Source organism: Camelus bactrianus, unplaced genomic scaffold (genome assembly GCF_048773025.1).
Source record: "Camelus bactrianus isolate YW-2024 breed Bactrian camel unplaced genomic scaffold, ASM4877302v1 HiC_scaffold_34, whole genome shotgun sequence".
Lineage (NCBI taxonomy): Eukaryota > Metazoa > Chordata > Mammalia > Artiodactyla > Camelidae > Camelus > Camelus bactrianus.
Genome location: NW_027413949.1, coordinates 869,048 through 1,013,226, shown reverse-complemented (window position 1 = coordinate 1,013,226; position 144,179 = coordinate 869,048).

Here is a 144,179-nt window from a genome sequence, read left to right as displayed (position 1 = left end):
CCGGTTTGAAGTTCCTGCATTTTTCACTGTAAAACGTAGTAGGAGCTAGTACCTCCCCATATATATGCATGGAGTGGAGTTGGCAACTGAAAAGAAACATTGTGTTCCCAACAAGTTAGCTGAAGGACGCCTTTCACACACACTTATCTGTCAGAACTGAGCATGTGGAGTGACTTTCTTTCATCGAGCACAAATTTAATGGCTTGCAGGAGAAACTATTACTCTGGTTTCTCAGTCTGTTTCCTAGTGCCGGTTTGAAGTTCCTGCAGTTTTCACTGTAAAAAAGTGTGGTAGCTAGTACCTCCCCATATATATGTATGGAGTGGAGTTTGCAACTGAAAAGAAAATTTGTGTTCCCAACAAGCTAGGTGAAAGACGGCTTTCACAATCACTTATCTCTCAGAACTGAGCATGTGGAGAGACGTTCGTTCATCTAGCAAAAACTGAACGGGTCTCAAGAGAAACTTTTACTCTGGTTTCTCTGTCTGTTTCCTAGTGCCGTTTTGAAGTTCCTGCAATTTTCACTGTAAAACCGAGTTGGAGCTAGTTCCTTCCCATATATATGTATGGAGTGGAGTTTGCAACTGAACAGAAAATTTGTTTTCCCAACAAGCTAGGTGAAGGACGGCTTTCACACACACTTATCTCTCAGAAATGAGCACGTGGAATGACGTTCGTTCATCTAGCACAATTGGACGGGTTGCAGGGAAACTTTTACTCTGGTTTCTCAGTCTGTTTCCTAGTGCCGGTTTGATGTTCGTGCACTTTTCACTGTAAAACCGAGTTGGAGCTAGTACCTCCCCATATATATGTATGGAGTGGAGATTGCAACTGAACAGAAAATTTGTGTTCCCAACAAGCTAGGTGAAGGACGGCTTTCACACACACTTATCTCTCAGAACTGAGCATGTGGAGAGACTTTCGTTCATCTAGCAAAAAGAACTGGTTGCAGGAGCAACTTTACTCTGGATTCTCAGTCTGTTTCCTAGGGCCGGTTGGAAGTTCCTGCAGTTTTCACTGTAAAACCGAGTTGGAGCTAGTACCTCCCCATATATAAGAATGGATTGAAGTTTGCAACTGAAAAGAAACTTTGTGTTCCCAACAATGTATGTGAATGTCGGCTTTCACAGACACTTATCTCTCAGAACTTAGCATGTGGAGATACTTTCGTTCATCTAGCACAAAGGGAACGTGGTGCAAGAGAAACTTTTACTCTGGTTTCTCATTCTGTTTCGTAGTGCCAGTTTGAAGTTCCTGCTGTTTTCACTGTAAAACCGAGTTGGAGCTAGTACCTACCCATATATATGTATGGAGTGGAGTTTGCAACTGAAAAGAATCTTTGTGTTCCCAACTAGCTATGTGAAGGACGGCTTTCACACACACTTATCTCTCAGAACTGAGCCTGTATAGAGACTTTCGTTCATCTAGCACAAAGGGAAAGGGTTGCAGGAGAAACTTTTACTCTGGTCTCTCAGTCTGTTTCCTAGTGCCGGTTTGAAATTCCTGCAGGTTTCACTGTAAAACCGTGTTGGAGATAGTACCGCCCAATATATATGTATGGAGCGGAGTTTGCAACTGAAAAGAAACTTTGTGTTCCCAACAAGCTGGTTGAAGTACGGCTTTCACACTCACATATCTCTCAGAACTGAGCATGTGGAGAGACGTTCGTTCATCTAGCAAAAACTGAACGGGTTGCAAGAGAAACTTTTACTCTGGTTTCTCAGTCTGTTTCCTAGTGCCGGTTTGAAGTTCCTGCAATTTTCACTGTAAAAGCTAGTTGGAGCTAGTACCTCCCCATATATATGTATGGAGTGTAGTTTGCAGCTGAAAAGAAACTTTGTTTTCCAAAAAAGCTATTTGAAGGAAGTCTTTCACACACACTATCTCTCAGAACTGAGCATGTGGAGACACGTTAGTTCATCTAGCAAAAAGGAAAGTGTTGCAGGAGAAACTTTTACTCTGGTTTCTCAGTCTGTTTCCTAGTGCCGATATGAAGTTCCTGCAGTTTTCACTGTAAAACCGAGTTGGAGCTTGTACCTCCCCATATATATGTATGGAGTGGAGTTTGCAACTGAAAAGAAACTTTTTGTTCCAAACATGCTAGATGAAGCACGGCTTTCACACACACTTATCTCTCAGAACTGAGCATGTGGAGAGACGTTCGTTCACCTAACAAAAAGGGAACGGGTTGTAGGAGAAATTTTCACTATGGATTCTCACTCTGTTTCGTAGTGCCGGTTTGAATTTCCTGTAGTTTTTACTGTAAAACCGATTTGGAGCTAGTACCTACCCATATATATGTAAGGAGTGGAGTTTGCAACTGAAAAGAAACTTTGTGTTCCCAACAAGATAGGTGAAGGACGGCTTTCACACCCACTTATCTCTCAGAACTGAGCATGAGGAGAGACGTTCGTTCATCTAGCACAAAGTGAACGGGTTGCAGGGAAACATTTACTCTGGTTTCTCAGTCTTTTTCTTGTGCCGGATTGAAGTTCCTGCACTTTTCACTGTAAAAGCGAGTTGGACCTATTACCTCCCCATATATATGTATGGATTGAAGTTTGCAAATGAAAAGAAGCTTTGTGTTCTCAACAAGCTAGGTGAAGGACGGCTTTCTCACACACTTATCTCTCTGAAATGAGCCTGTGGAGAGACGTACGTTCATCTAGAACAAAGGGAACGGGTTGCAGGGGAAACTTTTACTCTGGTTTCTCAGTCTGTTTTCTAGTGCCGGTTTGAAGTTCCTGCAGTTTTCATTGTAAAATTGATTTGGAGCTAGTACCGCCCAATATATATGTATGGGGTGGAGTTTGCAACTGAAAAGAAAATTTGTGTTCCCAACAAGCTAGTTGAAGGACGGCTTTCACACTCAATAATCAATCAGAATTGAGCATGTGGAGAGACGTTCGTTCATTTAGCACAAAGGGAAAGGGTTGCAGGAGAAACTTTTACTCTGGTTTCTCAGTCTGTTTCTTAGTGCCGGTTTGAAGTTCCTGCAGTTTTCACTGTAAAACATAGTAGGAGCTAGTACCTCCCCATATATATGCATGGAGTGGAGTTGGCAACTGAAATGAAACTTTGTGTTCCCAACAAGCTAGCTGAAGGACGCCTTTCACACACACTTATCTCTCAGAACTGAGCATGTGGAGTGACTTTCTTTCATCGAGCACAAAGTTAATGGCTTGCAGGAGAAACTATTACTCTGGTTTCTCATTCTGTTTCCTAGTGCCGGTTTGAAGTTCCTGCAGTTTTCACTGTAAAACCGTGTAGGAGCTAGTACCTCCCCATATATATGTATGGAGTGGAGTTTGCAACTGAAAAGAAACTTTGTGTTCCCAACAAGCTAGGTGAAAGACGGCTTTAACAATCACATATCTCTCAGAACTGAGCATGTGGAGAGACGTTCGTTCATCTAGCAAAAACTGAACGGGTTTCAAGAGAAACTTTTACTCTGGTTTCTCAATCTGTTTCCTAGTGCCGGTTTGAAGTTCCTGCAATTTTCACTGTAAAACCGAGTTGGAGCTAGTTCCTTCCCATATATATGTATGGATTGGAGTTTGCAACTGAACAGAAAATTTGTTTTCCCAACAAGCTAGGTGAAGGACTGCTTTCACACACACTTATCTCTCAGAACTGAGCACGTGGAATGACGTTCGTTCATCTAGCACAATTGGACGGGTTGCAGGGAAACTTTTACTCTGGTTTCTCAGTCTGTTTCCTAGTGCCGGTTTGATGTTCGTGCACTTTTCACTGTAAAACCGAGTTGGAGCTAGTACCTCCCCATATATATGTATGGAGTGGAGATTGCAACTTAACAGAAAATTTGTGTTCCCAACAAGCTAGGTGAAGGACGGCTTTCACACACACTTATCTCTCAGAACTGAGCATGTGGAGAGACTTTCGTTCATCTAGCAAAAAGAACTGGTTGCAGGAGCAACTTTACTCTGGATTCTCAGTCTGTTTCCTAGGGCCGGTTGGAAGTTCCTGCAGTTTTCACTGTAAAACCGAGTTGGAGCTAGTACCTCCCCATATATAAGAATGGATTGAAGTTTGCAACTGAAAAGAAACTTTGTGTTCCCAACAATGTATGTGAAGGACGGCTTTCACACACACTTATCTCTCAGAACTGAGCATGTGGATATACATTCGTTCATCTAGCACAAAGGGAACGGAGTGCAAGAGAAACTTTTACTCTGGTTTCTCATTCTGTTTCGTAGTTCCGGTTTGAAGTTCCTGCTGTTTTCACTTTAAAACCGAGTTGGAGCTAGTACCTACCCATATATATGTATGGAGTGGAGTTTGCAACTGAAAAGAATCTTTGTGTTCCCAACTAGCTATGTGAAGGACGGCTTTCACACACACTTATCTCTCAGAACTGAGCCTGTATAGAGACGTTCGTTCATCTAGCACAAAGGGAAAGGGTTGCAGGAGAAACTTTTACTCTGGTCTCTCAGTCTGTTTCCTAGTGCCGGTTTGAAATTCCTGCAGGTTTCACTGTAAAACCGTGTTGGAGATAGTACCGCCCAATATATATGTATGGAGTGGAGTTTGCAACTGAAAAGAATCTTTGTGTTCCCAACAAGCTGTTTGAAGTACGGCTTTCACACTCACATATCTCTCAGAACTGAGCATGTGGAGAGACGTTCGTTCATCTAGCAAAAACTGAACGGGTTGCAAGAGAAACTTTTACTCTGGTTTCTCAGTCTGTTTCCTAGTGCCGGTTTGAAGTTCCTGCAATTTTCACTGTTAAAGCGAGTTGGACCTAGTACCTCCCCATATATATGTATGGAGTGTAGTTTGCAGCTGAAAAGAAACTTTGTTTTCCAAAAAAGCTATTTGAAGGAAGTCTTTCACACACACTATCTCTCAGAACTGAGCATGTGGAGACACGTTCGTTCATCTAGCAAAAAGGAACTTGTTGCAGGAGAAACTTTTACTCTGGTTTCTCAGTCTGTTTCCTAGTGCCGATATGAAGTTCCTGCAGTTTTCACTGTAAAACTGAGTTGGAGCTTGTACCTCCCCATATATATGTATGGAGTGGAGTTTGCAACTGAAAAGAAACTTTTTGTTCCAAACATGCTAGATGAAGCACGGCTTTCACACACACTTATCTCTCAGATCTGAGCATGTGGAGAGACGTTCGTTCATGTAGCAAAAAGGGAACGGGTTGTAGGAGAAATTTTTACTCTGGATTCTCACTCTGTTTCGTAGTGCCGGTTTGAAATTCCTGTAGTTTTTACTGTAAAACCGATTTGGAGCTATTACCTACCCATATATATGTAAGGAGTGGAGTTTGCAACTGAAAAGAAACTTTGTGTTCCCAACAAGATAGGTGAAGGACGGCTTTCACACCCACTTATCTCTCAGAACTGAGCATGAGGAGAGACGTTCGTTCATCTAGCACAAAGTGAACGGGTTGCAGGGAAACATTTACTCTGGTTTCTCAGTCTTTTCCTTGTGCCGGATTGAAGTTCCTGCACTTTTCACTGTAAAAGCGAGTTGGACCTAGTACCTCCCCATATATATGTATGGATTGAAGTTTGCAAATGAAAAGAAGCTTTGTGTTCCCAACAAGCTATGTGAAGGACGGCTTCCTCACACACATATCTCTCTGAAATGAGCCTGTGGAGAGACGTTCGTTCATCTAGAACAAAGGGAACGGGTTGCAGGGGAAACTTTTTCTCTGGTTTCTCAGTCTGTTTTCTAGTGCCGGTTTAAAGTTCCTGCAGTTTTCATTGTAAAATTGATTTGGAGCTAGTACCGCCCAATATATATGTATGGGGTGGAGTTTGCAACTGAAAAGAAAATTTGTGTTCCCAACAAGCTAGTTGAAGGACGGCTTTCACACTCAATAATCAATCAGAACTGAGCATGTGTAGAGACGTTCGTTCATTTACCACAAAGGGAAAGGGTTGCAGGAGAAACTTTTACTCTGGTTTCTCAGTCTGTTTCCTAGTGCCGGTTTGAAGTTCCTGCAGTTTTCACTGTAAAACATAGTAGGAGCTAGTACCTCCCCATATATATGCATGGAGTGGAGTTGGCAACTGAAAAGAAACTTTGTGTTCCCAACAAGCTATCTGAAGGATGCCTTTAACACACACTTATCTCTCAGAACTGAGCATGTGGAGTGACTTTCTTTCATCGAGCACAAAATTAATGGCTTGCAGGAGAAACTATTACTCTGGTTTCTCATTCTGTTTCCTAGTGCAGGTTTGAAGTTCCTGCAGTTTTCACTGTAAAACGGTGTAGGAGCTAGTACCTCCCCATATTTATGTATGGAGTGGAGTTTGCAACTGAAAAGAAACTTTGTGTTCCCAACATGCCAGGTGAAGGACGGCTTTCACACACAATTATCTCTCAGAAATTAGCCTGTGCAGAGACGTACTTTCATCTAGCACAATGGGAACTGGTTGCAGGGGTAACTTTTACTCTGTTTTCTCAGTCTGTTTCTTAGTGCCGGTTTGATATTCCTGCAGTATTCACTGTAAAACCGAGTTGGAGCTAGTACCTACCAATATATATATATGGAGTGGAGTTTGCAACAGAAAACAAACTTTATGTTCCCAACAAGCTAGGTGAAGAACGGCTTTCATACTCACATATCTCTCAGAACTGAGCATATGGAGAGACGTTCGTTCATCTAGCACAATGGGAACGGGTTTAAGGAGAAACTTTTACTCTCTTTTCTCAGTATGTTTCCTAGTTCCGGTTTGAAGTTCCTGCAGTTTTCACTGTAAAACCGTGTTGGAGCTAGTACCACCCCGTATATATGTATGGAGTGGATTTTGCAACTGAAAAGAAATTTTGTGTTCCCAACAAACTAGGTTAAGGACGGCTTTCACACATACATATCTCTCAGAACTGAGCATGTGGAGAGACGTTCGTTCATCTAGCACAAAGGGAAAGGGTTGCATGAGAAAATTATACTCTGGTATCTCAGTCTATTTCCTAGTGCCGGTTTGAAGTTCCTGCAGTATTCACTGTAAACCCGAGTTGGAGATAGTACCTCCCCATATATATGTATGAAGTGGAGTTTGCAACTGAAAACAAACTTTGTGTTCCCAACAAGCAAGGTGAAGGTGGGCTTTCACACAAAATTATCTCTCAGAACTGAGCATGTGGAGAGACGTTCGTTCATCTAGCACAATGGGAACAGGTTACAGGAGAAAATATTACTCTGGTTTCTCAGTCTGTTTCCTAGTGCCGGTTTGATGTTCCTGCAGTTTTCACTCTAAAAGCGAGTTAGAGCTAGTACGTCCCCATATATATGTATGGAGTGGAGTTTGCAACTGAAAAGAAACTTTGTGTTCCCAACATGCCAGTTGAAGGACGGCTTTCACACACAATTATCTCTCAGAAATTAGCCTGTGGATAGACATTCGTTCATCTAGAACAAAGGGAACTGGTTGCAAGAATAACTTTTACTGTTTTTCTCAGTCTGTTTCTTAGTGCCGGTTTGATGTTCCTGCAGTATTCACTGTAAACCGAGTTGGAGCTAGTACCTACCAATAAATATGTATGGAGTGGAGTTTGCAACTGAAAAGAAACTTTGTGTTCCCAACAAGCTAGGTGAAGGACAGCTTTCACACTCAAATATCTCTCAGAACTGAGCATATGGAGAGACGTTCGTTCATCTAGCACAAAGGGAACGGGTTTAAGGAGAAACTTTTACTCTGTTTTCTCAGTATGTTTCCTAGTGCCGGCTTGAAGTTCCTGCAATTTTCACTGTAAAACCGAGTTGGAGCTAGTACCTCCCCGTATATATGTATTGAGTGGAGTTTGCAACTGAAAAGAAATTTTGTGTTCCCAACAAACTAGGTGAAGGACGGCTTTCACACACATTTATGTCTCAGAACTGAGCATGTGGAGAGACGTTCGTTCATCTAGCACAAAGGGAAAGGTTTGCATGGGAAAATTATACTCTGGTATCTCAGTCTATTTCCTAGTGCCGGTTTGAAGTTCCTGCAGTTTTCAATGTAAAAGCGAGTTGGAGCTAGTACCTCCCCATATATATGTATGGAGTGGGGTTTGCAACTGAAAAGAAACTTTGTGTTCCCAACAAGCTAGGTGAAGGTCGTCTTTCACACACACTTATCTCTCAGAACTGAGCATGTGGAGAGACGTTCCTTCATCTAGCACAAAGGGAAATTGTTGCAGGAGAAACTTTTTCTCTGGTTTCTCAGTCTGTTAACTAGTGCCGGTTTGAAGTTCCTGCAGTTTCCACTGTAAAACCGAGTTGGAGATAGTACCTCCCCATATATATGTATGGAGTGGAGTTAGCAACTGAAAAGAAACTTTGTGTTCCCAACAAGCTAGGTGAAGGACGGATTTCACACACACTTATCTCTCAGAACTGAGCATGTGGAGAGACTTTCTTTCATCTAGCACAAAGGGAACGGGTTGTAGGAGAAACTTTTACTCTGGTTTCTCAGTCTGTTTCCTAGTGCCGGTTTGAAGTTCCTGCAGTTTTCACTGTAAAAGCGAGTTGGAGTTAGTACCTCCCCATATATATGTATGGAGTGGAGTTTGTAACTGAAAAGAAACGTTGTGTTCCCAACAAGATAGGTGAAGGACTGCTTTCAAACACTCTTATCTCTCAGAATTGAGCATGTGGAGAGACGTTCGTTCATTTAGCACAAAGGGAACTGGTTGCAGGGGAAAATTTACTCTGGTTTCTCAGTCTGTTTCCTATTGCCGGTTTGAAGTTCCTGCAGTTTTCACTGTAAAACCGAGTTGGAGCTCTTACCTCCCCATATATATGTATGGAGTGGAGTTTGCAACTGAAAAGAAACTTTGAGTTCCCATCAAGCTAGGTGAAGGACGGCTTTCACACACACATATCTCTCAGAACTGTGCCTGTGGAGAGACGTTCGTTCATCTAGCACAAAGGGAACGGATTGCAGGAGAAACTTTTACTCTGTTTTCTCAGTCTGTTTCCTAGTGCCGGTTTGAAGTTCCTGCATTTACCACTGTAAAACCGAGGTGGAGATTGTACCTCCCCATATATATGTATGGAGTGGAGTTTGCAACTGAAAAGAAACTTTGTGTTCCCAACAAGCTAGGTGAAGGACGGCTTTCACACACACTTATCTCTGAGAACTGAGCCTGTGGAGAGACGTTCGTTCATCTAGCACAAAGGGAACGGGTTGCAGGAGAAACTTTTTCTCTGGTTTCTCAGTCTGTTTCCTAGTGCCGGTTTGAAGTTCCTGCAGTTTCCACTGTAAAACAGAGTTGGAGATAGTACCTCCCCATATATATGTATGGAGTGGAGTTTGCAACTGAAAAGAAACTTTGTGTTCCCAAGAAGCTAGGTGAAGGACGGCTTTCACACACACTTATATCTCAGAACTTAGCATGTGGAGAGACGTTCTTTCATCTAGCACAAAGGGAACGGGTTGTAGGAGAAACTTTTACTCTGGTTTCTCAGTCTGTTTCCTAGTGCCGGTATGAAGTTCCTGCAGTTTTCACTGTAAATGCGAGTTGGAGCTAGTACCTCCCCATATATATGTATGGAGTAGAGTTTGTAACTGAAAAGAAACTTTGTGTTCCCCACAACCTAGGTGAAGGACTGCTTTCCACACACTTATCTCTCAGAACTGAGCATGTGGAGAGACGTTCGTTCACTTAGCACAAAGGGAACGGGTTGCAGGGGAAAATTTACTCTGGTTTCTCAGTCTGTTTCCTATTGCCGGTTTGAAGTTCCTGCAGTTTTCACTGTAAAACCGAGTTGGAGCTCTTACCTCCCCATATATACGTATGGAGTGGAGTTTGCAACTGAAAAGGAACTTTGAGTTCCCATCAAGCAAGGAGAAGGACGGCTTTCACACACACTTATCTCTCAGAACTGTGCCTGTGGAGAGACGTTCGTTCATCTAGCACAAAGGGAACGGTTTGCAGGAGAAACTTTTACTCTGGTTTCTCAGTCTGTTTCCTAGTGCCGGTTTGAAGTTCCTGCAGTTTTCTCTGTAAAACCGTGTTGGAGCTAGTACCTCCCAGTATATATGTAAGGAGTGGAGTTTGCAACTGAAAAGAAACTTTGTGTTCCCAACAATCTAGGTGAAGTACGACTTTCACACTCACTTATCTCTCATATCTGAGCATGTGGAGAGACTTTCGTTCATATAGCACAAAGGGAACGGGTGGCAGGAGAAACTTTTACTCTGGTTTCTCAGTCTGTTTCCTAGTGCCGGTTGGAAATTCCGGCAGTTTTCACTGTAAAAGCGAGTTGGAGCTAGAACCTACCCATATATATGTATGGAGTGGAATTTGCAACTGAAAAGTAACTTTGTGTTCCCAACAAGCTAGTTGAAGGAAGGCTTTCACACACACTTATCTCTCAGAACTGAGAATGTGGAGAGACGTTCGTTCATCTAGCACAAAGAATGGGTTGCAGGAGAAACTTTAACTCTGGTTTCTCAGTGTGTTTCCTAGTGCCGGTTTGAAGTTCCTGCATTTTTCACTATAAAACCGAGTTGGAGCTAGTACATCCCCATATATATGTATGGAGTGGAGTTTGCAACTGAAAAGAAACTTGGTGTTCCCAACAAGCTAGGTGAAGGACGGCTTTCACACACACTTATCTCTCATAAATGAGCATGTGGAGAGACGTTCGTTCATCTAGCACAAAGCGAACGGTTTGCAGGAGAAACTATTACTCTGGTTTCTCAGTCTTTTTCCTAGTGCCGGTTTGAAGTTCCTACAGTTATCACTGTAAAATCGAGTTGGAGCTAGTACCTACCAATATATATGTATGGAGTGGAGTTTGCAACTGAAAAGAAAATTGGTATTCCCAACAAGCTAGGTGAAGGACGGCTTACACACACACTTATCTCTCATAAATGAGCATGTGGAGAGACGTTCGTTCATCTAGCACAAAGCGAACGGTTTGCAGGAGAAACTTTTACTCTGGTTTCTCAGTCTGTTTCCTAGTGCCGGTTTGAAATTCCTGCAGATTTCACTGTAAATCGAGTTGGAGCTAGTACTTCCCCATATATATGTATGGAATTCAGTGTGCTAATGAAAATAAACTTTGTGTTCCCAACAAGCTAGGTGAAGTACGGCTTACACACACACTTATCTCTCATAACTGAGCATGTGGAGAGACGTTCGTTCATCTAGCACAAAGGAACGTGTTGAAGGAGAAACTTTTACTCTGTTTTCTCAGTATGTTTCCTAGTGCCGATTTGAAGTTCCTGCAATTTTCACTGTAAAACCGAGTTGGAGCTAGTACCTCCCCGTATATATGTATGGAGTGGAGTTTGCAACTGAAAAGAAATTTTGTGTTCCCAACAAACTAGGTGAAGGACGGCTTTCACACACATTTATGTCTCAGAACTGAGCATGTGGAGATACGTTCGTTCATCTAGCACAAAGGGAAAGGGTTGCATGGGAAAATTATTCTCTGGTATCTCAGTCTATTTCCTAGTGCCGGTTTGAAGTTCCTGCAGTTTTCAATGTAAAAGCGAGTTGGAGCTAGTACCACCCCATATATATGTATGGAGTGGGGTTTGCAACTGAAAAGAAACTTTGTGTTCCCAACAAGCTAGGTGAAGGTCGTCTTTCACACACAATTATCTCTCAGAACTGAGCATGTGGAGAGACGTTCCTTCATCTAGCACAAAGGGAAATTGTTGCAGGAGAAACTTTTTCTCTGGTTTCTCAGTCTGTTAACTAGTGCCGGTTTGAAGTTCCTGCAGTTTGCACTGTAAAACAGAGTTGGAGATAGTACCTCCCCATATATATGTATGGAGTGGAGTTAGCAACTGAAAAGAAACTTTGTGTTCCCAACAAGCTAGGTGAAGGACGGATTTCACACACACTTATCTCTCAGAACTGAGCATGTGGAGAGACTTTCGTTCATCTAGCACAAAGGGAACGGGTTGCAGGAGAAACTTTTACTCTGGTTTCTCAGTCTGTTTCCTAGTGCCGGTTTGAAGTTCCTGTAGTTTTCACTGTAAAAGCGAGTTGGAGCTAGTACCTCCCCATATATATGTATGGAGTGGAGTTTGTAACTGAAAAGAAACTTTGTGTTCCCCACAACCTAGGTGAAGGACTGCTTTCAAACACACTTATCTCTGAGATCTGAGCATGTGGAGAGACGTTCGTTCATTTAGCACAAAGGGAACGGGTTGCAGGGGAAAATTTACTCTGGTTTCTCAGTCTGTTTCCTATTGCCGGTTTGAAGTTCCTGCAGTTTTCACTGTAAAACCGAGTTGGAGCTCTTACCTCCCCATATATACGTATGGAGTGGAGTTTGCAACTGAAAAGGAACTTTGAGTTCCCATCAAGCAATGAGAAGGACGGCTTTCACACACACTTATCTCTCAGAACTGTGCCTGTGGAGAGACGTTCGTTCATCTAGCACAAAGGGAACGGTTTGCAGGAGAAACTTTTACTCTGTTTTCTCAGTATGTTTCCTAGTGCCGGTTTGAAGTTCCTGCAATTTTCACTGTAAAACCGAGTTGGAGCTAGTACCTCCCCGTATATATGTATGGATTGGAGTTTGCAACTGAAAAGAAATTTTGTGTTCCCAACAAACTAGGTGAAGGACGGCTTTCACACACATTTATGTCTCAGAACTGAGCATGTGGAGAGACGTTCGTTCATCTAGCACAAAGGGAAAGGGTTGCATGGGAAAATTATACTCTGGTATCTCAGTCTATTTCCTAGTGCCAGTTTGAAGTTCCTGCAGTTTTAAATGTAAAAGCGAGTTGGAGCTAGTACCTCCCCATATATATGTATGGAGTGGGGTTTGCAACTGAAAAGAAACTTTGTGTTCCCAACAAGCTAGGTGAAGGTAGTCTTTCACACACACTTATCTCTCAGAACTGAGCATGTGGAGAGACGTTCGTTCATCTAGCACAAAAGGAACGGGTGGCAGGAGAAACTTTTACTCTGGTTTCTCAGTCTGTTTCCTAGTGCCGGTATGAAGTTCCTGCAGTTTTCACTGTAAAAGCGAGTTGGAGCTAGTACCTCCCCATATATATGTATGGAGTGGAGTTTGTAACTGAAAAGAAACTTTGTGTTCCCCACAACCTAGTTGAAAGACTGCTTTCACACACAGTTATCTCTCAGAACTGAGCATGTGGAGAGACGTTCGTTCATTTAGCACAAAGGGAACGGGTTGCAGGGGAAAATTTACTCTGGTTTCTCAGTCTGTTTCCTAGTGCCGGTTTGATGTTCCTGCAGTTTTCACTCTAAAAGCGAGTTAGAGCTAGTACCTCCCCATATATATGTATGGAGTGGAGTTTGCAACTGAAAAGAAACTTTGTGTTCACAACATGCCAGTTGAAGGACGGCTTTCACACACAATTATCTCTCAGAAATTAGCTTGTGGATAGACATTCGTTCATCTAGCACAAAGGGAACTGGTTGCAAGTATAACTTTTACTGTTTTTCTCAGTCTGTTTCTTAGTGCCGGTTTGATGTTCCTGCAGTATTTACTGTAAACCGAGTTGGAGCTAGTACCTCCCCATATATATGTATGGAGTGGGGTTTGCATCTGAAAAGAAACTTTGTGTTCCCAACAAGCTAGGTGAAGGTCGTCTTTCACACACACTTATCTCTCAGAACTGAGCATGTGGAGAGACGTTCCTTCATCTAGCACAAAGGGAAATTGTTGCAGGAGAAACTTTTTCTCTGGTTTCTCAGTCTGTTAACTAGTGCCGGTTTGAAGTTCCTGCAGTTTCCACTGTAAAACCGAGTTGGAGATAGTACCTCCCCATATATATGTATGGAGTGGAGTTAGCAACTGAAAAGAAACTTTGTGTTCCCAACAAGCTAGGTGAAGGACGGATTTCACACACACTTATCTCTCAGAACTGAGCATGTGGAGAGACTTTCTTTCATCTAGCACAACGGGAACGGGTTGTAGGAGAAACTTTTACTCTGGTTTCTCAGTCTGTTTCCTAGTGCCGGTTTGAAGTTCCTGCAGTTTTCACTGTAAAAGCGAGTTGGAGTTAGTACCTCCCCATATATATGTATGGAGTGGAGTTTGTAACTGAAAAGAAACGTTGTGTTCCCAACAAGATAGGTGAAGGACTGCTTTCAAACCCACTTATCTCTCAGAATTGAGCATGTGGAGAGACGTTCGTTCATTTAGCACAAAGGGAACGGGTTGCAGGGGAAAATTTACTCTGGTTTCTCAGTCTGTTTCCTATTGCCGTTTTGAAGTTCCTGCAGTTTTCACTGTAAAACCGAGTTGGAGCTCTTACCTCCCCATATATATGTATGGAGTGGAGTTTGCAACTGAAAAGAAACTTTGAGTTCCCATCAAGCTAGGTGAAGGACGGCTTTCACACACACATATCTCTCAGAACTGTGCCTGTGGAGAGACGTTCGTTCATCCAGCACAAAGGGAACGGGTTGCAGGAGAAACTTTTACTCTGATTTCTCAGTCTGTTTCCTAGTGCCGGTTTGAAGTTCCTGCATTTACCACTGTAAAACCGAGGTGGAGATTGTACCTCCCCATATATATGTATGGAGTGGAGTTTGCAACTGAAAAGAAACTTTGTGTTCCCAACAAGCTAGGTGAAGGACGGCTTTCACACACAATTATCTCTCAGAAATTAGCCTGTGGATAGACATTCGTTCATCTAGCACAAAGGGAACTGGTTGCAAGAATAACTTTTACTGTTTTTCTCAGTCTGTTTCTTAGTGCCGGTTTGATGTTCCTGCAGTATTCACTGTAAACCGAGTTGGAGCTAGTACCTACCAATAAATATGTATGGAGTGGAGTTTGCAACTGAAAAGAAACTTTGTGTTCCCAACAAGCTAGTTGAAGGACATCTTTCACACTCAAATATCTCTCAGAACTGAGCATATGGAGAGACGTTCGTTCATCTAGCACAAAGGGAACGGGTTGAAGGAGAAACTTTTACTCTGTTTTCTCAGTATGTTTCCTAGTGCCGGTTTGAAGTTCCTGCAGTTTTCACTGTAAAAGCGAGTTGGAGTTAGTACCTCCCCATATATATGTATGGAGTGGAGTTTGTAACTGAAAAGAAACGTTGTGTTCCCAACAAGATAGGTGAAGGACTGCTTTCAAACACACTTATCTCTCAGAATTGAGCATGTGGAGAGACGTTCGTTCATTTAGCACAAAGGGAACGGGTTGCAGGGGAAAATTTACTCTGGTTTCTCAGTCTGTTTCCTATTGCCGGTTTGAAGTTCCTGCAGTTTTCACTGTAAAACCGAGTTGGAGCTCTTACCTCCCCATATATATGTATGGAGTGGAGTTTGCATCTGAAAAGACACTTTGAGTTCCCATCAAGCTAGGTGAAGGACGGCTTTCACACACACATATCTCTCAGAACTGTGCCTGTGGAGAGACGTTCGTTCATCTAGCACAAAGGGAACGGGTTGCAGGAGAAACTTTTACTCTGGTTTCTCAGTCTGTTTCCTAGTGCCGGTTTGAAGTTCCTGCATTTACCACTGTAAAACCGAGGTGGAGATTGTACCTCCCCATATATATGTATGGAGTGGAGTTTGCAACTGAAAAGAAACTTTGTGTTCCCAACAAGCTAGGTGAAGGACGGCTTTCACACACACTTATCTCTGAGAACTGAGCCTGTGGAGAGACGTTCGTTCATCTAGCACAAAGGGAACGGGTTGCAGGAGAAACTTTTACTCTGGTTTCTCAGTCTGTTTCCTAGTGCCGGTTTGAAGTTCCTGCAGTTTTCACTGTAAAACCGAGCTGGAGCTAGTACCTCCCAATATATATGTATGGAGTGGTGTTTGCAAACGAAAAGAAAATTTGTGATCCCAACACGCTAGTTGAAGTACGGCTTTCACACTCACTTATCTCCCAGAACTGAGCATGTGGAGAGACGTTCGTTCATCTAGCACAAAGGGAAAGGGTTGCATGGGAAAATTATACTCTGGTATCTCAGTCTATTTCCTAGTGCCGGTTTGAAGTTCCTGCAGTTTTCAATGTAAAAGCGAGTTGGAGCTAGTACCTCCCCATATATATGTATGGAGTGGGGTTTGCAACTGAAAAGAAACTTTGTGTTCCCAACAAGCTAGGTGAAGGTCGTCTTTCACACACACTTATCTCTCAGAACTGAGCATGTGGAGAGACGTTCCTTCATCTAGCACAAAGGGAAATTGTTGCAGGAGAAACTTTTTCTCTGGTTTCTCAGTCTGTTAACTAGTGCCGGTTTGAAGTTCCTGCAGTTTCCACTGTAAAACCGAGTTGGAGATAGTACCTCCCCATATATATGTATGGAGTGGAGTTAGCAACTGAAAAGAAACTTTGTGTTCCCAACAAGCTAGGTGAAGGACGGATTTCACACACACTTATCTCTCAGAACTGAGCATGTGGAGAGACTTTCTTTCATCTAGCACAAAGGGAACGGGTTGTAGGAGAAACTTTTACTCTGGTTTCTCAGTCTGTTTCCTAGTGCCGGTTTGAAGTTCCTGCAGTTTTCACTGTAAAAGCGAGTTGGAGTTAGTACCTCCCCATATATATGTATGGAGTGGAGTTTGTAACTGAAAAGAAACGTTGTGTTCCCAACAAGATAGGTGAAGGACTGCTTTCAAACACTCTTATCTCTCAGAATTGAGCATGTGGAGAGACGTTCGTTCATTTAGCACAAAGGGAACTGGTTGCAGGGGAAAATTTACTCTGGTTTCTCAGTCTGTTTCCTATTGCCGTTTTGAAGTTCCTGCAGTTTTCACTGTAAAACCGAGTTGGAGCTCTTACCTCCCCATATATATGTATGGAGTGGAGTTTGCAACTGAAAAGAAACTTTGAGTTCCCATCAAGCTAGGTGAAGGACGGCTTTCACACACACATATCTCTCAGAACTGTGCCTGTGGAGAGACGTTCGTTCATCTAGCACAAAGGGAACGGATTGCAGGAGAAACTTTTACTCTGGTTTCTCAGTCTGTTTCCTAGTGCCGGTTTGAAGTTCCTGCATTTACCACTGTAAAACCGAGGTGGAGATTGTACCTCCCCATATATATGTATGGAGTGGAGTTTGCAACTGAAAAGAAACTTTGTGTTCCCAACAAGCTAGGTGAAGGACGGCTTTCACACACACTTATCTCTGAGAACTGAGCCTGTGGAGAGACGTTCGTTCATCTAGCACAAAGGGAACGGGTTGCAGGAGAAACTTTTTCTCTGGTTTCTCAGTCTGTTTCCTAGTGCCGGTTTGAAGTTCCTGCAGTTTCCACTGTAAAACAGAGTTGGAGATAGTACCTCCCCATATATATGTATGGAGTGGAGTTTGCAACTGAAAAGAAACTTTGTGTTCCCAAGAAGCTAGGTGAAGGACGGCTTTCACACACACTTATATCTCAGAACTTAGCATGTGGAGAGACGTTCTTTCATCTAGCACAAAGGGAACGGGTTGTAGGAGAAACTTTTACTCTGGTTTCTCAGTCTGTTTCCTAGTGCCGGTATGAAGTTCCTGCAGTTTTCACTGTAAATGCGAGTTGGAGCTAGTACCTCCCCATATATATGTATGGAGTAGAGTTTGTAACTGAAAAGAAACTTTGTGTTCCCCACAACCTAGGTGAAGGACTGCTTTCCACACACTTATCTCTCAGAACTGAGCATGTGGAGAGACGTTCGTTCATTTAGCACAAAGGGAACGGGTTGCAGGGGAAAATTTACTCTGGTTTCTCAGTCTGTTTCCTATTGCCGGTTTGAAGTTCCTGCAGTTTTCACTGTAAAACCGAGTTGGAGCTCTTACCTCCCCATATATACGTATGGAGTGGAGTTTGCAACTGAAAAGGAACTTTGAGTTCCCATCAAGCAAGGAGAAGGACGGCTTTCACACACACTTATCTCTCAGAACTGTGCCTGTGGAGAGACGTTCGTTCATCTAGCACAAAGGGAACGGTTTGCAGGAGAAACTTTTACTCTGGTTTCTCAGTCTGTTTCCTAGTGCCGGTTTGAAGTTCCTGCAGTTTTCTCTGTAAAACCGTGTTGGAGCTAGTACCTCCCAGTATATATGTAAGGAGTGGAGTTTGCAACTGAAAAGAAACTTTGTGTTCCCAACAATCTAGGTGAAGTACGACTTTCACACTCACTTATCTCTCATATCTGAGCATGTGGAGAGACTTTCGTTCATATAGCACAAAGGGAACGGGTGGCAGGAGAAACTTTTACTCTGGTTTCTCAGTCTGTTTCCTAGTGCCGGTTGGAAATTCCGGCAGTTTTCACTGTAAAAGCGAGTTGGAGCTAGAACCTACCCATATATATGTATGGAGTGGAATTTGCAACTGAAAAGTAACTTTGTGTTCCCAACAAGCTAGTTGAAGGAAGGCTTTCACACACACTTATCTCTCAGAACTGAGAATGTGGAGAGACGTTCGTTCATCTAGCACAAAGGAATGGGTTGCAGGAGAAACTTTTACTCTGGTTTCTCAGTGTGTTTCCTAGTGCCGGTTTGAAGTTCCTGCATTTTTCACTGTAAAACCGTGTTGGAGCTAGTACATCCCCATATATATGTATGGAGTGGAGTTTGCAACTGAAAAGAAACTTGGTGTTCCCAACAAGCTAGGTGAAGGACGGCTTTCACACACACTTATCTCTCATAAATGAGCATGTGGAGAGACGTTCGTTCATCTAGCACAAAGCGAACGGTTTGCAGGAGAAACTATTACTCTGGTTTCTCAGTCTGTTTCCTAGTGCCGGTTTGAAGTTCCTACAGTTATCACTGTAAAATCGAGTTGGAGCTAGTACCTACCAATATATATGTATGGAGTGGAGTTTGCAACTGAAAAGAAAATTGGTATTCCCAACAAGCTAGGTGAAGGACGGCTTACACACACACTTATCTCTCATAAATGAGCATGTGGAGAGACGTTCGTTCATCTAGCACAAAGCGAACGGTTTGCAGGAGAAACTTTTACTCTGGTTTCTCAGTCTGTTTCCTAGTGCCGGTTTGAAATTCCTGCAGATTTCACTGTAAATCGAGTTGGAGCTAGTACTTCCCCATATATATGTATGGAATTCAGTGTGCTAATGAAAATAAACTTTGTGTTCCCAACAAGCTAGGTGAAGTACGGCTTACACACACACTTATCTCTCATAACTGAGCATGTGGAGAGACGTTCGTTCATCTAGCACAAAGGAACGTGTTGAAGGAGAAACTTTTACTCTGTTTTCTCAGTATGTTTCCTAGTGCCGATTTGAAGTTCCTGCAGTTTTCACTGTAAAACCGAGCTGGAGCTAGTACCTCCCAATATATATGTATGGAGTGGTGTTTGCAAACGAAAAGAAAATTTGTGATCCCAACACGCTAGTTGAAGTACGGCTTTCACACTCACTTATCTCCCAGAACTGAGCATGTGGAGAGACGTTCGTTCATCTAGCACAAAGGGAAAGGGTTGCATGGGAAAATTATACTCTGGTATCTCAGTCTATTTCCTAGTGCCGGTTTGAAGTTCCTGCAGTTTTCAATGTAAAAGCGAGTTGGAGCTAGTACCTCCCCATATATATGTATGGAGTGGGGTTTGCAACTGAAAAGAAACTTTGTGTTCCCAACAAGCTAGGTGAAGGTCGTCTTTCACACACACTTATCTCTCAGAACTGAGCATGTGGAGAGACGTTCCTTCATCTAGCACAAAGGGAAATTGTTGCAGGAGAAACTTTTTCTCTGGTTTCTCAGTCTGTTAACTAGTGCCGGTTTGAAGTTCCTGCAGTTTCCACTGTAAAACCGAGTTGGAGATAGTACCTCCCCATATATATGTATGGAGTGGAGTTAGCAACTGAAAAGAAACTTTGTGTTCCCAACAAGCTAGGTGAAGGACGGATTTCACACACACTTATCTCTCAGAACTGAGCATGTGGAGAGACTTTCTTTCATCTAGCACAAAGGGAACGGGTTGTAGGAGAAACTTTTACTCTGGTTTCTCAGTCTGTTTCCTAGTGCCGGTTTGAAGTTCCTGCAGTTTTCACTGTAAAAGCGAGTTGGAGTTAGTACCTCCCCATATATATGTATGGAGTGGAGTTTGTAACTGAAAAGAAACGTTGTGTTCCCAACAAGATAGGTGAAGGACTGCTTTCAAACACTCTTATCTCTCAGAATTGAGCATGTGGAGAGACGTTCGTTCATTTAGCACAAAGGGAACTGGTTGCAGGGGAAAATTTACTCTGGTTTCTCAGTCTGTTTCCTATTGCCGTTTTGAAGTTCCTGCAGTTTTCACTGTAAAACCGAGTTGGAGCTCTTACCTCCCCATATATATGTATGGAGTGGAGTTTGCAACTGAAAAGAAACTTTGAGTTCCCATCAAGCTAGGTGAAGGACGGCTTTCACACACACATATCTCTCAGAACTGTGCCTGTGGAGAGACGTTCGTTCATCTAGCACAAAGGGAACGGATTGCAGGAGAAACTTTTACTCTGGTTTCTCAGTCTGTTTCCTAGTGCCGGTTTGAAGTTCCTGCATTTACCACTGTAAAACCGAGGTGGAGATTGTACCTCCCCATATATATGTATGGAGTGGAGTTTGCAACTGAAAAGAAACTTTGTGTTCCCAACAAGCTAGGTGAAGGACGGCTTTCACACACACTTATCTCTGAGAACTGAGCCTGTGGAGAGACGTTCGTTCATCTAGCACAAAGGGAACGGGTTGCAGGAGAAACTTTTTCTCTGGTTTCTCAGTCTGTTTCCTAGTGCCGGTTTGAAGTTCCTGCAGTTTCCACTGTAAAACAGAGTTGGAGATAGTACCTCCCCATATATATGTATGGAGTGGAGTTTGCAACTGAAAAGAAACTTTGTGTTCCCAAGAAGCTAGGTGAAGGACGGCTTTCACACACACTTATATCTCAGAACTTAGCATGTGGAGAGACGTTCTTTCATCTAGCACAAAGGGAACGGGTTGTAGGAGAAACTTTTACTCTGGTTTCTCAGTCTGTTTCCTAGTGCCGGTATGAAGTTCCTGCAGTTTTCACTGTAAATGCGAGTTGGAGCTAGTACCTCCCCATATATATGTATGGAGTAGAGTTTGTAACTGAAAAGAAACTTTGTGTTCCCCACAACCTAGGTGAAGGACTGCTTTCCACACACTTATCTCTCAGAACTGAGCATGTGGAGAGACGTTCGTTCATTTAGCACAAAGGGAACGGGTTGCAGGGGAAAATTTACTCTGGTTTCTCAGTCTGTTTCCTATTGCCGGTTTGAAGTTCCTGCAGTTTTCACTGTAAAACCGAGTTGGAGCTCTTACCTCCCCATATATACGTATGGAGTGGAGTTTGCAACTGAAAAGGAACTTTGAGTTCCCATCAAGCAAGGAGAAGGACGGCTTTCACACACACTTATCTCTCAGAACTGTGCCTGTGGAGAGACGTTCGTTCATCTAGCACAAAGGGAACGGTTTGCAGGAGAAACTTTTACTCTGGTTTCTCAGTCTGTTTCCTAGTGCCGGTTTGAAGTTCCTGCAGTTTTCTCTGTAAAACCGTGTTGGAGCTAGTACCTCCCAGTATATATGTAAGGAGTGGAGTTTGCAACTGAAAAGAAACTTTGTGTTCCCAACAATCTAGGTGAAGTACGACTTTCACACTCACTTATCTCTCATATCTGAGCATGTGGAGAGACTTTCGTTCATATAGCACAAAGGGAACGGGTGGCAGGAGAAACTTTTACTCTGGTTTCTCAGTCTGTTTCCTAGTGCCGGTTGGAAATTCCGGCAGTTTTCACTGTAAAAGCGAGTTGGAGCTAGAACCTACCCATATATATGTATGGAGTGGAATTTGCAACTGAAAAGTAACTTTGTGTTCCCAACAAGCTAGTTGAAGGAAGGCTTTCACACACACTTATCTCTCAGAACTGAGAATGTGGAGAGACGTTCGTTCATCTAGCACAAAGGAATGGGTTGCAGGAGAAACTTTTACTCTGGTTTCTCAGTGTGTTTCCTAGTGCCGGTTTGAAGTTCCTGCATTTTTCACTGTAAAACCGTGTTGGAGCTAGTACATCCCCATATATATGTATGGAGTGGAGTTTGCAACTGAAAAGAAACTTGGTGTTCCCAACAAGCTAGGTGAAGGACGGCTTTCACACACACTTATCTCTCATAAATGAGCATGTGGAGAGACGTTCGTTCATCTAGCACAAAGCGAACGGTTTGCAGGAGAAACTATTACTCTGGTTTCTCAGTCTGTTTCCTAGTGCCGGTTTGAAGTTCCTACAGTTATCACTGTAAAATCGAGTTGGAGCTAGTACCTACCAATATATATGTATGGAGTGGAGTTTGCAACTGAAAAGAAAATTGGTATTCCCAACAAGCTAGGTGAAGGACGTCTTACACACACACTTATCTCTCATAAATGAGCATGTGGAGAGACGTTCGTTCATCTAGCACAAAGCGAACGGTTTGCAGGAGAAACTTTTACTCTGGTTTCTCAGTATGTTTCCTAGTGCCGGTTTGAAATTCCTGCAGATTTCACTGTAAATCGAGTTGGAGCTAGTACTTCCCCATATATATGTATGGAATTCAGTGTGCTAATGAAAATAAACTTTGTGTTCCCAACAAGCTAGGTGAAGTACGGCTTACACACACACTTATCTCTCATAACTGAGCATGTGGAGAGACGTTCGTTCATCTAGCACAAAGGAACGTGTTGAAGGAGAAACTTTTACTCTGTTTTCTCAGTATGTTTCCTAGTGCCGATTTGAAGTTCCTGCAATTTTCACTGTAAAACCGAGTTGGAGCTAGTACCTCCCCGTATATATGTATGGAGTGGAGTTTGCACCTGAAAAGAAATTTTGTGTTCCCAACAAACTAGGTGAAGGACGGCTTTCACACACATTTATGTCTCAGAACTGAGCATGTGGAGATACGTTCGTTCATCTAGCACAAAGGGAAAGGGTTGCATGGGAAAATTATTCTCTGGTATCTCAGTCTATTTCCTAGTGCCGGTTTGAAGTTCCTGCAGTTTTCAATGTAAAAGCGAGTTGGAGCTAGTACCACCCCATATATATGTATGGAGTGGGGTTTGCAACTGAAAAGAAACTTTGTGTTCCCAACAAGCTAGGTGAAGGTCGTCTTTCACACACAATTATCTCTCAGAACTGAGCATGTGGAGAGACGTTCCTTCATCTAGCACAAAGGGAAATTGTTGCAGGAGAAACTTTTTCTCTGGTTTCTCAGTCTGTTAACTAGTGCCGGTTTGAAGTTCCTGCAGTTTCCACTGTAAAACAGAGTTGGAGATAGTACCTCCCCATATATATGTATGGAGTGGAGTTAGCAACTGAAAAGAAACTTTGTGTTCCCAACAAGCTAGGTGAAGGACGGATTTCACACACACTTATCTCTCAGAACTGAGCATGTGGAGAGACTTTCGTTCATCTAGCACAAAGGGAACGGGTTGCAGGAGAAACTTTTACTCTGGTTTCTCAGTGTGTTTCCTAGTGCCGGTTTGAAGTTCCTGCATTTTTCACTGTAAAACCGAGTTGGAGCTAGTACATCCCCATATATATGTATGGAGTGGAGTTTGCAACTGAAAAGAAACTTGGTGTTCCCAACAAGCTAGGTGAAGGACGGCTTTCACACACACTTATCTCTCATAAATGAGCATGTGGAGAGACGTTCGTTCATCTAGCACAAAGCGAACGGTTTGCAGGAGAAACTATTACTCTGGTTTCTCAGTCTGTTTCCTAGTGCCGGTTTGCAGTTCCTACAGTTATCACTGTAAAATCGAGTTGGGGATAGTACCTCCCAATATATATGTATGGAGTGGAGTTTGCAACTGAAAAGAAAATTGGTATTCCCAACAAGATAGGTGAAGTACGGCTTTCAAACTCACTTATCTCCCAGAACTGAGCTTGTGGAGGGACGTTCGTTCATCTAGCACAAAGGGAACGGGTTGCAGGAGAAATTTTACTCTGGTTTCTCAGTCTGTTTCCTAGTGCCGGTTTGAAATTCCTGCAGATTTCACTGTAAATCGAGTTGGAGCTAGTACTTCCAAATATATATGTATGGAGTTGAGTTTGCTAATGAAAATAAACTTTGTGTTCCCAACAAGCTAGGTGAAGTACGGCTTTCACACTCACTTATCTCCCAGAACTGAGCATGTGGAGAGACGTTCGTTCATCCAGCACAAAGGAACGGGTTGAAGGAGAAACTTTTACTCTGTTTTCTCAGTATGTTTCCTAGTGCCGGTTTGAAGTTCCTGCAATTTTCACTGTAAAACCGAGTTGGAGCTAGTACCTCCCCGTATATATGTATGGAGTGGAGTTTGCAACTGAAAAGAAATTTTGTGTTCCCAACAAACTAGGTGAAGGACGGCTTTCACACACATTTATGTCTCAGAACTGAGCATGTGGAGAGACGTTCGTTCATCTAGCACAAAGGGAAAGGGTTGCATGGGAAAATTATACTCTGGTATCTCAGTCTATTTCCTAGTGCCAGTTTGAAGTTCCTGCAGTTTTAAATGTAAAAGCGAGTTGGAGCTAGTACCTCCCCATATATATGTATGGAGTGGGGTTTGCAACTGAAAAGAAACTTTGTGTTCCCAACAAGCTAGGTGAAGGTCGTCTTTCACACACACTTATCTCTCAGAACTGAGCATGTGGAGAGACGTTCGTTCATCTAGCACAAAAGGAACGGGTGGCAGGAGAAACTTTTACTCTGGTTTCTCAGTCTGTTTCCTAGTGCCGGTATGAAGTTCCTGCAGTTTTCACTGTAAAAGCGAGTTGGAGCTAGTACCTCCCCATATATATGTATGGAGTGGGGTTTGTAACTGAAAAGAAACTTTGTGTTCCCCACAACCTAGTTGAAAGACTGCTTTCACACACAGTTATCTCTCAGAACTGAGCATGTGGAGAGACGTTCGTTCATTTAGCACAAAGGGAACGGGTTGCAGGAGAAACTTTTACTCTGATTTCTCAGTCTGTTTCCTAGTGCCGGTTTGAAGTTCCTGCATTTACCACTGTAAAACCGAGGTGGAGATTGTACCTCCCCATATATATGTATGGAGTGGAGTTTGCAACTGAAAAGAAACTTTGTGTTCCCAACAAGCTAGGTGAAGGACGGCTTTCACACACAATTATCTCTCAGAAATTAGCCTGTGGATAGACATTCGTTCATCTAGCACAAAGGGAACTGGTTGCAAGAATAACTTTTACTGTTTTTCTCAGTCTGTTTCTTAGTGCCGGTTTGATGTTCCTGCAGTATTCACTGTAAACCGAGTTGGAGCTAGTACCTACCAATAAATATGTATGGAGTGGAGTTTGCAACTGAAAAGAAACTTTGTGTTCCCAACAAGCTAGGTGAAGGACATCTTTCACACTCAAATATCTCTCAGAACTGAGCATATGGAGAGACGTTCGTTCATCTAGCACAAAGGGAACGGGTTGAAGGAGAAACTTTTACTCTGTTTTCTCAGTATGTTTCCTAGTGCCGGTTTGAAGTTCCTGCAGTTTTCACTGTAAAAGCGAGTTGGAGTTAGTACCTCCCCATATATATGTATGGAGTGGAGTTTGTAACTGAAAAGAAACGTTGTGTTCCCAACAAGATAGGTGAAGGACTGCTTTCAAACACACTTATCTCTCAGAATTGAGCATGTGGAGAGACGTTCGTTCATTTAGCACAAAGGGAACGGGTTGCAGGGGAAAATTTACTCTGGTTTCTCAGTCTGTTTCCTATTGCCGGTTTGAAGTTCCTGCAGTTTTCACTGTAAAACCGAGTTGGAGCTCTTACCTCCCCATATATATGTATGGAGTGGAGTTTGCATCTGAAAAGACACTTTGAGTTCCCATCAAGCTAGGTGAAGGACGGCTTTCACACACACATATCTCTCAGAACTGTGCCTGTGGAGAGACGTTCGTTCATCTAGCACAAAGGGAACGGGTTGCAGGAGAAACTTTTACTCTGGTTTCTCAGTCTGTTTCCTAGTGCCGGTTTGAAGTTCCTGCATTTACCACTGTAAAACCGAGGTGGAGATTGTACCTCCCCATATATATGTATGGAGTGGAGTTTGCAACTGAAAAGAAACTTTGTGTTCCCAACAAGCTAGGTGAAGGACGGCTTTCACACACACTTATATCTCAGAACTTAGCATGTGGAGAGACGTTCTTTCATCTAGCAAAAGTGGAACGGGTTGTAGAAGAAACTTTTACTCTGGTTCCTCAGTCTGTTTCCTAGTGCCGGTATGAAGTTCCTGCAGTTTTCACTGTAAATGCGAGTTGGAGCTAGTACCTCCCCTTATATATGTATGGAGTGGAGTTTGTAACTGAAAAGAAACTTTGTGTTCCCCACAACCTAGGTGAAGGACTGCTTTCCACACACTTATCTCTCAGAACTGAGCATGTGGAGAGACGTTCGTTCATTTAGCACAAAGGGAACGGGTTGCAGGGGAAAATTTACTCTGGTTTCTCAGTCTGTTTCCTATTGCCGGTTTGAAGTTCCTGCAGTTTTCACTGTAAAACCGTGTTGGAGCTAGTACCTCCCAGTATATATGTAAGGAGTGGAGTTTGCAACTGAAAAGAAACTTTGTGTTCCCAACAATCTAGGTGAAGTACGACTTTCACACTCACTTATCTCTCATATATGAGCATGTGGAGAGACTTTCGTTCATATAGCACAAAGGGAACGGGTGGCAGGAGAAACTTTTACTCTGGTTTCTCAGTCTGTTTCCTAGTGCCGGTTGGAAATTCCGGCAGTTTTCACTGTAAAAGCGAGTTGGAGCTAGAACCTACCCATATATATGTATGGAGTGGAATTTGCAACTGAAAAGAAACTTTGTGTTCCCAACAAGCTAGTTGAAGGACTTCTTTCACACTCAAATATCTCTCAGAACTGAGCATATGGAGAGACGTTCGTTCATCTAGCACAAAGGGAACGGGTTGAAGGAGAATCTTTTACTCTGTTTTCTCAGTATGTTTCCTAGTGCCGGTTTGAAGTTCCTGCAGTTTTCACTATAAAAGCGAGTTGGAGTTAGTACCTCCCCATATATATGTATGGAGTGGAGTTTGTAACTGAAAAGAAACGTTGTGTTCCCAACAAGATAGGTGAAGGACTGCTTTCAAACACACTTATCTCTCAGAATTGAGCATGTGGAGAGACGTTCGTTCATTTAGCACAAAGGGAACGGGTTGCAGGGGAAAATTTACTCTGGTTTCTCAGTCTGTTTCCTATTGCCGGTTTGAAGTTCCTGCAGTTTTCACTGTAAAACCGAGTTGGAGCTCTTACCTCCCCATATATATGTATGGAGTGGAGTTTGCAACTGAAAAGACACTTTGAGTTCCCATCAAGCTAGGTGAAGGACGGCTTTCACACACACATATCTCTCAGAACTGTGCCTGTGGAGAGACGTTCGTTCATCTAGCACAAAGGGAACGGGTTGCAGGAGAAACTTTTACTCTGGTTTCTCAGTCTGTTTCCTAGTGCCGGTTTGAAGTTCCTGCATTTACCACTGTAAAACCGAGGTGGAGATTGTACCTCCCCATATATATGTATGGAGTGGAGTTTGCAACTGAAAAGAAACTTTGTGTTCCCAACAAGCTAGGTGAAGGACGGCTTTCACACACACTTATCTCTGAGAACTGAGCCTGTGGAGAGACGTTCGTTCATCTAGCACAAAGGGAACGGGTTGCAGGAGAAACTTTTACTCTGGTTTCTCAGTCTGTTTCCTAGTGCCGGTTTGAAGTTCCTGCATTTTTCACTGTAAAACTGAGCTGGAGCTAGTACCTCCCAATATATATGTATGGAGTGGTGTTTGCAAACGAAAAGAAAATTTGTGATCCCAACACGCTAGTTGAAGTATGGCTTTCACACTCACTTATCTCCCAGAACTGAGCATGTGGAGAGACGTTCGTTCATCTAGCACAAAGGGAACGGGTTGCCGGAGAAAATTTTACTCTTGTTTCTCAGTCTGTTTCCTAGTGTCGGTTTGAAGTTCCTGCAGTTTCCACTGTAAAACCGAGTTGGAGATAGTACCTCCCCATATATATGTATGGAGTGGAGTTTGCAACTGAAAAGAAACTTTGTGTTCCCAAGAAGCTAGGTGAAGGACGGCTTTCACACACACTTATATCTCAGAACTTAGCATGTGGAGAGACGTTCTTTCATCTAGCAAAAATGGAACGGGTTGTAGGAGAAACTTTTACTCTGGTTCCTCAGTCTGTTTCCTAGTGCCGGTATGAAGTTCCTGCAGTTTTCACTGTAAATGCGAGTTGGAGCTAGTACCTCCCCATATATATGTATGGAGTGGAGTTTGTAACTGAAAAGAAACTTTGTGTTCCCCACAACCTAGGTGAAGGACTGCTTTCCACACACTTATCTCTCAGAACTGAGCATGTGGAGAGACGTTCGTTCATTTAGCACAAAGGGAACGGGATGCAGGGGAAAATTTACTCTGGTTTCTCAGTCTGTTTCCTATTGCCGGTTTGAAGTTCCTGCAGTTTTCACTGTAAAACCGTGTTGGAGCTAGTACCTCCCAGTATATATGTAAGGAGTGGAGTTTGCAACTGAAAAGAAACTTTGTGTTCCCAACAATCTAGGTGAAGTACGACTTTCACAATCACTTATCTCTCATATCTGAGCATGTGGAGAGACTTTCTTTCATATAGCACAAAGGGAACGGGTGGCAGGAGAAACTTTTACTCTGGTTTCTCAGTCTGTTTCCTAGTGCCGGTTGGAAATTCCGGCAGTTTTCACTGTAAAAGCGAGTTGGAGCTAGAATCTACCCATATATATGTATGGAGTGGAATTTGCAACTGAAAAGAAACTTTGTGTTCCCAACAAGCTAGTTGAAGGACGGCTTTCACACACACTTATCTCTCAGAACTGAGCATGTGGAGAGACGTTCGTTCATCTAGCACAAAGGAACGGGTTGCAGGAAAAATTTTACTCCGGTTTCTCAGTGTGTTTCCTAGTGCCGGTTTGAAGTTCCTGCATTTTTCACTGTAAAACCGAGTTGGAGCTAGTACATCCCCATATATATGTATGGAGTGGAGTTTGCAACTGAAAAGAAACTTGGTGTTCCCAACAAGCTAGGTGAAGGACGGCTTTCACACACACTTATCTCTCATAAATGAGCATGTGGAGAGACGTTCGTTCATCTAGCACAAAGCGAACGGTTTGCAGGAGAAACTATTACTCTGGTTTCTCAGTCTGTTTCCTAGGGCCGGTTTGAAGTTCCTACAGTTATCACTGTAAAATCGAGTTGGAGCTAGGACTTCCCAATATATATGTATGGAGTGGAGTTTGCAACTGAAAAGAAAATTGGTATTCCCAAAAAGTTAGGTGAAGTACGGCTTTCAAACTCACTTTACTCCCAGAACTGAGCTTGTGGAGGGACGTTCGTTCATCTAGCACAAAGGGAACGGGTTGCAGGAGAAACTATTACTCTGGTTTCTCAGTCTGTTTCCTAGTGCCGGTTTGAAATTCCTGCAGATTTCACTGTAAATCGAGTTGGAGCTAGTACTTCCCCATATATATGTATGGAGTTCAGTGTGCTAATGAAAATAAACTTTGTGTTCCCAACAAGCTAGGTGAAGTACGGCTTTCACACACACTTATCTCTCATAACTGAGCATGTGGAGAGACGTTCGTTCATCTAGCACAAAGGAACGGGTTGAAGGAGAAACTTTTACTCTGTTTTCTCAGTATGTTTCCTAGTGCCGGTTTGAAGTTCCTGCAGTTTTCAATGTAAAAGTGAGTTGGAGCTAGTACCACCCCATATATATGTATGGAGTGGGGTTTGCAACTGAAAAGAAACTTTGTGTTCCCAACAAGCTAGGTGAAGGTCGTCTTTCACACACACTTATCTCTCAGAACTGAGCATGTGGAGAGACGTTCCTTCATCTAGCACAAAGGGAAATTGTTGCAGGAGAAACTTTTTCTCTGGTTTCTCAGTCTGTTAACTAGTGCCGGTTTGAAGTTCCTGCAGTTTCCACTGTAAAACCGAGTTGGAGATAGTACCTCCCCATATATATGTATGGAGTGGAGTTAGCAACTGAAAAGAAACTTTGTGTTCCCAACAAGCTAGGTGAAGGACGGATTTCACACACACTTATCTCTCAGAACTGAGCATGTGGAGAGACTTTCGTTCATCTAGCACAAAGGGAACGGGTTGCAGGAGAAACTTTTACTCTGGTTTCTCAGTCTGTTTCCTAGTGCCGGTTTGAAGTTCCTGTAGTTTTCACTGTAAAAGCGAGTTGGAGCTAGTACCTCCCCATATATATGTATGGAGTGGAGTTTGTAACTGAAAAGAAACTTTGTGTTCCCCACAACCTAGGTGAAGGACTGCTTTCAAACACACTTATCTCTCAGAACTGAGCATGTGGAGAGACGTTCGTTCATTTAGCACAAAGGGAACGGGTTGCAGGGGAAAATTTACTCTGGTTTCTCAGTCTGTTTCCTATTGCCGGTTTGAAGTTCCTGCAGTTTTCACTGTAAAACCGAGTTGGAGCTCTTACCTCCCCATATATACGTATGGAGTGGAGTTTGCAACTGAAAAGGAACTTTGAGTTCCCATCAAGCAAGGAGAAGGACGGCTTTCACACACACTTATCTCTCAGAACTGTGCCTGTGGAGAGACGTTCGTTCATCTAGCACAAAGGGAACGGTTTGCAGGAGAAACTTTTACTCTGGTTTCTCAGTCTGTTTCCTAGTGCCGGTTTGAAATTCCTGCAGTTTTCACTGTAAAACCGTGTTGGATCTAGTACCTCCCAGTATATATGTATGGAGTGGAGTTTGCAACTGAAAAGAAACTTTGTGTTCCCAACAATCTAGGTGAAGTACGGCTTTCACACTCACTTATCTCTCATATCTGAGCATGTGGAGAGACTTTCGTTCATATAGCACAAAGGGAACGGGTGGCAGGAGAAACTTTTACTCTGGTTTCTCAGTCTGTTTCCTAGTGCCGGTTGGAAATTCCTGCAGTTTTCACTGTAAAAGCGAGTTGGAGCTAGAACCTACCCATATATATGTATGGAGTGGAATTTGCAACTGAAAAGAAACTTTGTGTTCCCAACAAGCTAGGAGAAGGACGGCTTTCACACACACATATCTCTCAGAACTTAGCATGTGGAGAGACTTTCGTTCATCTAGCACAAAGGGAACGGGTTGCAGGAGAAACTTTTACTCTGGTTTCTCAGTCTGTTTCCTAGTGCCGGTTTGAAGTTCCTGCAGTTTTCACTGTAAAAGCGAGTTGGAGCTAGTACATCCCCATATATATGTATGGAGTGGAGTTTGTAACTGAAAAGAAACGTTGTGTTCCCCACAACCTAGGTGAAGGACTGCTTTCAAACACACTTATCTCTCAGAACTGAGCATGTGGAGAGACGTTCGTTCATTTAGCACAAAGGGAACGGGTTGCAGGGGAAAATTTACTCTGGTTTCTCAGTCTGTTTCCTATTGCCGGTTTGAAGTTCCTGCAGTTTTCACTGTAAAACCGAGTTGGAGCTCTTACCTCCCCATATATATGTATGGAGTGGAGTTTGCAACTGAAAAGAAACTTTGAGTTCCCTTCAAGCTAGGTGAAGGACGGCTTTCACACACACATATCTCTCAGAACTGTGCCTGTGGAGAGACGTTCGTTCATCTAGCACAAAGGGAACGGGTTGCAGGAGAAACTTTTACTCTGGTTTCTCAGTCTGTTTCCTAGTGCCGGTTTGAAGTTCCTGCATTTACCACTATAAAACCGAGGTGGAGATTGTACCTCCCCATATATATGTATGGAGTGGAGTTTGCAACTGAAAAGAAACTTTGTGTTCCCAACAAGCTAGGTGAAGGACGGCTTTCACACACAATTATCTCTCAGAAATTAGCCTGTGGATAGACATTCGTTCATCTAGCACAAAGGGAACTGGTTGCAAGTATAACTTTTACTGTTTTTCTCAGTCTGTTTCTTAGTGCCGGTTTGATGTTCCTGCAGTATTCACTGTAAACCGAGTTGGAGCTAGTACCTACCAATAAATATGTATGGAGTGGAGTTTGCAACTGAAAAGAAACTTTGTGTTCCCAACAAGCTAGGTGAAGGACATCTTTCACACTCAAATATCTCTCAGAACTGAGCATATGGAGAGACGTTCGTTCATCTAGCACAAAGGGAACGGGTTGAAGGAGAAACTTTTACTCTGTTTTCTCAGTATGTTTCCTAGTGCCGGTTTGAAGTTCCTGCAATTTTCACTGTAAAACCGAGTTGGAGCTAGTACCTCCCCGTATATATGTATGGAGTGTAGTTTGCAACTTAAAAGAAATTTTGTGTTCCCAACAAACTAGGTGAAGGACGGCTTTCACACACATTTATGTCTCAGAACTGAGCATGTGGAGAGACGTTCGTTCATCTAGCACAAAGGGAAAGGGTTGCATGGGAAAATTATACTCTGTTATCTCAGTCTATTTCCTAGTGCCGGTTTGAAGTTCCTGCAGTTTTCAATGTAAAAGCGAGTTGGAGCTAGTACCTCCCCATATATATGTATGGAGTGGGGTTTGCAACTGAAAAGAAACTTTGTGTTCCCAACAAGCTAGTTGAAGGTCGTCTTTCACACACACTTATCTCTCAGAACTGAGCATGTGGAGAGACGTTCCTTCATCTAGCACAAAGGGAAATTGTTGCAGGAGAAACTTTTTCTCTGGTTTCTCAGTCTGTTTCCTATTGCCGGTTTGAAGTTCCTGCAGTTTTCACTGTAAAACCGAGTTGGAGCTCTTACCTCCCCATATATATGTATGGAGTGGAGTTTGCATCTGAAAAGACACTTTGAGTTCCCATCAAGCTAGGTGAAGGACGGCTTTCACACACACATATCTCTCAGAACTGTGCCTGTGGAGAGACGTTCGTTCATCTAGCACAAAGGGAACGGGTTGCAGGAGAAACTTTTACTCTGGTTTCTCAGTCTGTTTCCTAGTGCCGGTTTGAAGTTCCTGCATTTACCACTGTAAAACCGAGGTGGAGATTGTACCTCCCCATATATATGTATGGAGTGGAGTTTGCAACTGAAAAGAAACTTTGTGTTCCCAACAAGCTAGGTGAAGGACGGCTTTCACACACACTTATATCTCAGAACTTAGCATGTGGAGAGACGTTCTTTCATCTAGCAAAAGTGGAACGGGTTGTAGAAGAAACTTTTACTCTGGTTCCTCAGTCTGTTTCCTAGTGCCGGTATGAAGTTCCTGCAGTTTTCACTGTAAATGCGAGTTGGAGCTAGTACCTCCCCTTATATATGTATGGAGTGGAGTTTGTAACTGAAAAGAAACTTTGTGTTCCCCACAACCTAGGTGAAGGACTGCTTTCCACACACTTATCTCTCAGAACTGAGCATGTGGAGAGACGTTCGTTCATTTAGCACAAAGGGAACGGGTTGCAGGGGAAAATTTACTCTGGTTTCTCAGTCTGTTTCCTATTGCCGGTTTGAAGTTCCTGCAGTTTTCACTGTAAAACCGTGTTGGAGCTAGTACCTCCCAGTATATATGTAAGGAGTGGAGTTTGCAACTGAAAAGAAACTTTGTGTTCCCAACAATCTAGGTGAAGTACGACTTTCACACTCACTTATCTCTCATATATGAGCATGTGGAGAGACTTTCGTTCATATAGCACAAAGGGAACGGGTGGCAGGAGAAACTTTTACTCTGGTTTCTCAGTCTGTTTCCTAGTGCCGGTTGGAAATTCCGGCAGTTTTCACTGTAAAAGCGAGTTGGAGCTAGAACCTACCCATATATATGTATGGAGTGGAATTTGCAACTGAAAAGAAACTTTGTGTTCCCAACAAGCTAGTTGAAGGACTTCTTTCACACTCAAATATCTCTCAGAACTGAGCATATGGAGAGACGTTCGTTCATCTAGCACAAAGGGAACGGGTTGAAGGAGAATCTTTTACTCTGTTTTCTCAGTATGTTTCCTAGTGCCGGTTTGAAGTTCCTGCAGTTTTCACTATAAAAGCGAGTTGGAGTTAGTACCTCCCCATATATATGTATGGAGTGGAGTTTGTAACTGAAAAGAAACGTTGTGTTCCCAACAAGATAGGTGAAGGACTGCTTTCAAACACACTTATCTCTCAGAATTGAGCATGTGGAGAGACGTTCGTTCATTTAGCACAAAGGGAACGGGTTGCAGGGGAAAATTTACTCTGGTTTCTCAGTCTGTTTCCTATTGCCGGTTTGAAGTTCCTGCAGTTTTCACTGTAAAACCGAGTTGGAGCTCTTACCTCCCCATATATATGTATGGAGTGGAGTTTGCAACTGAAAAGACACTTTGAGTTCCCATCAAGCTAGGTGAAGGACGGCTTTCACACACACATATCTCTCAGAACTGTGCCTGTGGAGAGACGTTCGTTCATCTAGCACAAAGGGAACGGGTTGCAGGAGAAACTTTTACTCTGGTTTCTCAGTCTGTTTCCTAGTGCCGGTTTGAAGTTCCTGCATTTACCACTGTAAAACCGAGGTGGAGATTGTACCTCCCCATATATATGTATGGAGTGGAGTTTGCAACTGAAAAGAAACTTTGTGTTCCCAACAAGCTAGGTGAAGGACGGCTTTCACACACACTTATCTCTGAGAACTGAGCCTGTGGAGAGACGTTCGTTCATCTAGCACAAAGGGAACGGGTTGCAGGAGAAACTTTTACTCTGGTTTCTCAGTCTGTTTCCTAGTGCCGGTTTGAAGTTCCTGCATTTTTCACTGTAAAACTGAGCTGGAGCTAGTACCTCCCAATATATATGTATGGAGTGGTGTTTGCAAACGAAAAGAAAATTTGTGATCCCAACACGCTAGTTGAAGTATGGCTTTCACACTCACTTATCTCCCAGAACTGAGCATGTGGAGAGACGTTCGTTCATCTAGCACAAAGGGAACGGGTTGCCGGAGAAAATTTTACTCTTGTTTCTCAGTCTGTTTCCTAGTGTCGGTTTGAAGTTCCTGCAGTTTCCACTGTAAAACCGAGTTGGAGATAGTACCTCCCCATATATATGTATGGAGTGGAGTTTGCAACTGAAAAGAAACTTTGTGTTCCCAAGAAGCTAGGTGAAGGACGGCTTTCACACACACTTATATCTCAGAACTTAGCATGTGGAGAGACGTTCTTTCATCTAGCAAAAATGGAACGGGTTGTAGGAGAAACTTTTACTCTGGTTCCTCAGTCTGTTTCCTAGTGCCGGTATGAAGTTCCTGCAGTTTTCACTGTAAATGCGAGTTGGAGCTAGTACCTCCCCATATATATGTATGGAGTGGAGTTTGTAACTGAAAAGAAACTTTGTGTTCCCCACAACCTAGGTGAAGGACTGCTTTCCACACACTTATCTCTCAGAACTGAGCATGTGGAGAGACGTTCGTTCATTTAGCACAAAGGGAACGGGATGCAGGGGAAAATTTACTCTGGTTTCTCAGTCTGTTTCCTATTGCCGGTTTGAAGTTCCTGCAGTTTTCACTGTAAAACCGTGTTGGAGCTAGTACCTCCCAGTATATATGTAAGGAGTGGAGTTTGCAACTGAAAAGAAACTTTGTGTTCCCAACAATCTAGGTGAAGTACGACTTTCACAATCACTTATCTCTCATATCTGAGCATGTGGAGAGACTTTCTTTCATATAGCACAAAGGGAACGGGTGGCAGGAGAAACTTTTACTCTGGTTTCTCAGTCTGTTTCCTAGTGCCGGTTGGAAATTCCGGCAGTTTTCACTGTAAAAGCGAGTTGGAGCTAGAATCTACCCATATATATGTATGGAGTGGAATTTGCAACTGAAAAGAAACTTTGTGTTCCCAACAAGCTAGTTGAAGGACGGCTTTCACACACACTTATCTCTCAGAACTGAGCATGTGGAGAGACGTTCGTTCATCTAGCACAAAGGAACGGGTTGCAGGAAAAATTTTACTCCGGTTTCTCAGTGTGTTTCCTAGTGCCGGTTTGAAGTTCCTGCATTTTTCACTGTAAAACCGAGTTGGAGCTAGTACATCCCCATATATATGTATGGAGTGGAGTTTGCAACTGAAAAGAAACTTGGTGTTCCCAACAAGCTAGGTGAAGGACGGCTTTCACACACACTTATCTCTCATAAATGAGCATGTGGAGAGACGTTCGTTCATCTAGCACAAAGCGAACGGTTTGCAGGAGAAACTATTACTCTGGTTTCTCAGTCTGTTTCCTAGGGCCGGTTTGAAGTTCCTACAGTTATCACTGTAAAATCGAGTTGGAGCTAGGACTTCCCAATATATATGTATGGAGTGGAGTTTGCAACTGAAAAGAAAATTGGTATTCCCAAAAAGTTAGGTGAAGTACGGCTTTCAAACTCACTTTACTCCCAGAACTGAGCTTGTGGAGGGACGTTCGTTCATCTAGCACAAAGGGAACGGGTTGCAGGAGAAACTATTACTCTGGTTTCTCAGTCTGTTTCCTAGTGCCGGTTTGAAATTCCTGCAGATTTCACTGTAAATCGAGTTGGAGCTAGTACTTCCCCATATATATGTATGGAGTTCAGTGTGCTAATGAAAATAAACTTTGTGTTCCCAACAAGCTAGGTGAAGTACGGCTTTCACACACACTTATCTCTCATAACTGAGCATGTGGAGAGACGTTCGTTCATCTAGCACAAAGGAACGGGTTGAAGGAGAAACTTTTACTCTGTTTTCTCAGTATGTTTCCTAGTGCCGGTTTGAAGTTCCTGCAGTTTTCAATGTAAAAGTGAGTTGGAGCTAGTACCACCCCATATATATGTATGGAGTGGGGTTTGCAACTGAAAAGAAACTTTGTGTTCCCAACAAGCTAGGTGAAGGTCGTCTTTCACACACACTTATCTCTCAGAACTGAGCATGTGGAGAGACGTTCCTTCATCTAGCACAAAGGGAAATTGTTGCAGGAGAAACTTTTTCTCTGGTTTCTCAGTCTGTTAACTAGTGCCGGTTTGAAGTTCCTGCAGTTTCCACTGTAAAACCGAGTTGGAGATAGTACCTCCCCATATATATGTATGGAGTGGAGTTAGCAACTGAAAAGAAACTTTGTGTTCCCAACAAGCTAGGTGAAGGACGGATTTCACACACACTTATCTCTCAGAACTGAGCATGTGGAGAGACTTTCGTTCATCTAGCACAAAGGGAACGGGTTGCAGGAGAAACTTTTACTCTGGTTTCTCAGTCTGTTTCCTAGTGCCGGTTTGAAGTTCCTGTAGTTTTCACTGTAAAAGCGAGTTGGAGCTAGTACCTCCCCATATATATGTATGGAGTGGAGTTTGTAACTGAAAAGAAACTTTGTGTTCCCCACAACCTAGGTGAAGGACTGCTTTCAAACACACTTATCTCTCAGAACTGAGCATGTGGAGAGACGTTCGTTCATTTAGCACAAAGGGAACGGGTTGCAGGGGAAAATTTACTCTGGTTTCTCAGTCTGTTTCCTATTGCCGGTTTGAAGTTCCTGCAGTTTTCACTGTAAAACCGAGTTGGAGCTCTTACCTCCCCATATATACGTATGGAGTGGAGTTTGCAACTGAAAAGGAACTTTGAGTTCCCATCAAGCAAGGAGAAGGACGGCTTTCACACACACTTATCTCTCAGAACTGTGCCTGTGGAGAGACGTTCGTTCATCTAGCACAAAGGGAACGGTTTGCAGGAGAAACTTTTACTCTGGTTTCTCAGTCTGTTTCCTAGTGCCGGTTTGAAATTCCTGCAGTTTTCACTGTAAAACCGTGTTGGATCTAGTACCTCCCAGTATATATGTATGGAGTGGAGTTTGCAACTGAAAAGAAACTTTGTGTTCCCAACAATCTAGGTGAAGTACGGCTTTCACACTCACTTATCTCTCATATCTGAGCATGTGGAGAGACTTTCGTTCATATAGCACAAAGGGAACGGGTGGCAGGAGAAACTTTTACTCTGGTTTCTCAGTCTGTTTCCTAGTGCCGGTTGGAAATTCCTGCAGTTTTCACTGTAAAAGCGAGTTGGAGCTAGAACCTACCCATATATATGTATGGAGTGGAATTTGCAACTGAAAAGAAACTTTGTGTTCCCAACAAGCTAGGAGAAGGACGGCTTTCACACACACATATCTCTCAGAACTTAGCATGTGGAGAGACTTTCGTTCATCTAGCACAAAGGGAACGGGTTGCAGGAGAAACTTTTACTCTGGTTTCTCAGTCTGTTTCCTAGTGCCGGTTTGAAGTTCCTGCAGTTTTCACTGTAAAAGCGAGTTGGAGCTAGTACATCCCCATATATATGTATGGAGTGGAGTTTGTAACTGAAAAGAAACGTTGTGTTCCCCACAACCTAGGTGAAGGACTGCTTTCAAACACACTTATCTCTCAGAACTGAGCATGTGGAGAGACGTTCGTTCATTTAGCACAAAGGGAACGGGTTGCAGGGGAAAATTTACTCTGGTTTCTCAGTCTGTTTCCTATTGCCGGTTTGAAGTTCCTGCAGTTTTCACTGTAAAACCGAGTTGGAGCTCTTACCTCCCCATATATATGTATGGAGTGGAGTTTGCAACTGAAAAGAAACTTTGAGTTCCCTTCAAGCTAGGTGAAGGACGGCTTTCACACACACATATCTCTCAGAACTGTGCCTGTGGAGAGACGTTCGTTCATCTAGCACAAAGGGAACGGGTTGCAGGAGAAACTTTTACTCTGGTTTCTCAGTCTGTTTCCTAGTGCCGGTTTGAAGTTCCTGCATTTACCACTATAAAACCGAGGTGGAGATTGTACCTCCCCATATATATGTATGGAGTGGAGTTTGCAACTGAAAAGAAACTTTGTGTTCCCAACAAGCTAGGTGAAGGACGGCTTTCACACACAATTATCTCTCAGAAATTAGCCTGTGGATAGACATTCGTTCATCTAGCACAAAGGGAACTGGTTGCAAGTATAACTTTTACTGTTTTTCTCAGTCTGTTTCTTAGTGCCGGTTTGATGTTCCTGCAGTATTCACTGTAAACCGAGTTGGAGCTAGTACCTACCAATAAATATGTATGGAGTGGAGTTTGCAACTGAAAAGAAACTTTGTGTTCCCAACAAGCTAGGTGAAGGACATCTTTCACACTCAAATATCTCTCAGAACTGAGCATATGGAGAGACGTTCGTTCATCTAGCACAAAGGGAACGGGTTGAAGGAGAAACTTTTACTCTGTTTTCTCAGTATGTTTCCTAGTGCCGGTTTGAAGTTCCTGCAATTTTCACTGTAAAACCGAGTTGGAGCTAGTACCTCCCCGTATATATGTATGGAGTGTAGTTTGCAACTTAAAAGAAATTTTGTGTTCCCAACAAACTAGGTGAAGGACGGCTTTCACACACATTTATGTCTCAGAACTGAGCATGTGGAGAGACGTTCGTTCATCTAGCACAAAGGGAAAGGGTTGCATGGGAAAATTATACTCTGTTATCTCAGTCTATTTCCTAGTGCCGGTTTGAAGTTCCTGCAGTTTTCAATGTAAAAGCGAGTTGGAGCTAGTACCTCCCCATATATATGTATGGAGTGGGGTTTGCAACTGAAAAGAAACTTTGTGTTCCCAACAAGCTAGTTGAAGGTCGTCTTTCACACACACTTATCTCTCAGAACTGAGCATGTGGAGAGACGTTCCTTCATCTAGCACAAAGGGAAATTGTTGCAGGAGAAACTTTTTCTCTGGTTTCTCAGTCTGTTAACTAGTGCCGGTTTGAAGTTCCTGCAGTTTCCAATGTAAAACCGAGTTGGAGATAGTACCTCCCCATATATATGTATGGAGTGGAGCTAGCAACTGAAAAGAAACTTTGTGTTCCCAACAAGCTAGGTGAAGGACGGATTTCACACACACTTATCTCTCAGAACTGAGCATGTGGAGAGACTTTCGTTCATCTAGCACAAAGGGAACGGGTTGTAGGAGAAACTTTTACTCTGGATTCTCAGTCTGTTTCCTAGTGCCGGTTTGAAGTTCCTGCAGTTTTCACTGTAAAAGCGAGTTGGAGTTAGTACCTCCCCATATATATGTATGGAGTGGAGTTTGTAACTGAAAAGAAACGTTGTGTTCCCAACAAGATAGGTGAAGGACTGCTTTCAAACACACTTATCTCTCAGAATTGAGCATGTGGAGAGACGTTCGTTCATTTAGCACAAAGGGAACGGGTTGCAGGGGAAAATTTACTCTGGTTTCTCAGTCTGTTTCCTATTGCAGGTTTGAAGTTCCTGCAGTTTTCACTGTAAAACCGAGTTGGAGCTCTTACCTCCCCATATATATGTATGGAGTGGTGTTTGCAAACGAAAAGAAAATTTGTGATCCCAACACGCTAGTTGAAGTACGGCTTTCACACTCACTTATCTCCCAGAACTGAGCATGTGGAGAGACGTGCGTTCATCTAGCACAAAGGGAACGGGTTGCCGGAGAAAATTTTACTCTTGTTTCTCAGTCTGTTTCCTAGTGTCGGTTTGAAGTTCCTGCAGTTTCCACTGTAAAACCGAGTTGGAGATAGTACCTCCCCATATATATGTATGGAGTGGAGTTTGTAACTGAAAAGAATCTTTGTGTTCCCCACAACCTAGGTGAAGGACTGCTTTCCACACACTTATCTCTCAGAACTGAGCATGTGGAGAGACGTTCGTTCATTTAGCACAAAGGGAACGGGTTGCAGGGGAAAATTTACTCTGGTTTCTCAGTCTGTTTCCTATTGCCGGTTTGAAGTTCCTGCAGTTTTCACTGTAAAACCGAGTTGGAGCTCTTACCTCCCCATATATACGTATGGAGTGGAGTTTGCAACTGAAAAGGAACTTTGAGTTCCCATCAAGCAAGTTGAAGGACGGCTTTCACACACACTTATCTCTCAGAACTGTGCCTGTGGAGAGACGTTCGTTCATCTAGCACAAAGGGAACGGTTTGCAGGAGAAACTTTTACTCTGGTTTCTCAGTCTGTTTCCTAGTGCCGGTTTGAAGTTCCTGCAGTTTTCACTGTAAAACCGTGTTGGAGCTAGTACCTCCCAGTATATATGTAAGGAGTGGAGTTTGCAACTGAAAAGAAACTTTGTGTTCCCAACAATCTAGGTGAAGTACGACTTTCACACTCACTTATCTCTCATATCTGAGCATGTGGAGAGACTTTCATTCATATAGCACAAAGGGAACGGGTGGCAGGAGAAACTTTTACTCTGGTTTCTCAGTCTGTTTCCTAGTGCCGGTTGGAAATTCCGGCAGTTTTCACTGTAAAAGCGAGTTGGAGCTAGAACCTACCCATATATATGTATGGAGTGGAATTTGCAACTGAAAAGAAACTTTGTGTTCCCAACAAGCTAGTTGAAGGACGGCTTTCACACACACTTATCTCTCAGAACTGAGCATGTGGAGAGACGTTCGTTCATCTAGCACAAAGGAACGGGTTGCAGGAGAACTTTTACTCCGGTTTCTCAGTGTGTTTCCTAGTGCCGGTTTGAAGTTCCTGCATTTTTCACTGTAAAACCGAGTTGGAGCTAGTACATCCCCATATATATGTATGGAGTGGAGTTTGCAACTGAAAAGAAACTTGGTGTTCCCAACAAGCTAGGTGAAGGACGGCTTTCACACACACTTATCTCTCATAAATGAGCATGTGGAGAGACGTTCGTTCATCTAGCACAAAGCGAACGGTTTGCAGGAGAAACTATTACTCTGGTTCCTCAGTCTGTTTCCTAGTGCCGGTTTGAAGTTCCTACAGTTATCACTGTAAAATCGAGTTGGAGCTAGTACCTCCCAATATATATGTATGGAGTGGAGTTTGCAACTGAAAAGAAAATTGATATTCCCAACAAGCTAGGTGAAGTACGGCTTTCAAACTCACTTTACTCCCAGAACTGAGCTTTTGGAGGGACGTTCGTTCATCTAGCACAAAGGGAACGGGTTGCGGGAGAAACTTTTACTCTGGTTTCTCAGTCTGTTTCCTAGTGCCGGTTTGAAATTCCTGCAGATTTCACTGTAAATCTCGTTGGAGCTAGTACTTCCCCATATATATGTATGGAGTTCAGTGTGCTAATGAAAATAAACTTTGTGTTCCCAAAAAGCTAGGTGAAGTACGGCTTTCACACACACTTATCTCTCATAACTGAGCATGTGGAGAGACGTTCGTTCATCTAGCACAAAGGAACGGGTTGAAGGAGAAACTTTTACTCTGTTTTATCAGTATGTTTCCTAGTGCCGGTTTGAAGTTCCTGCAATTTTCACTGTAAAACCGAGTTGGAGCTAGTACCTCCCCGTATATATGTATGGAGTGGAGTTTGCAACTGAAAAGAAATTTTGTGTTCCCAACAAACTAGGTGAAGGACGGCTTTCACACACATTTATGTCTCAGAACTGAGCATGTGGAGAGACGTTCGTTCATCTAGCACAAAGGGAAAGGGTTGCATGGGAAAATTATACTCTGGTATCTCAGTCTATTTCCTAGTGCCGGTTTGAAGTTCCTGCAGTTTTCAATGTAAAAGCGAGTTGGAGCTAGTACCACCCTATATATATGTATGGAGTGGGGTTTGCAACTGAAAAGAAACTTTGTGTTCCCAACAAGCTAGGTGAAGGTCGTCTTTCACACACACTTATCTCTCAGAACTGAGCATGTGGAGAGACGTTCCTTCATCTAGCACAAAGGGAAATTGTTGCAGGAGAAACTTTTTCTCTGGTTTCTCAGTCTGTTAACTAGTGCCGGTTTGAAGTTCCTGCAGTTTCCACTGTAAAACCGAGTTGGAGATAGTACCTCCCCATATATATGTATGGAGTGGAGTTAGCAACTGAAAAGAAACTTTGTGTTCCCAACAAGCTAGGTGAAGGACGGATTTCACACACACTTATCTCTCAGAACTGAGCATGTGGAGAGACTTTCGTTCATCTAGCACAAAGGGAACGGGTTGCAGGAAAAACTTTTACTCTGGTTTCTCAGTCTGTTTCCTAGTGCCGGTTTGAAGTTCCTGTAGTTTTCACTGTAAAAGCGAGTTGGAGCTAGTACCTCCCCATATATATGTATGGAGTGGAGTTTGTAACTGAAAAGAAACTTTGTGTTCCCCACAACCTAGGTGAAGGACTGCTTTCAAACACATTTATCTCTCAGAACTGAGCATGTGGAGAGACGTTCGTTCATTTAGCACAAAGGGAACGGGTTGCAGGGGAAAATTTACTCTGGTTTCTCAGTCTGTTTCCTATTGCCGATTTGAAGTTCCTGCAGTTTTCACTGTAAAACCGAGTTGGAGCTCTTACCTCCCCATATATACGTATGGAGTGGAGTTTGCAAATGAAAAGGAACTTTGAGTTCCCATCAAGCAAGGAGAAGGACGGCTTTCACACACACTTATCTCTCAGAACTGTGCCTGTGGAGAGACGTTCGTTCATCTAGCACAAAGGGAACGGTTTGCAGGAGAAACTTTTACTCTGGTTTCTCAGTCTGTTTCCTAGTGCCGGTTTGAAGTTCCTACAGTTATCACTGTAAAATCGAGTTGGAGCTAGTACCTCCCAATATATATGTATGGAGTGGAGTTTGCAACTGAAAAGAAAATTGATATTCCCAACAAGCTAGGTGAAGTACGGCTTTCAAACTCACTTTACTCCCAGAACTGAGCTTGTGGAGGGACGTTCGTTCATCTAGCACAAAGGGAACGGGTTGCGGGAGAAACTTTTACTCTGGTTTCTCAGTCTGTTTCCTAGTGCCGGTTTGAAATTCCTGCAGATTTCACTGTAAATCGAGTTGGAGCTAGTACTTCCCCATATATATGTATGGAGTTCAGTGTGCTAATGAAAATAAACTTTGTGTTCCCAACAAGCTAGGTGAAGTACGGCTTTCAAACACACTTATCTCTCATAACTGAGCATGTGGAGAGACGTTCGTTCATCTAGCACAAAGGAACGGGTTGAAGGAGAAACTTTTACTCTGTTTTATCAGTATGTTTCCTAGTGCCGGTTTGAAGTTCCTGCAGTTTTCAATGTAAAAGCGAGTTGGAGCTAGTACCACCCTATATATATGTATGGAGTGGGGTTTGCAACTGAAAAGAAACTTTGTGTTCCCAACAAGCTAGGTGAAGGTCGTCTTTCACACACAATTATCTCTCAGAACTGAGCATGTGGAGAGACGTTCCTTCATCTAGCACAAACGGAAATTGTTGCAGGAGAAACTTTTTCTCTGGTTTCTCAGTCTGTTAACTAGTGCCGGTTTGAAGTTCCTGCAGTTTCCACTGTAAAACCAAGTTGGAGATAGTACCTCCCCATATATATGTATGGAGTGGAGTTAGCAACTGAAAAGAAACTTTGTGTTCCCAACAAGCTAGGTGAAGGACGGATTTCACACACACTTATCTCTCAGAACTGAGCATGTGGAGAGACTTTCGTTCATCTAGCACAAAGGGAACGGGTTGCAGGAGAAACTTATACTCTGGTTTCTCAGTCTGTTTCCTAGTGCCGGTTTGAAGTTCCTGCAGTTTTCACTGTAAAACCGTGTTGGATCTAGTACCTCCCAGTATATATGTATGGAGTGGAGTTTGCAACTGAAAAGAAACTTTGTGTTCCCAACAATCTAGGTGAAGTACGACTTTCACACTCACTTATCTCTCATATCTGAGCATGTGGAGAGACTTTCGTTCATATAGCACAAAGGGAACGGGTGGCAGGAGAAATTTTTACTCTGGTTTCTCAGTCTGTTTCCTAGTGCCGGTTGGAAATTCCTGCAGTTTTCACTGTAAAAGCGAGTTGGAGCTAGAACCTACCCATATATATGTATGGAGTGGAATTTGCAACTGAAAAGAAACTTTGTGTTCCCAACAAGCTAGGTGAAGGACGGCTTTCACACACACTTATCTCTCAGAACTGAGCATGTGGAGAAACGTTCGTTCATCTAGCACAAAGGAACGGGTTGCAGGAGATACTTTTACTCTGGTTTCTCAGTGTGTTTCCTAGTGCCGGTTTGAAGTTCCTGCATTTTTCACTGTAAAACCGAGTTGGAGCTAGTACATCCCCATATATATGTATGGAGTGGAGTTTGCTACTGAAAAGAAACTTGGTGTTCCCAACAAGCTAGGTGAAGGACGGCTTTCACACACACTTATCTCTCATAAATGAGCATGTGGAGAGACGTTCGTTCATCTAGCACAAAGCGAACGGGTTGCAGGAGAAACTATTACTCTGGTTTCTCAGTCTATTTACTAGTGCCGGTTTGAAGTTCCTACAGTTATCACTGTAAAATCGAGTTGGAGCTAGTACCTCCCAATATATATGTATGGAGTGGAGTTTGCATCTGAAAAGAAAATTTGTATTCCCAACAAGCTAGGTGAAGTACGGCTTTCAAACTCACTTATCTCCCAGAACTGAGCTTGTGGAGGGACGTTCGTTCATCTAGCACAAAGGGAACGGGTTGCAGGAGAAATTTTACTCTGGTTTCTCAGTCTGTTTCCTAGTGCCGGTTTGAAGTTCCTGCAATTTTCACTGTAAAACCGAGTTGGAGCTAGTACCTCCCCGTATATATGTATGGAGTGGAGTTTGCAACTGAAAAGAAATTTTGTGTTCCCAACAAACTAGGTGAAGGACGGCTTTCACACACATTTATGTCTCAGAACTGAGCATGTGGAGAGACGTTCGTTCATCTAGCACAAAGGGAAAGGGTTGCATGGGAAAATTATACTCTGGTATCTCAGTCTATTTCCTAGTGCCGGTTTGAAGTTCCTGCAGTTTTAAATGTAAAAGCGAGTTGGAGCTAGTACCTCCCCATATATATGTATGGAGTGGGGTTTGCAACTGAAAAGAAACTTTGTGTTCCCAACAAGCTAGGTGAAGGTCGTCTTTCACACACACTTATCTCTCAGAACTGAGCATGTGGAGAGACGTTCGTTCATCTAGCACAAAACGAACGGGTGGCAGGAGAAACTTTTACTCTGGTTTCTCAGTCTGTTTCCTAGTGCCGGTATGAAGTGTCTGCAGTTTTCACTGTAAAAGCGAGTTGGAGCTAGTACCTCCCCATATATATGTATGGAGTGGAGTTTGTAACTGAAAAGAAACTTTGTGTTCCCCACAACCTAGGTGAAGGACTGCTTTCACACACACTTATCTCTCAGAACTGAGCATGTGGAGAGACGTTCGTTCATTTAGCACAAAGGGAACGGGTTGCAGGGGAAAATTTACTCTGGTTTCTCAGTCTGTTTCCTATTGCCGGTTTGAAGTTCCTGCAGTTTTCACTGTAAAACCGAGTTGGAGCTCTTACCTCCCCATATATACGTATGGAGTGGAGTTTGCAACTGAAAAGGAACTTTGAGTTCCCATCAAGCAAGGTGAAGGACGGCTTTCACACACACTTATCTCTCAGAACTGTGCCTGTGGAGAGACGTTCGTTCATCTAGCACAAAGGGAACGGTTTGCAGGAGAAACTTTTACTCTGGTTTCTCAGTCTGTTTCCTAGTGCCGGTTTGAAGTTCCTGCAGTTTTCACTGTAAAACCGTGTTGGAGCTAGTACCTCCCAGTATATATGTATTGAGTGGAGTTTGCAACTGAAAAGAAACTTTGTGTTCCCAACAATCTAAGTGAAGTACGGCTTTCACACTTACTTATCTCTCATATCTGAGCATTTGGAGAGACTTTCGTTCATATAGCACAAAGGGAACAGGTGGCAGGAGAAACTTTTACTCTGGTTTCTCAGTCTGTTTCCTAGTGCCGGTTGGAAATTCCTGCAGTTTTCCCTGTAAAAGCGAGTTGGAGCTAGTACCACCCCATGTATATGTATGGAGTGGAAATTGCAACTGAAAAGAAACTTTGTGTTCCCAACAAGCTAGGTGAAGGACGGCTTTCACACACACTTATCTCTCAGAACTGAGCATGTGGAGAGACGTTCGTTCATCTAGCACAAATGAACGGGTTGCAGGAGAAACTTTTACTCTGGTTTTTCAGTGTGTTTCCTAGTGCCGGTTTCAAGTTCCTGCATTTTTCACTGTAAAACCGAGTTGGAGCTAGTACATCCCCATATATATGTATGGATTGGAGTTTGCAACTGAAAAGAAACTTGGTGTTCCCAACAAGCTAGGTGAAGGACGGCTTTCACACACACTTATCTCTCATAAATGAGCATGTGGAGAGACGTTCGTACATCTAGCACAAAGCGAACGGGTTGCAGGAGAAACTATTACTCTGATTTCTCAGTCTGTTTCCTAGTGCCGGTTTGAAGTTCCTACAGTTATCACTGTAAAATCGAGTTGGAGCTAGTACCTCCCAATATATATGTATGGAGTGGAGTTTGCAGCTGAAAAGAAAATTTGTATTCCCAACATGCTAGGTGAAGTACGGCTTTCAAACTCACTTATCTCCCAGAACTGAGCATGTGGAGGGACGTTCGTTCATCTAGCACAAAGGGAACGGGTTGCAGGAGAAATTTTACTCTGCTTTCTCAGTCTGTTTCCTAGTGCCGGTTTGAAATTCCTGCAGTTTTCACTGTAAATCGAGTTGGAGCTAGTACCTCCCCATATATATGTATGGAGTTGAGTTTGCTAATGAAAATAAACTTTGTGTTCCCAACAAGCTAGGTGAAGTACGGCTTTCACACACACTTATCTCTCATAACTGAGCATATGGAGAGACGTTCGTTCATCTAGCACAAAGGAACGGGTTGCAGGAGAAACTTTTACTCCGGTTTCTCAGTCTGTTTCCTTGTGCCGGATTGAAGTTCCTGCAGTTTTCACTATAAAACCGAGTTGGAGCTAGTACCTCCCCATATGTATGTATGGAGTGGATTTTGCCACTGAAAAGAAAATTTGTGTTCCCAACAAGCTACTGAAGTACGGCTTTCAAACTCACATATCTCTCAAAACTGAGCATCTGGAGAGACGTTCGTTCATCTACCACAAAGGGAAAGGGTTGCAGGAGAAACTTTTACTCTGGTTCCTCAGTCTGTTTCCTAGTGCCGGTTTGAATTTCCTGCAGTTTTCACTGTAAAAGCGAGTTGGAGCAAGTACCTCCCCATATATATATATGGAGTGGAATTTGCAACTGAAAAGAAACATGGTGTTCCCAACAAGATAGGTGAAGTACGGCTTTCACACTCACTTATCTCCCAGAAATGAGAATGTGGAGAGACGATCGTTCATCTAGCACAAAGGGAACGGGTTGCAGGAGAAACTTTTTCTCTGGTATCTCAGTCTGTTTCCTAGTGCCGCTTTGAAATTCCTGAAGTTTTCACTGTAAAACCGAGTTGGAGCTAGTAACTCCCCATATATATGTATGGAGTGGAGTTTGCAACTAAAATGAAACTTTGTGTTCCCAACAAGCTAGGTGAAGGACTGCATTCACCCACACTTATCTCTCAGAACTGAGCATGTGGAGAGACGTTCGTTCATTTAGCACAAAGGGAACGGGTTGCAGGAGAAACTTTTACTCTGTTTTCTCAGTCTGTTTCCTAGTGCCGGTTTGAAGTTACTGCAGTTTTCACTGTAAAACCGAGTTGGAGCTAGTACCTCCCCATATATATGTATGGAGTGGACTTTGCAACTGAAAAGAAACTTTGTGTTCCCAACATGCCAGTTGAAGGACGGCTTTCACACACAATTATCTCTCAGAAATTAGCCTGTGGAGAGCCGTTCGTTCATCTAGCACAAAGGGAACTTGTTGCAAGAATAACTTTTACTCTTTTTTCTCAGTCTGTTTCTTAGTGCCGGTTTGATGTTCCTGCAGTATTCACTGTAAAACCGAGTTGGAGCTAGTACCTACCAATATATATGTATGGAGTGGAGTTTGCAACTGAAAAGAAACTTTGTGTTCCCAACAAGCTATGTGAAGGACGGCTTTCACACTCAAATATCTCTCAGAACTGAGCATATGGAGAGACGTTCGTTCATCTAGCACAAAGGGAACGGGTTGAAGGAGAAACTTTTACTCTGTTTTCTCAGTATGTTTCCTAGTGCCTGTTTGAAGTACCTGCAATTTTCACTGTAAAACCGAGTTGGAGCTAGTACCTCCCCGTATATATGTATGGAGTGGAGTTTGCAAATGAAAAGAAATTTTGTGTTCCCAACAAACTAGGTGAAGGACGGCTTTCACACACATTTATGTCTCAGAACTGAGCATGTGGAGAGAAGTTCGTTCATCTAGCACAAAGGGAAAGGGTTGCATGGTAAAATTATACTCTGGTATCTCAGTCTATTTCCTAGTGCCGGTTTGAAGTTCCTGCAATTTTCAATGTAAAAGCGAGTTGGAGCTAGTACCTCCCCATATATATGTATGGAGTGGTGTTTGCAACTGAAAAGAATCTTTGTGTTCCCAACAAGCTAGGTGAAGGTCGTCTTTCACACACACTTATCTCTCAGAACTGAGCATGTGGAGAGACTTTCCTTCATCTAGCACAAAGGGAAATTGTTGCAGGAGAAACTTTTTCTCTGGTTTCTCAGTCTGTTAACTAGTGCCGGTTTGAAGTTCCTTCAGTTTTCACTGTAAAATAGAGTTGGAGCTAGTATCTCCACATATAAATGTATGGATAGGAGTTTGCAACTGAAAAGAAACTTTGGTTTCCCAACAAGCTAGGTGAAGGACGGCTTTCACACACACATATCTCTCAGAACTGAGCATGTGGAGAGACAATCGTTCATCTAGCTCAAAGGGATCGGGTTGCAGGAGAAACATTTACTCTGGTTTCTCAGTCTGTTTCATAGTGCCGGTTTGAAGTTCCTGCAGTTTCCACTGTAAAACCGAGTTGGAGATAGTACCTCCCCATATATATGTATGGAGTGGAGTTAGCAACTGAAAAGAAACTTTGTGTTCCCAACAATCTAGGTGAAGGACGGATTTCACACACACTTATCTCTCAGAACTGAGCATGTGGAGAGACTTTCGTTCATCTAGCACAAAGGGAACGGGTTGTAGGCGAAACTTTTACTCTGGTTTCTCAGTCTCTTTCCTAGTGCCGGTTTGAAGTTCCTGCAGTTTTCACTGTAAAAGCGGGTTGGAGCTAGTACCTCCCCATATATATGTATGGAGTGGAGTTTGTAACTGAAAAGAAACTTTGTGTTCCCAACAAGATAGGAGAAGGACTGCTTTCAAACACACTTATCTCTCAGAACTGAGCATGTGGAGAGACGTTCGTTCATTTAGCACAATGGGAACGGGTTGCAGGGGAAAATTTACTGTGGTTTCTCCGTCTGTTTCCTATTGCCGGTTTGAAGTTCCTGCAGTTTTCACTGTAAAACCGAGTTGGAGCTCTTACCTCCCCATATATATGTATGGAGTGGAGTTTGCAACTGAAAAGAAACTTTGAGTTCCCATCAAGATAGGTGAAGGACGGCTTTCACACACACTTATCTCTCAAAACTGTGCCTGTGGAGAGACGTTCATTCATCTAGCACAAAGGGAACGGGTTGCAGGAGAAACTTTTACTCTGGTTTCTCAGTCTGTTTCCTAGTGCCGGTTTGAAGTTCCTGCATTTACCACTGTAAAGCCGAGTTGGAGATAGTACCTCCCCATATATATGTATGGAGTGGAGTTTGCAACTGAAAAGAAACTTTGGGTTCCCAACAAGCTAGGTGAAGGACGGCTTTCACACACACTTTTCTCTCAGAACTGAGCCTGTGGAGAGACGTTCGTTCATCTAGCACAAAGGGAACGGGTTGCAGGAGAAATTTTTACTCTGGTTTCTCAGTCTGTTTCCTAGTGCCGGTTTGAAGTTCCTGCAGTTTTCACTGTAAAACCGAGCTGGAGCTATTACCTCCCAATATATATGTATGGAGTGGTGTTTGCAAACGAAAAGAAAATTTGTGATCCCAACACGCTAGTTGAAGTACGGCTTTCACACTCACTTATCTCCCAGAACTGAGCATGTGGAGAGACGTTCGTTCATCTAGCAAAAAGGGAAGGGGTTGCCGGAGAAAATTTTACTCTTGTTTCTCAGTCTGTTTCCTAGTGTTGGTTTGAAGTTCCTGCAGTTTCCACTGTAAAACCGAGTTGGAGATAGTACCTCCCCATATATATGAATGGAGTGGAGTTTGCAACTGAAAAGGAACTTTGAGTTCCCATCAAGCTAGGTGAAGGACGGCTTTCACACACACTTATCTCTCAGAACTGTGCCTGTGGAGAGACGTTCTTTCATCTAGCACAAAGGGAACGGGTTGTAGGAGAAACTTTTACTCTGGTTTCTCAGTCTGTTTCCTAGTGCCGGTATGAAGTTCCTGCAGTTTTCACTGTAAAAGCGAGTTGGAGCTAGTACCTCCCCATATATATGTATGGAGTGAGTTTGTAACTGAAAAGAAACTTTGTGTTCCCCACAACCTAGGTGAAGGACTGCTTTCACACACACTTATCTCTCAGAACTGAGCATGTGGAGAGACGTTCGTTCATTTAGCACAAAGGGAAAGGGTTGCAGGGGAAAATTTACTCTGGTTTCTCAGTCTGTTTCCTATTGCCGGTTTGAAGATCCTGCAGTTTACACTGTAAAACCGAGTTGAAGCTCTTACCTCCCCATATATATGTATGGAGTGGAGTTTGCAACTGAAAAGAAACTTTGAGTTCCCATCAAGCTAGGTGAAGGACGGCTTTCACACACACTTATCTCTCAGAACTGTGCCTGTGGAGAGACGTTCGTTCATCTAGCACAAAGGGAACGGTTTGCAGGCGAAACTTTTACTCTGGTTTCTCAGTCTGTTTCCTAGTGCCGGTTTGAAGTTCCTGCAGTTTTCACTGTAAAACCGTGTTGGAGCTAGTACCTCCCAGTATATATGTATGGAGTGGAGTTTGCAACTGAATAGAAACTTTGTGTTCCCAACAATCTAGGTGAAGTTCGGCTTTCACACTCACTTATCTCTCATATCTGAGCATGTGGAGAGACTTTCTTTCATATAGCACAAAGGGAACGGGTGGCAGGAGAAACTTTTACTCTGGTTTTTCAGTCTGTTTCCTAGTGCCGGTTGGAAATTCCTGCAGTTTTCACTGTAAAAGCGAGTTGGAGCTAGAACCTCCCCATATATATGTATGGAGTGGAATTTGCAACTGAAAAGAAACTTTGTGTTCCCAACAATCTAGGTGAAGGACGGCTTTCACACACACTTATCTCTCAGAACTGAGCATGTGGAGAGACGTTCGTTCATCTAGCACAAAGGAACGGGTTGCAGGAGGAACTTTTACTCTGGTTTCTCAGTCTGTTTCCTAGCGCCGGTTTGAAGTTCCTGCAGTTTTCACTGTAAAACCGAGTTGGAGCTAGTACTTCCCCATATGTATGTATTGAGTGGATTTTGCCACTGAAAAGAAAATTTGTGTTCCCAACAAGCTACTGAAGTACGGCTTTCAAACTCACTTATCTCTCAAAACTGAGCATGTGGAGAGACGTTCGTTCATCTACCACAAAGGGAACGGGTTGCAGGAGAAACTTTTACTCTGGTTTCTCAGTCTGTTTCCTAGGGCCGGTTTGAATTTCCTGCAGTTTTCACTGTAAAAGCGAGTTGGAGCAAGTACCTGCCCATATATATATATGGAGTGGAGTTTGCAACTGAAAAGAAACATGGTGTTCCCAACAAGATAGGTGAAGTACGGCTTTCACACTCACTTATCTCCCAGAAATGAGAATGTGGAGAGACGATCGTTCATCTAGCACAAAGGGAACGGGTTGCAGGAGAAACTTTTTCTCTGGTATCACAGTCTGTTTCCTAGTGCCGGTTTGAAGTTCCTGAAATTTTCACTGTAAAACCGAGTTGGAGCTAGTACCTCCCCATATATATTAATGGAGAGGAGTTTGCAACTGATAAGAATCTTTGGGTTCCCAACAAGCTAGGTGAAGGACGGCTTTCACACACACTTATCTCTCAGAACTGAGCCTGTGGAGAGAAGTTCGTTCATCTAGCACAAAGGGATCGGTTTGCAGGAGAAACTTTTACTGTGGTTTCTCAGTCTGTTAACTAGTGCCGGTTTGAAGTTCCTGCTGTTTTCACTGTAATACAGAGTTGGAGCTACTACCTCCCCTTATATATGTACGGATTGGAGTTTGCTACTGAAAAGAAGCTTTGGGTTCCCAACAAGCTACGTGAAGGACGGCTTTCACACACATTTATCTCTCAGATCTGAGCATGTGGAGAGACTTTCGTTCATATAGCACAAAGGGAACGGGTTGCAGGAGAAACTTTTACTCTGGTTTCTCAGTCTGTTTCCTAGTGCAAGTTTGAAATTCCTGCAGTTTTCACTTTAAAAGAGAGTTGGAGACAGAACCTCCCCATATATATGTATGGAGTGGAATTTGCAACTGAAAAGAATCTTTGTGTTCCCAACAAGCTATGTGAAGGACGGCTTTCACACACACTTATCTCTCAGAACTGAGCCTGTGGAGAGACGTTCGTTCATCTAGCACAAAGCGAACGGGTTGCAGGAGAAACTTTTACTCTGGTATCTCAGTCTGTTCCCTAGTCCCGGTTTGAAGTTCCTGCAGTTTTCACTGTAAAACCGAGTTGGAGCTAGTACCTCCCAATATATATGTACGGAGTGGAGTTTGCAACTGAAAAGAAAATTTGTGTTCCCACCAAGCTAGGTGAACTACGGCTTTCAAACTCACTTATCTCCCAGAAATTAGCATGTGGAGACACGTTCGTTCACCTAGCACAAAGGGAACGGGTTGCAGGAGAAACTAATACTCTGGTTTCTCAGTCTGTTTCCTAGTGCCGGTTTGAAGTTCCTGCAGTTTTCACTGTAAAACCGAGTTGGAGTTTGTACCTCCCCATATACATTTATGGAGTGGTGTTTGCAAATGAAAACAAACTTTGTGTTCCCAACAATCTAGATGAAGGACGGCTTTCACACACACTTATCTCTCAGAACTGAGCATGAGGAGAGACGTTCGTTCATCTAGCACAATGCGAACGGGTTGCAGGAGAAACTTTTACTCTGGTTTCTCAGTCTGTTTCCTAGTGCCGGTTTGAAGTTCCTGCAGTTTTCACTGTAAAACCGAGTTGGAGCTAGTACCTCCCAATATATATGTATGGAGTGGAGTTTGCAACTGAAAAGAAAATTTGTTTTCCCAACAAGCTAGTTGAAGGACGGCTTTCAAACTCACTATCTCACAGAACTGAGCATGTGGAGAGACGTTCGTTTATCTAGCACAAATGGAACGGTTTGCAGGAGAAACTTTTACTCTGGTTTCTCAGACTGTTTCCTAGTGCCGGTTTGAAATTCCTGCAGTTTTCACTGTAAAACAAATTTGGAGCTAGTACATCCCCATATATATGTATGGAGTGGAGTTTGCAACTGAAAAGAAACTTTGTGTTCCCATCAAGCTAGGTGAATTAAGGCTTTCACACACACTTATCTCTCACAACTGAGCATGTGGAGAGGCGTTCGTTCATCTAGCACAAAGGAACGGGTTGCAGGAGAAGCTTTTACTCTGGTTTCTCAGTCTCTTTCCTAGTGCCGGTTTGATGTTCCTGCAGTTTTCACTGTAATACCGAGTTGGAGCTAGTACCTCCCCATATATATGTATGGGGTGGAGTTTGCAACTGAAAAGAATCTTTGTGTTCCCAAAAAGCTAGGTGAAGAACGGCTTTCACACACACTTATCTCTCAGAACTGAGCCTGTGGAGAGACGTTCTTTCATCTAGCACAAAGCGAACGGGTTTCAGGAGAAACTTTTACTCTGGTCTCTCAGTCTGTTTCCTAGTGCCGATTTGATGTTTGTGCACTTTTCTCTGTAAAAGCGAGTTGGAGCTAGTACCTCCCCATATATATGTATGGAGTGGAGTTTGCAACTGAAAAGAAACTTTGGGTTCCCAACAAGTTAGGTGAAGGACGGCTTTCACACACACTTACCTCTCAGAACTGAGGATGTGGAGAGACTTTCGTTCATCTAGCACAAAGGGAACGGGTTGCAGGAGAAACTATTACTCTGGTTTCTCAGTCTGTTTCCTAGTGCCAGTTTGAAGTTCCTGCAGTTTTCACTGTAAAACCGTGTTGGAGCTAGTACCTCCCCATATATATGTATGGAGTGTAGATTGCAGCTGAAAAGAAACTTTGTGTTCCCAACAAGCTAGGTGAAGTAAGGCTTTCACACACACTATCTCTCAGAACTGAGCATGTGGAGACACGTTCGTTCATCTAGCAAAAAGGAACGTGTTGCAAGAGAAACTTTTACTCTGGTTTCTCAGTCTGTTTCCTAGTGCCGATATGAAGTTCCTGCAGTTTTCACTGTAAATCCGAGTTAGAGCTAGTACCTCCGCATATATATGTATGGAGTGGAGTTTGCAACTGAAAAGAAAATTTTTGTTCCAAACATGCTAGATGAAGCACGGCTTTCACACACACTTATCTCTCAGAACAGAGCATGTGGAGAGACGTTGGTTCATCTAGCAAAATGGAACGGTTTGTAGGAGAAATTTTTACTCTGGATTCTCAGTCTGTTTCCTAGTGCCGGTTTGAATTTCCTGCAGTTTTCACTGTAAAACAGATTTGGAGCTAGTACCTCCCCATATATATATATGGAGAGGAGTTTGCAACTGAAAAGAAACTTTGTGTTCCCAACAAGGTATGTGAAGGACGGCTTTCACACACACTTATCTCTAAGAACTGAGCATGTAGAGAGACGTTCGTTCATCTAGCACAAAGGGAACGGGTTGCAGGAGAAACTTTTACTCTGGTATCTCAGTCTGTTTCGTAGGGCCAGTTTGAATTTCCTGCAGTTTTAACTGTAAAACCGAGTTGGAGCTAGTACCTCCCCGTATATATGTATGGAGTGGAGTTTGCAACTGAAAAGAAATTTTGTGTTCCCAACAAAGTACGTGAAGGACGGCTTTCACACACATTTATGTCTCAGAACTGAGCATGTGGAGAGACGTTCGTTCATCTAGCAAAAAGGGAAAGGTTTGCATGGGAAAATTATACTCTGGTATCTCAGTCTATTTCCTAGTGCCGGTTTGAAGTTCCTGCAGTTTTCAATGTAAAAGCGAGTTGGAGCTAGTACCTCCCCATATATATGTATGGAGTGGGGTTTGCAACTGAAAAGAAACTTTGTGTTCCCAACAAGCTAGGTGAAGGTCGTCTTTCACACACACATATCTCTCAGAACTGAGCATGTGGAGAGACGTTCCTTCATCTAGCACAAAGGGAAATTGTTGCAGGAGAAACTTTATCTCTGGTTTCTCAGTCTGTTAACTAGTGCCGGTTTGAAGTTCCTGCAGTTTTCACTGTAAAATAGAGTTGGAGCTAGTACCTCCCCATATATATGTATGAAGTGGAGTTAGAAACTGAAAAGAAACTTTGTGTTCCCAACAAGCTAGGTGAAGGACGGATTTCACACACACTTATCTCTCAGAACTGAGAATGTGGAGAGACTTTCGTTCATCTAGCACAAAGGGAACGGGTTGTAGGCGAAACTTTTACTCTGGTTTCTCAGTCTGTTTCCTAGTGCCGGGTTGAAGTTCCTGCAGTTTTCACTGTAAAAGCGGGTTGGAGCTAGTACCTCCCCATATATATGTATGGAGTGGAGTTTGTAACTGAAAAGAATCTTTGTGTTCCCAACAAGATAGGTGAAGGACTGCTTTCAAACACACTTATCTCTCAGAACTGAGCATGTGGAGAGACTTTCGTTCATCTAGCACAAAGGGAACGGGTTGTAGGCGAAACTTTTACTCTGGATTCTCAGTCTGTTTCCTAGTGCCGGTTTGAATTTCCTGCAGTTTTCACTGTAAAACAGATTTGGAGCTAGTACCTCCCCATATATATGTATGGAGAGGAGTTTGCAACTGAAAAGAAACTTTGTGTTCCCAACAAGGTATGTGAAGGACGGCTTTCACACACACTTATCTCTAAGAACTGAGCATGTAGAGAGACGTTCGTTCATCTAGCACAAAGGGAACGGGTTGCAGGAGAAACTTTTACTCTGGTATCTCAGTCTGTTTCGTAGTGCCAGTTTGAATTTCCTGCAGATTTAACTGTAAAACCGAGTTGGAGCTAGTACCTCCCCGTATATATGTATGGAGTGGAGTTTGCAACTGAAAAGAAATTTTGTGTTCCCAACAAACTACGTGAAGGACGGCTTTCACACACATTTATGTCTCAGAACTGAGCATGTGGAGAGACGTTCGTTCATCTAGCAAAATTGGAAAGGTTTGCATGGGAAAATTATACTCTGGTATCTCAGTCTATTTCCTAGTGCCGGTTTGAAGTTCCTGCAGTTTTCAATGTAAAAGCGAGTTGGAGCTAGTACCTCCCCATATATATGTATGGAGTGGGGTTTGCAACTGAAAAGAAACTTTGTGTTCCCAACAAGCTAGGTGAAGGTCGTCTTTCACACACACATATCTCTCAGAACTGAGCATGTGGAGAGACGTTCCTTCATCTAGCACAAAGGGAAATTGTTGCAGGAGAAACTTTATCTCTGGTTTCTCAGTCTGTTAACTAGTGCCGGTTTGAAGTTCCTGCAGTTTTCACTGTAAAATAGAGTTGGAGCTAGTACCTCCCCATATATATGTATGGAGTGGAGTTAGAAACTGAAAAGAAACTTTGTGTTCCCAACAAGCTAGGTGAAGGACGGATTTCACACACACTTATCTCTCAGAACTGAGCATGTGGAGAGACTTTCGTTCATCTAGCACAAAGGGAACGGGTTGTAGGCGAAACTTTTACTCTGGTTTCTCAGTCTGTTTCCTAGTGCCGGGTTGAAGTTCCTGCAGTTTTCACTGTAAAAGCGGGTTGGAGCTAGTACCTCCCCATATATATGTATTGAGTGGAGTTTGTAACTGAAAAGAATCTTTGTGTTCCCAACAAGATATGTGAAGGACTGCTTTCAAACACACTTATCTCTCAGAACTGAGCATGTGGAGAGACGTTCGTTCATTTAGCACAAAGGGAACGGGTTGCAGGGGAAAATTTACTCTGGTTTCTCCGTCTGTTTCCTATTGCCGGTTTGAAGTTCCTGCAGTTTTCACTGTAAAACAGAGTTGGAGCTCTTACCTCCCCATATATATGTATGGAGTGGAGTTTGCAACTGAAAAGAAACTTTGAGTTCCCATCAACATAGGTGAAGGACGGCTTTCACACACACTTATCTCTCAAAACTGTGCCTGTGGAGAGACGTTCGTTCATCTAGCACAAAGGGAACGGGTTGCAGGAGCAACTTTTACTCTGGTTTCTCAGTCTGTTTCCTAGTGCCGGTTTGAAGTTCCTGCATTTACCACTGTAAAACCGAGTTGGAGATAGTACCTCCCCATATATATGTATGGAGTGGAGTTTGCAACTGAAAAGTAACTTTGGGTTCCCAACAAGCTAGGTGAAGGACGGCTTTCACACACACTTTTCTCTCAGAACTGAGCCTGTGGAGAGACGTTCGTTCATCTAGCACAAAGGGAACGGGTTGCAGGAGAAATTTTTACTCTGGTTTCTCAGTCTGTTTCCTAGTGCCGGTTTGAAGTTCCTGCAGTTTTCACTGTAAAACCGAGCTGGAGCTAGTACCTCCCAATATATATGTATGGAGTGGTGTTTGCAAACGAAAAGAAAATTAGTGATCCCAACACGCTAGTTGAAGTACGGCTTTCACACTCACTTATCTCTCAGAACTGTGCCTGTGGAGAGACGTTCGTTCATCTAGCACAAAGGAACGGGTTGCAGGAGAAACTTTTACTCTGGTTTCTCAGTCTGTTTCCTAGTGCCGGTTTGAAGTTCTTGCAGTTTTCACTGTAAAACCGAGTTGGAGCTAGTACCTCCCCATATGTATGTATGGAGTGGAGTTTGCCACTGAAAAGAAAATTTGTGTTCCCATCAAGCTACTGAAGTACGGCTTTCAAACTCACTTATCTCTCAAAACTAAGCATGTGGAGAGACGTTCGTTCATCTACCACAAAGGGAACGGGTTGCAGGAGAAACTTTTACTCTGGTTTCTCAGACTGTTTCCTAGGGCCGGTGTGAATTTCTTGCAGTTTTCACTGTAAAAGCGAGTTGGAGCAAGTACCTCCCCATATATATATATGGAGTGGAGTTTGCAACTGAAAAGAAACATGGTGTTCCCAACAAGATAGGTGAAGTACGGCTTTCACACTCACTTATCTCCCAGAAATGAGAATGTGGAGAGACGATCGTTCATCTAGCACAAAGGGAACGGGTTGCAGGGGAAACTTTCTCTGGTATCTCAGTCTGTTTCCTAGTGCCGGTTTGAAGTTCCTGAAATTTTCACTGTAAAACCGAGTTGGAGCTAGTACCTCCCCATATATATTAATGGAGTGGAGTTTGCAACTGATAAGAATCTTTGGGTTCCCAACAAGCTAGGTGAAGGACGGCTTTCACACACAATTATCTCTCAGATCTGAGCATGTGGAGAGACTTTCGTTCATCTAGAACAAAGGGAACGGTTTGCAGGAGAACTTTAATCTGGTCTCTCAGTCTGTTTCCTAGTGCCGGTTTGAAATTCCTGCAGTTTTCACTGTAAATGGAGTTGGAGCTAGTACCTCCCCATATATATACATGGAGTGGGGTTTGCAACTGAAAAGAAACTTTGTGTTCCCAAAAAGCTAGGTTAAGTACGGCTTTCACACACACTTATCTCTCAGAACTGAGCATGTGGAGAGACTTTCGTTCATTTGGAACAAAGGGAATGGGTTGCAGGAGAAACTTTTACTCTGCTATCTTAGTCTGTTTCCTAGTTCCGGTTTGATGTTCCTGCAGTTTTCACTGTAAAAGGGAGTTGGAGGTAGTACCTTCCCATATATATATATGGAGTGGAGTATGCAACTGAAAAGAAAGTTTGTGTTCCCAACAAGCTAGGTTAAGGACGGCTTTCACACACACTTATCTCTTAGAACTAAGCATGTGGAGACACTTTCGTTCATCTAGCACAAAGGGAACGGGTTGCAGGAGAAACTTTTACTCTGGATTCTCAGTCTGTTTCCTAGTGACGGTTTGAAGTTCCTGCAGTTTTCACTGTAAAACCGTGTTGGAGATAGTACCTCCCCATATAAATGTATGGAGTGGAGTTTGCAACTGAAAAGAAACTTTGAGTTCCCAACAAGCTAGGTGAATGACGGCTTTCACACACACTTATCTCTCAGAACTGTGCCTGTGGAGAGAAGTTCGTTCATCTAGCACAAAGGGAACGGGTTGCAGGAGAAACTTTTACTGTGGTTTCTCAGTCTGTTAACTAGTGCCGGTTTGAAGTTCCTGCTGTTTTCACTGTAATGCAGAGTTGGAGCTAGTACCTCACCTTATATATGTATGGAGTGGAGTTTGCTACTGAAAAGAAACTTTGGGTTCCCAACAAGCTACGTGAAGGACGGCTTTCACACACATTTATCTCTCAGATCTGAGCATGTGGAGAGACTTTCGTTCATTAGCACAAAGGGAACGGGTTGCAGGAGAATCTTTTACTCTGGTTTCTCAGTCTGTTTCCTAGTGCAAGTTTGAAATTCCTGCAGTTTTCACTTTAAAAGATAGTTGGAGACAGAACCTCCCCATATATATGTATGGAGTGGAATTTGCAACTGAAAAGAATCTTTGTGTTCCCAACAAGCTATGTGAGGTCGGCTTTCACACACACTTATCTCTCAGAACTGAGTCTGTGGAGAGACTTTCGTTCATCTAGCACAAAGCGAACGGGTTGCAGGAGAAACTTTTACTCTGGTATCTCAGTCTGTTCCCTAGTGCCGGTTTGAAGTTCCTGCAGTTTTCACTGTAAAACCGAGTTGGAGCTAGTACCTCCCAATATATATTTACGGAGAGGAGTTTGCAACTGAAAAGAAAATTTGTGTTCCCAACAAACTAGGTGTACTACGGCTTTCAAACTCAATTATCTCCCAGAAATTAGCGTGTGGAGACACGTTCGTTCACCTAGCACAAAAGAAACGGGTTGCAGGAGAAACTTATACTCTGGTTTCTCAGTCTGTTTCCTAGTGCCGGTTTGAAGTTCCTGCAGTTTTCACTGTAAAACCGAGTTGGAGCTTGTACCTCCCCATATACATTTATGGAGTGGTGTTTGCAAATGAAAAGAAACTTTGTGTTCCCAACAATCTAGATGAAGGACGGCTTTCACACACACTTATCTCTCAGAACTGAGCATGAGGAGAGACGTTCGTTCATCTAGCACAAATCGAACGGGTTGCAGGAGAAACTTTTACTCTGGTTTCTCAGTCTGTTTCCTAGTGCCGGTTTGAAGTTCCTGCAGTTTTCACTGTAAAACCGAGTTGGAGCTAGTACCTCCCAATATATATGTATGGAGTGGAGTTTGCAACTGAAAAGAAAATTTTTGTACCCAACAAGCTAGTTGAAGGACGGCTTTCAAACTCACTTATCTCCCAGAACTGAGCATGTGGAGAGACGTTCGTTCATCTAGCACAAAGGGAACGGTTTGCAGGAGAAACTTTTACTCTGATTTCTCAGACCGTTTCCTAGTGCCGGTTTGAAATTCCTGCAGTTTTCACTGTAAAACAAATTTGGAGCTAGTACCTCCCCATATATATGTATGGAGTGGAGTTTGCAACTGAAAAGAAACTTTGTGTTCCAATCAAGCTAGTTGAAGGACGGCTTTCACACACACTTACCTCTCAGAACTGAGCATGTGGAGAGACTTTCGTTCATCAAGCACAAAGGAAACGGGTTGCAGGAGAAACTATTACTCTGGTTTCTCAGTCTGTTTCCTAGTGCCAGTTTGAAGTTCCTGCAGGTTTCACTGTAAAACCGTGTTGGAGCTTGTACCTCCCCATATATATGTATGGAGTGTAGTTTGCAGCTGAAAAGAAACTTTGTGTTCCCAACAAGCTAGGTGAAGTAAGGCTTTCACACACACTATCTCTCAGAACTGAGCATGTGGAGACACGTTCGTTCATCTAGCAAAAAGGAACGTGTTGCAAGAGAAACTTTTACTCTGGTTTCTCAGTCTGTTTCCTAGTGCCGATATGAAGTTCCTGCAGTTTTCCCTGTAAATCCGAGTTGGAGCTAGTACCTCCGCATATATATGTATGGAGTGGAGTTTGCAACTGAAAAGAAAATTTTTGTTCCAAACATGCAAGATGAAGTACGGCTTTCACACACACTTATCTCTCAGAACAGAGCATGTGGAGAGACGTTCGTTCATCTAGCAAAAGGGAACGGTTTGTAGGAGAAATTTTTACTCTGGATTCTCAGTCTGTTTCCTAGTGCCGGTTTGAAGTTCCTGCAGTTTTCACTGTAAAACAGTTTTGGAGCTAGTACCTCCCCATATATATGTATGGAGAGGAGTTTGCAACTGAAAAGAAACTTTGTGTCCCCAACAAGGTATGTGAAGGACGGCTTTCACACACACTTATCTCTCAGAACTGAGCATGTAGAGAGACGTTCGTTCATCTAGCACAAAGGGAACGGGTTGCAGGAGAAACTTTTACTCTGGTATCTCAGTCTGTTTCGTAGTGCCAGTTTGAATTTCCTGCAGTTTTAACTGTAAATCCGAGTTGGAGCTAGTACCTACCCATATATATGTATGGAGTGGAATTTGCAACTGAAAAGAAATTTTGTGTTCCCAACAAGCTAGTTGAAGGACGGTTTTCACACCCACTTATCTCTCAGAACTGAGCATGAGGAGACACGTTCGTTCATCTAGCACAAAATGAACGGATTGCAGGGAAACATTTACTCTGGTTTCTCAGTCTGTTTCCTAGTGCCGGATTGAAGTTTCTGCACTTTTCACTGTAAAAGCGATTTGGAGCTAGTACCTCCCCATATATATGTATGGAGTGGAGTTTGTAACTGAAAAGAATCTTTGTGTTCCCAACAAGATAGGTGAAGGACTGCTTTCAAACACACTTATCTCTCAGAACTGAGCATGTGGAGAGACGTTCGTTCATTTAGCACAAAGGGAACGGGTTGCAGGGGAAAATTTACTCTGGTTTCTCCGTCTGTTTCCTATTGCCGGTTTGAAGTTCCTGCAGTTTTCACTGTAAAACAGAGTTGGAGCTCTTACCTCCCCATATATATGTATGGAGTGGAGTTTGCAACTGAAAAGAAACTTTGAGTTCCCATCAAGATAGGTGAAGGACGGCTTTCACACACATTTATCTCTCAAAACTGTGCCTGTGGAGAGACGTTCGTTCATCTAGCACAAAGGGAACGGGTTGCAGGAGAAACTTTTACTCTGGTTTCTCAGTCTGTTTCCTAGTGCCGGTTTGAAGTTCCTGCATTTACCACTGTAAAACCGAGTTGGAGATAGTACCTCCCCATATATATGTATGGAGTGGAGTTTGCAACTGAAAAGAAACTTTGTGTTCCCAACAAGCTAGGTGAAGGACGGCTTTCACACACACTTTTCTCTCAGAACTGAGCCTGTGGAGAGACGTTCGTTCATCTAGCACAAAGGGAACGGGTTGCAGGAGAAATTTTTACTCTGGTTTCTCAGTGTGTTTCCTAGTGCCGGTTTGAAGATCCTGCAGTTTTCACTGTAAAACCGAGCTGGAGCTAGTACCTCCCAATATATATGTATGGAGTGGTGTTTGCAAACGAAAAGAAAATTAGTGATCCCAACACGCTAGTTGAAGTACGGCTTTCACACTCACTTATCTCCCAGAACTGAGCATGTGGAGAGACGTTCGTTCATCTAGCACAAAGGGAACGGGTTGCAGGAGAAATTTTTACTCTGGTTTCTCAGTCTGTTTCCTAGTGCCGGTTTGAAGTTCCTGCATTTACCACTGTAAAACCGAGTTGGAGATAGTACCTCCCCATATATATGTATGGAGTGGAGTTTGCAACTGAAAAGAAACTTTGTGTTCCCAACAAGCTAGGTGAAGGACGGCTTTCACACACACTTTTCTCTCAGAACTGAGCCTGTGGAGAGACGTTCGTTCATCTAGCACAAAGGGAACGGGTTGCAGGAGAAATTTTTACTCTGGTTTCTCAGTGTGTTTCCTAGTGCCGGTTTGAAGATCCTGCAGTTTTCACTGTAAAACCGAGCTGGAGCTAGTACCTCCCAATATATATGTATGGAGTGGTGTTTGCAAACGAAAAGAAAATTAGTGATCCCAACACGCTAGTTGAAGTACGGCTTTCACACTCACTTATCTCCCAGAACTGAGCATGTGGAGAGACGTTCGTTCATCTAGCAAAAAGGGAACGGGTTGCAGGGGAAACTTTTTCTCTGGTATCTCAGTCTGTTTCCTAGTGCCGGTTTGAAGTTCCTGAAATTTTCACTGTAAAACCGAGTTGGAGCTAGTACCTCCCCATATATATTAATGGAGTGGAGTTTGCAACTGATAAGAATCTTTGGGTTCCCAACAAGCTAGGTGAAGGACGGCTTTCACACACAATTATCTCTCAGATCTGAGCATGTGGAGAGACTTTCGTTCATCTAGAACAAAGGGAACGGTTTGCAGGAGAACTTTAATCTGGTCTCTCAGTCTGTTTCCTAGTGCCGGTTTGAAATTCCTGCAGTTTTCACTGTAAATGGAGTTGGAGCTAGTACCACCCCATATATATACATGGAGTGGGGTTTGCAACTGAAAAGAAACTTTGTGTTCCCAAAAAGCTAGGTTAAGTACGGCTTTCACACACACTTATCTCTCAGAACTGAGCATGTGGAGAGACTTTCGTTCATTTGGCACAAAGGGAATGGGTTGCAGGAGAAACTTTTACTCTGCTATCTTAGTCTGTTTCCTAGTTCCGGTTTGATGTTCCTGCAGTTTTCACTGTAAAAGGGAGTTGGAGCTAGTACCTTCCCATATATATATATAGAGTGGAGTATGCAACTGGAAAGAATGTTTGTGTTCCCAACAAGCTAGGTTAAGGACGGCTTTCACACACACTTATCTCTTAGAACTAAGCATGTGGAGACACTTTCGTTCATCTAGCACAAAGGGAACGGTTTGCAGGAGAAACTTTTACTCTGGATTCTCAGTCTGTTTCCTAGTGACGGTTTGAAGTTCCTGCAGTTTTCACTGTAAAACCGTGTTGGAGATAGTACCTCCCCATATAAATGTATGGAGTGGAGTTTGCAACTGAAAAGAAACTTTGAGTTCCCAACAAGCTAGGTGAATGACGGCTTTCACACACACTTATCTCTCAGAACTGTGCCTGTGGAGAGAAGTTCGTTCATCTAGCACAAAGGGAACGGGTTGCAGGAGAAACTTTTACTGTGGTTCTCAGTCTGTTAACTAGGGCCGGTTTGAAGTTCCTGCTGTTTTCACTGTAATGCAGAGTTGGAGCTAGTACCTCCCCTTATATATGTATGGAGTGGAGTTTGCTACTGAAAAGAAACTTTGGGTTCCCAACAAGCTACGTGAAGGACGGCTTTCACACACATTTATCTCTCAGATCTGAGCATGTGGAGAGACTTTCGTTCATATAGCACAAAGGGAACGGATTGCAGGAGAAACTTTTACTCTGGTTTCTCAGTCTGTTTCCTAGTGCAAGTTTGAAATTCCTGCAGTTTTCACTTTAAAAGAGAGTTGGAGACAGAACCTCCCCATATATATGTATGGAGTGGAATTTGCTACTGAAAAGAATCTTTGTGTTCCCAACAAGCTATGTGAAGGTCGGCTTTCACACACACTTATCTCTCAGAACTGAGTCTGTGGAGAGACTTTCGTTCATCTAGCACAAAGCGAACGGGTTGCAGGAGAAACTTTTACTCTGGTATCTCAGTCTGTTCCCTAGTGCCGGTTTGAAATTCCTGCAGTTTTCACTGTAAAACCGAGTTGGAGCTAGTACCTCCCAATATATATTTACGGAGTGGAGTTTGCAACTGAAAAGAAAATTTGTGTTCCCAACAAGCTAGGTGAACTACGGCTTTCAAACTCACTTATCTCCCAGAAATTAGCATGTGGAGACACGTTCGTTCACCTAGCACAAAGGGAACGGGTTGCAGGAGAAACTTATACTCTGGTTTCTCAGTCTGTTTCCTAGTGCCGGTTTGAAGTTCCTGCAGTTTTCACTGTAAAACCGAGTTGGAGCTTGTACCTCCCCATATATATTTATGGAGTGGTGTTTGCAAAAGAAAAGAAACTTTGTGTTCCCAACAATCTAGATGAAGGACGGCTTTCACACACACTTATCTCTCAGAACTGAGCATGAGGAGAGACGTTCGTTCATCTAGCACAAAGCGAACGGGTTGCAGGAGAAACTTTTACTCTGGATTCTCAGTCTGTTTCCTAGTGCCGGTTTGAAGTTCCTGCAGTTTTCACTATAAAACCGAGTTGGAGCTAGTACCTCCCAATATATATGTATGGAGTGGAGTTTGCAACTGAAAAGAAAATTTGTGTACCCAACAAGCTAGTTGAAGGACGGCTTTCAAACTCACTTATCTCCCAGAACTGAGCATGTGGAGAGACGTTCGATCATCTAGCACAAAGGGAACGGTTTGCAGGAGAAACTTTTACTCTGGTTTCTCAGACCGTTTCCTAGTGCCGGTTTGAAATTCCTGCAGTTTTCACTGTAAAACAAATTTGGAGCTAGTACCTCCCCATATATATGTATGGAGTGGAGTTTGCAACTGAAAAGAAACTTTGTGTTCCAATCAAGCTAGGTGAATTAAGGCTTTCACACACACTTATCTCTCACAACTGAGCATGTGGAGAGACGTTCTTTCATCTAGAAAAAAGCGAACGGGTTTCAGGAGAAACTTTTACTCTGGTCTCTCAGTCTGTTTCCTAGTGCCGGTTTGATGTTCGTGCACTTTTCACTGTAAAACCGAGTTGGAGCTAGTACCTCCCCATATATATGTATGGAGAGGAGTTTGCAACTGAAAAGAAACTTTGGGTTCCCAACAAGTTAAGTGAAGGACGGCTTTCACACACACTTACCTCTCAGAACTGATCATGTGGAGAGACTTTCGTTCATCAAGCACAAAGGAAACGGGTTGCAGGAGAAACTATTACTCTGGTTTCTCAGTCTGTTTCCTAGTGCCAGTTTGAAGTTCCTGCAGGTTTCACTGTAAAACCGTGTTGGAGCTAGTACCTCCCCATATATATGTATGGAGTGTAGTTTGCAGCTGAAAAGAAACTTTGTGTTCCCAACAAGCTAGGTGACGTAAGGCTTTCACACACACTATCTCTCAGAACTGAGCATGTGGAGACACGTTCGTTCATCTAGCAAAAAGGAACGTGTTGCAAGAGAAACTTTTACTCTGGTTTCTCAGTCTGTTTCCTAGTGCCGATATGAAGTTCCTGCAGTTTTCACTGTAAATCCGAGTTGGAGCTAGTACCTCCGCATATATATGTATGGAGTGGAGTTTGCAACTGAAAAGAAAATTTTTGTTCCAAACATGCTAGATGAAGTACGGCTTTCACACACACTTATCTCTCAGAACAGAGCATGTGGAGAGACGTTCGTTCATCTAGCAAAAGGGAACGGTTTGTAGGAGAAATTTTTACTCTGGATTCTCAGTCTGTTTCCTAGTGCCGGTTTGAAGTTCCTGCAGTTTTCACTGTAAAACAGATTTGGAGCTAGTACCTCCCCATATATATGTATGGAGAGGAGTTTGCAACTGAAAAGAAACTTTGTGTCCCCAACAAGGTATGTGAAGGACGGCTTTCACACACACTTATCTCTCAGAACTGAGCATGTAGAGAGACGTTCGTTCATCTAGCACAAAGGGAACGGGTTGCAGGAGAAACTTTTACTCTTGTATCTCAGTCTGTTTCGTAGTGCCAGTTTGAATTTCCTGCAGTTTTAACTGTAAATCCGAGTTGGTGCTAGTACCTACCCATATATATGTATGGAGTGGAATTTGCAACTGAAAAGAAACTTTGTGTTCCCAACAAGCTAGTTGAAGGACGGCTTTCACACCCAATTATCTCTCAGAACTGAGCATGAGGAGCCACGTTCGTTCATCTAGCACAAAATGAACGGATTGCAGGGAAACATTTACTCTGGTTTCTCAGTCTGTTTCCTAGTGCCGGATTGATGTTTCTGCACTTTTCACTGTAAAAGCGATTTGGAGCTAGTACCTCCCCATATATATGTATGGAGTGGAGTTTGCAAATGAAAAGAAGCTTTGTGTTCCCAACAAGCTAGGTGAAGGACGGCTTTCTCACACACTTATCTCTCAGAACTGAGCCTGTGGAGAGACGTTCGTTCATCTAGCACAAAGGGAACGGATTGCAGGGGAAACTTTTACTCTGGTTTCTCAGTCTGTTTCCTAGTGCCTGTTTGAAGTTCCTGCATTTTTCACTGTAAAACCGAGTTGGAGCTATTACCTCCCCATATATATGCATGGAGTGGATTTTGCAACTGAAAAGAGACTTTGTGTTCCCAACATGCTAGGTGAAGGACGCCTTTCACACACACTTATCTCTCAGAAATGAGCATGTGGAGTGACTTTCTTTCATCGAGCACAAAGTTAATGTCTTGCAGGGGAAACTATTACTCTGGTTTCTCAGTCTGTTTCCTAGTGCCGGTTTGAAGTTCCTGCAGTTTTCACCGTAAAACCGAGTAGGAGCTAGTACCTCCCCATATATATGTATGGATTGGAGTTTGCAACTGAAAAGAAACTTTGTGTTCCCAACATGCCAGGTGAAGGACGGTTTTCACACACAATTATCTCTCAGAAATTAGCCTGTGCAGAGACGTTCGTTCATCTAGCACAAAGGGAACTGGTTGTAGGAGTAACTATTACTCTGTTTTCTCAGTCTGTTTCTTAGTGCCGGTTTGATGTTCCTGCAGTATTCACTGTAAAACAGAGTTGGAGCTAGTACCTACCAATATATATGTATGGAGTGGAGTTTGCAACAGAAAAGAAACTTTGTGTTCCCAACAAACTAGGTGAAGGACGGCTTTCACACTCACATATCTCTCAGAACTGAGCATATGGAGAGACGTTCGTTCATCCAGCAAAAATGGAACGGTTTGAAGGAGAAACTTTTACTCTGTTTTCTCAGTATGTTTCTTAGTTCCGGTTTGAAGATCCTGCAGTTTTCACTGTAAAACCGAGTATGAGCTAGTACCTCCCCGTATATTTGTATGGAGTAGATTTTGCAACTGAAAAGAAATTTTGTGTTCCCAACAAACTAGGTGAAGGACGGCTTTCACACACACTTATCTCTCAGAACTGAGCATGTGGAGAGACGTTCGTTCATCTAGCACAAAGGGAACGGGTTTCAGGAGAATCTATTACTCTGGTTTCTCAGTCTGTTTGCTACTGCCAGTTTGAAGTTCCTGCAGTTTTCACTGTAAAACCGTGTTGGAGCTAGTACCTCCCCATATATATGTATGGAGTGTAGTTTGCAGCTGAAAAGAAACTTTGTGTTCCCAACAAGCTAGGTGAAGGACGTCTTTCACACACACTTATCTCTCAGAACTGAGCATGTGGAGAGACTTTCGTTCATCTAGCTCAAAGGGAACGGGTTGCAGGAGAAACTTTTACTCTGGTTTCTCAGTCTGTTTCCTAGTGCCGGTTTGAAGTTCCTGCTGTTTTCACTGTAAAACCGAGTGGGAGCTAGTACCTCCCCATATATATGTATGCAGTGGAGTTTGCAAGTGAAAAGAAACTTTGAGTCCCCAACAAGCTAGGTGAAGAACGGCTTTCACACACACTTATCTCTCAGAACTGAGCCTGTGGAGAGACGTTCGTTCATCTAGCACAATGGGAACGGTTTTGAGGAGAACTTTTACTCTGTTTTCTCAGTCTGTTTCCTAGTGCCGGTTTGAAGTTACTGCAGTTATCACTGTAAAACCGAGTTGGAACTAGTACCTCCCCATATATATGTATGGAGTGGAGTTTGCAACTGAAAAGAAACTTTGTGTTCCCAACAAGCTAGGTGAAGGACGGGTTTCACACTCACATATCTCTCAGAACTGAGCATATGGAGAGACGTTCGTTCATCTAGCACAAAGGGAACGGGTTGAAGGAGAAACTTTTACTCTGCTTTCTCAGTATGTTTCCTAGTGCCCGTTTGAAGTTCCTGCAATTTTGACTGTAAAACCGATTTGGAGCTAGTACCACCCCGTATATATGTATGGAGTTTAGTTTGCAACTGAAAAGAAATTTTGTGTTCCCAACAAACTAGGTGAAGGACGGCTTTCACACACACTTATCTCTCAGAACTGAGCATGTGGAGAGACATTCGTTCATCTAGCACAATGGGAAAGGGTTGCATGGGAAAATTATACTCTGGTATCTCAGTCTATTTCCTAGTGCCGGTTTGAAGTTCCTGCAGTTTTCACTGTAAAATGGAGTTGGAGCTTGTACCGCCCAATATATATGTATGGGGTGGAGTTTGCAACTGAAAAGAAACATTGTGTTCCCAACAAGCTAGTTGAAGGACGGCTTTCACACTCAATACTCAATGAGAACTGAGCATGTGGAGAGACGTTCGTTCATCTAGCACAAATGGAACAGGTTGCAGGAGAAATTTTTACTCTGGTTTCTCAGTCTGTTTCCTAGTGCCGGTTTGAAGTTCCTGCAGTTTTCACTGTAAAACCGAGTAGGAGCTAATACCTCCCCATATATATGCATGGAGTGGAGTTTGCAACTGAAAAGAAACTTTGTGTTCCCAACAAGCAAGGTGAAGGTGGGCTTTCACACAAACTTATCTCTGAGAACTGAGCATGTGGAGAGACTTTCGTTCATTTAGCAAAATGGGAACGGGTTGCAGGAGAAAATATTCCTCTGGTTTCTCAGTCTGTTTCCTAGTGCCGGTTTGATGTTCCTGCAGTTTTCTCTCTAAAACCGAGTTGGAGCTAGTACCTACCCATATATATGTATGAAGTGGAGTTTGCAACTGAAAAGAATCTTTGTGTTACCATCAAGCTAGGTGAAGGACTGCTTTCACACACACTTTCCTCTTAGAACTGAGCATGAGGAGAGACGTTCTTTCATTTAGCACAAAGGGAACGGGTTGCAGGAGAAACTTTTACTCTGTTTTCTCAGTCTGTTTCCTAGTGCCGGTTTGAAGTTCCTGCAGTTTTCACTGTAAAACCGAGTAGGAGCTAGTACCTCCCCATATATATGTATGCAGTGGAGTTTGCAACTGAAAAGAAACTTTGTGTTCCCAACATGCCAGGTGAAGGACGGTTTTCACACACAATTATCTTCAGAAATTAGCCTGTGCAGAGACGTTCGTTCATCTAGCACAAAGGGAACTGGTTGTAGGAGTAATTATACTGTGTTTTCTCAGTTTGTTTCTTAGTGCCGGTTTGATGTTCCTGCAGTATTCACTGTAAAACCGAGTTGGAGCTAGTACCTACCAATATATATGTATGGAGTGGAGTTTGCAACAGAAAAGAAACTTTGTGTTCCCAACAAACTAGGTGAAGGACGGGTTTCACACTCACATATCTCTCAGAACTGAGCATATGGAGAGACGTTCGTTCATCCAGCACAAATGGAACGGTTTGAAGGAGAAACTTTTACTCTGTTTTCTCAGTATGTTTCTTAGTTCCGGTTTGAAGATCCTGCAGTTTTCACTGTAAAACCGAGTATGAGCTAGTACCTCCCCGTATATTTGTATGGAGTGGATTTTGCAACTGAAAAGAAATTTTGTGTTCCCAACAAACTAGGTGAAGGACGGCTTTCACACACACTTATCTCTCAGAACTGAGCATGTGGAGAGACGTTCGTTCATCTAGCACAAAGGGAACGGGTTTCAGGAGAAACTATTACTCTGGTTTCTCAGTCTGTTTCCTAGTGCAAGTTTGAAGTTCCTGCAGTTTTCACTGTAAAACCGTGTTGGAGCTAGTACCTCCCCATATATATGTATGGAGTGTAGTTTGCAGCTGAAAAGAAACTTTGTGTTCCCAACAAGCTAGGTGAAGGACGTCTTTCACACACACTTATCTCTCAGAACTGAGCATGTGGAGAGACTTTCGTTCATCTAGCTCAAAGGGAACGGGTTGCAGGAGAAACTTTTACTCTGGTTTCTCAGTCTGTTTCCTAGTGCCGGTTTGAAGTTCCTGCTGTTTTCACTGTAAAACCGAGTGGGAGCTAGTACCTCCCCATATATATGTATGGAGTGGAGTTTGCAAGTGAAAAGAAACTTTGAGTCCCCAACAAGCTAGGTGAAGAACGGCTTTCACACACACTTATCTCTCAGAACTGAGCCTGTGGAGAGACGTTCGTTCATCTAGCACAATGGGAACGGTTTTGAGGAGAACTTTTACTCTGTTTTCTCAGTCTGTTTCCTAGTGCCGGTTTGAAGTTACTGCAGTTATCACTGTAAAACCGAGTTGGAGCTAGTACCTCCCCATATATATGTATGGAGTGGAGTTTGCAACTGAAAAGAAACTTTGTGTTCCCAACAAGCTAGGTGAAGGACGGGTTTCACACTCACATATCTCTCAGAACTGAGCATATGGAGAGACGTTCGTTCATCTAGCACAATGGGAAAGGGTTGCATGGGAAAATTATACTCTGGTATCTCAGTCTATTTCCTAGTGCCGGTTTGAAGTTCCTGCAGTTTTCACTGTAAAATGGAGTTGGAGCTTGTACCGCCCAATATATATGTATGGGGTGGAGTTTGCAACTGAAAAGAAACATTGTGTTCCCAACAAGCTAGTTGAAGGACGGCTTTCACACTCAATACTCAATGAGAACTGAGCATGTGGAGAGACGTTCGTTCATCTAGCACAAATGGAACAGGTTGCAGGAGAAATTTTTACTCTGGTTTCTCAGTCTGTTTCCTAGTGCCGGTTTGAAGTTCCTGCAGTTTTCACTGTAAAACCGAGTAGGAGCTAATACCTCCCCATATATATGCATGGAGTGGAGTTTGCAACTGAAAAGAAACTTTGTGTTCCCAACAAGCAAGGTGAAGGTGGGCTTTCACACAAACTTATCTCTGAGAACTGAGCATGTGGAGAGACTTTCGTTCATTTAGCAAAATGGGAACGGGTTGCAGGAGAAAATATTCCTCTGGTTTCTCAGTCTGTTTCCTAGTGCCGGTTTGATGTTCCTGCAGTTTTCTCTCTAAAACCGAGTTGGAGCTAGTACCTACCCATATATATGTATGAAGTGGAGTTTGCAACTGAAAAGAATCTTTGTGTTACCAACAAGCTAAGTGAAGGACTGCTTTCACACACACTTACCTCTCAGAACTGAGCATGAGGAGAGACGTTCGTTCATTTAGCACAAAGGGAACGGGTTGCAGGAGAAACTTTTACTCTGTTTTCTCAGTCTGTTTCCTAGTGCCGGTTTGAAGTTCCTGCAGTTTTCACTGTAAAACCGAGTAGGAGCTAGTACCTCCCCATATATATGTATGCAGTGGAGTTTGCAACTGAAAAGAAACTTTGTGTTCCCAACATGCCAGGTGAAGGACGGTTTTCACACACAATTATCTTCAGAAATTAGCCTGTGCAGAGACGTTCGTTCATCTAGCACAAAGGGAACTGGTTGTAGGAGTAATTATACTGTGTTTTCTCAGTTTGTTTCTTAGTGCCGGTTTGATGTTCCTGCAGTATTCACTGTAAAACCGAGTTGGAGCTAGTACCTACCAATATATATGTATGGAGTGGAGTTTGCAACAGAAAAGAAACTTTGTGTTCCCAACAAACGAGTTGAAGGACGGCTTTCACACTCACATATCTCTCAGAAATGAGCATATGGAGAGACGTTCGTTCATCCAGCACAAATGGAACGGGTTGAAGGAGAAACTTTTACTCTGTTTTCTCAGTATGTTTCCTAGTTCCGGTTTGAAGTTCCTGCAGGTTTCACTGTAAAACCGAGTTGGAGCTAGTACCTCCCCTTATATATATATGGAGTGGATTTTGCAACTGAAAAGAAATTTTGTGTTCCCAACAAACTAGGTGAAGGACGGCTTTCACACACACTAATCTCTCAGAACTGAGCATGTGGAGAGACGTTCGTTCATCTAGCACAAAGGGAAAGGTTTGCATGGGATAATTATACTCTGGTATCTCAGTCTATTTCCTAGTGCCGGTTTGAAGTTCCTGCAGTTTTCAATGTAAAAGCGAGTTGGAGCTATTACCTCCCCATATATATACATGGAGTGGAGTTTGCAACTGAAAAGAAACTTTGTGTTCCCAACAAGCTAGATGAAGGACGTCTTTCACACACACTTATCTCTCAGAATTGAGCATGTGGAGAGACTTTCGTTCATCTAGCTCAAAGGGAACGGTTTGCAGGAGAAACTTTTACTCTGGTTTCTCAGTCTGTTTCCTAGTGCCGGTTTGAAGTTCCTGCTGTTTTCACTGTAAAACCGAGTTGGAGCTAGTACATCCCCATATATATGTATGGAGTGGAGTTTGCAACTGAAAAGAAACTTTGAGTTCCCAACAAGCTAGGTGAAGAACGGCTTTCACACACACTTATCTCTCAGGACTGAGCCTGTGGAGAGACGTTCGTTTATCTAGCACAATGGGAACGGTTTGGAGGAGAACTTTTACTCTGTTTTCTCAGTCTGATTCCTAGTGCCGGTTTGAAGTTACTGCAGTATTCACTGTAAAACCGAGTTGGAGATAGTACCTCCCCATATATATGTATGGAGTGGAGATTGCAACTGAAAAGAAACTTTGTGTTCCCAACAAGCTAGGTGAATTAAGGCTTTCACACACACTTATCTCTCAGAACTGAGCATGTGGAGAGACGTTCGTTCATCTAGCACAAAGGAACGGGTTGCAGGAGAAGCTTTTACTCTGGTTTCTCAGTCTCTTTCCTAGTGCCGGTTTGAAGTTCCTGCAGTTTCACTGTATAACCGGTTTGGAGCTAGTACCTCCCCATATATATGTATGGAGTGGAGTTTGCAACTGAAAAGAAAATTTGTGTTCCCAACAAGCTAGGTGAAGTACGGCTTTCAAACTCACTTATATCTCAGAAATCAGCATGTGGAGAGACGTTCGTTCATCTACCACAAAGGGAACTGTTTGCAGGAGAAACTTTTACTCTGGTTTCTCAGTCTCTTTCCTGGTGCCGGTTTGAAGTTCCTGCAGTTTTCACTGTAAAAGCGAGTTGAAGCAAGTACCTCCCAATATATATATATGCAGTGGAGTTTGCAACTAAAAAGTAACATTGTGTTCCCAACAGGCTACGTGAAGAACGGCTTTCACACTCACTTATCTCCCAGAAATGAGAATGTGGAGAGACGATCGTTCATCTAGCACAAAGGGAACGGGTTGCAGGAGATCTTTTACTCTGGTCTCTCAGTCTGTTTCCTAGTGCCTGTTAGAAGTTCCTGCAGTTTTCACTGTAATACCGAGTTGGAGCTAGTACCTCCCCATATATATGTATGGAGTGGAGTTTGCAACTGAAAAGAAACTTTGTGTTCCCAACAAGCTAGGTGAAAGACGGCTTTCACACACACTTATCTCTCAGAACTGAGCCTGTGGAGAGACGTTCGTTCATCTAGCACAAAGCGAACGGGTTGCAGGAGAAACTTTTCTCTGGTTTCTCAGTCTGTTTCCTAGTGCCGGTTTGAATTTCCTGCAGTTTTCACTGTAAAAGCTAGTTGGTGCTAGTACCTCCCCATATATATGTATGGAGTGGAGTAGGCAACTGAAAAGAACGTTTGTGTTCCCAACAAGCTAGGTTAAGGACGGCATTCACACACACTTATCTCTTAGAACTGAGCATGTGGAGAGACTTTCGTTCATCTAGCACAAAGGGAACGGGTTGCAGGAGAAACTTTTACTCTGGATTCTCAGTCTGTTTCCTAGTGCCGTTTTGAAGTTCCTGCAATTTTCACTGTAAAAACGAGTTGGAGCTAGTACCTCCCCATATATATGTATGGAGTGGTGTTTGCAACTGAAAAGAAAATATGAGTTCCCAACAAGCTAGGTGAAGGACGGCTTTCACACACACTTATATCTCAGAAATGAGCATGTGGAGAGACGTTCGTTCATCTAGCACAAAGGGAACGGGTTGCATTAGAAACTTTTACTCTGGTTTCTAAGTCTGTTTCCTAGTGCCGGTTTGAAGTTCCTGCAGTTTTCACTGTAATACAGTGTTGGAGCAAGTACCTCCCCATATATATTAATGGAGTGGGGTTTGCAACTGATAAGAAGCTTTGGGTTCCCAACAAGCTAGGTGAAGGACGGCTTTCACACACAATTATCTCTCAGAACTGAGCATGTGGAGAGACGTTCATTCATCTAGCACAAATGGAACGGGTTGCAGGAGAAGTTTTACTCTGGTTTCTCAGTCTCTTTCCTAGTGCCGGTTTGAAGTTCCTGCAGTTTTCACTGTATAACCGGGTTGGAGCTAGAACCTACCCATATATATGTATGGAGTGGAGTTTGCAACTGAAAAGAAAATTTGTGTTCCCAACAAGCTAGGTGAAGTACGGCTTTCAAACTCACTTATATCTCAGAACTCAGCATGTGGAGAGACGTTCGTTCATCTACCACAAAGGGAACTGTTTGCAGGAGGAACTTTTACTCTGGTTTCTCAGTCTCTTTCCTAGTGCCGGTTTGAAATTCCTGCAGTTTTCACTGTAAAAGCGAGTTGAAGCAAGTACCTCCCCATATATATATATGCAGTGGAGTTTGCAACTAAAAAGTAACATTGTGTTCCCAACAGGCTAGGTGAATGACGGCTTTCACACTCACTTATCTCCCAGAAATGAGAATGTGGAGAGACGATCGTTCATCTAGCACAAAGGGAAAGGGTTGCAGGAGAAACTTTTTCTCTGGTATCTCAGTCTGTTTCGTAGTGCCGGTTTGAAGTTCCTGCAGTTTTTACTGTAAAACCGAGTTGGAGCTAGTACCTCCCCATATATATGTACGGAGTGGAGTTTGCAACTGAAAAGAAACTTTGTGTTCCCAACAAGCTAGGTGAAGGACGGCTTTCACACACACTTATCTCTCAGAACTGAGCATGTGGAGAGACGTTCGTTCATCTAACACAAATGGAACGGGTTGCAGGGGAAACATTTACTCTGGTTTCTCATTCTGTTAACTAGTGCCGGTTTGAAGTTCCTGCAGTTTTCACTGTAATACAGAGTTGGAGCATGTTCCTCCCCATATATATATATGGATTGGAGTTAGCAACTGAAAAGAAGCTTTGGGTTCCCTACAAGCTAGGTGAAGGACGGCTTTCACACTCAATTATCTCTCAGATCTGAGCATGTGGAGAGACTTTCGTTCATCTAGCACAAAGGGAACGGGTTGCAGGAGATCTTTTACTCTGGTCTCTCAGTTTGTTTCCTAGTGCCGGTTTGAAATTCCTGCAGTTTTCACTGTAAAAGGGAGTTGGATCTAGTACCTCCCCATATATATGTATGGAGTGGTGTTTGCATCTGAAAAGAAATTTTGTGTTCCCAACAAGCTAGGTGAAGTACGGCTTTCACACACACTTATCTCTCACAACTGAGCATGTGGAGAGACGTTCGTTCATCTAGCACAAAGCGAACGGTTTGCAGGAGAAACTTTTCTCTGGTTTCTCAGTCTGTTTCCTAGTGCCGGTTTGAATTTCCTGCAGTTTTCACTGTAAAAGCGAGTTGGTGCTAGTACCTCCCCATATATATGTATGGAGTGGAGTATGCAACTGAAAAGAAAGTTTCTGTTCCCAACAAGCTAGGTTAAGGACGGCATTCACACACACTTATCTCTTAGAACTGAGCATGTGGAGAGACTTTCGTTCATCTAGAACAAAGGGAACGGGTTGCAGGAGAAACTTTTACTCTGGATTCTCAGTCTGTTTCCTAGTGCCTTTTTGAAGTTCCTGCAATTTTCACTGTAAAAAAGAGTTGGAGCTAGTACCTCCCCATATATATGTATGGAGTGGTTTTTGCAACTGAAAAGAAAATATGAGTTCCCAACAAGCTAGGTGAAGGACGGCTTTCACACACAATTATATCTCAGAAATGAGCATGTGGAGAGACGTTCGTTCATCTACCACAAAGGGAACGGGTTGCAGGAGAAACTTTTACTCTGGTTTCTAAGTCTGTTTCCTAGTGCCGGTTTGAAGTTCCTGCAGTTTTCACTGTAATACAGTGTTGGAGCACGTACCTCCCCATATATATTAATGGAGTGGAGTTTGCAACTGATAAGAAGCTATGGGTTCCCAACAAGTTATGTGAAGGACGGCTTTCACACACAATTATCTCTCAGAACTGAGCATGTGGAGAGACGTTCGTTCATCTAGCACAAATGGAACGGGTTGCAGGAGAAACTTTTACTCTGGTTTCTCAGTCTGTTTCCTAGTGCCGGTTTGAAATTCCTGCAGTTTTCACTTTAAAAGAGAGTTGGAGCTAGAACCTTCCCATATATATGTATGCAGTGGAGTTTGCAACTGAAAAGAAACTTTGTGTTCCCAACAAGCTAGATGAAGGACGGCTTTCACACACACTTATCTCTTAGGACTGAGCCTGTGGAGAGACGTTCGTTCATCTAGCACAAAGCGAACGGGTTGCAGGAGAAACTTTTACTCTGGATTCTCAGTCTGTTTCCTAGTGCCGTTTTGAAGTTCCTGCAATTTTCACTGTAAAAACGAGTTGGAGCTAGTACCTCCCCATATATATGTATGGAGTGGTGTTTGCAACTGAAAAGAAAATATGAGTTCCCAACAAGCTAGGTGAAGGACGGCTTTCACACACAATTATATCTCAGAAATGAGCATGTGGAGAGACGTTCGTTCATCTACCACAAAGGGAACGGGTTGCAGGAGAAACTTTTACTCTGGTTTCTAAGTCTGTTTCCTAGTGCCGGTTTGAAGTTCCTGCAGTTTTCACTGTAATACAGTGTTGGAGCACGTACCTCCCCATATATATTAATGGAGTGGAGTTTGCAACTGATAAGAAGCTATGGGTTCCCAACAAGCTATGTGAACGACGGCTTTCACACACAATTATCTCTCAGAACTGAGCATGTGGAGAGACGTTCGTTCATCTAGCACAAATGGAACGGGTTGCAGGAGAAACTTTTACTCTGGTTTCTCAGTCTGTTTCCTAGTGCCGGTTTGAAATTCCTGCAGTTTTCACTTTAAAAGAGAGTTGGAGCTAGAACCTTCCCATATATATGTATGCAGTGGAGTTTGCAACTGAAAAGAAACTTTGTGTTCCCAACAAGCTAGATGAAGGACGGCTTTCACACACACTTATCTCTTAGGACTGAGCCTGTGGAGAGACGTTCGTTCATCTAGCACAAAGCGAACGGGTTGCAGGAGAAACTTTTACTCTGGATTCTCAGTCTGTTTCCTAGTGCCGGTTTGAAGTTCCTGTAGTTTTCACTGTAAAACCGAGTTGGAGCTAGTACTAACCAATATATATGTACGGAGTGGAGTTTGCAACTGAAAAGAAAATTTGTGTTCCCAAGAATCTAGGTGAACTACGGCTTTCAAACTCACTTATCTCCCAGAACTTAGCATGTGGAGAGACGTTCGTTCATCTAGCACAAAGGGAACGGGTTGCAGGAGAAACTTTTACTCTGGATTCTCAGTCTGTTTCCTAGTGCCGTTTTGAAGTTCCTGCAGTTTTCACTGTAAAACCGAGTTGGAGCTTGTACCTCCCCATATATATGTATGGAGTGGTGTTTGCAACTGAAAAGAAACTTTGTGTTCCCAACAATCTAGGTGAAGGATGGCTTTCACACACACATATCTCTCAGAGCTGAGTTTGAGGAGAGACGTTCGTTCATCTAGCACAAAGCGAACGGGTTGCAGGAGAAACTTTTACTCTGGTTTCTCAGTCTGTTTCCTAGTGCCGGTTTGAAGTTCCTGCAGTTTTCACTGTAAAAGCGAGTTGAAGCAAGTACCTCCCCATAAATATATATATGCAGTGGAGTTTGCAACTAAAAAGTAACATTGTGTTCCCAACAAGCTAGGTGAAGAACGGCTTTCACACTCACTTATCTCCCAGAAATGAGAATGTGGAGAGACGATCGTTCATCTTGCACAAAGGGAACGGGTTGCAGGAGAAACTTTTTCTCTGGTATCTCAGTCTGTTTCGTAGTGCCGGTTTGAAATTCCTGCAGTTTTGACTGTAAAACCGAGTTGGAGCTAGTATCTCCCCATATATATGTATGGAGTGGAGTTTGCAACTGAAAAGAAACTTTGTGTTCCCAACAAGCTAGGTGAAGAACGGCTTTCACACACACTTATCTCTCAGAACTGAGCATGTGGAGAGACGTTCGTTCATCTAGCAAAAATGGAACGGGTTGCAGGGGAAACATTTACTCTGGTTTCTCATTCTGTTAACTAGTGCCGGTTTGAAGTTCCTGCAGTTTTCACTGTAATACAGAGTTGGAGCATGTACCTCCCCATATATATATATGGATTGGAGTTAGCAACTGAAAAGAAGCTTTGGGTTCCCAACAAGCTAGGTGAAGGACGGCTTTCACACTCAATTATCTCTCAGATCTGAGCATGTGGAGAGACTTTCGTTCATCTAGCACAAAGCGAACGGTTTGCAGGAGAAACTTTTCTCTGGTTTCTCAGTCTGTTTCCTACTCCCGGTTTGAATTTCCTGCAGTATTCACTGTAAAACCGAGTTGGAGCTAGTACCTCACCATATATATGTATGGAGTGGAGTTTGCAACTGAAAAGAATCTTTGTGTTCCGAACAAGCTAGGAGAAGTAGGGCTTTCACACACACTTATCTCTCAGAATTGAGCATGTGGAGAGACTTTCGTTCATCTAGCACAAAAGGAACGGGATGCAGGTGAAAATGTTACTCTGGATTCTCAGTCTGTTTCCTAGTGCCGGTTTGAAGTTCCTGCAGTTTTCACTGTAAAATTGAGTTGGAGCTAGTACCTCCCCATATATATGTATGGAGTGGATTTTGCAACTGAAAAGAAACATTGTGTTCCCAACAAGCTAGATGAAGGACTGCTTTCACACACACTTATCTCTCAGAACTGAATATGTGGAGAGACGTTCATTCATATAGCACAAAGGGAACGGGTAGCAGGAGAAACATTTACTCTGGTTTCTCAGTCTGTTTCCTAGTGCCGGTTTGAAATTCCTGCAGTTTTCACTGTAAAACCGAGTTGGAGCTAGTACCTTCCCGTATATATGTATGGAGTGGAGTTTGCAACTGAAAAGAATCTTTGTGTTCCCAACAAGCTAAGTGAAGTACGGCTTTCACACACACTTATCTCTTAGAACTGAGCATGTGGAGAGACTTTCGTTCATCTAGCACAAATGGAACGGGTTGCAGGAGAAACTTTTACTCTGGATTCTCAGTCTGTTTCCTAGTGCCGTTTTGAAGTTCCTGCAATTTTCACTGTAAAAACGAGTTGGAGCTAGTACCTCCCCATATATATGTATGGAGTGGTGTTTGCAACTGAAAAGAAAATATGAGTTCCCAACAAGCTAGGTGAAGGACGGCTTTCACACACACTTATCTCTCAGAACTGAGCCTGTGGAGAGACGTTTGTTCATCTAGCACAAAGGGAACGGTTTGCAGGAGAAATTTTACTCTGGATTCTCAGTCTGTTTCCTACTGCCGGTATGAAGTTCCTGCAGTTTTCACTGTAAAACCGAGTTGGAGCTAGTACTTCCCAATATATATGTATGGAGTGGAGTTTGAAACTGAAAAGAAACTTTGTGTTCCCAACAAGCTAGGTGAAGTACTGCTTTCACACACACTTATCTCTCAGAACTGAGCATGTGGAGAGACGTTCGTTCATCCAACAAAAAGGGAACGGGTTGCAGGAGAAACTTTTACTCTGGTTTCTCAGTCTGTTAACTAGTGCCGGTTTGAAGTTCCTGCAGGTTTCACTGTAATACAGAGTTGGAGCTAGTACCTCCCCATATGTATGTATGGAATGGTTTTTGCAACTGAAAAGAAGCTTTGGGTACCCAACAAGCTAGGTGAAGGACGGCTTTCACACACACTTAACTCTCAGATCTGAGCATGTGGAGAGACTTTCGTTCATCTAGCACAAAGGGAATGGGTTGAAGGGGAAACTTTTTCTCTAGTTTCTCAGTCTGTTTCCTAGTGCCGGTTTGAAGTTCCTGCAGTTTTCACTGTAAAACCGAGTTGGGGCTAGTACCTCCCTATATATATGTATGGAGTGGAGTTTGCAACTGAAAAGAAAATTTGTGTTCCCAACAACTTAGTTGAAGTACGGCTTTCACACTCACTTATCTCCCAGAAATGAGCATGTGGAGAGACGTTCGTTCCTCTAGCACAATCGGAACTGGTTGCAGGAGAAACATTTACTCTAGTTTCTCAGTCTGTTTCCTAGTGCCGGTTTGAAGTTCCTGCAGTTTTCACTGTAAAAGCGACTTGGAGCTAGTACCTCACCATATATATGTATGGAGTGGAGTTTGCAATTGAAAAGAAACTTTGTGTTCCCAACAAGCTAGGTGAAGGTCTGCTTTCACACACACTTATTTCTCAGAACTGAACATGTGGAGAGACGTTCATTCATTTAGCACAAAGGGAACGGGTAGCAGGAAAAACTTTTACTCTGGTTTCTCAGTCTGTTTCCTAGTGCCAGTTTGTAGTTCCTGCAGTTTTCACTGTAAAAGCGACTTGGAGCTAGTACCTCACCATATATATGTATGGACTGTAGTTTGCCACTGAAAAGAAACTTTGTGATCCCAACAAGCAAGTTGAAGGATGGCTTTCACACACACTGATCTCTCAGAACTGAGCCTGTGGAGAGACGTTCGTTCATCTAGCACAAATGGAACGGGTTGCAGGAGAAACTTTTATTCTGGTTTCTCAGTCTGTTTCCTAGTGCCGGTTTGAAGTTCCTGCATTTTTCACTGTAATACCGAGTTGGAGCTAGTACCTCCCAATATATATGTATGGAGTGGAGATTGCAACTGAAAAGAAACTTTGTGTTCCCAACAAGATAGGTAAAGTATGGCTTTCACACTCACATATGTCCCAGAACTGAGCATGTGGAGATACGATCGTTCATCTAGCACAAAGGGAACGTGTTGCTGGAGAAACATCTACACTGGTCTCTCACTCTGTTTCCTAGTGCCGGTTTGAAATTCCTGCATTTTTCTCTGTAAAAGCGATTTGGAGCTAGTACCTAACCATAAATATGTATGGATTGGAGTTTGCAACTGAAACAATCTTTGTGTTCCAAACAAGCTAGGTGAAGGACCGCTTTCACACAAACTTATCTCTCAGAACTGAGCATGTGGAGAGACGTTCGTTCATCTAGCACAAAGGGAACGGGTTGCAGGAGAAACTTTTACTCTGGTTTCTCAGTCTCTTTCAAAGTGCCGGTTTGAATTTCCTGCAGTTTTCACTGTAAAACCGTGTTGGAGGTAGTACATTCCCATATATATGTATGGAGTGAAGTTTGCAACTGAAAAGAAACTTTGTGTTCCCAACAAGCTATGTGAAGGACTGCTTTCACACACACTTATCTCTCAGAACTGAGCATGTGGAGAGACGTTCGTTCATCTAGCACAATCGGAACGGGTTGCAGGAGAAATATTTACTCTGGTTTCTCAGTCTGTTTCCTAGTGCCGGTTTGAAGTTCCTGCAGTTTTCACTGTAAAAGCGACTTGGAGCTAGTACCTCACCATATATATGTATGGAGTGGAGTATGCAACTGAAAAGAAAGTTTCTGTTCCCAACAAGCTAGGTTAAGGATGGCATTCACACACACTTATCTCTTAGAACTGAGCATGTGGAGAGACTTTCGTTCATCTAGAACAAAGGGAACGGGTTGCAGGAGAAACTTTTACTCTGGATTCTCAGTCTGTTTCCTAGTGCCGTTTTGAAGTTCCTGCAATTTTCACTGTAAAAACGAGTTGGAGCTAGTAACTCCCCATATATATGTATGGAGTGGTGTTTGCAACTGAAAAGAAAATATGAGTTCCCAACAAGCTAGGTGAAGGACGGCTTTCACACACAATTATATCTCAGAAATGAGCATGTGGAGAGACGTTCGTTCATCTACCACAAAGGGAACGGGTTGCAGGAGAAACTTTTACTCTGGTTTCTAAGTCTGTTTCCTAGTGCCGGTTTGAAGTTCCTGCAGTTTTCACTGTAATACAGTGTTGGAGCACGTACCTCCCCATATATATTAATGGAGTGGAGTTTGCAACTGATAAGAAGCTATGGGTTCCCAACAAGCTATGTGAAGGACGGCTTTCACACACAATTATCTCTCAGAACTGAGCATGTGGAGAGACGTTCGTTCATCTAGCACAAATGGAACGGGTTGCAGGAGAAACTTTTACTCTGGTTTCTCAGTCTGTTTCCTAGTGCCGGTTTGAAATTCCTGCAGTTTTCACTTTAAAAGAGAGTTGGAGCTAGAACCTTCCCATATATATGTATGCAGTGGAGTTTGCAACTGAAAAGAAACTTTGTGTTCCCAACAAGCTAGATGAAGGACGGCTTTCACACACACTTATCTCTTAGGACTGAGCCTGTGGAGAGACGTTCGTTCATCTAGCACAAAGCGAACGGGTTGCAGGAGAAACTTTTACTCTGGATTCTCAGTCTGTTTCCTAGTGCCGTTTTGAAGTTCCTGCAATTTTCACTGTAAAAACGAGTTGGAGCTAGTACCTCCCCATATATATGTATGGAGTGGTGTTTGCAACTGAAAAGAAAATATGAGTTCCCAACAAGCTAGGTGAAGGACGGCTTTCACACACAATTATATCTCAGAAATGAGCATGTGGAGAGACGTTCGTTCATCTACCACAAAGGGAACGGGTTGCAGGGGAAACTTTTACTCTGGTTTCTAAGTCTGTTTCCTAGTGCCGGTTTGAAGTTCCTGCAGTTTTCACTGTAATACAGTGTTGGAGCACGTACCTCCCCATATATATTAATGGAGTGGAGTTTGCAACTGATAAGAAGCTATGGGTTCCCAACAAGCTATGTGAACGACGGCTTTCACACACAATTATCTCTCAGAACTGAGCATGTGGAGAGACGTTCGTTCATCTAGCACAAATGGAACGGGTTGCAGGAGAAACTTTTACTCTGGTTTCTCAGTCTGTTTCCTAGTGCCGGTTTGAAATTCCTGCAGTTTTCACTTTAAAAGAGATTTGGAGCTAGAACCTTCCCATATATATGTATGCAGTGGAGTTTGCAACTGAAAAGAAACTTTGTGTTCCCAACAAGCTAGATGAAGGACGGCTTTCACACACACTTATCTCTTAGGACTGAGCCTGTGGAGAGACGTTCGTTCATCTAGCACAAAGCGAACGGGTTGCAGGAGAAACTTTTACTCTGGATTCTCAGTCTGTTTCCTAGTGCCGGTTTGAAGTTCCTGTAGTTTTCACTGTAAAACCGAGTTGGAGCTAGTACTAAACAATATATATGTACGGAGTGGAGTTTGCAACTGAAAAGAAAAAATGTGTTCCCAAGAATCTATGTGAACTACGGCTTTCAAACTCACTTATCTCCCAGAACTTAGCATGTGGAGAGACGTTCGTTCATCTAGCACAAAGGGAACGGGTTGCAGGAGAAACTATTACTCTGGATTCTCAGTCTGTTTCCTAGTGCCGTTTTGAAGTTCCTGCAGTTTTCACTGTAAAACCGATTTGGAGCTTGTACCTCCCCATATATATGTATGGAGTGGTGTTTGCAACTGAAAAGAAACTTTGTGTTCCCAACAATCTAGGTGAAGGATGGCTTTCACACACACATATCTCTCAGAGCTGAGCATGAGGAGAGACGTTCGTTCATCTAGCACAAAGCGAACGGGTTGCAGGAGAAACTTTTACTCTGGTTTCTCAGTCTGTTAACTAGTGCCGGTTTGAAGTTCCTGCAGGTTTCACTGTAATACAGAGTTGGAGCTAGTACCTACCCATATGTATGTATGGAATGGTTTTTGCAACTGAAAAGAAGCTTTGGGTACCCAACAAGCTAGGTGAAGGACGGCTTTCACACACACTTAACTCTCAGATCTGAGCATGTGGAGAGACTTTCGTTCATCTAGCACAAAGGGAATGGGTTGAAGGGGAAACTTTTTCTCTAGTTTCTCAGTCTGTTTCCTAGTGCCGGTTTGAAGTTCCTGCAGTTTTCACTGTAAAACCGAGTTGGGGCTAGTACCTCCCTATATATATGTATGGAGTGGAGTTTGCAACTGAAAAGAAAATTTGTGTTCCCAACAACTTAGTTGAAGTACGGCTTTCACACTCACTTATCTCCCAGAAATGAGCATGTGGAGAGACGTTCGTTCATCTAGCACAAAGGGAACGGTTTGCAGGAGAAACTTTTACTCTGGTTTCTCAGTCTGTTTCCTAGTGCCGGTTTTAAGTTCCTGCAGTTTTCACTGTAAAAACGAGTTGGAGCTAGTACCTCCCCATTTATATGTATGGAGTGAAGTTTGCAACTGAAAAGAATCTTTGTGTTCCCAACAAGCTAGGTGAAGGACTGCTTTCACACACACTTATCTCTCAGAATTGAGCATGTGGAGAGACGTTCGTTCCTCTAGCACAATCGGAACTGGTTGCAGGAGAAACATTTACTCTAGTTTCTCAGTCTGTTTCCTAGTGCCGGTTTGAAGTTCCTGCAGTTTTCACTGTAAAAGCGACTTGGAGCTAGTACCTCACCATATATATGTATGGAGTGGAGTTTGCAATTGAAAAGAAACTTTGTGTTCCCAACAAGCTAGGTGAAGGTCTGCTTTCACACACACTTATTTCTCAGAACTGAACATGTGGAGAGACGTTCATTCATTTAGCACAAAGGGAACGGGTAGCAGGAAAAACTTTTACTCTGGTTTCTCAGTCTGTTTCCTAGTGCCAGTTTGTAGTTCCTGCAGTTTTCACTGTAAAAGCGACTTGGAGCTAGTACCTCACCATATATATGTATGGACTGTAGTTTGCCACTGAAAAGAAACTTTGTGATCCCAACAAGCAAGTTGAAGGATGGCTTTCACACACACTGATCTCTCAGAACTGAGCCTGTGGAGAGACGTTCGTTCATCTAGCACAAATGGAACGGGTTGCAGGAGAAACTTTTATTCTGGTTTCTCAGTCTGTTTCCTAGTGCCGGTTTGAAGTTCCTGCATTTTTCACTGTAATACCGAGTTGGAGCTAGTACCTCCCAATATATATGTATGGAGTGGAGTTTGCAACTGAAAAGAAACTTTGTGTTCCCAACAAGATAGGTAAAGTATGGCTTTCACACTCACATATGTCCCAGAACTGAGCATGTGGAGATACGTTCGTTCATCTAGCACAAAGGGAACGTGTTGCTGGAGAAACATCTACACTGGTCTCTCACTCTGTTTCCTAGTGCCGGTTTGAAATTCCTGCATTTTTCTCTGTAAAAGCGATTTGGAGCTAGTACCTAACCATAAATATGTATGGATTGGAGTTTGCAACTGAAACAATCTTTGTGTTCCAAACAAGCTAGGTGAAGGACCGCTTTCACACAAACTTATCTCTCAGAACTGAGCATGTGGAGAGACGTTCGTTCATCTAGCACAAAGGGAACGGGTTGCAGGAGAAACTTTTACTCTGGTTTCTCAGTCTCTTTCAAAGTGCCGGTTTGAAGTTCCTGCAGTTTTCACTGTAAAACCGTGTTGGAGGTAGTACATTCCCATATATATGTATGGAGTGAAGTTTGCAACTGAAAAGAAACTTTGTGTTCCCAACAAGCTATGTGAAGGACTGCTTTCACACACACTTATCTCTCAGAACTGAGCATGTGGAGAGACGTTCGTTCATCTAGCACAATCGGAACGGGTTGCAGGAGAAATATTTACTCTGGTTTCTCAGTCTGTTTCCTAGTGCCGGTTTGAAGTTCCTGCAGTTTTCACTGTAAAAGCGACTTGGAGCTAGTACCTCACCATATATATGTATGGAGTGGAGTATGCAACTGAAAAGAAAGTTTCTGTTCCCAACAAGCTAGGTTAAGGATGGCATTCACACACACTTATCTCTTAGAACTGAGCATGTGGAGAGACTTTCGTTCATCTAGAACAAAGGGAACGGGTTGCAGGAGAAACTTTTACTCTGGATTCTCAGTCTGTTTCCTAGTGCCGTTTTGAAGTTCCTGCAATTTTCACTGTAAAAACGAGTTGGAGCTAGTAACTCCCCATATATATGTATGGAGTGGTGTTTGCAACTGAAAAGAAAATATGAGTTCCCAACAAGCTAGGTGAAGGACGGCTTTCACACACAATTATATCTCAGAAATGAGCATGTGGAGAGACGTTCGTTCATCTACCACAAAGGGAACGGGTTGCAGGAGAAACTTTTACTCTGGTTTCTAAGTCTGTTTCCTAGTGCCGGTTTGAAGTTCCTGCAGTTTTCACTGTAATACAGTGTTGGAGCACGTACCTCCCCATATATATTAATGGAGTGGAGTTTGCAACTGATAAGAAGCTATGGGTTCCCAACAAGCTATGTGAAGGACGGCTTTCACACACAATTATCTCTCAGAACTGAGCATGTGGAGAGACGTTCGTTCATCTAGCACAAATGGAACGGGTTGCAGGAGAAACTTTTACTCTGGTTTCTCAGTCTGTTTCCTAGTGCCGGTTTGAAATTCCTGCAGTTTTCACTTTAAAAGAGAGTTGGAGCTAGAACCTTCCCATATATATGTATGCAGTGGAGTTTGCAACTGAAAAGAAACTTTGTGTTCCCAACAAGCTAGATGAAGGACGGCTTTCACACACACTTATCTCTTAGGACTGAGCCTGTGGAGAGACGTTCGTTCATCTAGCACAAAGCGAACGGGTTGCAGGAGAAACTTTTACTCTGGATTCTCAGTCTGTTTCCTAGTGCCGTTTTGAAGTTCCTGCAATTTTCACTGTAAAAACGAGTTGGAGCTAGTACCTCCCCATATATATGTATGGAGTGGTGTTTGCAACTGAAAAGAAAATATGAGTTCCCAACAAGCTAGGTGAAGGACGGCTTTCACACACAATTATATCTCAGAAATGAGCATGTGGAGAGACGTTCGTTCATCTACCACAAAGGGAACGGGTTGCAGGAGAAACTTTTACTCTGGTTTCTAAGTCTGTTTCCTAGTGCCGGTTTGAAGTTCCTGCAGTTTTCACTGTAATACAGTGTTGGAGCACGTACCTCCCCATATATATTAATGGAGTGGAGTTTGCAACTGATAAGAAGCTATGGGTTCCCAACAAGCTATGTGAACGACGGCTTTCACACACAATTATCTCTCAGAACTGAGCATGTGGAGAGACGTTCGTTCATCTAGCACAAATGGAACGGGTTGCAGGAGAAACTTTTACTCTGGTTTCTCAGTCTGTTTCCTAGTGCCGGTTTGAAATTCCTGCAGTTTTCACTTTAAAAGAGATTTGGAGCTAGAACCTTCCCATATATATGTATGCAGTGGAGTTTGCAACTGAAAAGAAACTTTGTGTTCCCAACAAGCTAGATGAAGGACGGCTTTCACACACACTTATCTCTTAGGACTGAGCCTGTGGAGAGACGTTCGTTCATCTAGCACAAAGCGAACGGGTTGCAGGAGAAACTTTTACTCTGGATTCTCAGTCTGTTTCCTAGTGCCGGTTTGAAGTTCCTGTAGTTTTCACTGTAAAACCGAGTTGGAGCTAGTACTAACCAATATATATGTACGGAGTGGAGTTTGCAACTGAAAAGAAAATTTGTGTTCCCAAGAATCTATGTGAACTACGGCTTTCAAACTCACTTATCTCCCAGAACTTAGCATGTGGAGAGACGTTCGTTCATCTAGCACAAAGGGAACGGGTTGCAGGAGAAACTATTACTCTGGATTCTCAGTCTGTTTCCTAGTGCCGTTTTGAAGTTCCTGCAGTTTTCACTGTAAAACCGAGTTGGAGCTTGTACCTCCCCATATATATGTATGGAGTGGTGTTTGCAACTGAAAAGAAACTTTGTGTTCCCAACAATCTAGGTGAAGGATGGCTTTCACACACACATATCTCTCAGAGCTGAGCATGAGGAGAGACGTTCGTTCATCTAGCACAAAGCGAACGGGTTGCAGGAGAAACTTTTACTCTGGTTTCTCAGTCTGTTTCCTAGTGCCGGTTTGAAGTTCCTGCAGTTTTCACTGTAAAAGCGAGTTGAAGCAAGTACCTCCCCATAAATATATATATGCAGTGGAGTTTGCAACTAAAAAGTAACATTGTGTTCCCAACAAGCTAGGTGAAGAACGGCTTTCACACTCACTTATCTCCCAGAAATGAGAATGTGGAGAGACGATCGTTCATCTTGCACAAAGGGAACGGGTTGCAGGAGAAACTTTTTCTCTGGTATCTCAGTCTGTTTCGTAGTGCCGGTTTGAAATTCCTGCAGTTTTCACTGTAAAACCGAGTTGGAGCTAGTATCTCCCCATATATATGTATGGAGTGGAGTTTGCAACTGAAAAGAAACTTTGTGTTCCCAACAAGCTAGGTGAAGAACGGCTTTCACACACACTTATCTCTCAGAACTGAGCATGTGGAGAGACGTTCGTTCATCTAGCACAAATGGAACGGGTTGCAGGGAAACATTTACTCTGGTTTCTCATTCTGTTAACTAGTGCCGCTTTGAAGTTCCTGCAGTTTTCACTGTAATACAGAGTTGGAGCATGTACCTCCCCATATATATATATGGATTGGAGTTAGCAACTGAAAAGAAGCTTTGGGTTCCCAACAAGCTAGGTGAAGGACGGCTTTCACACTCAATTATCTCTCAGATCTGAGCATGTGGAGAGACTTTCGTTCATCTAGCACAAAGGGAACGTGTTGTAGGAGATCTTTTACTCTGGTCTCTCAGTCTGTTTCCTAGTGCCGGTTTGAAATTCCTGCAGTTTTCACTGTAAAAGGGAGTTGGAGCTAGTACCTCCCCATATATATGTATGGAGTGGTGTTTGCAACTGAAAAGAAAATATGAGTTCCCAACAAGCTAGGTGAAGGACGGCTTTCACACACAATTATATCTCAGAAATGAGCATGTGGAGAGACGTTCGTTCATCTACCACAAAGGGAACGGGTTGCAGGAGAAACTTTTACTCTGGTTTCTAAGTCTGTTTCCTAGTGCCGGTTTGAAGTTCCTGCAGTTTTCACTGTAATACAGTGTTGGAGCACGTACCTCCCCATATATATTAATGGAGTGGAGTTTGCAACTGATAAGAAGCTATGGGTTCCCAACAAGCTATGTGAAGGACGGCTTTCACATACAATTATCTCTCAGAACTGAGCATGTGGAGAGACGTTCGTTCATCTAGCACAAATGGAACGGGTTGCAGGAGAAACATTTACTCTGGTTTCTCAGTCTGTTTCCTAGTGCCGGTTTGAAGTTCCTGCAGTTTTCACTGTAAAAGCGAGTTGAAGCAAGTACCTCCCCATAAATATATATATGCAGTGGAGTTTGCAACTAAAAAGTAACATTGTGTTCCCAACAAGCTAGGTGAAGAACGGCTTTCACACTCACTTATCTCCCAGAAATGAGAATGTGGAGAGACGATCGTTCATCTTGCACAAAGGGAACGGGTTGCAGGAGAAACTTTTTCTCTGGTATCTCAGTCTGTTTCGTAGTGCCGGTTTGAAATTCCTGCAGTTTTCACTGTAAAACCGAGTTGGAGCTATTATCTCCCCATATATATGTATGGAGTGGAGTTTGCAACTGAAAAGAAACTTTGTGTTCCCAACAAGCTAGGTGAAGAACGGCTTTCACACACACTTATCTCTCAGAACTGAGCATGTGGAGAGACGTTCGTTCATCTAGCACAAATGGAACGGGTTGCAGGGGAAACATTTACTCTGGTTTCTCATTCTGTTAACTAGTGCCGGTTTGAAGTTCCTGCAGTTTTCACTGTAATACAGAGTTGGAGCATGTACCTCCCCATATATATATATGGATTGGAGTTAGCAACTGAAAAGAAGCTTTGGGTTCCCAACAAGCTAGGTGAAGGACGGCTTTCACACTCAATTATCTCTCAGATCTGAGCATGTGGAGAGACTTTCGTTCATCTAGCACAAAGGGAACGTGTTGTAGGAGATCTTTTACTCTGGTCTCTCAGTCTGTTTCCTAGTGCCGGTTTGAAATTCCTGCAGTTTTCACTGTAAAAACGAGTTGGAGCTAGTACCTCCCCATATATATGTATGGAGTGGTGTTTGCAACTGAAAAGAAAATATGAGTTCCCAACAAGCTAGGTGAAGGACGGCTTTCACACACAATTATATCTCAGAAATGAGCATGTGGAGAGACGTTCGTTCATCTACCACAAAGGGAACGGGTTGCAGGAGAAACTTTTACTCTGGTTTCTAAGTCTGTTTCCTAGTGCCGGTTTGAAGTTCCTGCAGTTTTCACTGTAATACAGTGTTGGAGCACGTACCTCCCCATATATATTAATGGAGTGGAGTTTGCAACTGATAAGAAGCTATGGGTTCCCAACAAGCTATGTGAACGACGGCTTTCACACACAATTATCTCTCAGAACTGAGCATGTGGAGAGACGTTCGTTCATCTAGCACAAATGGAACGGGTTGCAGGAGAAACTTTTACTCTGGTTTCTCAGTCTGTTTCCTAGTGCCAGTTTGAAATTCCTGCAGTTTTCACTTTAAAAGAGAGTTGGAGCTAGAACCTTCCCATATATATGTATGCAGTGGAGTTTGCAACTGAAAAGAAACTTTGTGTTCCCAACAAGCTAGATGAAGGACGGCTTTCACACACACTTATCTCTTAGGACTGAGCCTGTGGAGAGACGTTCGTTCATCTAGCACAAAGCGAACGGGTTGCAGGAGAAACTTTTACTCTGGATTCTCAGTCTGTTTCCTAGTGCCGGTTTGAAGTTCCTGTAGTTTTCACTGTAAAACCGAGTTGGAGCTAGTACTAACCAATATATATGTACGGAGTGGAGTTTGCAACTGAAAAGAAAATTTGTGTTCCCAAGAATCTAGGTGAACTACGGCTTTCAAACTCACTTATCTCCCAGAACTTAGCATGTGGAGAGACGTTCGTTCATCTAGCACAAAGGGAACGGGTTGCAGGAGAAACTTTTACTCTGGATTCTCAGTCTGTTTCCTAGTGCCGTTTTGAAGTTCCTGCAGTTTTCACTGTAAAACCGAGTTGGAGCTTGTACCTCCCCATATATATGTATGGAGTGGTGTTTGCAACTGAAAAGAAACTTTGTGTTCCCAACAAGCTAGGTGAAGAACGGCTTTCACACTCACTTATCTCCCAGAAATGAGAATGTGGAGAGACGATCGTTCATCTTGCACAAAGGGAACGGGTTGCAGGAGAAACTTTTTCTCTGGTATCTCAGTCTGTTTCGTAGTGCCGGTTTGAAATTCCTGCAGTTTTCACTGTAAAACCGAGTTGGAGCTAGTATCTCCCCATATATATGTATGGAGTGGAGTTTGCAACTGAAAAGAAACTTTGTGTTCCCAACAAGCTAGGTGAAGAACGGCTTTCACACACACTTATCTCTCAGAACTGAGCATGTGGAGAGACGTTCGTTCATCTAGCACAAATGGAACGGGTTGCAGGGGAAACATTTACTCTGGTTTCTCATTCTGTTATCTAGTGCCGGTTTGAAGTTCCTGCAGTTTTCACTGTAATACAGAGTTGGAGCATGTACCTCCCCATATATATATATGGATTGGAGTTAGCAACTGAAAAGAAGCTTTGGGTTCCCAACAAGCTAGGTGAAGGACGGCTTTCACACTCAATTATCTCTCAGATCTGAGCATGTGGAGAGACTTTCGTTCATCTAGCACAAAGGGAACGTGTTGTAGGAGATCTTTTACTCTGGTCTCTCAGTCTGTTTCCTAGTGCCGGTTTGAAATTCCTGCAGTTTTCACTGTAAAAACGAGTTGGAGCTAGTACCTCCCCATATATATGTATGGAGTGGTGTTTGCAACTGAAAAGAAAATATGAGTTCCCAACAAGCTAGGTGAAGGACGGCTTTCACACACAATTATATCTCAGAAATGAGCATGTGGAGAGACGTTCGTTCATCTACCACAAAGGGAACGGGTTGCAGGAGAAACTTTTACTCTGGTTTCTAAGTCTGTTTCCTAGTGCCGGTTTGAAGTTCCTGCAGTTTTCACTGTAATACAGTGTTGGAGCACGTACCTCCCCATATATATTAATGGAGTGGAGTTTGCAACTGATAAGAAGTTATGGGTTCCCAACAAGCTATGTGAACGACGGCTTTCACACACAATTATCTCTCAGAACTGAGCATGTGGAGAGACGTTCGTTCATCTAGCACAAATGGAACGGGTTGCAGGAGAAACTTTTACTCTGGTTTCTCAGTCTGTTTCCTAGTGCCAGTTTGAAATTCCTGCAGTTTTCACTTTAAAAGAGAGTTGGAGCTAGAACCTTCCCATATATATGTATGCAGTGGAGTTTGCAACTGAAAAGAAACTTTGTGTTCCCAACAAGCTAGATGAAGGACGGCTTTCACACACACTTATCTCTTAGGACTGAGCCTGTGGAGAGACTTTCGTTCATCTAGCACAAAGCGAACGGGTTGCAGGAGAAACTTTTACTCTGGATTCTCAGTCTGTTTCCTAGTGCCGGTTTGAAGTTCCTGTAGTTTTCACTGTAAAACCGAGTTGGAGCTAGTACTAACCAATATATATGTACGGAGTGGAGTTTGCAACTGAAAAGAAAATTTGTGTTCCCAAGAATCTAGGTGAACTACGGCTTTCAAACTCACTTATCTCCCAGAACTTAGCATGTGGAGAGACGTTCGTTCATCTAGCACAAAGGGAACGGGTTGCAGGAGAAACTTTTACTCTGGATTCTCAGTCTGTTTCCTAGTGCCGTTTTGAAGTTCCTGCAGTTTTCACTGTAAAACCGAGTTGGAGCTTGTACCTCCCCATATATATGTATGGAGTGGTGTTTGCAACTGAAAAGAAACTTTGTGTTCCCAACAAGCTAGGTGAAGAACGGCTTTCACACTCACTTATCTCCCAGAAATGAGAATGTGGAGAGACGATCGTTCATCTTGCACAAAGGGAACGGGTTGCAGGAGAAACTTTTTCTCTGGTATCTCAGTCTGTTTCGTAGTGCCGGTTTGAAATTCCTGCAGTTTTCACTGTAAAACCGAGTTGGAGCTAGTATCTCCCCATATATATGTATGGAGTGGAGTTTGCAACTGAAAAGAAACTTTGTGTTCCCAACAAGCTAGGTGAAGAACGGCTTTCACACACACTTATCTCTCAGAACTGAGCATGTGGAGAGACGTTCGTTCATCTAGCACAAATGGAACGGGTTGCAGGGGAAACATTTACTCTGGTTTCTCATTCTGTTATCTAGTGCCGGTTTGAAGTTCCTGCAGTTTTCACTGTAATACAGAGTTGGAGCATGTACCTCCCCATATATATATATGGATTGGAGTTAGCAACTGAAAAGAAGCTTTGGGTTCCCAACAAGCTAGGTGAAGGACGGCTTTCACACTCAATTATCTCTCAGATCTGAGCATGTGGAGAGACTTTCGTTCATCTAGCACAAAGGGAACGTGTTGTAGGAGATCTTTTACTCTGGTCTCTCAGTCTGTTTCCTAGTGCCGGTTTGAAATTCCTGCAGTTTTCACTGTAAAAGGGAGTTGGAGCTAGTACCTCCCCATATATATGTATGGAGTGGAATTTTCAACTGAAAAGAAACTTTGTGTTCCCAACAAGCTAGGTGAAGTACGGCTTTCACACACACTTATCTCTCATAACTGAGCATGTGGAGAGACATTCGTTCATCTAGCACAAAGGAACGTGTTGCAGGAGAAACTTTTACTCTGGTTTCTCAGTCTGTTTCCTAGTGCCTGTTTGAAGTTCCTGCAGTTTTCACTGTAATACCGAGTTGGAGCTAGTACCTCCCCATATATATGTATGGAATGGAGTTTGCAACTGAAAAGAAACTTTGTGTTCCCAACAAGCTAGGTGAAAGACGGCTTTCACACACAATTATCTCTCAGAACTGAGCCTGTGGAGAGACGTTCGTTCATCTAGCACAAAGCGAACGGGTTGCAGGAGAAACTTTTCTCTGGTTTCTCAGTCTGTTTCCTACTCCCGGTTTGAATTTCCTGCAGTATTCACTGTAAAACCGAGTTGGAGCTAGTACCTCACCATATATATGTATGGAGTGGAGTTTGCAACTGAAAAGAATCTTTGTGTTCCGAACAAGCTAGGAGAAGTAGGGCTTTCACACACACTTATCTCTCAGAATTGAGCATGTGGAGAGACTTTCGTTCATCTAGCACAAAAGGAACGGGATGCAGGTGAAAATGTTACTCTGGATTCTCAGTCTGTTTCCTAGTGCCGGTTTGAAGTTCCTGCAGTTTTCACTGTAAAATTGAGTTGGAGCTAGTACCTCCCCATATATATGTATGGAGTGGATTTTGCAACTGAAAAGAAACATTGTGTTCCCAACAAGCTAGATGAAGGACTGCTTTCACACACACTTATCTCTCAGAACTGAATATGTGGAGAGACGTTCATTCATATAGCACAAAGAGAACGGGTAGCAGGAGAAACATTTACTCTGGTTTCTCAGTCTGTTTCCTAGTGCCGGTTTGAAATTCCTGCTGTTTTCACTGTAAAACCGAGTTGGAGCTAGTACCTTCCCGTATATATGTATGGAGTGGAGTTTGCAACTGAAAAGAATCTTTGTGTTCCCAACAAGCTAGGTGAAGTACGGCTTTCACACACACTTATCTCTCAGAACTGAGCATGTGGAGAGACGTTCGTTCATCTAGCACAAATGGAACGGGTTGCAGGGGAAACATTTACTCTGGTTTCTCATTCTGTTAACTAGTGCCGGTTTGAATTTCCTGCAGTTTTCACTGTAATACAGAGTTGGAGCTTGTACCTCCCCATATATATATATGGATTGGAGTTAGCAACTGAAAAGAAGCTTTGGGTTCCCAACAAGCTAGGTGAAGGACGGCTTTCACACTCAATTATCTCTCAGATCTGAGCATGTGGAGAGACTTTCGTTCATCTAGCACAAAGGGAATGTGTTGTAGGAGATCTTTTACTCTGGTCTCTCAGTCTGTTTCCTAGTGCCGGTTTGAAATTCCTGCAGTTTTCACTGTAAAAACGAGTTGGAGCTAGTACCTCCCCATATATATGTATGGAGTGGTGTTTGCAACTGAAAAGAAAATATGAGTTCCCAACAAGCTAGGTGAAGGACGGCTTTCACACACAATTATATCTCAGAAATGAGCATGTGGAGAGACGTTCGTTCATCTACCACAAAGGGAACGGGTTGCAGGAGAAACTTTTACTCTGGTTTCTAAGTCTGTTTCCTAGTGCCGGTTTCAAGTTCCTGCAGTTTTCACTGTAATACAGTGTTGGAGCACGTACCTCCCCATATATATTAATGGAGTGGAGTTTGCAACTGATAAGAAGCTATGGGTTCCCAACAAGCTATGTGAAGGACGGCTTTCACACACAATTATCTCTCAGAACTGAGCATGTGGAGAGACGTTCGTTCATCTAGCACAAATGGAACGGGTTGCAGGGGAAACATTTACTCTGGTTTCTCATTCTGTTAACTAGTGCCGGTTTGAAGTTCCTGCAGTTTTCACTGTAATACAGTGTTGGAGCACGTACCTCCCCATATATATTAATGGAGTGGAGTTTGCAACTGATAAGAAGCTATGGGTTCCCAACAAGCTATGTGAAGGACGGCTTTCACACACAATTATCTCTCAGAACTGAGCATGTGGAGAGACGTTCGTTCATCTAGCACAAATGGAACGGGTTGCAGGAGAAACTTTTACTCTGGTTTCTCAGTCTGTTTCCTAGTGCCGGTTTGAAGTTCCTGCAGTTTTCACTGTAAAAGCGAGTTGAAGCAAGTACCTCCCCATAAATATATATATGCAGTGGAGTTTGCAACTAAAAAGTAACATTGTGTTCCCAACAAGCTAGGTGAAGAACGGCTTTCACACTCACTTATCTCCCAGAAATGAGAATGTGGAGAGACGATCGTTCATCTTGCACAAAGGGAACGGGTTGCAGGAGAAACTTTTTCTCTGGTATCTCAGTCTGTTTCGTAGTGCCGGTTTGAAATTCCTGCAGTTTTCACTGTAAAACCGAGTTGGAGCTAGTATCTCCCCATATATATGTATGGAGTGGAGTTTGCAACTGAAAAGAAACTTTGTGTTCCCAACAAGCTAGGTGAAGAACGGCTTTCACACACACTTATCTCTCAGAACTGAGCATGTGGAGAGACGTTCGTTCATCTAGCACAAATGGAACGGGTTGCAGGGGAAACATTTACTCTGGTTTCTCATTCTGTTAACTAGTGCCGGTTTGAAGTTCCTGCAGTTTTCACTGTAATACAGAGTTGGAGCATGTACCTCCCCATATATATATATGGATTGGAGTTAGCAACTGAAAAGAAGCTTTGGGTTCCCAACAAGCTAGGTGAAGGACGGCTTTCACACTCAATTATCTCTCAGATCTGAGCATGTGGAGAGACTTTCGTTCATCTAGCACAAAGGGAACGTGTTGTAGGAGATCTTTTACTCTGGTCTCTCAGTCTGTTTCCTAGTGCCGGTTTGAAATTAATGCAGTTTTCACTGTAAAAACGAGTTGGAGCTAGTACCTCCCCATATATATGTATGGAGTGGTGTTTGCAACTGAAAAGAAAATATGAGTTCCCAACAAGCTAGGTGAAGGACGGCTTTCACACACAATTATATCTCAGAAATGAGCATGTGGAGAGACGTTCGTTCATCTACCACAAAGGGAACGGGTTGCAGGAGAAACTTTTACTCTGGTTTCTAAGTCTGTTTCCTAGTGCCGGTTTGAAGTTCCTGCAGTTTTCACTGTAATACAGTGTTGGAGCACGTACCTCCCCATATATATTAATGGAGTGGAGTTTGCAACTGATAAGAAGTTATGGGTTCCCAACAAGCTATGTGAACGACGGCTTTCACACACAATTATCTCTCAGAACTGAGCATGTGGAGAGACGTTCGTTCATCTAGCACAAATGGAACGGGTTGCAGGAGAAACTTTTACTCTGGTTTCTCAGTCTGTTTCCTAGTGCCAGTTTGAAATTCCTGCAGTTTTCACTTTAAAAGAGAGTTGGAGCTAGAACCTTCCCATATATATGTATGCAGTGGAGTTTGCAACTGAAAAGAAACTTTGTGTTCCCAACAAGCTAGATGAAGGACGGCTTTCACACACACTTATCTCTTAGGACTGAGCCTGTGGAGAGACGTTCGTTCATCTAGCACAAAGCGAACGGGTTGCAGGAGAAACTTTTACTCTGGATTCTCAGTCTATTTCCTAGTGCCGGTTTGAAGTTCCTGTAGTTTTCACTGTAAAACCGAGTTGGAGCTAGTACTAACCAATATATATGTACGGAGTGGAGTTTGCAACTGAAAAGAAAATTTGTGTTCCCAAGAATCTAGGTGAACTACGGCTTTCAAACTCACTTATCTCCCAGAACTTAGCATGTGGAGAGACGTTCGTTCATCTAGCACAAAGGGAACGGGTTGCAGGAGAAACTTTTACTCTGGATTCTCAGTCTGTTTCCTAGTGCCGTTTTGAAGTTCCTGCAGTTTTCACTGTAAAACCGAGTTGGAGCTTGTACCTCCCCATATATATGTATGGAGTGGTGTTTGCAACTGAAAAGAAACTTTGTGTTCCCAACAATCTAGGTGAAGGATGGCTTTCACACACACATATCTCTCAGAGCTGAGCATGAGGAGAGACGTTCGTTCATCTAGCACAAAGCGAACGGGTTGCAGGAGAAACTTTTACTCTGGTTTCTCAGTCTGTTTCCTAGTGCCGGTTTGAAGTTCCTGCAGTTTTCACTGTAAAAGCGAGTTGAAGCAAGTACCTCCCCATAAATATATATATACAGTGGAGTTTGCAACTAAAAAGTAACATTGTGTTCCCAACAAGCTAGGTGAAGAACGGCTTTCACACTCACTTATCTCCCAGAAATGAGAATGTGGAGAGACGATCGTTCATCTTGCACAAAGGGAACGGGTTGCAGGAGAAACTTTTTCTCTGGTATCTCAGTCTGTTTCGTAGTGCCGGTTTGAAATTCCTGCAGTTTTCACTGTAAAACCGAGTTGGAGCTAGTATCTCCCCATATATATGTATGGAGTGGAGTTTGCAACTGAAAAGAAACTTTGTGTTCCCAACAAGCTAGGTGAAGAACGGCTTTCACACACACTTATCTCTCAGAACTGAGCATGTGGAGAGACGTTCGTTCATCTAGCACAAATGGAACGGGTTGCAGGGGAAACATTTACTCTGGTTTCTCATTCTGTTATCTAGTGCCGGTTTGAAGTTCCTGCAGTTTTCACTGTAATACAGAGTTGGAGCATGTACCTCCCCATATATATATATGGATTGGAGTTAGCAACTGAAAAGAAGCTTTGGGTTCCCAACAAGCTAGGTGAAGGACGGCTTTCACACTCAATTATCTCTCAGATCTGAGCATGTGGAGAGACTTTCGTTCATCTAGCACAAAGGGAACGTGTTGTAGGAGATCTTTTACTCTGGTCTCTCAGTCTGTTTCCTAGTGCCGGTTTGAAATTCCTGCAGTTTTCACTGTAAAAGGGAGTTGGAGCTAGTACCTCCCCATATATATGTATGGAGTGGAATTTTCAACTGAAAAGAAACTTTGTGTTCCCAACAAGCTAGGTGAAGTACGGCTTTCACACACACTTATCTCTCATAACTGAGCATGTGGAGAGACATTCGTTCATCTAGCACAAAGGAACGTGTTGCAGGAGAAACTTTTACTCTGGTTTCTCAGTCTGTTTCCTAGTGCCTGTTTGAAGTTCCTGCAGTTTTCACTGTAATACCGAGTTGGAGCTAGTACCTCCCCATATATATGTATGGAATGGAGTTTGCAACTGAAAAGAAACTTTGTGTTCCCAACAAGCTAGGTGAAAGACGGCTTTCACACACAATTATCTCTCAGAACTGAGCCTGTGGAGAGACGTTCGTTCATCTAGCACAAAGCGAACGGGTTGCAGGAGAAACTTTTCTCTGGTTTCTCAGTCTGTTTCCTACTCCCGGTTTGAATTTCCTGCAGTATTCACTGTAAAACCGAGTTGGAGCTAGTACCTCACCATATATATGTATGGAGTGGAGTTTGCAACTGAAAAGAATCTTTGTGTTCCGAACAAGCTAGGAGAAGTAGGGCTTTCACACACACTTATATCTCAGAATTGAGCATGTGGAGAGACTTTCGTTCATCTAGCACAAAAGGAACGGGATGCAGGTGAAAATGTTACTCTGGATTCTCAGTCTGTTTCCTAGTGCCGGTTTGAAGTTCCTGCAGTTTTCACTGTAAAATTGAGTTGGAGCTAGTACCTCCCCATATATATGTATGGAGTGGATTTTGCAACTGAAAAGAAACATTGTGTTCCCAACAAGCTAGGTGAAGAACGGCTTTCACACACACTTATCTCTCAGAACTGAGCATGTGGAGAGACGTTCGTTCATCTAGCACAAATGGAACGGGTTGCAGGGGAAACATTTACTCTGGTTTCTCATTCTGTTAACTAGTGCCGGTTTGAAGTTCCTGCAGTTTTCACTGTAATACAGAGTTGGAGCATGTACCTCCCCATATATATATATGGATTGGTGTTAGCAACTGAAAAGAAGCTTTGGGTTCCCAACAAGCTAGGTGAAGGACGGCTTTCACACTCAATTATCTCTCAGATCTGAGCATGTGGAGAGACTTTCGTTCATCTAGCACAAAGGGAACGTGTTGTAGGAGATCTTTTACTCTGGTCTCTCAGTCTGTTTCCTAGTGCCGGTTTGAAATTAATGCAGTTTTCACTGTAAAAACGAGTTGGAGCTAGTACCTCCCCATATATATGTATGGAGTGGTGTTTGCAACTGAAAAGAAAATATGAGTTCCCAACAAGCTAGGTGAAGGACGGCTTTCACACACAATTATATCTCAGAAATGAGCATGTGGAGAGACGTTCGTTCATCTACCACAAAGGGAACGGGTTGCAGGAGAAACTTTTACTCTGGTTTCTAAGTCTGTTTCCTAGTGCCGGTTTGAAGTTCCTGCAGTTTTCACTGTAATACAGTGTTGGAGCACGTACCTCCCCATATATATTAATGGAGTGGAGTTTGCAACTGATAAGAAGTTATGGGTTCCCAACAAGCTATGTGAACGACGGCTTTCACACACAATTATCTCTCAGAACTGAGCATGTGGAGAGACGTTCGTTCATCTAGCACAAATGGAACGGGTTGCAGGAGAAACTTTTACTCTGGTTTCTCAGTCTGTTTCCTAGTGCCAGTTTGAAATTCCTGCAGTTTTCACTTTAAAAGAGAGTTGGAGCTAGAACCTTCCCATATATATGTATGCAGTGGAGTTTGCAACTGAAAAGAAACTTTGTGTTCCCAACAAGCTAGATGAAGGACGGCTTTCACACACACTTATCTCTTAGGACTGAGCCTGTGGAGAGACGTTCGTTCATCTAGCACAAAGCGAACGGGTTGCAGGAGAAACTTTTACTCTGGATTCTCAGTCTATTTCCTAGTGCCGGTTTGAAGTTCCTGTAGTTTTCACTGTAAAACCGAGTTGGAGCTAGTACTAACCAATATATATGTACGGAGTGGAGTTTGCAACTGAAAAGAAAATTTGTGTTCCCAAGAATCTAGGTGAACTACGGCTTTCAAACTCACTTATCTCCCAGAACTTAGCATGTGGAGAGACGTTCGTTCATCTAGCACAAAGGGAACGGGTTGCAGGAGAAACTTTTACTCTGGATTCTCAGTCTGTTTCCTAGTGCCGTTTTGAAGTTCCTGCAGTTTTCACTGTAAAACCGAGTTGGAGCTTGTACCTCCCCATATATATGTATGGAGTGGTGTTTGCAACAGAAAAGAAACTTTGTGTTCCCAACAATCTAGGTGAAGGATGGCTTTCACACACACATATCTCTCAGAGCTGAGCATGAGGAGAGACGTTCGTTCATCTAGCACAAAGCGAACGGGTTGCAGGAGAAACTTTTACTCTGGTTTCTCAGTCTGTTTCCTAGTGCCGGTTTGAAGTTCCTGCAGTTTTCACTGTAAAAGCGAGTTGAAGCAAGTACCTCCCCATAAATATATATATACAGTGGAGTTTGCAACTAAAAAGTAACATTGTGTTCCCAACAAGCTAGGTGAAGAACGGCTTTCACACTCACTTATCTCCCAGAAATGAGAATGTGGAGAGACGATCGTTCATCTTGCACAAAGGGAACGGGTTGCAGGAGAAACTTTTTCTCTGGTATCTCAGTCTGTTTCGTAGTGCCGGTTTGAAATTCCTGCAGTTTTCACTGTAAAACCGAGTTGGAGCTAGTATCTCCCCATATATATGTATGGAGTGGAGTTTGCAACTGAAAAGAAACTTTGTGTTCCCAACAAGCTAGGTGAAGAACGGCTTTCACACACACTTATCTCTCAGAACTGAGCATGTGGAGAGACGTTCGTTCATCTAGCACAAATGGAACGGGTTGCAGGGGAAACATTTACTCTGGTTTCTCATTCTGTTATCTAGTGCCGGTTTGAAGTTCCTGCAGTTTTCACTGTAATACAGAGTTGGAGCATGTACCTCCCCATATATATATATGGATTGGAGTTAGCAACTGAAAAGAAGCTTTGGGTTCCCAACAAGCTAGGTGAAGGACGGCTTTCACACTCAATTATCTCTCAGATCTGAGCATGTGGAGAGACTTTCGTTCATCTAGCACAAAGGGAACGTGTTGTAGGAGATCTTTTACTCTGGTCTCTCAGTCTGTTTCCTAGTGCCGGTTTGAAATTCCTGCAGTTTTCACTGTAAAAGGGAGTTGGAGCTAGTACCTCCCCATATATATGTATGGAGTGGAATTTTCAACTGAAAAGAAACTTTGTGTTCCCAACAAGCTAGGTGAAGTACGGCTTTCACACACACTTATCTCTCATAACTGAGCATGTGGAGAGACATTCGTTCATCTAGCACAAAGGAACGTGTTGCAGGAGAAACTTTTACTCTGGTTTCTCAGTCTGTTTCCTAGTGCCTGTTTGAAGTTCCTGCAGTTTTCACTGTAATACCGAGTTGGAGCTAGTACCTCCCCATATATATGTATGGAATGGAGTTTGCAACTGAAAAGAAACTTTGTGTTCCCAACAAGCTAGGTGAAAGACGGCTTTCACACACAATTATCTCTCAGAACTGAGCCTGTGGAGAGACGTTCGTTCATCTAGCACAAAGCGAACGGGTTGCAGGAGAAACTTTTCTCTGGTTTCTCAGTCTGTTTCCTATTCCCGGTTTGAATTTCCTGCAGTATTCACTGTAAAACCGAGTTGGAGCTAGTACCTCACCATATATATGTATGGAGTGGAGTTTGCAACTGAAAAGAATCTTTGTGTTCCGAACAAGCTAGGAGAAGTAGGGCTTTCACACACACTTATCTCTCAGAATTGAGCATGTGGAGAGACTTTCGTTCATCTAGCACAAAAGGAACGGGATGCAGGTGAAAATGTTACTCTGGATTCTCAGTCTGTTTCCTAGTGCCGGTTTGAAGTTCCTGCAGTTTTCACTGTAAAATTGAGTTGGAGCTAGTACCTCCCCATATATATGTATGGAGTGGATTTTGCAACTGAAAAGAAACATTGTGTTCCCAACAAGCTAGATGAAGGACTGCTTTCACACACACTTATCTCTCAGAACTGAATATGTGGAGAGACGTTCATTCATATAGCACAAAGGGAACGGGTAGCAGGAGAAACATTTACTCTGGTTTCTCAGTCTGTTTCCTAGTGCCGGTTTGAAATTCCTGCAGTTTTCACTGTAAAACCGAGTTGGAGCTAGTACCTTCCCGTATATATGTATGGAGTGGAGTTTGCAACTGAAAAGAATCTTTGTGTTCCCAACAAGCTAGGTGAAGTACGGCTTTCACACACACTTATCTCTTAGAACTGAGCATGTGGAGAGACTTTCGTTCATCTAGCACAAAGGGAACGGGTTGCAGGAGAAACTTTTACTCTGGATTCTCAGTCTGTTTCCTAGTGCCGTTTTGAAGTTCCTGCAATTTTCACTGTAAAAACGAGTTGGAGCTAGTACCTCCCCATATATATGTATGGAGTGGTGTTTGCAACTGAAAAGAAAATATGAGTTCCCAACAAGCTAGGTGAAGGACGGCTTTCACACACACTTATCTCTCAGAACTGAGCCTGTGGAGAGACGTTTGTTCATCTAGCACAAAGGGAACGGTTTGCAGGAGAAATTTTACTCTGGATTCTCAGTGTGTTTCCTACTGCCGGTATGAAGTTCCTGCAGTTTTCACTGTAAAACCGAGTTGGAGCTAGTACTTCCCAATATATATGTACGGAGTGGAGTTTGAAACTGAAAAGAAACTTTGTGTTCCCAACAAGCTAGGTGAAGTACTGCTTTCACACACACTTATCTCTCAGAACTGAGCATGTGGAGAGACGTTCGTTCATCCAACAAAAAGGGAACGGGTTGCAGGAGAAACTTTTACTCTGGTTTCTCAGTCTGTTAACTAGTGCCGGTTTGAAGTTCCTGCAGGTTTCACTGTAATACAGAGTTGGAGCTAGTACCTCCCCATATGTATGTATGGAATGGTTTTTGCAACTGAAAAGAAGCTTTGGGTACCCAACAAGCTAGGTGAAGGACGGCTTTCACACACACTTAACTCTCAGATCTGAGCATGTGGAGAGACTTTCGGTCATCTAGCACAAAGGGAATGGGTTGAAGGGGAAACTTTTTCTCTAGTTTCTCAGTCTGTTTCCTAGTGCCGGTTTGAAGTTCCTGCAGTTTTCACTGTAAAACCGAGTTGGGGCTAGTACCTCCCTATATATATGTATGGAGTGGAGTTTGCAACTGAAAAGAAAATTTGTGTTCCCAACAACTTAGTTGAAGTACGGCTTTCACACTCACTTATCTCCCAGAAATGAGCATGTGGAGAGACGTTCGTTCATCTAGCACAAAGGGAACGGTTTGCAGGAGAAACTTTTACTCTGGTTTCTCAGTCTGTTTCCTAGTGCCGGTTTTAAGTTCCTGCAGTTTTCACTGTAAAAACGAGTTGGAGCTAGTACCTCCCCATTTATATGTATGGAGTGAAGTTTGCAACTGAAAAGAATCTTTGTGTTCCCAACAAGCTAGGTGAAGGACTGCTTTCACACACACTTATCTCTCAGAATTGAGCATGTGGAGAGACGTTCGTTCCTCTAGCACAATCGGAACTGGTTGCAGGAGAAACATTTACTCTAGTTTCTCAGTCTGTTTCCTAGTGCCGGTTTGAAGTTCCTGCAGTTTTCACTGTAAAAGCGACTTGGAGCTAGTACCTCACCATATATATGTATGGAGTGGAGTTTGCAATTGAAAAGAAACTTTGTGTTCCCAACAAGCTAGGTGAAGTTCTGCTTTCACACACACTTATTTCTCAGAACTGAACATGTGGAGAGACGTTCATTCATTTAGCACAAAGGGAACGGGTAGCAGGAAAACTTTTACTCTGGTTTCTCAGTCTGTTTCCTAGTGCCAGTTTGTAGTTCCTGCAGTTTTCACTGTAAAAGCGACTTGGAGCTAGTACCTCACCATATATATGTATGGACTGTAGTTTGCCACTGAAAAGAAACTTTGTGATCCCAACAAGCAAGTTGAAGGATGGCTTTCACACACACTGATCTCTCAGAACTGAGCCTGTGGAGAGACGTTCGTTCATCTAGCACAAATGGAACGGGTTGCAGGAGAAACTTTTATTCTGGTTTCTCAGTCTGTTTCCTAGTGCCGGTTTGAAGTTCCTGCATTTTTCACTGTAATACCGAGTTGGAGCTAGTACCTCCCAATATATATGTATGGAGTGGAGTTTGCAACTGAAAAGAAACTTTGTGTTCCCAACAAGATAGGTAAAGTATGGCTTTCACACTCACATATGTCCCAGAACTGAGCATGTGGAGATACGATCGTTCATCTAGCACAAAGGGAACGTGTTGCTGGAGAAACATCTACACTGGTCTCTCACTCTGTTTCCTAGTGCCGGTTTGAAATTCCTGCATTTTTCTCTGTAAAAGCGATTTGGAGCTAGTACCTAACCATAAATATGTATGGATTGGAGTTTGCAACTGAAACAATCTTTGTGTTCCAAACAAGCTAGGTGAAGGACCGCTTTCACACACACTTATCTCTCAGAACTGAGCATGTGGAGAGACGTTCGTTCATCTAGCACAAAGGGAACGGGTTGCAGGAGAAACTTTTACTCTGGTTTCTCAGTCTCTTTCAAAGTGCCGGTTTGAAGTTCCTGCAGTTTTCACTGTAAAACCGTGTTGGAGGTAGTACATTCCCATATATATGTATGGAGTGAAGTTTGCAACTGAAAAGAAACTTTGTGTTCCCAACAAGCTATGTGAAGGACTGCTTTCACACACACTTATCTCTCAGAACTGAGCATGTGGAGAGACGTTCGTTCATCTAGCACAATCGGAACGGGTTGCAGGAGAAATATTTACTCTGGTTTCTCAGTCTGTTTCCTAGTGCCGGTTTGAAGTTCCTGCAGTTTTCACTGTAAAAGCGACTTGGAGCTAGTACCTCACCATATATATGTATGGAGTGGAGTATGCAACTGAAAAGAAAGTTTCTGTTCCCAACAAGCTAGGTTAAGGACGGCATTCACACACACTTATCTCTTAGAACTGAGCATGTGGAGAGACTTTCGTTCATCTAGAACAAAGGGAACGGGTTGCAGGAGAAACTTTTACTCTGGATTCTCAGTCTGTTTCCCTGTGCCGTTTTGAAGTTCGTGCAATTTTCACTGTAAAAACGAGTTGGAGCTAGTAACTCCCCATATATATGTATGGAGTGGTGTTTGCAACTGAAAAGAAAATATGAGTTCCCAACAAGCTAGGTGAAGGACGGCTTTCACACACAGTTATATCTCAGAAATGAGCATGTGGAGAGACGTTCGTTCATCTACCACAAAGGGAACGGGTTGCAGGAGAAACTTTTACTCTGGTTTCTAAGTCTGTTTCCTAGTGCCGGTTTGAAGTTCCTGCAGTTTTCACTGTAATGCAGTGTTGGAGCACGTACCTCCCCATATATATTAATGGAGTGGAGTTTGCAACTGATAAGAAGCTATGGGTTCCGAACAAGCTATGTGAAGGACGGCTTTCACACACAATTATCTCTCAGAACTGAGCATGTGGAGAGACGTTCGTTCATCTAGCACAAATGGAACGGGTTGCAGGAGAAACTTTTACTCTGGTTTCTCAGTCTGTTTCCTAGTGCCGGTTTGAAATTCCTGCAGTTTTCACTTTAAAAGAGAGTTGGAGCTAGAACCTTCCCATATATAAGTATGCAGTGGAGTTTGCAACTGAAAAGAAACTTTGTGTTCCCAACAAGCTAGATGAAGGACGGCTTTCACACACACATATCTCTTAGGACTGAGCCTGTGGAGAGACGTTCGTTCATCTAGCACAAAGCGAACGGGTTGCAGGAGAAACTTTTACTCTGGATTCTCAGTCTGTTTCCTAGTGCCGTTTTGAAGTTCCTGCAATTTTCACTGTAAAAACGAGTTGGAGCTAGTACCTCCCCATATATATGTATGGAGTGGTGTTTGCAACTGAAAAGAAAATATGAGTTCCCAACAAGCTAGGTGAAGGACGGATTTCACACACAATTATATCTCAGAAATGAGCATGTGGAGAGACGTTCGTTCATCTACCACAAAGGGAACGGGTTGCAGGAGAAACTTTTACTCTGGTTTCTAAGTCTGTTTCCTAGTGCCGGTTTGAAGTTCCTGCAGTTTTCTCTGTAATACAGTGTTGGAGCACGTACCTCCCCATATATATTAATGGAGTGGAGTTTGCAACTGATAAGAAGCTATGGGTTCCCAACAAGCTATGTGAACGACGGCTTTCACACACAATTATCTCTCAGAACTGAGCATGTGGAGAGACGTTCGTTCATCTAGCACAAATGGAACGGGTTGCAGGAGAAACTTTTACTCTGGTTTCTCAGTCTGTTTCCTAGTGCCGGTTTGAAATTCCTGCAGTTTTCACTTTAAAAGAGATTTGGAGCTAGAACCTTCCCATATATATGTATGCAGTGGAGTTTGCAACTGAAAAGAAACTTTGTGTTCCCAACAAGTTAGATGAAGGACGGCTTTCACACACACTTATCTCTTAGGACTGAGCCTGTGGAGAGACGTTCGTTCATCTAGCACAAAGCGAACGGGTTGCAGGAGAAACTTTTACTCTGGATTCTCAGTCTGTTTCCTAGTGCCGGTTTGAAGTTCCTGTAGTTTTCACTGTAAAACCGAGTTGGAGCTAGTACTAACCAATATATATGTACGGAGTGGATTTTGCAACTGAAAAGAAAATTTGTGTTCCCAAGAATCTAGGTGAATTACGGCTTTCAAACTCACTTATCTCCCAGAACTTAGCATGTGGAGAGACGTTCGTTCATCTAGCACAAAGGGAACGGGTTGCAGGAGAAACTATTACTCTGGATTCTCAGTCTGTTTCCTAGTGCCGTTTTGAAGTTCCTGCAGTTTTCACTGTAAAACCGAGTTGGAGCTTGTACCTCCCCATATATATGTATGGAGTGGTGTTTGCAACTGAAAAGAAACTTTGTGTTCCCAACAAGCTAGGTGAAGAATGGCTTTCACACACACATATCTCTCAGAGCTGAGCATGAGGAGAGACGTTCGTTCATCTAGCACAAAGCGAACGGGTTGCAGGAGAAACTTTTACTCTGGTTTCTCAGTCTGTTTCCTAGTGCCGGTTTGAAGTTCCTGCAGTTTTCACTGTAAAAGCGAGTTGAAGCAAGTACCTCCCCATAAATATATATATGCAGTGGAGTTTGCAACTAAAAAGTAACATTGTGTTCCCAACAAGCTAGGTGAAGAACGGCTTTCACACTCACTTATCTCCCAGAAATGAGAATGTGGAGAGACGATCGTTCATCTTGCACAAAGGGAACGGGTTGCAGGAGAAACTTTTTCTCTGGTATCTCAGTCTGTTTCGTAGTGCCGGTTTGAAATTCCTGCAGTTTTCACTGTAAAACCGAGTTGGAGCTAGTATCTCCCCATATATATGTATGGAGTGGAGTTTGCAACTGAAAAGAAACTTTGTGTTCCCAACAAGCTAGGTGAAGAACGGCTTTCACACACAATTATCTCTCAGAACTGAGCATGTGGAGAGACGTTCGTTCATCTAGCAGAAATGGAACGGGTTGCAGGGGAAACATTTACTCTGGTTTCTCATTCTGTTAACTAGTGCCGGTTTGAAGTTCCTGCAGTTTTCACTGTAATACAGAGTTGGAGCATGTACCTCCCCATATATATATATGGATTGGAGTTAGCAACTGAAAAGAAGCTTTGGGTTCCCAACAAGCTAGGTGAAGGACGGCTTTCACACTCAATTATCTCTCAGATCTGAGCATGTGGAGAGACTTTCGTTCATCTAGCACAAAGGGAACGTGTTGTAGGAGATCTTTTACTCTGGTCTCTCAGTCTGTTTCCTAGTGCCGGTTTGAAATTCCTGCAGTTTTCACTGTAAAAGGGAGTTGGAGCTAGTACCTCCCCATATATATGTATGGAGTGGAATTTTCAACTGAAAAGAAACTTTGTGTTCCCAACAAGCTAGGTGAAGTACGGCTTTCACACACACTTATCTCTCATAACTGAGCATGTGGAGAGACATTCGTTCATCTAGCACAAAGGAACGTGTTGCAGGAGAAACTTTTACTCTGGTTTCTCAGTCTGTTTCCTAGTGCCTGTTTGAAGTTCCTGCAGTTTTCACTGTAATACCGAGTTGGAGCTAGTACCTCCCCATATATATGTATGGAATGGAGTTTGCAACTGAAAAGAAACTTTGTGTTCCCAACAAGCTAGGTGAAAGACGGCTTTCACACACAATTATCTCTCAGAACTGAGCCTGTGGAGAGACGTTCGTTCATCTAGCACAAAGCGAACGGGTTGCAGGAGAAACTTTTCTCTGGTTTCTCAGTCTGTTTCCTACTCCCGGTTTGAATTTCCTGCAGTATTCACTGTAAAACCGAGTTGGAGCTAGTACCTCACCATATATATGTATGGAGTGGAGTTTGCAACTGAAAAGAATCTTTGTGTTCCGAACAAGCTAGGAGAAGTAGGGCTTTCACACACACTTATCTCTCAGAATTGAGCATGTGGAGAGACTTTCGTTCATCTAGCACAAAAGGAACGGGATGCAGGTGAAAATGTTACTCTGGATTCTCAGTCTGTTTCCTAGTGCCGGTTTGAAGTTCCTGCAGTTTTCACTGTAAAATTGAGTTGGAGCTAGTACCTCCCCATATATATGTATGGAGTGGATTTTGCAACTGAAAAGAAACATTGTGTTCCCAACAAGCTAGATGAAGGACTGCTTTCACACACACTTATCTCTCAGAACTGAATATGTGGAGAGACGTTCATTCATATAGCACAAAGGGAACGGGTAGCAGGAGAAACATTTACTCTGGTTTCTCAGTCTGTTTCCTAGTGCCGGTTTGAAATTCCTGCAGTTTTCACTGTAAAACCGAGTTGGAGCTAGTACCTTCCCGTATATATGTATGGAGTGGAGTTTGCAACTGAAAAGAATCTTTGTGTTCCCAACAAGCTAGGTGAAGTACGGCTTTCACACACACTTATCTCTTAGAACTGAGCATGTGGAGAGACTTTCGTTCATCTAGCACAAAGGGAACGGGTTGCAGGAGAAACTTTTACTCTGGATTCTCAGTCTGTTTCCTAGTGCCGTTTTGAAGTTCCTGCAATTTTCACTGTAAAAACGAGTTGGAGCTAGTACCTCCCCATATATATGTATGGAGTGGTGTTTGCAACTGAAAAGAAAATATGAGTTCCCAACAAGCTAGGTGAAGGACGGCTTTCACACACACTTATCTCTCAGAACTGAGCCTGTGGAGAGACGTTTGTTCATCTAGCACAAAAGGAACGGTTTGCAGGAGAAATTTTACTCTGGATTCTCAGTCTGTTTCCTACTGCCGGTATGAAGTTCCTGCAGTTTTCACTGTAAAACCGAGTTGGAGCTAGTACTTCCCAATATATATGTATGGAGTGGAGTTTGAAACTGAAAAGAAACTTTGTGTTCCCAACAAGCTAGGTGAAGTACTGCTTTCACACACACTTATCTCTCAGAACTGAGCATGTGGAGAGACGTTCGTTCATCCAACAAAAAGGGAACGGGTTGCAGGAGAAACTTTTACTCTGGTTTCTCAGTCTGTTAACTAGTGCCGGTTTGAAGTTCCTGCAGGTTTCACTGTAATACAGAGTTGGAGCTAGTACCTCCCCATATGTATGTATGGAATGGTTTTTGCAACTGAAAAGAAGCTTTGGGTACCCAACAAGCTAGGTGAAGGACGGCTTTCACACACACTTAACTCTCAGATCTGAGCATGTGGAGAGACTTTCGTTCATCTATCACAAAGGGAACGGGTTGAAGGGGAAACTTTTTCTCTAGTTTCTCAGTCTGTTTCCTAGTGCCGGTTTGAAGTTCCTGCAGTTTTCACTGTAAAACCGAGTTGGGGCTAGTACCTCCCTATATATATGTATGGAGTGGAGTTTGCAACTGAAAAGAAAATTTGTGTTCCCAACAACTTAGTTGAAGTACGGCTTTCACACTCACTTATCTCCCAGAAATGAGCATGTGGAGAGACGTTCGTTCATCTAGCACAAAGGGAACGGTTTGCAGGAGAAACTTTTACTCTGGTTTCTCAGTCTGTTTCCTAGTGCCGGTTTTAAGTTCCTGCAGTTTTCACTGTAAAAACGAGTTGGAGCTAGTACCTCCCCATTTATATGTATGGAGTGAAGTTTGCAACTGAAAAGAATCTTTGTGTTCCCAACAAGCTAGGTGAAGGACTGCTTTCACACACACTTATCTCTCAGAATTGAGCATGTGGAGAGACGTTCGTTCCTCTAGCACAATCGGAACTGGTTGCAGGAGAAACATTTACTCTAGTTTCTCAGTCTGTTTCCTAGTGCCGGTTTGAAGTTCCTGCAATTTTCACTGTAAAAGCGACTTGGAGCTAGTACCTCACCATATATATGTATGGAGTGGAGTTTGCAATTGAAAAGAAACTTTGTGTTCCCAACAAGCTAGGTGAAGGTCTGCTTTCACACACACTTATTTCTCAGAACTGAACATGTGGAGAGACGTTCATTCATTTAGCACAAAGGGAACGGGTAGCAGGAAAAACTTTTACTCTGGTTTCTCAGTCTCTTTCCTAGTGCCAGTTTGTAGTTCCTGCAGTTTTCACTGTAAAAGCGACTTGGAGCTAGTACCTCACCATATATATGTATGGACTGTAGTTTGCCACTGAAAAGAAACTTTGTGATCCCAACAAGCAAGTTGAAGGATGGCTTTCACACACACTGATCTCTCAGAACTGAGCCTGTGGAGAGACGTTCGTTCATCTAGCACAAATGGAACGGGTTGCAGGAGAAACTTTTACTCTGGTTTCTCAGTCTGTTTCCTAGTGCCGGTTTGAAGTTCCTGCATTTTTCACTGTAATACCGAGTTGGAGCTAGTACCTCCCAATATATATGTATGGAGTGGAGTTTGCAACTGAAAAGAAACTTTGTGTTCCCAACAAGATAGGTAAAGTATGGCTTTCACACTCACTTATGTCCCAGAACTGAGCATGTGGAGATACGATCGTTCATCTAGCACAAAGGGAACGTGTTGCTGGAGAAACATCTACACTGGTCTCTCATTCTGTTTCCTAGTGCCGGTTTGAAATTCCTGCATTTTTCTCTGTAAAAGCGATTTGGAGCTAGTACCTAACCATAAATATGTATGGATTGGAGTTTGCAACTGAAACAATCTTTGTGTTCCAAACAAGCTAGGTGAAGGACCGCTTTCACACACACTTATCACTCAGAACTGAGCATGTGGAGAGACGTTCGTTCATCTAGCACAAAGGGAACGGGTTGCAGGAGAAACTTTTACTCTGGATTCTCAGTCTGTTTCCTAGTGCCGTTTTGAAGTTCCTGCAATTTTCACTGTAAATCGAGTTGGAGCTAGTACCTCCCCATATATATGTATGGAGTGGTGTTTGCAACTGAAAAGAAAATATGAGTTCCCAACAAGCTAGGTGAAGGACGGCTTTCACACACACTTATCTCTCAGAAATGAGCATGTGGAGAGACGTTCGTTCATCTACCACAAAGGGAACGGTTTGCAGGAGAAACTTTTACTCTGGTTTCTAAGTCTGTTTCCTAGTGCCGGTTTGAAGTTCCTGCAGTTTTCACTGTAATACAGTGTTGGAGCACGTACCTCCCCATATATATTAATGGAGTGGAGTTTGCAACTGATAAGAAGCTATGGGTTCCCAACAAGCTATGTGAACGACGGCTTTCACACACAATTATCTCTCAGAACTGAGCATGTGGAGAGACGTTCGTTCATCTAGCACAAATGGAACGGGTTGCAGGAGAAACTTTTACTCTGGTTTCTCAGTCTGTTTCCTAGTGCCGGTTTGAAATTCCTGCAGTTTTCACTTTAAAAGAGATTTGGAGCTAGAACCTTCCCATATATATGTATGCAGTGGAGATTGCAACTGAAAAGAAACTTTGTGTTCCCAACAAGCTAGATGAAGGACGGCTTTCACACACACTTATCTCTTAGGACTGAGCCTGTGGAGAGACGTTCGTTCATCTAGCACAAAGCGAACGGGTTGCAGGAGAAACTTTTACTCTGGATTCTCAGTCTGTTTCCTAGTGCCGGTTTGAAGTTCCTGTAGTTTTCACTGTAAAACCGAGTTGGAGCTAGTACTAACCAATATATATGTACGGAGTGGAGTTTGCAAATGAAAAGAAAATTTGTGTTCCCAAGAATCTAGGTGAACTACGGCTTTCAAACTCACTTATCTCCCAGAACTTAGCATGTGGAGAGACGTTCGTTCATCTAGCACAAAGGGAACGGGTTGCAGGAGAAACTATTACTCTGGATTCTCAGTCTGTTTCCTAGTGCCGTTTTGAAGTTCCTGCAGTTTTCACTGTAAAACCGAGTTGGAGCTTGTACCTCCCCATATATATGTATGGAGTGGTGTTTGCAACTGAATTGAAACTTTGTGTTCCCAACAATCTAGGTGAAGGATGGCTTTCACACACACATATCTCTCAGAGCTGAGCATGAGGAGAGACGTTCGTTCATCTAGCACAAAGCGAACGGGTTGCAGGAGAAACTTTTACTCTGGTTTCTCAGTCTGTTTCCTAGTGCCGGTTTGAAGTTCCTGCAGTTTTCACTGTAAAAGCGAGTTGAAGCAAGTACCTCCCCATAAATATATATATACAGTGGAGTTTGCAACTAAAAAGTAACATTGTGTTCCCAACAAGCTAGGTGAAGAACGGCTTTCACACTCACTTATCTCCCAGAAATGAGAATGTGGAGAGACGATCGTTCATCTTGCACAAAGGGAACGGGTTGCAGGAGAAACTTTTTCTCTGGTATCTCAGTCTGTTTCGTAGTGCCGGTTTGAAATTCCTGCAGTTTTCACTGTAAAACCGAGTTGGAGCTAGTATCTCCCCATATATATGTATGGAGTGGAGTTTGCAACTGAAAAGAAACTTTGTGTTCCCAACAAGCTAGGTGAAGAACGGCTTTCACACACACTTATCTCTCAGAACTGAGCATGTGGAGAGACGTTCGTTCATCTAGCACAAATGGAACGGGTTGCAGGGGAAACATTTACTCTGGTTTCTCATTCTGTTAACTAGTGCCGGTTTGAAGTTCCTGCAGTTTTCACTGTAATACAGAGTTGGAGCATGTACCTCCCCATATATATATATGGATTGGAGTTAGCAACTGAAAAGAAGCTTTGGGTTCCCAACAAGCTAGGTGAAGGACGGCTTTCACACTCAATTATCTCTCAGATCTGAGCATGTGGAGAGACTTTCGTTCATCTAGCACAAAGGGAACGTGTTGTAGGAGATCTTTTACTCTGGTCTCTCAGTCTGTTTCCTAGTGCCGGTTTGAAATTCCTGCAGTTTTCACTGTAAAAGGGAGTTGGAGCTAGTACCTCCCCATATATATGTATGGAGTGGAATTTTCAACTGAAAAGAAACTTTGTGTTCCCAACAAGCTAGGTGAAGTACGGCTTTCACACACACTTATCTCTCATAACTGAGCATGTGGAGAGACATTCGTTCATCTAGCACAAAGGAACGTGTTGCAGGAGAAACTTTTACTCTGGTTTCTCAGTCTGTTTCCTAGTGCCTGTTTGAAGTTCCTGCAGTTTTCACTGTAATACCGAGTTGGAGCTAGTACCTCCCCATATATATGTATGGAATGGAGTTTGCAACTGAAAAGAAACTTTGTGTTCCCAACAAGCTAGGTGAAAGACGGCTTTCACACACAATTATCTCTCAGAACTGAGCCTGTGGAGAGACGTTCGTTCATCTAGCACAAAGCGAACGGGTTGCAGGAGAAACTTTTCTCTGGTTTCTCAGTCTGTTTCCTACTCCCGGTTTGAATTTCCTGCAGTATTCACTGTAAAACCGAGTTGGAGCTAGTACCTCACCATATATATGTATGGAGTGGAGTTTGCAACTGAAAAGAATCTTTGTGTTCCGAACAAGCTAGGAGAAGTAGGGCTTTCACACATACTTATCTCTCAGAATTGAGCATGTGGAGAGACTTTCGTTCATCTAGCACAAAAGGAACGGGATGCAGGTGAAAATGTTACTCTGGATTCTCAGTCTGTTTCCTAGTGCCGGTTTGAAGTTCCTGCAGTTTTCACTGTAAAATTGAGTTGGAGCTAGTACCTCCCCATATATATGTATGGAGTGGATTTTGCAACTGAAAAGAAACATTGTGTTCCCAACAAGCTAGATGAAGGACTGCTTTCACACACACTTATCTCTCAGAACTGAATATGTGGAGAGACGTTCATTCATATAGCACAAAGGGAACGGGTAGCAGGAGAAACATTTACTCTGGTTTCTCAGTCTGTTTCCTAGTGCCGGTTTGAAATTCCTGCAGTTTTCACTGTAAAACCGAGTTGGAGCTAGTACCTTCCCGTATATATGTATGGAGTGGAGTTTGCAACTGAAAAGAATCTTTGTGTTCCCAACAAGCTAGGTGAAGTACGGCTTTCACACACACTTATCTCTTAGAACTGAGCATGTGGAGAGACTTTCGTTCATCTAGCACAAAGGGAACGGGTTGCAGGAGAAACTTTTACTCTGGATTCTCAGTCTGTTTCCTAGTGCCGTTTTGAAGTTCCTGCAATTTTCACTGTAAAAACGAGTTGGAGCTAGTACCTCCCCATATATATGTATGGAGTGGTGTTTGCAACAGAAAAGAAAATATGAGTTCCCAACAAGCTAGGTGAAGGACGGCTTTCACACACACTTATCTCTCAGAACTGAGCCTGTGGAGAGACGTTTGTTCATCTAGCACAAAGGGAACGGTTTGCAGGAGAAATTTTACTCTGGATTCTCAGTCTGTTTCCTACTGCCGGTATGAAGTTCCTGCAGTTTTCACTGTAAAACCGAGTTGGAGCTAGTACTTCCCAATATATATGTATGGAGTGGAGTTTGAAACTGAAAAGAAACTTTGTGTTCCCAACAAGCTAGGTGAAGTACTGCTTTCACACACACTTATCTCTCAGAACTGAGCATGTGGAGAGACGTTCGTTCATCCAACAAAAAGGGAACGGGTTGCAGGAGAAACTTTTACTCTGGTTTCTCAGTCTGTTAAATAGTGCCGGTTTGAAGTTCCTGCAGGTTTCACTGTAATACAGAGTTGGAGCTAGTACCTCCCCATATGTATGTATGGAATGGTTTTTGCAACTGAAAAGAAGCTTTGGGTACCCAACAAGCTAGGTGAAGGACGGCTTTCACACACACTTAACTCTCAGATCTGAGCATGTGGAGAGACTTTCGTTCATCTATCACAAAGGGAACGGGTTGAAGGGGAAACTTTTTCTCTAGTTTCTCAGTCTGTTTCCTAGTGCCGGTTTGAAGTTCCTGCAGTTTTCACTGTAAAACCGAGTTGGGGCTAGTACCTCCCTATATATATGTATGGAGTGGAGTTTGCAACTGAAAAGAAAATTTGTGTTCCCAACAACTTAGTTGAAGTACGGATTTCACACTCACTTATCTCCCAGAAATGAGCATGTGGAGAGACGTTCGTTCATCTAGCACAAAGGGAACGGTTTGCAGGAGAAACTTTTACTCTGGTTTATCAGTCTGTTTCCTAGTGCCGGTTTGAAGTTCCTGCAGTTTTCACTGTAAAAGCGACTTGGAGCTAGTACCTCACCATATATATGTATGGAGTGGAGTTTGCAATTGAAAAGAAACTTTGTGTTCCCAACAAGCTAGGTGAAGATCTGCTTTCACACACACTTATTTCTCAGAACTGAACATGTGGAGAGACGTTCATTCATTTAGCACAAAGGGAACGGGTAGCAGGAAAAACTTTTACTCTGGTTTCTCAGTCTGTTTCCTAGTGCCAGTTTGTAGTTCCTGCAGTTTTCACTGTAAAAGCGACTTGGAGCTAGTACCTCCCCATTTATATGTATGGAGTGAAGTTTGCCACTGAAAAGAAACCTTGTGATCCCAACAAGCAAGTTGAAGGATGGCTTTCACACACACTGATCTCTCAGAACTGAGCCTGTGGAGAGACGTTCGTTCATCTAGCACAAATGGAACGGGTTGCAGGAGAAACTTTTACTCTGGTTTCTCAGTCTGTTTCCTAGTGCCGGTTTGAAGTTCCTGCATTTTTCACTTTAATACCGAGTTGGAGCTAGTACCTCCCAATATATATGTATGGAGTGGAGTTTGCAACTGAAAAGAAACTTTGTGTTCCCAACAAGATAGGTAAAGTATGGCTTTCACACTCACTTATGTCCCAGAACTGAGCATGTGGAGATACGATCGTTCATCTAGCACAAAGGGAACGTGTTGCTGGAGAAACATCTACACTGGTCTCTCATTCTGTTTCCTAGTGCCGGTTTGAAATTCCTGCATTTTTCTCTGTAAAAGCGATTTGGAGCTAGTACCTAACCATAAATATGTATGGATTGGAGTTTGCAACTGAAACAATCTTTGTTTTCCAAACAAGCTAGGTGAAGGACCGCTTTCACACACACTTATCTCTCAGAACTGAGCATGTGGAGAGACGTTCGTTCATCTAGCACAAAGGGAACGGGTTGCAGGAGAAACTTTTACTCTGGTTTCTCAGTCTCTTTCAAAGTGCCGGTTTGAAGTTCCTGCAGTTTTCACTGTAAAACCGTGTTGGAGGTAGTACATTCCCATATATATGTATGGAGTGAAGTTTGCAACTGAAAAGAAACTTTGTGTTCCCAACAAGCTATCTGAAGGACTGCTTTCACACACACTTATCTCTCAGAACTGAGCATGTGGAGAGACGTTCGTTCATCTAGCACAATCGGAACGGGTTGCAGGAGAAATATTTACTCTGGTTTCTCAGTCTGTTTCCTAGTGCCGGTTTGAAGTTCCTGCAGTTTTCACTGTAAAAGCGACTTGGAGCTAGTACCTCACCATATATATGTATGGAGTGGAGTTTGCAACTGAAAAGAAACTTTGTGTTCCCAACAAGCTAGGTGAAGGTCTGCTTTCACACACACTTGTCTCTCAGAACTGAACATGTGGAGAGACGTTCATTCATTTAGCACAAAGTGAACGGGTAGCAGGAGAAACTTTTACTCTGGTTTCTCAGTCTGTTTCCTAGTGCCGGTTTGTAGTTCCTGCAGTTTTCACTGTAAAACCGAGTTGGAGCTAGTACTAACCAATATATATGTACGGAGTGGAGTTTGCAACTGAAAAGAAAATTTGTGTTCCCAAGAAGCTAGGTGAACTACGGCTTTCAAACTCACTTATCTCCCAGAACTTAGCATGTGGAGAGACGTTCGTTCATCTAGCACAAAAGGAACGGGTTGCAGGAGAAACTATTACTCTGGATTCTCAGTCTGTTTCCTAGTGCCGTTTTGAAGTTCCTGCAGTTTTCACTGTAAAACCGAGTTGGAGCTTGTACCTCCCCATATATATGTATGGAGTGGTGTTTGCAACTGAAAAGAAACTTTGTGTTCCCAACAATCTAGGTGAAGGATGGCTTTCACACACACATATCTCTCAGAGCTGAGCATGAGGAGAGACGTTCGTTCATCTAGCACAAAGCGAACGGGTTGCAGGAGAAACTTTTACTCTGGTTTCTCAGTCTGTTTCCTAGTGCCGGTTTGAAGTTCCTGCAGTTTTCACTATAAAACCGTGTTCGAGCTAGTACCTACCAATATATATGTATGGAGTGGAGTTTGCAACTGAAAGAAAATTTGTGTTCCCAAAAAGCTAGTTGAAGTACGGCTTTCAAACTCACTTATCTCCCAGAACTGAGCATGTGGAGAGACGTTCGTTCATCTAGCACAAAGGGAACGGGTTGCAGGAGAAACTTTTACTCTGGTTTCTCAGTCTGTTTCCTAGTGCCGGTTTGAAATTCCTGCAGTTTTCACTGTAAAACAAATTTGGGGCTAGTACCTCCCCATATATATGTATGGAGTGGAGTTTGCAACTGAAAAGAAAATTTGTGTTCCCAACAAGCTAGGTGAAGTACGGCTTTCAAACTCACTTATATCTCAGAACTCAGCATGTGGAGAGACGTTCGTTCATCTACCACAAATGGAACTGTTTGCAGGAGATACTTTTACTCTGGTTTCTCAGTCTCTTTCCTAGTGCCGGTTTGAAGTTCCTGCAGTTTTCACTGTAAAAGCGAGTTGAAACAAGTACCTCCCCATAAATATATATATGCAGTGGAGTTTGCAACTAAAAAGTAACATTGTGTTCCCAACAAGCTAGGTGAAGAACGGCTTTCACACTCACTTATCTCCCAGAAATGAGAATGTGGAGAGACGATCGTTCATCTTGCACAAAGGGAACGGGTTGCAGGAGAAACTTTTTCTCTGGTATCTCAGTCTGTTTCGTAGTGCCGGTTTGAAATTCCTGCAGTTTTCACTGTAAAACCGAGTTGGAGCTAGTATCTCCCCATATATATGTATGGAGTGGAGTTTGCAACTGAAAAGAAACTTTGTGTTCCCAACAAGCTAGGTGAAGAACGGCTTTCACACACACTTATCTCTCAGAACTGAGCATGTGGAGAGACGTTCGTTCATCTAGCACAAATGGAACGGGTTGCAGGGGAAACATTTACTCTGGTTTCTCATTCTGTTAACTAGTGCCGGTTTGAAGTTCCTGCAGTTTTCACTGTAATACAGAGTTGGAGCATGTACCTCCCCATATATATATATGGATTGGAGTTAGCAACTGAAAAGAAGCTTTGGGTTCCCAACAAGCTAGGTGAAGGACGGCTTTCACACTCAATTATCTCTCAGATCTGAGCATGTGGAGAGACTTTCGTTCATCTAGCACAAAGGGAACGTGTTGTAGGAGATCTTTTACTCTGGTCTCTCAGTCTGTTTCCTAGTGCGGGTTTGAAATTCCTGCAATTTTCACTGTAAAAGGGAGTTGGAGCTAGTACCTCCCCATATATATGTATGGAGTGGAATTTTCAACTGAAAAGAAACTTTGTGTTCCCAACAAGCTAGGTGAAGTACGGCTTTCACACACACTTATCTCTCATAACTGAGCATGTGGAGAGACATTCGTTCATCTAGCACAAAGGAACGTGTTGCAGGAGAAACTTTTACTCTGGTTTCTCAGTCTGTTTCCTAGTGCCTGTTTGAAGTTCCTGCAGTTTTCACTGTAATACCGAGTTGGAGCTAGTACCTCCCCATATATATGTATGGAATGGAGTTTGCAACTGAAAAGAAACTTTGTGTTCCCAACAAGCTAGGTGAAAGACGGCTTTCACACACACTTATCTCTCAGAACTGAGCCTGTGGAGAGACGTTCGTTCATCTAGCACAAAGCGAACGGGTTGCAGGAGAATCTTTTCTCTGGTTTCTCAGTCTGTTTCCTACTCCCGGTTTGAATTTCCTGCAGTATTCACTGTAAAACCGAGTTGGAGCTAGTACCTCACCATATATATGTATGGAGTGGAGTTTGCAACTGAAAAGAATCTTTGTGTTCCGAACAAGCTAGGAGAAGTAGGGCTTTCACACACACTTATCTCTCAGAATTGAGCATGTGGAGAGACTTTCGTTCATCTAGCACAAAAGGAACGGGATGCAGGTGAAAATGTTACTCTGGATTCTCAGTCTGTTTCCTAGTGCCGGTTTGAAGTTCCTGCAGTTTTCACTGTAAAATTGAGTTGGAGCTAGTACCTCCCCATATATATGTATGGAGTGGATTTTGCAACTGAAAAGAAACTTTGTGTTCCCAACAAGCTAGATGAAGGACTGCTTTCACACACACTTATCTCTCAGAACTGAATATGTGGAGAGACGTTCATTCATATAGCACAAAGGGAACGTGTTGCTGGAGAAACATCTACACTGGTCTCTCACTCTGTTTCCTAGTGCCGGTTTGAAATTCCTGCATTTTTCTCTGTAAAAGCGATTTGGAGCTAGTACCTAACCATAAATATGTATGGATTGGAGTTTGCAACTGAAACAATCTTTGTGTTCCAAACAAGCTAGGTGAAGGACCGCTTTCACACACACTTATCTCTCAGAACTGAGCATGTGGAGAGACGTTCGTTCATCTAGCACAAAGGGAACGGCTTGCAGGAGAAACTTTTACTCTGGTTTCTCAGTCTCTTTCAAAGTGCCGGTTTGAAGTTCCTGCAGTTTTCACTGTAAAACTGTGTTGGAGGTAGTACATTCCCATATATATGTATGGAGTGAAGTTTGCAACTGAAAAGAAACTTTGTGTTCCCAACAAGCTATGTGAAGGACTGCTTTCACACACACTTATCTCTCAGAACTGAGCATGTGGAGAGACGTTCGTTCATCTAGCACAATCGGAACGGGTTGCAGGAGAAATATTTACTCTGGTTTCTCATTCTGTTTCCTAGTGCCGGTTTGAAGTTCCTGCAGTTTTCACTGTAAAAGCGACTTGGAGCTAGTACCTCACCATATATATGTATGGAGTGGAGTTTGCAACTGAAAAGAAACTTTGTGTTCCCAACAAGCTAGGTGAAGGTCTGCTTTCACACACACATGTCTCTCAGAACTGAACATGTGGAGAGACGTTCATTCATTTAGCACAAAGTGAACGGGTAGCAGGAGAAACTTTTACTCTGGTTTCTCAGTCTGTTTCCTAGTGCCGGTTTGTAGTTCCTGCAGTTTTCACTGTTAAACCGAGTTGGAGCTAGTACCTCCCCATATATATGTATGGAGTGGAGTTTGCAAATGAAAAGAAACTTTGTGTTCCCAAAAAGGTAGGTGAAGGACTTCTTTCACACACACTTATCTCTCAGATCTGAGCATGTGGAGAGACGTTCGTTCATCTAGCACAAAGGGAACGGTTTGCAGGAGAAATTATACTCTGGATTCTCAGTCTGTTTCCTACTGCCGGTATGAAGTTCCTGCAGTTTTCACTGTAAAACCGAGTTGGAGCTAGTACTTCCCAATATATATGTATGGAGTGGAGTTTGAAACTGAAAAGAAACTTTGTGTTCCCAACAAGCTAGTTGAAGTACTGCTTTCACACACACTTATCTCTCAGAACTGAGCATGTGGAGAGACGTTCGTTCATCCAACAAAAAGGGAACGGGTTGCAGGAGAAACTTTTACTCTGGTTTCTCAGTCTGTTAACTAGTGCCGGTTTGAAGTTCCTGCAGGTTTCACTGTAATACAGAGTTGGAGCTAGTACCTCCCCATATGTATGTATGGAATGGTTTTTGCAACTGAAAAGAAGCTTTGGGTACCCAACAAGCTAGGTGAAGGACGGCTTTCACACACACTTAACTCTCAGATCTGAGCATGTGGAGAGACTTTCGTTCATCTATCACAAAGGGAACGGGTTGAAGGGGAAACTTTTTCTCTAGTTTCTCAGTCTGTTTCCTAGTGCCGGTTTGAAGTTCCTGCAGTTTTCACTGTAAAACCGAGTTGGGGCTAGTACCTCCCTATATATATGTATGGAGTGGAGTTTGCAACTGAAAAGAAAATTTGTGTTCCCAACAACTTAGTTGAAGTACGGCTTTCACACTCACTTATCTCCCAGAAATGAGCATGTGGAGAGACGTTCGTTCATCTAGCACAAAGGGAACGGTTTGCAGGAGAAACTTTTACTCTGGTTTCTCAGTCTGTTTCCTAGTGCCGGTTTTAAGTTCCTGCAGTTTTCACTGTAAAAACGAGTTGGAGCTAGTACCTCCCCTTTTATATGTATGGAGTGAAGTTTGCAACTGAAAAGAATCTTTGTGTTCCCAACAAGCTAGGTGAAGGACTGCTTTCACACACACTTATCTCTCAGAATTGAGCATGTGGAGAGACGTTCGTTCCTCTAGCACAATCGGAACTGGTTGCAGGAGAAACATTTACTCTAGTTTCTCAGTCTGTTTCCTAGTGCCGGTTTGAAGTTCCTGCAGTTTTCACTGTAAAAGCGACTTGGAGCTAGTACCTCACCATATATATGTATGGAGTGGAGTTTGCAATTGAAAAGAAACTTTGTGTTCCCAACAAGCTAGGTGAAGGTCTGCTTTCACACACACTTATTTCTCAGAACTGAACATGTGGAGAGACGTTCATTCATTTAGCACAAAGGGAACGGGTAGCAGGAAAAACTTTTACTCTGGTTTCTCAGTCTGTTTCCTAGTGCCAGTGTGTAGTTCCTGCAGTTTTCACTGTAAAAGCGACTTGGAGCTAGTACCTCACCTTATATAAGTATGGACTGTAGTTTGCCACTGAAAAGAAACTTTGTGATCCCAACAAGCAAGTTGAAGGATGGCTTTCACACACACTGATCTCTCAGAACTGAGCCTGTGGAGAGACGTTCGTTCATCTAGCACAAATGGAACGGGTTGCAGGAGAAACTTTTACTCTGGTTTCTCAGTCTGTTTCCTAGTGCCGGTTTGAAGTTCCTGCATTTTTCACTGTAATACCGAGTTGGAGCTAGTACCTCCCAATATATATGTATGGAGTGGAGTTTGCAACTGAAAAGAAACTTTGTGTTCCCAACAAGATAGGTAAAGTATGGCTTTCACACTCACTTATGTCCCAGAACTGAGCATGTGGAGATACGATCGTTCATCTAGCACAAAGGGAACGTGTTGCTGGAGAAACATCTACACTGGTCTCTCATTCTGTTTCCTAGTGCCGGTTTGAAATTCCTGCATTTTTCTCTGTAAAAGCGATTTGGAGCTAGTACCTAACCATAAATATGTATGGATTGGAGTTTGCAACTGAAACAATCTTTGTGTTCCAAACAAGCTAGGTGAAGGACCGCTTTCACACACACTTATCTCTCAGAACTGAGCATGTGGAGAGACGTTCGTTCATCTAGCACAAAGGGAACGGGTTGCAGGAGAAACTTTTACTCTGGTTTCTCAGTCTCTTTCAAAGTGCCGGTTTGAAGTTCCTGCAGTTTTCACTGTAAAACCGTGTTGGAGGTAGTACATTCCCATATATATGTATGGAGTGAAGTTTGCAACTGAAAAGAAACTTTGTGTTCCCAACAAGCTATCTGAAGGACTGCTTTCACACACACTTATCTCTCAGAACTGAGCATGTGGAGAGACGTTCGTTCATCTAGCACAATCGGAACGGGTTGCAGGAGAAATATTTACTCTGGTTTCTCAGTCTGTTTCCTATTGCCGGTTTGTAGTTCCTGCAGTTTTCACTGTAAAACCGAGTTGGAGCTAGTACTAACCAATATATATGTACGGAGTGGAGTTTGCAACTGAAAAGAAAATTTGTGTTCCCAAGAAGCTAGGTGAACTACGGCTTTCAAACTCACTTATCTCCCAGAACTTAGCATGTGGAGAGACGTTCTTTCATCTAGCACAAAAGGAACGGGTTGCAGGAGAAACTATTACTCTGGATTCTCAGTCTGTTTCCTAGTGCCGTTTTGAAGTTCCTGCAGTTTTCACTGTAAAACCGAGTTGGAGCTTGTACCTCCCCATATATATGTATGGAGTGGTGTTTGCAACTGAAAAGAAACTTTGTGTTCCCAACAATCTAGGTGAAGGATGGCTTTCACACACACATATCTCTCAGAGCTGAGCATGAGGAGAGACGTTCGTTCATCTAGCACAAAGCGAACGGGTTGCAGGAGAAACTTTTACTCTGGTTTCTCAGTCTGTTTCCTAGTGCCGGTTTGAAGTTCCTGCAGTTTTCACTATAAAACCGTGTTCGAGCTAGTACCTACCAATATATATGTATGGAGTGGAGTTTGCAACTGAAAGAAAATTTGTGTTCCCAACAAGCTAGTTGAAGTACGGCTTTCAAACTCACTTATCTCCCAGAACTGAGCATGTGGAGAGACGTTCGTTCATCTAGCACAAAGGGAACGGGTTGCAGGAGAAACTTTTACTCTGGTTTCTCAGTCTGTTTCCTAGTGCCGGTTTGAAATTCCTGCAGTTTTCACTGTAAAACAAATTTGGGGCTAGTACCTCCCCATATATATGTATGGAGTGGAGTTTGCAACTGAAAAGAAAATTTGTGTTCCCAACAAGCTAGGTGAAGTACGGCTTTCAAACTCACTTATATCTCAGAACTCAGCATGTGGAGAGACGTTCGTTCATCTACCACAAATGGAACTGTTTGCAGGAGATACTTTTACTCTGGTTTCTCAGTCTCTTTCCTAGTGCCGGTTTGAAGTTCCTGCAGTTTTCACTGTAAAAGCGAGTTGAAGCAAGTACCTCCCCATAAATATATATATGCAGTGGAGTTTGCAACTAAAAAGTAACATTGTGTTCCCAACAAGCTAGGTGAAGAACGGCTTTCACACTCACTTATCTCCCAGAAATGAGAATGTGGAGAGACGATCGTTCATCTTGCACAAAGGGAACGGGTTGCAGGAGAAACTTTTTCTCTGGTATCTCAGTCTGTTTCGTAGTGCCGGTTTGAAATTCCTGCAGTTTTCACTGTAAAACCGAGTTGGAGCTAGTATCTCCCCATATATATGTATGGAGTGGAGTTTGCAACTGAAAAGAAACTTTGTGTTCCCAACAAGCTAGGTGAAGAACGGCTTTCACACACACTTATCCCTCAGAACTGAGCATGTGGAGAGAATTTCGTTCATCTAGCACAAATGGAACGGGTTGCAGTTGAAACTTTTACTCTGGTTTCTCAGTCTGTTTCATAGTGCCGGTTTGAAGTTCCTGCAGTTTTCACTGTAAAACCGTGTTGGAGCTAGTACATCCCCATATATATGTATGGAGTGGAGTTTGCAACTGAAAAGAAACTTTGTGTTCCCAACTAGCTAGGTGAAGGACGGCTTTCACACACACTTAACTCTCAGAACTCAGCATGTGGAGAGACGTTCGTTCATCTAGCAAAAAGGTAACGGATTGCAGGAGAAACTTTTACTCTGGTTTCTCAGTCTCTTTCCTAGTGCCGGTTTGAAGTTCCTGCAGTTTTCACTGTAAAACCGAGTTGGAGCTAGTACCTCCCCATATATATGTATGGATTGGAGTTTGCAACTGAAAAGAAACTTTGTGTTCAGAACAAACTTGGTGAAGGACGGCTTTCACACACACATATCTCTCAGGACTGAGCATGTGGAGAGACGTTCGTTCATCTAGCACAAATTGAACGGTTTGAAGGAGAAACTTTTACTCTGGTTTCTCAGTCTGTTTCCTAGTGCCGGTTTGAATTTCCTGCAGTTTTCTCTGTAAAACCGATTTGGGGCTACTACCTCCCCATATATATGTATGGATTGGAGTTTGCAACTGAAAAGAAACTTTGTGTTCCCAACAAGCTTGGTGAAGGACGGCTTTCACACACACTTATCTCTCAGAAATGAGCATGTGGAGAGACGTTCGTTCATCTAGCACAAAGGCATCGGTTTGCAGGAGGTCTTTTACTCTGGTTTCTCAGTCTGTTTTCTATTGCCGGTTTGAATTTCCTGCAGTTTTCACTGTAAAATCGAGTTGGAGATAGTACCTCCTCATATATATGTATGGAGTGGAGTTTGCAACTGAAAAGAAACTTTGTGTTCCCAACAAGCTAGTTGAAGGAAGGCTTTCACACACAATTATCTCTCAGATCTGAGCATGTGGAGAGACGTTTGTTCATCTAGCACAAAGGGAACGGGTTGCAGGAGAAATTTTACTCTGGTCTCCCTGTCTGTTAACTAGTTCCGGTTGGAAGTTCCTGCAGTTTTCACTGTAAAATCAATTTGGAGCTTTTACATCCCCATATATATGTATGGAGTGTTGTTTGCAACTGAAAAGAATCTTTGAGTTCCCAACAAGCTAAGTTTAGGACGGCTTTCACACAAACTTATGTCTCAGATATGAGCCTGTGGAGAGACGTTCGTTCATCTAGCACAAAGGGAAAAGTTTGCAGGAGAAACTTTTACTCTGGTTTCTCAGTCTGTTTCCTAGTGCCGCATTGAATATCCTGCAGGTTTACCTGTAAAACCGAGTTGGCTCTAGTACCTCCCAATATATATGTATGGAGTGGAGTTTGCAACTGAAAAGAAACTTTGTGTTCCCAACAAGATAGGTGAAGTACGGCTTTCACACTCACTTATCTCCCAGAACTGAGCATGTGGAGAGACGATCGTTCATCTAGCACAAAGGTAACTTGTTGCAGGAGAAACTTCTACACTGGTCTCTCACTCTGTTTCCTAGTGCCGGTTTGAAATTCCTGCAGTTTTCTCTGTAAAAGCGATTTGGAGCTAGTACCTCACCATAAATATGTATGGAATAGAGTTTGCAACTGAAAAGAAACTTTGTGTTCCCTACAAGCTTGGTGAAGGACCGCTTTCACACACACTTATATTTCAGAACTGAGCCTGTGGAGAGACGTTCGTTCATCTAGCCCAAATGGAACGGGTTGCAGGAGAAACTTTTAGTCTGGTTTCTCCGTCTGTTTCCTCCTGCCGGTTTGAATTTCCTGCAGTTTTCTCTGTAAAACCGAGTTGGAGCTAGTACCTCCCCATATATATGTGTGGAGTGGAGTTTGCAACTGAAAAGAAACTTTGTGTTCCCAACAAGCTAGGTGAAGGACGGCTTTCACACACACATATCTCTCAGAACTGAGCATGTGAAGAGACGTCCGTTCATCTAGCACAAAGGGAACGGGTTGCAGGAGAAACTTTTACTCTGGTTTCTCAGTCTGTTTCCTAGTGCCGGTTTGATGTTCCTGCAGTTTTCACTGTAAAACCGCATTGGAGCTAGTACCTCCCCATATATATTTATGGATTGGAGTTTGCAACTGAAAAGAAACTATGTGTTCCCAACAAGCTAGGTGATGGACGGTTCCACACACACTTATCTCTCAGAACTGAGCATGTGTAGATACTTTCGTTCATCTAGCACAAAGGGAACGGTTTGCAGGAGAAATTTTACTCTGGTTTCTCAGTCTGTTTCCTAGTGCCGGTTTGAAGTTCCTGCAGTTTTCACTGTAAAACCGAGATAGAGCTAGTACCTCCCCATATATATGTATGGAGTGTAGTTTGAAACTGAAAAGAAACTTTGTGTTCCCAAAAAGCTAGGTGAAAGACGGCTTTCACACACAATTATCTCTCAGAACTGAGCATGTGGTGAGACGTTCGTTCAACTAGCACAAGTGGAACGGATTGCATGAGAAACTTTTACTCTTGTTTCTCAGTCTGTTTCCTAGTGCCGGTTTTAAGTTCCTGCAGTTTTCACTGTAAAACAGAGTTGGAGCTAGTACTTCCCCATATTTATGTATGGGGTGGAGTTGGCAACTGAAAAGCAACTTTGTGTTCCCAACTAGCTAGGTGAAGGGCGGCTTTCACACACAATTAACTCTCAGAACTCAGCATGTGGAGAGACGTTCGTTCATCTAGCAAAAAGGTAACGGATTGCAGGAGAAACTTTTACTCTGGTTTCTCAGTCTGTTTCCTAGTGCCGGTTTGAAGTTCCTGCAGTTTTCACTGTAAAACCGATTTGGGGCTACTACCTCCCCATATATATATATGGATTGGAGTTTGCAACTGAAAAGAAACTTTGTGTTCCCAAGAAGCTAGGTGAAGGACGGCATTCACACACACATATCTATCAGAACTGAGCATGTGGAGAGACGTTCGTTCATCTAGCACAAAGAGAACGGTTTGCAGGAGAAACTTTTACTCTGGTTTCTCAGTCTGTTTCCTAGTGCCGGTTTGAATTTCCTGCAGTTTTCTCTGTAAAACCGAGTTGGAGCTAGTACCTCCCCATATATATGTATGGTGTGGAGTTTGAACTGAAAAGAAACTTTGTGTTCCTAACAAGCTAGGTGAAGGACGGCTTTCACATACACTTATCTCTCAGAACTGAGCATGTGGAGAGACGTTCGTTCATCTAGCAAAATGGGATCGGGTTTCAGGAGAATCTTTAACTCTGGTTTCACAGTCTGTTTCCTAGTGCCTGTTTGAAGTTCCTGCAGTTTTCACTGTAAAGCCGAGTTGGAGCTAGTACCTCCCCATATATATGTATGAAGTGGAGTTTGCAACTGAAAAGAAACTTTGTGTTCCCAACAAGCTAGGTGAAGGACGGCTTTCACACACACTTATCTCTCAGAAATGAGCATGTGGAGAGACGTTCGTTCATCTAGCACAAAGGCATCGGTTTGCAGGTGAATCTTTTACTCTGGTTTCTCAGTCTGTTTCCTATTGCCGGTTTGAATTTCCTGCAGTTTTCAGTGTAAAATCTAGTTGGAGATAGTACCTCCTCATATATATGTATGGAGTGGAGTTTGCAACTGAAAAGAAACTTTGTGTTCCCAACAAGCTAGTTGAAGGACGGCTTTCACACACACATATCTCTCAGAAATGAGCATGTGAAGAGACGTTCGTTCATCTAGCACAAAGGGAACGGGTTGCAGGAGAAACTTTTACTCTGGTTTCTCAGTCTGTTTCCTAGTTCCGGTTTGAATTTCCTGCAGTTTTCACTGTAAAACCGCATTGGAGCTAGTACCTCCCCATATATATTTATGGATTGGAATTTGCAACTGAAAAGAAACTATGTGTTCCCAACAAGCTAGGTGATGGACGGTTCCACACACACTTATCTCTCAGAACTGAGCATGTGTAGAGACGTTCGTTCATCTAGCACAAAGGGAACGGTTTGCAGGAGAAATTTTACTCTAGTTTCTAAGTCTGTTTCCTAGTGCCGGTATGAAGTTCCTGCAATTTTCACTGTAAAATCGAGATAGAGCTAGTACCTCCCCATATATATGTATGGAGTGTAGTTTGCAACTGAAAAGAATCTTTGTGTTCCCAACAAGCTAGGTGAAAGACGACTTTCACACACAATTACCTCTCAGAACTGAGCATGTGATGAGACGTTCGTTCATCTAGCACAAGTGGAACGGGTTGCAGGAGAAACTTTTACTCTTGTTTCTCAGTCTGTTTCCTAGTGCCGGTTTTAAGTTCCTGCAGTTTTCACTGTAAAACAGTGTTGGAGCTAGTACTTCCCCATATATATGTATGGAGTGCAGTTTGCAACTGAAAAGGATCTTTGTGTTCCAAACAAGCTAGATGAAGGACGGCTTCCACACACAATTATCCCTCAGAACTGAGCATGTGGAGAGAATTTCGTTCATCTAGCACAAAGGGAACTTGCTGCAGGAGAAACTTTTATTCTGGTTTCTCAGTCTGTGAACTAGTGCCGGTATGATTTTCCTGCAGATTCCACCTTAAAACCGAGTTGGAGCTAGTACCTCACCATAAATATATATGGATTGGTGTTTGCAACTGAAAGGAAACTTTGTGTTCCCAATAAGCTTGGTGATGAACGGCTTTCACACACAATTACCTCTCAGAACTTAGCATGTGGAGAGATGTTCGTTCATCTAGCACAAATGGAACGGATTGCAGTTGTAACTTTTAATCTGGTTTCTCAGTCTGTTTCATAGTGCCGGTTTGAATTTCCTGCAGTTTTCACTGTAAAAACGTGTTGGAGCTTGTACATCCCCATATATATGAATGGAGTGGAGTTTGCAACTGAAAAGAAAATTTGTGTTCCCTAGAAGCTACGTGAAGGGTGGCTTTAACACACAATTATCTCTCAGAACTGAGCATGTGGAGAGACGTTCGTTCATCTAGCACAAAGGGAACGGGTTGCATTAGAAACTTTTACTCTGGATTCTCAGTGTCTTTCCTAGTGCCGGTTTGAAGTTCCTGCAGTTTTCACTGTAAAATCGAGTTGGAGCTAGTACCTCCCCATATATATGTATGGATTGGAGTTTGCAACTGAAAAGAATCTTTGTGTTCAAAACAAGCTACGTGATGGACGGCATTCACACACACTTAACTCTCAGAACTGAGCATGTGGGGAGACGTTCGTTCATCTAGCACAAAGGGAACGGGTTGCATTAGAAATTTTACTCTGGATTCTCAGTCTATTTCCTAGTGCCGGTTTGAATTTCCTGCAGTTTTCACTGTAAAATCGAGTTGGAGCTAGTACCTCCCCATATATATGTATGGATTGGAGTTTGCAACTGAAAAGAATCATGTGTTCAAAACAAGCTACGTGATGGACGGCTTTCACACACACTTTTCTCTCAGAACTGAGCATGTGGAGGGACGTTCGTTCATCTAGCACAAAGGGAACGGGTTGCATTAGAAACTTTTACTCTATATTCTCAGTCTCTTTCCTAGTGCCGGTTTGAATTTCCTGCAGTTTTCACTGTAAAGCCGAGTTGGAGCTAGTACCTCCCCATATATATGTATGGAGTGGAGTTTGCAACTGAAAAGAAACTTTGTGTTCCCAACAAGCTAGGTGAAGGACGGCTTTCACACACACATATCTCTCAGAACTGAGCATGTGAAGAGACGTTCGTTCATCTAGCACAAAGGGAACGGGTTGCAGGAGAAACATTTTCTCTGGTTTCTCAGTCTGTTTCCTACTGCCGGTTTGAAGTTCCTGCAGTTTTCACTGTAAAACAGTGTTGGAGCTAGTACTTCCCCATATATATGTATGGAGTGCAGTTTGCAACTGAAAAGGATCTTTGTGTTCCAAACAAGCTAGATGAAGGACGGCTTCCACACACAATTATCCCTCAGAACTGAGCATGTGGAGAGAATTTCGTTCATCTAGCACAAAGGGAACTTGCTGCAGGAGAAACTTTTATTCTGGTTTCTCAGTCTGTGAACTAGTGCCGGTATGATTTTCCTGCAGATTCCACCTTAAAACCGAGTTGGAGCTAGTACCTCACCATAAATATATATGGATTGGTGTTTGCAACTGAAAGGAAACTTTGTGTTCCCAATAAGCTTGGTGATGAACGGCTTTCACACACAATTACCTCTCAGAACTTAGCATGTGGAGAGATGTTCGTTCATCTAGCACAAATGGAACGGATTGCAGTTGTAACTTTTAATCTGGTTTCTCAGTCTGTTTCATAGTGCCGGTTTGAATTTCCTGCAGTTTTCACTGTAAAAACGTGTTGGAGCTTGTACATCCCCATATATATGAATGGAGTGGAGTTTGCAACTGAAAAGAAAATTTGTGTTCCCTAGAAGCTACGTGAAGTGTGGCTTTAACACACAATTATCTCTCAGAACTGAGCATGTGGAGAGACGTTCGTTCATCTAGCACAAAGGGAACGGGTTGCATTAGAAACTTTTACTCTGGATTCTCAGTGTCTTTCCTAGTGCCGGTTTGAAGTTCCTGCAGTTTTCACTGTAAAATCGAGTTGGAGCTAGTACCTCCCCATATATATGTATGGATTGGAGTTTGCAACTGAAAAGAATCTTTGTGTTCAAAACAAGCTACGTGATGGACGGCATTCACACACACTTAACTCTCAGAACTGAGCATGTGGGGAGACGTTCGTTCATCTAGCACAAAGGGAACGGGTTGCATTAGAAATTTTACTCTGGATTCTCAGTCTATTTCCTAGTGCCGGTTTGAATTTCCTGCAGTTTTCACTGTAAAATCGAGTTGGAGCTAGTACCTCCCCATATATATGTATGGATTGGAGTTTGCAGCTGAAAAGAATCATGTGTTCAAAACAAGCTACGTGATGGACGGCTTTCACACACACTTTTCTCTCAGAACTGAGCATGTGGAGGGACGTTCGTTCATCTAGCACAAAGGGAACGGGTTGCATTAGAAACTTTTACTCTATATTCTCAGTCTCTTTCCTAGTGCCGGTTTGAATTTCCTGCAGTTTTCACTGTAAAGCCGAGTTGGAGCTAGTACCTCCCCATATATATGTATGGAGTGGAGTTTGCAACTGAAAAGAAACTTTGTGTTCCCAACAAGCTAGGTGAAGGACGGCTTTCACACACACATATCTCTCAGAACTGAGCATGTGAAGAGACGTTCGTTCATCTAGCACAAAGGGAACGGGTTGCAGGAGAAACATTTTCTCTGGTTTCTCAGTCTGTTTCCTACTGCCGGTTTGAAGTTCCTGCAGTTTTCACTGTAAAACGGCATTGGAGCTAGAACCTCCCCATATATATTTATGGATTGGAGTTTGCAACTGAAAAGAAACTATGTGTTCCCAACAAGCTAGGTGATGGACGGTACCACACACACTTATCTCTCAGAACTGAGCATGTGTAGAGACGTTCGTTCATCTAGCACAAAGGGAACGGTTTGCAGGAGAAATTTTACTCTGGTTTCTCAGTCTGTTTCCTAGTGCCGGTTTGAAGTTCCTGCAGTTTTCACTGTAATAACGATTTGGAGCTTGTACCTCCCCATATATATGTATGGATTGGAGTTTGCAACTGAAAAGAAACATTGTGTTCCCAACAAGCTAGGTGAAGGACGGCATTCACACACACATAGCTCTCAGAACTGAGCATGTGGAGAGACGTTCGTTCATCTAGCACAAAGAGAACGTTTTGCAGGAGAAACTTTTACTCTGGTTTCTCAGTCTGTTTCCTAGTGCCGGTTTGAATTTCCTGCAGTTTTCTCTGTAAAACCGAGTTGGAGCTAGTACCTCCCCATATATATATATGGTGTGGAGTTTGAACTGAAAAGAAACTTTGTGTTCCCAACAAGCTAGGTGAAGGACGGCTTTCACACACACTTATCTCTCAGAACTGAGCATGTGGAGAGACGTTCGTTCATCTAGCACAAAGGGAACGGGTTGCAGGGGAAACTTTTACTCTGCTTTCTCACTCTGTTTCCTAGTGCCGGTTTGAAGTTCCTGCAGTTTTCACTGTAAAACCGAGTTGTGGCTAGTACCTCCACATATATATGTATGGATTGCTTTTTGCTACTTAAATGAAACTTTGTGTTCCCAAGAAGCTAGGTGAAGGACGGCTTTCACACACACTTATCTCTCAGAAATGAGCATGTGGAGAGACGTTCGTTCATCTAGCACAAAGGGATTGGGTTGCAAGAGAATCTTTTACACTGGTTTCACAGTCTGTTTCCAGTGCCGGTTTGAAGTTCCTGCATTTTTCACTGTAAAATCGAGTTGGATCTAGTACCTCCCCATATATATGTATGGAGTGGAGTTTGCAACTGAAAAGAAACTTTGTGTTCCCAACAAGCTAGGTGAATGACGGCTTTCACACACACATATCTCTCAGGACTGAGCATTTGGAGAGACGTTCGTTCATCTAGCACAAATTGAACGGTTTGTAGGAGAAACTTTTACTCTGGTTTCTCAGTCTGTTTCCTAGTGCAGGTTTGAATTTCCTGCAGTTTTCTCTGTAAAACGGATTTGGGGCTACTACCTCCCCATATATATGTATGGATTGGAGTTTGCAACTGAAAAGAAACTTTGTGTTCCCAAGAAGCTAGGTGAAGGACGGCATTCACACACATATATCTCTCAGAACTGAGCATGTGGAGAGACGTTCGTTCATCTAGCAAAAAGGGATCGGGTTGCAGGAGAATCTATTACTCTGGTATCTCAGTCTGTTTCCAATTGTCGGTTTGAAGTTCCTGCAGATTTCTCTGTAAAATCGGGTTGGAGCTAGTACCACCCCATATATATGTATGGAGTGGAGTTTGCAACTGAAAAGAAACTTTGTGTTCCCAACAAGCTAGGTGAAGGACGGCTTTCACACACACTTATCTCTCAGAAATGAGCATGTGGAGAGACGTTCGTTCATCTAGCACAAAGGGAACGGGTTGTAGGAGAAACTTTTACTCTGGTTTCTCAGTCTCTTTCCTAGTGCCGGTTTGAAGTTCCTGCAGTTTTCACTGTAAAACCGAGTTGGAGCTAGTACTTCCCCATATATATGTATGGATTGGAATTTGCAACTGAAAAGAAACTTTGTGTTCCCAACAAGCTAGTTGAAGGACGGCTTTTACACACAGTTATCTCTCAGAAGAGAGCATGTGGAGAGACTTTCGTTCATCTAGCACAAAGGGAACGGGTTGCAGGGCAAAATTTACTCTGGTTTCTCAGTTTGTTTCCTAGTGCCGGTTTGAAGTTAGTGCAGTTTTCACTTTAAAACCGATTTGGAGATAGTACCTCCCCATAAAGATGTATGGAGTGGAGTTTGCAACTGAAAAGAAACTTTGTGTTCCCAACAAGGAAGGTGAAGGACGGCTTTCACACACACATATCTCTCAGAACTGAGCATGTGGAGAGACTTTCGTTCATCTAGCACAAATGGAACGGGTTGCAGGAGAAACTTTTCATATGGTTTCTCAGTCTGTTTCCTAGTGCCGGTTTGAAGTTCTTACAGTTTTCACTGTAAAATAGATTTGGAGATAGTACCACCCCATATATATATATGGAGTGGAGTTTGCAACTGAAAAGAATCTTTGTGATCCCAACAAGCTAGGTGAAGGACGGCTTTCACACACAATTATCTCTCAGAACTGAGCATGTGGAGAGACGTTCGTTCATCTAGCACAAAGGTAACGGGTTTCAGGGGAAACTTTTACTCTGGTTTCTCAGTGTGTTTCCTAGTGCCGGTTTGAAGTTCCTGCAGTTTTCACTGTAAAATCGAGTTGGAGCTAGTACCTCCCCATATATATGTATGGATTGGAGTTTGCAACTGAAAAGAATCTTTGTGTTCAAAACAAGCTACGTGATGGACGGCATTCACACACACTTAACTCTCAGAACTGAGCATGTGGGGAGACGTTCGTTCATCTAGCACAAAGGGAACGGGTTGCATTAGAAATTTTACTCTGGATTCTCAGTCTATTTCCTAGTGCCGGTTTGAATTTCCTGCAGTTTTCACTGTAAAATCGATTTGGAGCTAGTACCTCCCCATATATATGTATGGATTGGAGTTTGCAACTGAAAAGAATCATGTGTTCAAAACAAGCTACGTGATGGACGGCTTTCACACACACTTTTCTCTCAGAACTGAGCATGTGGAGGGACGTTCGTTCATCTAGCACAAAGGGAACGGGTTGCATTAGAAACTATTACTCTATATTCTCAGTCTCTTTCCTAGTGCCGGTTTGAATTTCATGCAGTTTTCACTGTAAAGCCGAGTTGGAGCTAGTACCTTCCCATATATATGTATGGAGTGGAGTTTGCAACTGAAAAGAAACTTTGTGTTCCCAACAAGCTAGGTGAAGGACGGCTTTCACACACACATATCTCTCAGAACTGAGCATGTGAAGAGACGTTCGTTCATCTAGCACAAAGGGAACGGGTTGCAGGAGAAATTTTACTCTGGTTTCTCAGTCTGTTTCCTACTGCCGGTTTGAAGTTCCTGCAGTTTTCACTGTAAAACGGCATTGGAGATAGAACCTCCCCATATATATTTAAGGATTGGTGTTTGCAACTGAAAAGAAACTATGTATTCCCAACAAGCTAGGTGATGGACGGTACCACACACACTTATCTCTCAGAACTGAGCATGTGTAGAGACGTTCGTTCATCTAGCACAAAGGGAACGGTTTGCAGGAGAAATTTTACTCTGGTTTCTCAGTCTGTTTCCTAGTGCCGGTTTGAAGTTCCTGCAGTTTTCACTGTAATAACGATTTGGAGCTTGTACCTCCCCATATATATGTATGGATTGGAGTTTGCAACTGAAAAGAAACATTGTGTTCCCAACAAGCTAGGTGAAGGACGGCTTTCACACACACATATCTCTCAGGACTGAGCATGTGGAGAGACGTTCGTTCATCCAGCACAAATTGAACGGTTTGCAGGAGAAACTTTTACTCTGGTTTCTCAGTCTGTTTCCTAGTGCCGGTTTGAATTTCCTGCAGTTTTCTCTGTAAAACCGATTTGGGGCTACTACCTCCCCATATATATGTATGGATTGGAGTTTGCAACTGAAAAGAAACTTTGTGTTCCCAAGAAGCTAGGTGAAGGACGGCATTCACACACACATAGCTCTCAGAACTGAGCATGTGGAGAGACGTTCGTTCATCTAGCACAAAGAGAACGTTTTGCAGGAGAAACTTTTACTCTGGTTTCTCAGTCTGTTTCCTAGTGCCGGTTTGAATTTCCTGCAGTTTTCTCTGTAAAACCGAGTTGGAGCTTGTACCTCCCCATATATATGTATGGAGTGCAGTTTGCAACTGAAAAGGATCTTTGTGTTCCAAACAAGCTAGATGAAGGACGGCTTCCACACACAATTATCCCTCAGAACTGAGCATGTGGAGAGAATTTCGTTCATCTAGCACAAAGGGAACTTGCTGCAGGAGAAACTTTTATTCTGGTTTCTCAGTCTGTGAACAAGTGCCGGTATGAAGTTCCTGCAGTTTCCACCTTAAAACCGAGTTGGAGCTAGTACCTCACCATAAATATATATGGATTGGTGTTTGCAACTGAAAGGAAACTTTGTGTTCCCAATAAGCTTGGTGATGAACGGCTTTCACACACAATTACCTCTCAGAACTGAGCATGTGGAGAGATGTTCGTTCATCTAGCACAAATTGAACGGGTTGCAGGTGTAACTTTTACTCTGGTTTCTCAGTCTGTTTCATAGTGCCAGTTTGAAGTTCCTGCTGTTTTCACTGTAAAAACTTTTTGGAGCTAGTACATCCCCATATATATGAATGGAGTGGAGTTTGCAACTGAAAAGAAACTTTGTGTTCCCAAGAAGCTACGTGAAGGGCGGCTTTAACACACAATTATCTCTCAGAACTGAGCATGTGGAGAGACGTTCGTTCATCTAGCACAAAGGGAACGGGTTGCATTAGAAACTTTTACTCTGGATTCTCAGTCTCTTTCCTAGTGCCGGTTTAAAGTTCCTGCATTTTCCACCTTAAAACCGAGTTGGGGCTAGTACCTCCCCATATATATGTATGGATTGGAGTTTGCAACTGAAAAGAATCTTTGTGTTCAAAACAAGCTACGTGATGGACGCCTTTCACACACACTTATCTCTCAGAACTGAGCATCTGGAGAGATTTTCGTTCATCTAGCACAAAGGGAACGGGTTGCAGGGGAAACTTTTACTCTGGTTTCTCACTCTGTTTCCTAGTGCCGGTTTGAAGTTCCTGCAGTTTTCACTGTAAAACCGAGTTGGGGCTAGTACCTCCACATATATATGTATGGATTGCTGTTTGCTACTTAAATGAAACTTTGTGTTCCCAAGAAGCTAGGTGAAGGACGGCTTTCACACACACTTATCTCTCAGAACTGAGCATGTGGAGAGACGTTCGTTCATCTAGCACAAAGGGATCGGGTTGCAAGAGAATCTTTTACACTGGTTTCACAGTCTGTTTCCAGTGCCGGTTTGATGTTCCTGCATTTTTCACTGTAAAATCGAGTTGGAGCTAGTACCTCCCCATATATATGTATGGAGTGGAGTTTGCAACTGAAAAGAAACTTTGTGTTCCCAACAAGCTAGGTGAATGACGGCTTTCACACACACATATCTCTCAGGACTGAGCATTTGGAGAGATGTTCGTTCATCTAGCACAAATTGAACGGTTTGTAGGAGAAACTTTTACTCTGGTTTCTCAGTCTGTTTCCTAGTGCAGGTTTGAATTTCCTGCAGTTTTCTCTGTAAAACCGATTTGGGGCTACTACCTCCCCATATATATGTATGGATTGGAGTTTGCAACTGAAAAGAAACTTTGTGTTCCCAAGAAGCTAGGTGAAGGACGGCATTCACACACATATATCTCTCAGAACTGAGCATGTGGAGAGACGTTCGTTCATCTAGCAAAAAGGGATCGGGTTGCAGGAGAATCTATTACTCTGGTATCTCAGTCTGTTTCCAATTGCCGGTTTGAAGTTCCTGCAGATTTCTCTATAAAATCGAGTTGGAGCTAGTACCACCCCATATATATGTATGGAGTGGAGTTTGCAACTGAAAAGAAACTTTGTGTTCCCAACAAGCTATGTGAAGGACGGCTTTCACACACACTTATCTCTCAGAAATGAGCATGTGGAGAGACGTTCGTTCATCTAGCACAAATGGAACGGGTTGCAGGAGAAACTTTTCATATGGTTTCTCAGTCTGTTTCCTAGTGCCGGTTTGAAGTTCTTGCAGTTTTCACTGTAAAATAGAGTTGGAGATAGTACCACCCCATATATATATATGGAGTGGAGTTTGCAACTGAAAAGAATCTTTGTGATCCCAACAAGCTAGGTGAAGGACGGCTTTCACACACAATTATCTCTCAGAACTGAGCATGTGGAGAGACGTTCGTTCATCTAGCACAAAGGGAACGGGTTTCAGGAGAAACTTTTACTCTGGTTTCTCAGTCTGTTTCCTAGTGCGGGTTTGAAGTTCCTGCTGTTTTCACTGTAAAACCGAGTTGGAACTAGTACCTCCCCATATATATGTATTGAGTGGTGTTTGCAACTGAAAAGAATCTTGGAGTTCCCAACAAGCAAAATTAAGGACGGCTTTTACACACACTTATGTCTCAGAAATGAGCCTGTGGAGAGACTTTCGTTCATCTAGCACAAAGGTAACGGGTTGCAGGAGAAACTTTTACTCTGGTTTCTCAGTCTGTTTCCTAGTGCCACTTTGAATATCCTGCAGGTTTACCTGTAAAACCGAGTTGGAACTAGTACCTCCCCATATATATGTATGGAGTGGAGTTTGCAACTAAAAAGAAACTTTGTGTTCCCAACAAGATAGGTGAATTACGGCTTTCACACTCACTTATCTCCCAGAACTGAGCATGTGGAGAGATGATCGTTCATCTAGCACAAAAGGAACGTGTTGCAGGAGAAACTTCTACACTGGTCTCTCAATCTGTTTCCTAGTGCCGCTTTGAAATTCCTGCATTTTTCTCTGTAAAACCGATTTGGAGCTAGTACCTCACCATAAATATGTATGGATTGGAGTTTGCAACTGAAAAGAATCTTTGTGTTCCCAACAAGCTAGGTGAAGTTCCGCTTTCACACACACTTATCTCTCAGAACTGAGCCTGTGGAGAGACGTTCGTTCATCTAGCACAAAGGGAACGGTTTGCAGGAGAAACTTTTACTCTGGTTTCTCAGTCTGATTCCTAGTGCCGGTTTGAATTTCCTGCAGTTTTCTGTGTAATACCGAGTAGGACCTTGTACCTCCCCATATATATGTATGGTGTGGAGTTTGAACTGAAAAGAAACTTTGTGATCCCAACAAACTAGGTGAAGGACGGCTTTCACACACACTTATCTCTCAGAACTGAGCATGTGGAGAGACGTTCGTTCATCTAGCACAAATGGAACGGGTTGCAGGAGAAACTTTTACTCTGGTTTCTCAGTCTGTTTCCTAGTGCCGGTTTAAATTCCTGCATTTTTCACTGTAAGACCGAGTTGGAGCTAGTACCTCCCAATATATATGTATGGAGTGGCGTTTGCAAATGAAAAGAAACTTTGTGTTCCCAACAAGCTAGGTGAAGGACGGCTTTCACACTCACATATATCTCAGAACTGAGCATATGGAGAGACGTTCGTTCATCTAGCACAAATGGAACGGATTGCAGGAGAAACTTTTACTCTGTTTTCTCAGTCTGTTTCCTAGTGCCGGTTTGAAGTTCCTGCACTTTTCACTGTAAAACGGTGTTGGAGCTAGTACCTCCCCGTATATATGTATGGATTGGAGTTTGCAACTGAAAAGAAACTTTGTGTTCCCAACAAGCTAGTTGAAGGACGGCTTTCACACACACATATCTCTCAGAACTGAGCATGTGGAGAGACGTTCGTTCATCTAGCACAAAGGGAACGGGTTGAAGGAGAAATTTTACTCTGGTCTTTCTGTCTGTTAACTAGTGCCGGTTGGAAGTTCCTGCAGTTTTCACTGTAAAACCGAGTTGGAGCTTGTACCTCCCCATATATATGTATGGAGTTGAGTTTGCAACTGAAAAGAAACTTTGGGTTCCCAACAAGCTAGTTGAAGGACGGCTTTCACACAAAATTATCTCTCTGAATTGAGCTTTTGGAGAGAATTTCGTTCATCTAGCACAAAGGGATCGGGTTATAGGATGAAACATTTACTCTGGTTTCTCAGTCTGTTTCCTAGTGCCGGATTGAAGTTCCTGCTGTTTTCACTGTAAAACGGCATAGGAGATAGAACCTCCCCATATATATTTATGGATTGGTGTTTGCAACTGAAAAGAAACTATGTGTTCCCAACAAGCTAGGTGATGGACGGTACCACACACACTTATCTCTCAGAACTGAGCATGTGTAGATACGTTCGTTCATCTAGCACAAAGGGAACGGTTTGCAGGAGAAATTTTACTCTGGTTTCTCAGTCTGTTTCCTAGTGCCTGTTTGAAGTTCCTGCAGTTTTCACTGTAATAACGATTTGGAGCTTGTACCTCCCCATATATATGTATGGATTGGAGTTTGCAACTGAAAAGAAACATTGTGTTCCCAACAAGCTAGGTGAAGGACGGCTTTCACACACACATATCTCTCAGGACTGAGCATGTGGAGAGACGTTCGTTCATCCAGCACAAATTGAACGGTTTGCAGGAGAAACTTTTACTCTGGTTTCTCAGTCTGTTTCCTAGTGCCGGTTTGAATTTCCTGCAGTTTTCTCTGTAAAACCGATTTGGGGCTACTACCTCCCCATATATATGTATGGATTGGAGTTTGCAACTGAAAAGAAACTTTGTGTTCCCAAGAAGCTAGGTGAAGGACGGCATTCACACACACATAGCTCTCAGAACTGAGCATGTGGAGAGACGTTCGTTCATCTAGCACAAAGAGAACGTTTTGCAGGAGAAACTTTTACTCTGGTTTCTCAGTCTGTTTCCTAGTGCCGGTTTGAATTTCCTGCAGTTTTCTCTGTAAAACCGAGTTGGAGCTAGTACCTCCCCATATATATGTATGGAGTGCAGTTTGCAACTGAAAAGGATCTTTGTGTTCCAAACAAGCTAGATGAAGGACGGCTTCCACACACAATTATCCCTCAGAACTGAGCATGTGGAGAGAATTTCGTTCATCTAGCACAAAGGGAACTTGCTGCAGGAGAAACTTTTATTCTGGTTTCTCAGTCTGTGAACAAGTGCCGGTATGAAGTTCCTGCAGTTTCCACCTTAAAACCGAGTTGGAGCTAGTACCTCACCATAAATATATATGGATTGGTGTTTGCAACTGAAAGGAAACTTTGTGTTCCCAATAAGCTTGGTGATGAACGGCTTTCACACACAATTACCTCTCAGAACTGAGCATGTGGAGAGATGTTCGTTCATCTAGCACAAATTGAACGGGTTGCAGGTGTAACTTTTACTCTGGTTTCTCAGTCTGTTTCATAGTGCCAGTTTGAAGTTCCTGCTGTTTTCACTGTAAAAACTTGTTGGAGCTAGTACATCCCCATATATATGAATGGAGTGGAGTTTGCAACTGAAAAGAAACTTTGTGTTCCCAAGAAGCTACGTGAAGGGCGGCTTTAACACACACTTATCTCTCAGAAGTGAGCATGTGGAGAGACGTTCGTTCATCTAGCACAAAGGGATCGGGTTGCAAGAGAATCTTTTACACTGGTTTCACAGTCTGTTTCCAGTGCCGGTTTGAAGTTCCTGCATTTTTCACTGTAAAATCGAGTTGGAGCTAGTACCTCCCCATATATATGTATGGAGTGGAGTTTGCAACTGAAAAGAAACTTTGTGTTCCCAACAAGCTAGGTGAATGACGGCTTTCACACACACATATCTCTCAGGACTGAGCATTTGGAGAGACGTTCGTTCATCTAGCACAAATTGAACGGTTTGTAGGAGAAACTTTTACTCTGGTTTCTCAGTCTGTTTCCTAGTGCAGGTTTGAATTTCCTGCAGTTTTCTCTGTAAAACCGATTTGGGGCTACTACCTCCCCATATATATGTATGGATTGGAGTTTGCAACTGAAAAGAAACTTTGTGTTCCCAAGAAGCTAGGTGAAGGACGGCATTCACACACATATATCTCTCAGAACTGAGCATGTGGAGAGACGTTCGTTCATCTAGCAAAAAGGGATCGGGTTGCAGGAGAATCTATTACTCTGGTATCTCAGACTGTTTCCAATTGCCGGTTTGAAGTTCCTGCAGATTTCTCTGTAAAATCGAGTTGGAGCTAGTACCACCCCATATATATGTATGGAGTGGAGTTTGCAACTGAAAAGAAACTTTGTGTTCCCAACAAGCTATGTGAAGGACGGCTTTCACACACACTTATCTCTCAGAAATGAGCATGTGGAGAGACGTTCGTTCATCTAGCACAAATTGAACGGTTTGTAGGAGAAACTTTTACTCTGGTTTCTCAGTCTGTTTCCTAGTGCAGGTTTGAATTTCCTGCAGTTTTCTCTGTAAAACCGATTTGGGGCTACTACCTCCCCATATATATGTATGGATTGGAGTTTGCAACTGAAAAGAAACTTTGTGTTCCCAAGAAGCTAGGTGAAGGACGGCATTCACACACATATATCTCTCAGAACTGAGCATGTGGAGAGACGTTCGTTCATCTAGCAAAAAGGGATCG